This window comes from Passer domesticus, chromosome 2 (assembly GCF_036417665.1).
Source record: "Passer domesticus isolate bPasDom1 chromosome 2, bPasDom1.hap1, whole genome shotgun sequence".
Taxonomy (NCBI): Eukaryota; Metazoa; Chordata; class Aves; order Passeriformes; family Passeridae; genus Passer; species Passer domesticus.
In genome coordinates, this window is record NC_087475.1 from 170,955 (window position 1) to 299,748 (window position 128,794).

The following is a 128,794-nucleotide window of genomic DNA, read 5'->3' on the forward strand; positions in this document are numbered from 1 at the left end:
CTGGAGCAGCCGCTCTGGCACTGCTCCGGCGCGGGGGATTGGAACCACGGCCGGGCAGGTGGTTTTCCTATCGCCTGTCTCCTCCTGGCCTGCTCCCCGCTCTGCAGCAGCAGGAAAACAGCTGGGAACTGCTGGAGCCGTGGGATGAGCCTTGTGACTGGGCTTGTCACCGAAACTGCAGGAAAACCAAAAAACCCTCCAACAACGTTTTTACTGTTAGAGAATCAAGGCATTACTTTGTTCTGGCCAGGATTTTGTTCTGGCCAGGATGTGCAACACAAATCGTTCCATCCACACATGTCCTGCGTTGTGCAGAGAAAATCATTCCATGACACACGAATTTTACAAGATTTTCCAGCTATTTTATACAGTCAAAACACATAGAAATTCATTGGTTCACTGTTCATCGGTCCCAAGTGTCGAAGTTCTTAGCGTTTGGTCTCCTGTTCGAGGGCCGGTGTCTGGAGTTACGTTCGCTCATGGTTGTTGTGTTTTGTGCATCTCCTGCGCTACTCCCGCAGCCCCTCCCGCGTGCAGCCCTGCCCCGGCCCGGGCCCGAGCGGACCCGCGGCCTCAAAGGGCCCGCCAGCCCCGCAGGGAGCCGGCACGGAACCCCGGAACGCCCCGGCCGAGCGCTCCCGCCGGGAGACGGGCGGCGAGAACGGGGGCGGCCGGGGCCGTGCGTGAGCCGCCTCTCGGGGCGGCGGGCAAGCACCGAGACCCCGCCGGAAACCGGCCGGTCCCGCCCCGCCGCCCCGAGTCCCCGCTGGTGCCGGTGCCAATGACGGTGCCGGTCCGGTCCGGTCCGGTCCCGCCCCCAGTCCCCGCCGGTGCCGGTCCCGCCACGCCGCCCCGAGTCCCCGCCGGTTCCAGTCCCGCCCCGAGTCCCCGCCGGTTCCAGTCCCGGCCCGAGTCCCCACCGGTGCCGGTGCCGGTCCGGTCCGGTCCCCAGACCCCGCCGGTGCCGGTGCCGGTCCGGTCCCCAGTCCCCGCCGGTGCCGGTACCGGTACCGTTCCGGTCCGGTGCGGTCCCGCCCCAGTCCCCGCCGGTGCCGGTCCGGTCCGGTCCGGTCCCGCCCCAGTCCCCGCCGGTGCCGGTGCCGGTCCGGTCCGGTCCGGTCCCGCCCCAGTTCCCGCCGGTGCCGGTGCCGGTACCGGTCCGGTCCGGTGCGGTCCCGCCCCAGTCCCCGCCGGTACCGGTACCGGTCCGGTCCCGCCCCAGTCCCCGCCGGTGCCGGTACCGGTACCGGTCCGGTCCCGCCCCAGTCCCCGCCGGTGCCGGTACCGGTACCGGTCCGGTCCGGTCCGGTCCCGCCCCAGTCCCCGCCGGTGCCGGTACCGGTACCGGTCCGGTCCCGCCCCAGTCCCCGCCGGTGCCGGTACCGGTACCGGTCCGGTCCGGTCCGGTCCCGCCCCAGTCCCCGCCGGTGCCGGCGCCGCGGCTCCGCCCGTCACGTGACGCTGATCACGTGGCCGCTGTTTTGGTGTCCCCACGTGGCGGGAGTCACGCGCCCGCAGCACACGTGACCGGGCGGCACGGCGGCATGGCGCGGGGGTAACGGGCACCGAGCGGGCACCGAGCGGGCACCGAGCGGGCACCCCCCCGGGGGCACCGGGACACCCCCCCCGGGGGCACCGGGACACCCCTCGGCGGGGGCGGCAGCGGGGCGGGGGCGCCTTCCGGCCCCGGCGGCCGTGGGGACCGCAGGGGCTCCGGGTGACGGAGGCTCAGGGTGTCCGTGGGGCTCCCGGGTGGCGCTGGGGACGGGAGCGGGGGTCGGGCGGGGCTCCCCGGTGGCGGGGTAGCAGGCTCGGACCGGTCCCGGTGCTGGGACTCGGGGAGCTCCGGCGGGGCTCCCCAGACCCGGGCTAGGGCGTAGTCAGACGGGTTCGGGCTCGGTCCCGGTCGGTCCCGGTTCCCCACGGCGGTGCCATTGCCTGTGCTCCCCTGAGCCCTTTGCAGGTGTCGGGGGATCCCCGCCGTGCTGGCGCTGTGTGCGGCCGCCTGGAGCTGCGCCGCGGGGCTGCTGCTGGAGCGGGATCAGCCGTTCCGGTAGGTCCGGGGCGGGGGCCGGGCCGGGCCGGGTGCCGGTGCCGGCCCCGCTCACCGCCCGCCCCGCAGCGTGCCCCCCGGCTGGGCCCACGCCGGCCGTGTGGATGCCGGGCAGCCGGTGCAGCTGACCTTCGCCCTGCGGCAGCGCGGCGCTGCCCAGCTCGCCCGCCTGGTCCAGGCCGTCTCGGACCCCCGGTCCCCGCGATACGGTAACGGCCGCAGCCCCCCGGCCCTGGAGCCCCGGGGCCTGCGAGGGGATCTAACCCTCTGCGCCTCCCAGGGCAGTACCTGTCCCTGGAGCAGCTCAGGGACTTGGTCCAGCCTTCCCCGGCCACACTGATGACAGTTCTGAAGTGGCTGCAAGACCACGGTGTAGAGGACTGCCGGAGTGTCACCACCCTTGACTTCCTGGAGTGTTACCTGCCTGCAAGGTGAGCTCTGGGGGCTGGAACTGGCTCTGCTGGCCCTGTGGTGGCTGTCCCTGTGTCTCACTACTGTCCCATCCTGTGGTGGCTGTCCCTGTGTCCCAGCTCTGTCCCACTCGGCAGTGGCTGTCCCTGTCTCCCAGCCCTGTCCTGTCCTTGGTGGCTGTCCCTGTGTCCCAGCTCTGTCCATCCACAGCGGCTGTCCCTGTGTCCCAGCCCTGTCCCATCCTGTGCTGGCTGTCCCTGTGTCCCAGCTCTGTCCATCCACAGCGGCTGTCCCTGTGTCCCAGCCCTGTCCCGTCCTTGGTGGCTGTCCCTGTGTCCCAGCCCTGTCCCATCCTGTGGTGGCTGTCCCTGTGTCCCAGCTCTGTCCTGTCCTTGGTGGCTGTCCCTGTGTCCCAGCCCTGTCCATCCACAGCGGCTGTCCCTGTGTCCCAGCCCTGTCCCATCCTGTGCTGGCTGTCCCTGTCTCCCAGCCCTGTCCCGTCCTGTGGTGGCTGTCCCTGTGTCCCAGCCCTGTCCCGTCCTTGGTGGCTGTCCCTGTGTCCCAGCCCTGTCCCATCCTGTGCTGGCTGTCCCTGTGTCCCAGCCCTGTCCCATCCTGTGCTGGCTGTCCCTGTGTCCCAGCCCTGTCCGTCCACAGCGGCTGTCCCTGTGTTGCAGCACGGCCGAGCGCCTGCTCCCCGGGGCCGAGTTCCACCGGTACGTGCAGGGCCAGCGCAGCCTGGTGCGGTCCCCGCTGCCCTACACTGTCCCTGCAGAGCTCGCCGAGCACCTGGACTTCGGTACGTCCCACCTGGGGGAGGTGAGGCTGCGGAATGCAGGTGCAGCTGCTTCTGGGGGGCAGACCTCCCTCCGGCAGATCCCTGTTCCGTGGGATCCAGTGACCGTCCCACGAAAAGCACAGGGGGTGCCAAGCTGAGGCTTGGCTCAGCCCAGAAGGCTGAAGAGGCTCTTCCCCAGCCCAGGGCTGCAGGGCTGGGCAATCCAAGCCCTACTGTTGGCCTGCCCATGTGGAAGTGGGGACAGTGATGGAGAGCCCAAGGGCTCTGTCCTGCCTTGCCAGGGCTCTGTGCCCTGACAGCCTCTCCCGTCCCCTGGGCTCTGCTGCAGTGGGTGGGATGCACCGGTTCCCCACGGAGCGCAAGGCAGGCAGCAGAGCCAGGCCCAGGGAGGACCCACAGCTGGCACGAGCGTCGTTCCACCTGGGCGTGACCCCGGCCGTCCTGCGCCAGAGATACAACATGACGGGGGGGGACGTGGGGCTCCTGCCCAACAACAGCCAGGCCTGTGCACAGGTAACCACGGCCCGCTCAGAGGCCCGTGTGCTGCGGCAGTGCGAGGGATTGGTGCTGGCCCGGGGCTCCTGGGGCAGCTGGGTGTCCCTTGGTGGCTGCTGGGGGCGCCTGGTGTGGCACAGACCGGTGCTGGGCAATTTCTGCATCGGGATCAAAATGTTACCTTGTTTTTTGGAAAGGAGACAGCCTGTCCCTCTGTGTCCCACAGTTTCTGGAGCAGTACTTCCACCAAGCTGACCTGGCTGAGTTCATGCAGCTCTTTGGCAGCGGCTTTGCCCACCGCACGCAGGTGGACCGGGTGGTGGGACATCAGGGCCGTGGCAAAGCCGGGCTGGAGGCCAGCCTGGACGTGGAGTACATCATGAGCACAGGTGCCAATGTCTCCACCTGGGTCTTCAGCAACGCAGGTACTGGGGAAGAGCCCTGGGGGCAGGGGGGCACCTGGAGGGGGAAGGAGAGCTCCCAGAGGGAGGAGGGGAGTGCCCGGAGCATGGAAGGGAACACTTGGGATGTGTGAAGGAAAGGGAGAGGAGAGTGCTCAGAGGAGTGAGGGGCGAGCTTGCAGGGCTGTGCAGACAACTGGCCGTAGTAGTGCCCCAGGTGCTTTCCCAGCTGCTCTGAGGGTGGCCCCTGTGTGCTCCCCAAGTCAGAGCTGGCACCGCATTCCCAGCTCCTGGGGACATCACTCCTGCTGTGTGTAGTGACTTTGGACTGTGTGAACCCTCAGCGTCCAGAGTCTCCTGAGGCAGGGATTTCATTGCAGAGCAGCTGCCCCACTCAGCTCCCATGAAGGAGGGCACAGCTCCTCCTGTGGGGTTTTCAGCTCTGCTGCAGCTGAGCTCCCACCCACGAGTCTCCCCATGGAGCAGATGAGGGAGAGTGAGGAAATTTGGGAAAACAAATTGCCAAACAGCCTGCACAAACACAAACAGGGCACAGTGCTAGGGGCAGTGTCCCGTCCCAGATTGGGAACTGGCTGAGCAGGTGAGTGCCACAGGGACAGTGGCCCTGCCCGATGGTGACAGTGACAGCAGACGAGCGCTGCCCTTCCCTCCGCCCTCACACAGTTACAGTGTGGGAAGGGTGCAAGTGCAGTGACAGGGATGACAGAGTGAGTGGGGGTGGCTGGGGCTCTGCTCCCCTCCCAGTGGAGGGCTGGAGGGCAGGGAGGGACCTGGGCAGGTGCAGGTGAAATGTGTGGAGGTGGCACCTGCACCACTCTGCTGGGACCTGTTGCCAAGGAGGAGCTGAGGCCCTGCTGGGTCCACAGGTGCCCATGTGGCTGCAGCCCTGGGGCAGAGTCTTGGAGAGGGGTGTGAGTGTAGTCCCCTGTCGTGGGCTAATGAGGACCCTCTTGCCAACCCCATGGGCTGAGCTGAACCTCGGGGCCGTGCAATGTGAGGAGCCCCAGGATGAGCTCACGGAGCTCCAGGCCAGATGTGCTGTGACTCCATGGCCTGCAGGAAGGAGCACGTGGGGCTGCTGGTGCTGATGAGGCAGGGCTGGTGCTGATGAGGCAGGGCTGGTGCTGATGAGGCAGGGCTCCTTGTGCTGTCCCCATCCCTGATGCTGGAGGAACTATCCCTCGTGCCCCTTCCCCGATGTCCTTGCAGGGCGGCACGAGAGCCAGGAGCCCTTCTTGGCCTGGCTGCTGCTGCTCAGCAACATGTCAGCGGTGCCCTGGGTGCACTCAGTGAGCTACGGGGACGACGAGGACAGCCTGTCCTCCGCCTACATGGAGCGCGTCAACACCGAGCTGATGAAGGCGGCGGCCCGCGGCCTCACCATCCTGTTTGCCTCAGGTGGGCCGGGGCTGCGGGGCTGGGAGGGCGTGCCGGGGGTGCCGTGGTCACCTGTCACCTGTTGCTGTGTCGGCAGGTGACGATGGAGCTGGCTGTCGGCGGGAGCACAGCGGGAACCACACGTTCCGGCCCAGCTTCCCGGCCTCCAGGTGGGCGCGAGGGTCAGCGCGAGCCCGCGGGGTCCGAGCCCTGCAGGGTCGCCTGGGGGCCCTCACCTGCGCGGCTCCGGGGGTTGGCTGGCTTTGTGGGGCCAGGCTGTGCTGCCAGCGGGGGCTGTCGCTGGCTGCTGAGGCCCAGGCAGCCGTGTGCCCACCTGCAGCGTCCCCGTCTCCCCAGCCCCTACGTCACCACTGTGGGTGGCACGTCCTTCAAGAACCCCTTCCTGGTGACAGAGGAGGTGACAGATTACATCAGCGGCGGCGGCTTCAGCAACGTCTTCCCCATGCCTGAGTACCAGGTGAGGGGCACCTGCACTGCCAGGCTGGGGGCTGCACACGGGGCTGCAGCGTTGGGCTTGGGCGGGATTTGGGATCCGGGTTTGGGGATGCCCACGGGCCGTGCCGTCCCCAGGCCGCTGCTGTCGGGCGTTTCCTGCGCTCGGCCTCGAAGCTGCCGCCCAGCTCCTACTACAACAGCAGCGGCCGCGCCTACCCCGACCTGGCTGCGCTCTCCGACAACTACTGGGTGGTGACAAACCGCATCCCGCTGCCCTGGGTCTCGGGGACCTCGGTAAGGAGCTCAGCCCCTGCGCCGTGCGGCGCGGCGGGGCCCGGGGCTCAGCGGCTGTGCCCACGCAGGCGTCCACGCCGGTGGTGGCAGGCATGGTGGCACTGATCAACGACCGGCGCCTGCAGCGGGGACTGGCACCCCTGGGCTTCCTCAACCCTGCGCTCTACCAGCTGCAGAAGCAAGGGCACGGGGATGCATTCTACGATGTGAGTGGGGCAGGGAACGGGCGCTGGAGGGGCTGTACAGGGGCTGAGGGGACTTTGGGTGTCCTGAAGTGTTGGGCTGAGGCCTGGGGTGAGGCTGTCCGTGGGGCTGGGAAGGCCACGTGTGCTCCCAGGGCTGGGCTGGGGGCTGAGGGGGCTGTCCTGGGGCTCCTGCTCCCACAGCTGTGCCTGAGACAGGGCCAGCAGTGTCCTGCTGGGGGCCAGGAGAGTGTCCCTATAGCCTTCCTACGGGAGGGGTGTCCTGGGGGGTCCCCATGGGCTCCTGTGAGCTTTGTGGGGCAGGTCCCCTTGTGTGGCCGGGGCAGCAGCATCCAGTGACTGCAGCAGTCCCAGGGCCCAGCTGAGCATGCTGTTCCACATTGCCAGTGTCCTGAGGGGATCCTGGGCAGGGGCAGCCTGTGCCGTGGGGGTCCCCGTGTCCCCGGGATTCCTGTGTCAGGGATGGAGGGACGGCTGTCCCTGTTCCCGGGGACTGCGGGACCATCCCTGTCCCGGATGGTCCCTGTGCCCCGGGGTCCTGTCCCGGGCTGTGCGGGGCTCCTGTGCTCCGGAGGTCGCTGTCCCGAGACTCGGGGGGCGACCCCGAGCCCCCGTACTGAGGCTGGTCCCCGCAGGTGACCCAGGGCTGCCACCTGTCCTGCCTGGACGGCACCGTGCAGGGCCAGGGCTTCTGCGCCACCCCGGCCTGGGACCCGGTCACTGGCTGGGGCACCCCCAACTTCCCGCGCCTGCTGCGGGCGCTCGGGCCGCGCTGACGAGGACAGCGGGCAGCGGGAGCGGCCGCCGGGCCCGCACGCCGTGACCGGAGCCCGTGACCGGAGCCCGTTACCGGCCGCCGTGACGGGCCGCCGTGACCGGAGCCCGTGACCGGAGCCCGTGACCGGCCGCCGTGACCGGAGCCCGTGACCGGCCGCCGGGCGCGGGCAGCGAGGCCGCGGAGCCGGGGCGGGGGCGGGGCGGGGCCGGCGGGGGCGGGGCAATAAACGCGCGAAGCCCCGCCCACCGTCTCTGTTTGTTTTGCGCCTCCGCCAGGGGGCGTACGGAGCGATGAGCGCTGGAGGGCGGGACCAATGTGGGGCGGGGCGGGGGCCCGGCAGGGCCAATGGGCCGTCGAGAGGGGCGGGGCGGAGGAGCCGCGCGGCCAATAGAGCGGCGCGGCGCGCGCAGGCGCGGAGCGGAGGCTGGCGCCGGGGACCATGAGCGGCAGCGCCGATCCCGACCCCGCGCCCGCGGCCCCGGCGGCTCCGCCGGGCCCCGCCGAGGCCAGCAAGCCCAGCCCGGCCGCCGTGGGCTCCGCCGGGCCCGGGGCGGCGCCAGCTGCGGGGGGCGGCGCGGCGCGGGCCACCGAGGGCTGCGCGGGCGGCGGGCGGGGGCCCGGTGAGTCGCGGAGGGGGCGGCGGGGCCGGGCCGGGCCCCGCGGGGCGCCCCGGGCCGCTCCGGCCGGGCAGCGGCGGCCGCGGGGCTCGCGGCGCTGACCGAGCTGTCCCGCAGTGCCGGTGTCCGCGGCCGTGGCCGCCCCCCCGGACGGGGCCATGTCCAACGGCGTGTACGTGCCGCCCGCCGCCAACGGCGACGTGAAGCCCGTGGTGTCCACCACGCCGCTCGTGGACTTCCTCATGCAGCTCGAGGACTACACGCCCACGGTACCGACACGCGGGGCGGCTGCTGCGGGACGGGGCGGGACGGGCGCGGGGCAGGTCCCTCGGTACCGGGGTGCGGGGCCGCTCCGTGCGGCGGGACGCAGGATGTGGAATCGCTCCCGCGGCGCCGTGGAGCTGTTCCAACTCTTCCCTTCCCAGATCCCGGACGCCGTCACGGGGTATTACCTGAACCGGGCAGGGTTTGAGGCCTCGGACCCGCGCATGTGAGTGGCCGCAAGGCGGGGGGGTCGCAGGAGCCCCACGGGGGTCCGGCAGAGGGGCCCGCGGACCCCTGCTGCCTCGCCGACACGGTCCCTGTGCCGCAGAATCCGCCTGATCTCGCTGGCGGCACAGAAGTTCATCTCAGACATCGCCAACGACGCCCTGCAGCACTGCAAAATGAAGGGCACGGCCTCGGGCAGCTCCCGCAGCAAGAGCAAGGTGAGGGCACTGGGGGAAGCGGGAGCCCTCTCTGGGGATGGGGCTGAGCCTGCAGCCAGCGAGTGCAGGAACACGGGCTGCAGAAATCCCAGAGCCTGCCGGGCTTATGGTGGGGAGGGGCTGGTGGGGACACACTTGGGTGCCCCCCACCCCAGCGGTGGCTGCAGCTCTGGGCTTGGGGAGCAGCTGGAGTGAGGGGTCCTGGGGACCCTGCCAGTGCCATACCTGGGGTTCAGGGGCTCTGCAAGGCCAATGGCATTTGGTGCTGGGTGTCTGGGGATGCCCTAGTGCTGCCCAGCAGCTCCTCTGGGAGCAGGACACACCTGCCCGTGCACCCTGGGGGTCCCAGAGCCCCCGCTGTCCCTGCTGTGACCGCGTGCCCCTGTCCCCCAGGACAAGAAGTACACGCTGACCATGGAGGACCTGACGCCGGCGCTGGCCGAGTACGGCATCAACGTGAAGAAGCCACATTACTTCACGTAGAGCACGGGGAGCTTGGGCAGTTTGTAGGGGTTGTGGTGGTGCCATTAAACACCTCGCAGGGTTTTGTGGGAAGGCAGCCTTGCTCCTGTCCTGCGTCCGCAAGTGCTGGCCCTGGTCCTGCACATGCTCACCCCCCTCTGCCGGTCACAGGGGGCTCGGTGCTCCCGACACTGCTGGAGCAGAGTGGGGTTAGGGGACAGGAACTACCCAGCACTCTTCCTCCTTCTTCCCTAGACTGCCCCTTGTCTCCCACAGGGAATACCCTGGGGGCTGCACAGGCAGCACTGCAAATGGAGCCAGGGATGGGACCCTGAGCCCACCCCTCCTGCACCAGGTACCTCCTGAGGGGGCCCTGTACCTCTGCCCTGCCTGTGCTGGGCACCAGAGGGGTGCTGTGGGTGGTGATGCATGCCCAGGGCTCTGTGGGCTGCAAGGCAGCTCTGTATCAATCCAACCCCACCCTCAGTCCTAGACATCCCAGTGAGTCCCAGCCCCTCACCCTCAACCAACCCCCCGTTCCCCCGCCCTGTACCCCAGCAGCTGGTTCCATACCAAAAGTTTATTTGGTTGCCAGTGGCCATCGTGGGGCCAGAGGGAAGTGGCCAGTGAAGCGCGAAGCGGGGGCAGTGCTGGGCACCACAGGTGGCCTCTCCTGGCCTGCCCCTTCCCCCCCAGCCTTGGGGGGCCGAGTCCTGGGTTGGGCTTTGCCCAGCAAGGGGGACAGGGGGCCCCACAGCCCCGTCCCCCAGCGGCAGGGCCAAGCCACACGCCATAGCCTGGGGTAGGGGGCTGCACTGGGCTAGGGCTGCCCTGGGCGGGGGGCCGGAGCCTGCCGAGCTCCGGCGCAGGCAGTGCCATCTGTACCATGTGTCCGTGGCTGGCTCAGGGTGAGGGGTGTCCTCTGCTCCCCCTGGCTCGAGGGCTGAAGGCACTTGGGGGTGGCGGGGGGCGCGAGGCAGCACGGGAGGGGGCAGGCGCCTCCTCTCTACTTCTCCTGCATCTTCTCCAGGATGGGCACGATCATGTCGAACTTGGGGCGCTTGGCTGGGTCCTCGTTCATGCAGATCTTCATCAGTTTGCAGATGTGGGGGGAGATGCCAGGGGGGATGGTGGGACGCAGCCCCTCCAGCGCTACCTGCAAGCAGGCAGAGGAGCCAGAGTCAGGACTGGGACCCTGCCCCCAGAGGCAGGGACAGCTTCCACCTGCCCAGGTGGCTCCACACCCCCTCCAAGCTGGCCTTAAGCACTTCCAGGGATGGAGCAGCCAAAGTTCTCTGGGCAGCCCGTGCCAGGGCCTCACCATCGTCAGTGGCCAGAACTTCTCCCCTAACTGACCCAGATCAGTTCCTCTGCCCCTCCACCCCTCACCTTCATACCAATCTCCATGTTGGACAGGTCGGCGAAGGGCACCTCACGTGTCACCAGCTCCCACAGCAGCACCGCGAAGCTCCACATGTCAGCCGAGCGCCGGTTGATCTCCTCTGGTTTCTTCTGCAGGGCTGGGGGATGGCTGGGGGCTGAGTGGGACTGGGGGTGGGGGGGCCAGTCTGGGAGGGCTGGGAACAGGGCACTCACCTTCGGGGGCCACCCAGGCCGGGGCGTACATCCGCCCCGGGCACTGGAAGGAGAACTTGACGTCGGCCATGCTGATCCGTGCCGTCATGTCCTCATCGATCTGGGGACAGCAGGCGGTCAGCAGGAGCTCCCCTGCCCCGAGAGCCCCCGGCCCTGGCAGAGGGGCTGTGCCCACTCACCATGATGCTGCGGCTGTTGAGGTGGTGCCGTGGGATGAGGGGCTCCAGCGTGTGCAGGAAGGCCATGCCCCGCGCGATATCGAAGGCGAACTTCACCGCCTGCATCTGGTCCACCACAAAATCTGGGAAGGGGGTGACGGGGTCAACCCACCCTTAGCCCAGCCAGGGCTGTGGCTGAGGAGGCCCCTGCAGCCCCCAAACACACCATCCCCCAGCACTCACTGGTTCCCTCGTGCAGGACGTTGTACAGGGAGCCGTAGGGCATCCAATGGCTGATGACAATGGGGTGGGGAGCTGGAGGGGCCTGGCAGGCACCCAGCACCGGCAGCACATTGGGGTGGGAAAAGATCCTGCAAGAGAAGTGACAGCCCTAAGAACAGGAAGGGGTTGCCTGCACCCCCCCCATCTGCCCTTTGCCATCCCCCAGGGCCTCCCAGCCCTTGGCCACCACCCTGGAGCGTTCCTGGCCCCACAGAGCTGGGAGGCTCCTGCCTGCCCCATACTCTGAGAGCTGCTGCTGGCCCCGAGAAGGTGCTGGAGTGGCCTGGTCAAATGCTGTGGGGATCCCAGCACGTGCCGGGTGGCTCCAGGCGCGTGCGGCGCTCACCGCAGCTTTGGGTACTCCTCGTTGAAGTCCCGGCTCTTTCGCGTCGTCCAGTCCCGGATCTTCAGCATTTTGATTACGATGTCGTTGCCCTGCCAGCGCCCCTTCCACAGCTGCAGGAGGAACACCATGAAAGGGGTGCAGAGTCCCCAGCGCCCCCAGGCCCCTGTGCGGGGCTCTGGAGCCCATGGGACCAAGGGTCCACAATGAGAAGGGAGCCCCTTGAGCTGGGGAGGAGCTCCGTCCCTGCACCTGGCCATGGGACTCCAGAATGGCTGTGCCCAGCAGGGCCAGGACACGGCGGTGTGCACAGGCACAGCGCCCACCCGGGGGTGAGAGGGACCCACCTCTCCCGACTGGTTCTCGTTCAGTTTGTGGCTCAGGCTCAGCTGTTTGAAGTCAATCCCAGCGAGTTTGTTCAGGGTCCCATTCCCTACAGTGGAAGGGGGATGAATGCCTATGGCTGCTGGCTCCAGGAGGCAGTGCCAGCAGGGCACAGGGGACCCATGGCACCCCCCAAGGGACCCGCAGTCCTTACTGGGCCGGGTGCGGGTTGTGCCCTTCCAGAAGGTGTCCTTGTAGGGGATCTTGGTGAGGCTCTGGCCCAGCTTCTCAGCACGCTCTGCAGAGGGAGGAGGAGGAGGGTGGCACACAGAGCCTGCAGTGGCTGGCTGGAGGCTGTGTCAGTTGTGGGGTCCTGAGGGACCTTGGTACCTTTCAGGACCTCTCGCAGTGGTGTCTTGGCCTTGTCTGTGGGGGTCTCACCATATTTGTTAGCGATGCTGACCAGGGCCCCGCTGCCCACCAGGTCCTGTGGGAGCAGGGAGCAAGGACTGTGGTTTGTGATCTCCCCTCAGTCCCCCTCCACCCGCCCTCCCTCCTGCCCTCGTTCCCACTCACCTCAGCCACCTGCTCATGTCCCCAGAAGCAGGCATAGTGCAGCGGTGTGTTCCCGTGCTCATTCACTGCATTGATGTCTGCTTTGAACTGCATCAGCTGGGGACACGGGACAGTCCCTGTGAGCCTGGGACTGTCCCCGCAAGCCCAGGCAAGATCCCCATGAGCCCAGGACAGCCCTCATCCTCCTTGTGCCTCGCCCTGAGGGATGCAGGGGCAGCACATTGGGAGCTGCAGGGAGGGAGCTGAACCGATGTGGGGCTCAGAGGGATTTGGAGGGAGTTGTGAGGAGTGGGGAGCTCAGGGGTGCTGGGGGCATGCCAGGTGCTCCTGACCGGTGACAGGGCAGTGTGGAGGGCTGCACTGGGGACAGGCACCTTCTGCACGATGTCGCGGTGGCCGTGGCTGGCGGCCAGGTGCAGCGGGGTGTCGTCGCCGCGGTTCATGACGTTGATGCGGGCCCCGCGCATGATGAGCATGTCCACCACGTTGGAGCGGCCCTCGCGGCAGGCCCAGTGCAGGGGGCTGAACCCATGGTCGTCCCTGCAGGGTGGCACGGGGCTCTGCTCAGCTGTAGCCCCCCGGCCCGGGCATCACTGGCATCATTCTCAAAACACCGGCGGCAGGGGCGAAGGGACCGGGTTGAACATCCATCCCACTCCCACCCCCACCAGGGCCCCACCAGCCCAGGCCAAATCCTGTCTCCTCCAAGGCTGAATCACAGCTGGATCCTGTCCCCATCCCCCCACTCCATGACCAAGTAAGGGAGGAGGTGGCAGCCAGGCCTTAAATGGAGATGAGGAACTGGCGGAGGGGCTGCTGCAGCCCCAGCTCCCCTCCAGCCCAGGCTCCCCCCAGTCCCAGCCCCGCTCCAGCCCCCTGGCACAGCAGACTCCACTTGTTCCCACCATGGCCCTGCAGGCAAGGGCTACCCAGCACAGAACAGTTCCTTGGGCACCTTCTGAGGGTCTGGGAGAGCTCCATGTGCCTGGGACCCCCAGGAGGGGCAGGGAGGCATGACCATTTGTCTGGAGCACCTCCGGAATGCCAGGGCCATGGCCTGGCTGGGGTCATGGCACGGGGTCACGCTGCGCCAGCTGCACACACTGCAGGCAGATGCTCCGAGCCCCATGCCTGGCCCAAACGTGGCTCCTGAATGGCTGCAAGCACACACTGGACCCCACGGTCCTGCAGGACCCCTCGAACGGGCTGTGGGGAGCAGACCCCTGGGCACGCAGCGTGGCCCCCACAGCTCCCAGCCCAGCGGCCCCAGCCGTGTCCCACATCTGCCATGGTGCTCCCCAGAGAGGGGATGGGGACACGAGGATAAGGCTGGTGGGCACAGCCGCCACCACGGGGACAGGGGAGGCAGCCCCAGCCCAGCTGATCCCCGGCTGTGGCCGTGAGGAAGTGGCCAGAGGATGTTTGGCCTCGTGCCTCAGCGATGCGGTAACTTCCTCCAGCGGGGAGGAGCCGCGTCCTGCCATCTGCCCCCTGCCTTTCCACGGAGAGGGAAGGGTTCCCTGGGCGGAAACCAGTGCCCAGCGCAGCCCCCAGCCCCGCAGGGCCCCGCTCACCCCTGGTTGAGGTCGTTCTCGGTGTTGTCCAGCCACAGCCGCACGGCCACCGCGTTGCCCTCCCGGCACTGCGTGAAGATGTCGTCCATGGCGGCTGCGGGGGGGGACGTGGGTAAGGACATGGGGACCCCGGCCCCCCTCGGCGGAGAGGGCCCTGGAACAGCAGTACAGGAGCCTCCCGCCCCATCCCTGACCCCTCCCGCCCCGCCCTGCAGCTCCCCAGGAAGCCGCAGGCAGGCTGAGGTCCGGGCTGGAGCCGCAGCCCAAGGGGAAGATCCTGGGTGACTCCAGCGGGGCCGTGGCCACCCACAGGAAGCCAGGCTGGCACCCCCGGGCTTATCACCAGGCACAGCCGGCCCCGGTGCCCACAGCTCGGGGGGAGTGAGGCTGGGGAGCTCAGCATCCCTGGCATGGGATCCTGCAGCCCCGTGACCCTCCTGACCCACCTGGCTGGGCCTGGCACGGGCCATGCTCAGAAAGCGGGACCCCAAAGCCTGGTGCATGGAGGACCCCATGGACATGGAGGATCCGTGGACACCCCAGCTCAGAGCCAGGCACTGAGCTCCCTCCCGCTCCCCATGTCCCCCCGAGCCCCCGGCTGCGAGCGTGGGACCCGCTGCCCGGTCTATGATGTTGAGCAGGGAGATGCAGTGAGTCTCGCAGTGTGCGGACAGTCACACTGAATGTGACATGTCCGACACCACCCACTGGGGCTCAAACCTGCTGCTGGAGGATCCCCCTGGGCCTGATGCCCACCCAGACACAGCGGGACCCCCACCACCCCTTGCCCCAGGCAGCTCCAGAGGGGTGGGACGCGGAACTCGATTTTTGCCAGGGTCTCGTAGAGCCCAGAAAGGCCCCAGCACACCCACAGCAGCACTGGCCCTGTCCCGGCACCAGAACACCCGCACTCCCAGATGAGATTACCCCCACCCATTTGGGGGCACCTCATCAAAAGGGGTTCCCAGGACACGCCACACTATTCCCGGCCCTGTGGGACCCCACACCGCAGTGATGACACCCCATCCTGGCCCCACCCTGTCCCCTGCCCGGCCCGGGACTGTGCCCTCCTGTCACCCACCGGCCCCTACCCAGCCCCCGGGGCCGATCGGCCCCAGCCCTGCCCGGATGGCCAAGTGCCCCCCTCGGCCTGCTCAGCACCCGGGGCAGGGGACGGGATGTGGGACACAGTCCCCCCGTGTCACCCCGAACCAGCTGCGAGGGCCCCGCTCTGCCCTGCGGCCCCATCAGTCCCTCCCCTTTAGCCCCCAGCCCTCCCCTGTGCCCTGATCTCTTCCCTGCACCCCCAACGCTCCCCTGTACCCCCAGCCCTCCCCTGCACCCCCAACACTGCCCTGTACCCCCGATCCCTTACCTGTACCCCCAGAACTTCCCTGTACTCTGATCCCTCCCCTGTACCCCGATCCCTTCTCCGCACCCCCCACCCCTCCCCTGCAACTCCCGGCCCGGCCCCGGCCCTGGCTCCGGCTCCGTCCGGGCTCCGTCCGGCCCTGCCCCCGCTTCGGGTCGCCCGCAGGCGCACCCGCGGCCTCCCCAACCTGTCCCCGCTCGGTGGCGGTGCCGTCCCGCCGTTACCGGGTGCGTGTCCCGGCGGCTCCGCAGGGCGGCGGCTGCGGCGGGCGCGGGACGGCGCGGGGCTCCGCCCGACAGGCGCCCCCTGCCGGCCGGAACCCGCGCGGCCGCGGCGCCGCCACACGGCACCGGGCGGGACAGGGGGCGGGGCACCGGGCACGGCTCCGCCCACGGCACCGGGCAGGGCTCCGCCCACGGCACCGGGCGGAACAGGGGGCGGGGCACGGGCAGGGCTCCGCCCACGGCACCGGGCGGAACAGGGGGCGGGGCACGGGCAGGGCTCCGCCCACGGCACCGGGCGGAACAGGGGGCGGGCACCGGGCACGGCTCCGCCCACGGCACCGGGCGGGACAGGGGGCGGGGCTCCGGGCAGGGCTCCGCCCACGGCACCGGGCGGGACAGGGGGCGGGCACCGGGCACGGCTCCGCCCACGGCACCGGGCGGGGCACCGGGCGGGACAGGGGGCGGGCACCGGGCAGGGCTCCGCCCACGGCACCGCCCCACGGCACCGGGCGGGGCACCGGGCGGGACAGGGGGCGGGCACCGGGCAGGGCTCCGCCCACGGCACCGCCCCACGGCACCGGGCGGGGCCGCGGAGCGCGGTCGGGCGGGCTGGACGCGGGGGTAACGGGGCGTGCCGAATTGCCCGGGGGCGCGGTCCCCCGGGCCGCGAGGCGGGGCTGTTCCCGCGGCGCTCCGGGGCGGGAGCACGTGGGTGCCGGTGCCGGCCGAGGGTGCCCGCTCCATGTTCGCGGAGCAGGGCTGGAGCGATGCAGCGGAGCCGCTGCCCCGCGGCGCCCCGGAGGGCCCGGGCCGAGCGGTAAGCGGGCGATGCGGGCGGCGGGCCGGGCCGTCCGGGCGCGGGGCAGTTACCGGCCCGCTCTCCGCAGCAGCCCCGGAAGAGGCGGCTGCCCGGGACCGCTCGGGACGGCGAGGCGGCGCGGAAGCGGCCCCGGAAGCGGAAGAAGGCCGGCGGGGCGCGGGCCGCGGCCGGGGAGCTCCCGGCCGGTCCCGACGAGCCCCGGGAGGCTGGGCAGCGGCCGGACACAGGTACCGGGACGGCTCCGGGGCCCGGGGGGCAGGAGGAGCCGCCTCCGCGCCCTGAGCCCCCTCTGATGCCCGCAGGCGGCCCGGCGGAGCCGGCGGAGCAGTCCGGGAAGCCGGCGGGACTGAGCCGGCGGCAGCGGCGGAACCGGCAGAAGCGGCAGCGGCAGCAGGAGCCGGCGGCGGGGTCGGACGGGGAGCGGGGCTCCGGGCCGGGCCCCCCGGAGCCGCCGAGCCCCGCGGAGGCTGCCCCGGAGCCCCGCTCGGGCCGCTCGGCCGCGCTGCGCGCGCGGATGGAGGAGCGGCTGCTCGGCGCCCGGTTCCGCTACCTGAACCAGCAGCTCTACACCGGCACCAGCCGCGACGCCGCGCGCCTCTTCCGCGCCGACCCCGCCGCCTTCCACCTCTACCACCGGGGCTTCGAGCGGCAGGTGCGGCGCTGGCCCGAGCGCCCGGTGCAGCGCATCGTGCGCTACCTGCGCCGCCGGTGAGCGGGAGCCGAGCACGGAGCGGGGAGCACGGAGCGGGGCCGTGAGCGGGGGGCTGAACGGAGAGCCGGGGCTGGCCCGAGGGTGAGCGGGGGGCCGGGAGCGATGGCGGGAGCGCAGCGGGGCCGAGGCGCCGCTCTGAGCCCGCCGTCCTGCCCCAGCCCCGCGTCACTCGTGGTGGCGGATTTCGGCTGCGGGGACTGCACGCTGGCCGCCAGCGTCAAGAACCAGGTGCACTGCTTCGACCTGGTGCCGCTGAGCCCGCGGGTCACCGTCTGCGACATGGCCAAGGTACGGGCAGCGCGCGGGGACCGTGACCCGGGGGTCCCGTGCGGGGGAAGCGCAGCCGTGCCTGCTGGAAACCTGGGGGTGTGCCTGGGGCACAAGCCTGGGGGCTCCGGGGGCGTGTCCCAGCCCCCTCAACATCGCCATCCTCCTCCTCCGGGGCTGTCCCGGGCTGGGCAGGTGCCGCTGGCGGCTGAGTCGGTGGACGTGGCCGTGTTCTGCCTGGCGCTGATGGGCACCAACCTGCAGGAGATCCTGGGAGAGGCCAACCGGGTGCTCAAGCTCGGGTAGGCAGAGCTCGCGGGGCAGTGCGGTTGGGGCAGGGGTGCTGAGCAGCGTCCTGGGGGTGCCGGGCACCCTGCTCAGAGCTCCTGTGACCGCAGGGGGACCCTGCTGGTGGCCGAGGTGGCCAGCCGCTTCGAGGACATCCGTGCCTTCCTGAAGGCCATGGCGCAGCTGGGCTTCAAGACCGTCTCCAAGGTGTGTGCCTAGGGCTGGGCACGGGTGCACCAGGAGCAGGGGAGCCCAGGGAGGGGTCTGGGGAGGGGGGTACTGGAGCAGACCTGGGGTTGGTGAAAGATGGAGGTGGGCGGGATTGGTGCATGGGGGCTGCAGGTGGGGAGTGGGGGCACACGTACACAGGGGTGGGGTCCTGGGGGGAGGCCCTGGGGACACGCTGTGGCAGGATGGGACGCAGGTGGGATGGGGCTGGGGAGGGGATGAGGGGGCCGGGAGCGCACTGGGATTGCAGCGCGGGGGCTGGCGGTGGGTGTGCAGCCCGGGAGGGGCTTGGGGGTCCCGGGGCCTGGAGGAGTTGTGCTGTGGGGTTGATGAGGGGTGTGTTGGGCATTTAGAGCAGCACGCTGGGGCTCTCAGTCACCACAAGGGCTTTGGAGCCAGGGTCTGGGCATGCTGGGGGTCTGGAAGGCGGCAGGGGCACCCGGGGTTTGCGGAGGGGCCATTGAGTGGTGCTGAAGGGGCCGGGGGCTCCGGGGTGTCGCTAACAGACTCGGGTGTCCCCCCGCCCCCAGGACCTCTCCAGCTCCTATTTCTACGTGTTGGAGTTCGCCAAGACGGGCGCGGCCCGGCCGGGCCCCGCTGCCGGGCTGCGCCTGCGGCCGTGTCTGTACAAGCGCCGGTGACCGGGGCGGGGCGGGGGGCGGGGCCACGGCGGCTGGCTCCGCCCCCGCGCGCGAGCACCAATAAAGCCGCTGCTTCCTCACAGCTACGCCTGCGCGTGTGGGGGCGGGGCCGCGCCTGCGCGGTGCTGTGGGGCCTGCGCGGCGGCAGCGCCCGGGACCGGTACCGGGATGTCGGGGCCGGGCCCCGCCGGGGCCAAGCTCGACATCAACCGCGCCGGCGTGGCCGAGCTGGAGGGTGCCCTCAGCGGCATCGGCCGCCGCCGTGCCCGCGGTATCGTCCGCAAGAGAGAGGTGCGGGGGGGGGGGGAGCGGCGGGGACGGCGCCCCGGGCCCGGGACCCCGAGGCGGGGGCGGCCGGGGCGGTGTCGGTCCCGCGGTGGGGGCCGCGGGGCGAGTGCGGGGGCGACAGCGCTGTTTCCGTGCTGGCAGCTGGGGCGGGTGGGGGGCCGGGCGGGCGCAGCCGCCCCCGGTGCTGCCGGGCCCCCGCGGGGAACCGGGGAGCGGGGCTGGCCCGCGCCCCGACTGCCTCCGAGCGCCGTCACGGGCCATGGTGGGCCGAGACCCTGCGGCCAGGGTGCCCGGGCCGGGGCAGAGGGAGCGGCCCCGCGGGCCCAGCCCGGCGGGCGCGGCAGCCGTGCCCCGATGCTACCGGGATGGGCGAGGCGGGGCCGGGAGCGCCTGGCGTGTCTGGGGCTCGGAAAGGAGGTAGAGGCGTGGATGTCCGAATGCTGCGGACACGTACGCTGGGGAGCACCGGGAGGCGGGAGCGCAGAAACCGGTGACACAAAGGGAGGGCGGTCTGGAGCGGGGCCTGTCCCGGGCGGTGCCGCTGCTGCAGCCCTTCGTGGGCAGCAGCACCGTCAAACGAGCCCTCCCCGGCCCGTGGGCTGCCCGTTGTGTGTCGAGCCCTGCCCCGGGACAGCCCGGCCCCGCCGGGTTCCTCCCATGGCCGGCGCTCCGGGAGCCGTGCAGGGTGGCGGGGGCAGCGGAGCCCCGGTCGGGGCCGGGCCGGGGCCGTGGGTGCTTCACACGTGTCCATCTGCAGCTGTTCCCCTGCCTGGAGCTGCAGCCTCGCTCCCCATCCCCATCCTGTTCTGGGGGCACAGTGCTCCTACCCCGGCTGGCAGCCGTGGTTGCTGCTCCCCTCTGACAGCGCTGTGACTCCTCCCTGCGGGGCCGCTTGGGCAGGGGTTCTGGGAGCAGGAGGGATTCTGTTCTGGGCAGGGCTGACTTCCCTCCGCGCAGGAGCTGAAGGGCTTCACTTGCTTGGATGACCTGCTGCACGTCAAGGGCATTACCACACGCATCCTGGAGCTCAACAGCCAGCGCATGACGTGCCGGCGGTGCCCCGGCCCCGAGGGGCCCCCCCGGGCCAGCCCCACGCCCCTGGGGGACAGTGAGGACCACAGGGCACCTGCGGCACAGGTGGGTGCAGAAGGGTCCCTGCTGCCAGGTGCAAGGATGAGGGAGGAGGTCTGGCTCTGGGGGGGCTCAGGGGAAGCTCGTGGCGAGCAGACAGAACTGCATCTGGAGGATTCTGGAGCTCGTGGCTGTGGTTGTCCTGCAGCCCAGTGCTGTTGAGTGGAGCCCCTGTGCTGCAGGGCCGTGGCTCTCACTGGCAGCCATCCAGCAGCACTCCCTGCCCTGCCCTGCTCCGGGTCTCCAGCAGGAGAGTGGAGGTCTCTCCAAGGCTGCTGCAGAGTCAGCCCTGCTCCCTGCCTTTTCCCTGCTCAGGTGGTGGCTGAAGAGGAGGAAGAAGAGGAGGAGGAGGAGGCGCCAGGGCCCTGGGAGCCGGAGCGCCCCTGGAAGGGTACCCCCAGGTCTGGAGCAGACCCTGATGGTTCTGGGGGGCGGGGGCCACAGGAGCCCCCCAGGTCCACCAGGGAGGAGGAGGAGGAGGAAGAAGAGGAGGAGGAGGAAGGGAGCTGCTGCAGCGAGGAGGGGGAAGACAGCAGCAACGTGTACCTGTACTACACGCTGGGAGAGCGGTGGATCGACTACCTGCAGCGCACGGGGGACGGGGGGCTGCTGCGGCACCTGCGCCCCAAGGTGCCCGGGCACCTGTGGGAGGGTAAACGCGGGCTGGGGTCCCGTGCTGCCTGGCTGCTGGGGCTGCCCCAGCCCCCGTGCAGACCCCTGCCCTCCACGGGGGTCCTTGGTCATGGGGTGGGGGAAGGAGGTGCTGCCTCTGTGCCCAGCCCCGGCTGGCTCTCCTGTAGCCCCCCCTGCCCTGTGTGGGGATCCTTTGCTGCTGTATGGACCCCAGAGGGAGAAAGCAAGAGCAGGTGGGGGTCTGTCCCCTTGGGCAGGGGGCCTGCAGGGGTCGGTTCTGGGTGGGTGGCCTGTGGGGGTCCACAAGGCTCAGCTGTGGGCAGGGGTCTGCAGGGGTCTGCCCGGGTTTCTCCAGCCACTCCAACCTGCTGTGTCCCGCAGATGAAGCGGAAGTCAGAGAATGGGCCAGATGGCCGGGCCTTGTCCCCCGGGAAGAAACTGTGCAAGGGCTCTGACTATGGCAGGTGAGGGTCAGGGGGGCTCTGTGTGCTGGGGCAACACAGCTCCTGCTGCCCTCCCCAGGAGGATGGTGGAGCCACTTGGGTTGAGCAGGGGCTGGCCCAGGTGAGATCCAGCCCTGACCAGTTGCCTGTCTGCTGAGCAGGCTGGGCTGCATGGCTGGGCAAGGGGTCGGCAGGGTGGGAGCAAAGAGAAGGGGTCAGTGGGGTGGAGCTCCCACTGGCAGGAGCCAGTTCCAAGAGCTCTGGAGCACTGTGGCTCAGAGCAGTGGTGGTGTATGCCAGCTGTGCCGTGGCCTCACCTGTGCCTGGTGTTTGTCCCAGGACACTGGGTCCCTGTACACCCAGCCCCACGACCACCTTTGGGGACCTGCGCAATGCCAAGGTGGGGCAGGCCCGGCGCCGGCACATCCCCTCGGTGGCCCCCCCACCCGAGCTGCAGGACTGGCTCCGCACCTTCCAGGTATGGCTCACCTGGTGGCTCCAGGCAGCCTGGGATGAGGGGAGGGAGCTGACCCTGAGGGGTCCCCACTCTGGGCAGGGCTTGGGCCCACAGTGGATTTTGGGTAGTTTTGTTTGTGTGAGGAAACACAGAGGAGGTTTCAGCTCTGGCCAGGTGTGTTGTCACCTGTCACACAGCACCTGTGACCCACCAAACTCCCACCTGCCTCAGGCTCTGGCCTGGGACAAGAGGCCTGGCTGCCGGGGCTGTGGCTGGGCTGGCTGGGGACACAGAGCCGGGGGTCACTGGGGGTCCCCCTGCAGCGCTGGAGCGGCCCCGAGAAGCTGCTGGCCCTGGATGAGCTCATTGACCGCTGCGAGCCGGCGCAGATCAAGTACATGATGCAGGTCATCGAGCCCCAGTTCCAGCGGGACTTCATCTCCCTGCTGCCCAAGGAGGTGAGTGAAGTCTGGGGACCAGGGGCCCGGCCTGGCCTGACCTGACTGCCCCCGGTGACCCCTCTGTGACCTTTGTCCCCCCGCAGCTGGCCCTGTACGTCTTGTCTTTCCTGGAGCCACGGGACCTGCTCCGTGCCGCCCAGACTTGCCGCTACTGGAGGGTCCTGGCCGAGGACAATCTGCTCTGGAGAGAGAAGTGCCGTGAGGAAGGTGGGGGTCCTCCCGGGTGGGGGCTGGGGGGCCACCCCAGGCCTGACCGGGGTGAGGCACCGCTGCGTTGTCCCCTGCAGGGATCGAGGAGCCCCTACACCTGCGGAAGCGACGCCTGCTCAGCCCCGGGTTCATGTACAGCCCCTGGAAATTCGCCTTCCTGCGGCAGCACCGCATCGACATGAACTGGCGCAGCGGGGAGCTGCGGCCCCCCAAGGTAGGGCTGGGTGTCCCAGCGGGGACAGGCTCTGGGGAGCCGTGGTCCCCACGGTGAGCCTGGGAGTGCCCCTGCCAGGGGTAGGCCCTGGAGAGCTGAGGGGCTGGTGGGGTCCCTCTGGGGACAGACCCCAGGTCATGGGGAAGCTGATACAGGATCTGCCAGGGGGAGCAGATCCAGCTTGCTCAGAGCAGTGGGGGCAGCAGAAATGAGGTTCCCTGGGCCTGGAAAAGGGGGTCCCTTCCTTTGTCCCTCTCCAAGGCCACATGCAGGGCTGCAGCCAGCCCCAACACTCAGGGAAGGTGCAGCATCACAGGGCTCAACTGTGTTCTGTGCAGGGTCCCAGAACCCTGGTGATCTGCCCCTGGACAGAGTCCCCACCATCCTTTGTCTTGCTGCTGGGTTCCTGAGCCTCCCACTCCCTGTTCTCCTGTAACCCCTGCCCCTGCAGCAGCTGCCAGACACACCCCAGCTCTGCTGCCCTGCAGAAGCATCAGGGGCTGCAGGTGATTTGGAGACCCGTCTGCCTTTCCTTCCCACTGCTCATTGTGTTGGGGGGTCCTGCTGGCTGGGGGGGGCCGCACTGTCCCCACACACTCCTGTACTCCCACAGGTACTGAAGGGCCACGATGACCACGTGATCACCTGCCTGCAGTTCTGCGGGAACCGCATAGTGAGCGGCTCCGACGACAACACGCTCAAAGTGTGGTCAGCTGTCACAGGGGAGGTGAGCGTCACTGTCACCAGGGAACTGAGTGTGGCATTGTCACTGGTGCCACCGGGGATTGGGGCAGGGACCATCTCCCTGTGCTGGGCACAGGTGGGGCTTCACCCTGACTCCTGGGGTCAGTTTGTGCCCTTTATGGCAAGGACGGGGAGGTGTGCTGCTCCTCTGTGCTGTTTCAGGGGTGGGGAGGTGTGAGAGGCTCACCTGTCCCTCATGTCCTGTTCCCCACAGTGTGTGCAGACGCTGGTGGGCCACACTGGGGGGGTTTGGTCCTCCCAGATGAGGGACAGCATTGTCATCAGTGGCTCCACTGACCGCACGCTCAAGGTGTGGAATGCTGACAGCGGCGAGTGCATGCACACGCTGTACGGACACACCTCCACGGTGCGCTGCATGCACCTGCACGGCAACAGGTACGGCAGGGCTGGGGGTGCCCTGGCAGGGGGATACCCGCGGCGCTCAGCCTTCTTAGCCCCAGGCTGCCCTGGCAGCTGGGCCCCACACAGGCGTCCCCTCCCCTGCAGGGTGGTGAGCGGCTCCCGGGATGCCACGCTGCGGCTCTGGGACATCGAGACGGGGCAGTGCCTGCACGTGCTGATGGGCCACGTGGCAGCCGTGCGCTGCGTCCAGTACGACGGCAACAAGGTGGTCAGCGGTGCCTACGACTACACGGTCAAGGTGTGGGACCCCGAGAGCGAGAGCTGCACCCACACACTGCAGGGGCACACCAACCGCGTCTACTCACTGCAGGTACGGCCCCGCACGCGTCCCCTCCTGCTGCTTCCCCTCTCCAGCTCCCCTGCCCTCTCCGCTCCCTCAGGCACAACCTTGCAGGTACAACCTGCCCTCCCTGCTCCCTCAGGCACAACCTCGCAGGTACAACCTGCCCTCCCTGCTCCCTCAGGCACAACCTTGCAGTACAATGTGCCCTCCCTGCTCCCTCAGGCACAACCTCGCAGGTACAACCTGCCCTCCCTGCTCCCTCAGGCACAACCTGCCTTCCTGCTGGCTTGCCCTATCGCTGCCCTGCCAAAGGTCCCACATGTGCTGTAGGGACAAATAGGCTGTGCCTGTGTCATGCAAGGCCCTGTGAGCTTTGCATGGACGTGTGTGTCCTGAAGGGGATGTATCTGCCCTGCAAGGACACATGGGCCATGTTTGTGTCCTGCGGGGAAAGTCTCTGCCCCCCTGACTCCACATGCTGTGGATATAGACACTAAACATTCCTCCATGCCCCCTTCCTGGAGCATTTCTACAGCTCAAAAAGCCAGGAAGTGCATGAGTCTTTCTCATCTGCTGCACTGGGGTCTCTGGTGGTGCTGCTGCTGGAACTGGGGATGCTGTATCCCAAACCAGGGGCTGCCAGAGCTGTGGGCTGCACCCCAAACCAGGGACACTGCTGTCCTCAATACTGAGCTGGACCCCTTCTCTCTGGCAGTTTGATGGGACACACATCGTGAGCGGGTCCCTGGACACCTCGATCCGCGTGTGGGATGTGGAGAGTGGGAACTGCCTGCACACGCTGATGGGGCACCAGTCACTCACCAGCGGCATGGAGCTGCGCGACAACATCCTCGTGTCCGGCAACGCCGACTCCACGGTCAAGATCTGGGACATCAAGACGGGGCAGTGCCTGCAGACGCTGCAGGGTGAGAGGGGATTCCTCACCCTTGGGGGCTGGGAGGGAGGCAGGGAGCTCCTTGCCCTTGGGGCTGTGTCGGGGCAGAGTGGTGTGTGTCCCTGAGGGGCCAGGGCTGGGTGTCCCTGAGGTGCCAGCTGTGTGGCAGCACCCATGCCACACAGCAGTGGGTGCCCCAGGGGCTCACAGGGGCCTCCCCACAGGTCCCAGCAAGCACCAGAGTGCAGTGACCTGCCTGCAGTTCAGCTCCAAGTTCGTGGTGACCAGCTCTGACGACGGCACGGTGAAGCTGTGGGACCTGAAGACGGGGGAGTTTGTGCGGAACCTGGTGGCGCTGGAGAGCGGCGGCTCGGGGGGCGTGGTGTGGCGCATCCGCGCCTCCAACACCAAGCTGGTGTGCGCCGTGGGCAGCCGCAACGGCACCGAGGAGACCAAGCTGCTGGTGCTGGACTTCGACGTGGACCTCAAGTGACCCCGGCCAGCCCGGGGGTCCCGCGGGAGGGGAGGCCCCGGCGCAGGCGCTGGCCCCGCGGGCAGGACTGGGGGAGGCCGGCCGGGCCTTATTTATGTGCGCGGGAGCGCCCGGCCGCGCCTGCAGGAGCATGTTTTGTACACGAATATATCGATCTATTTCTGTACTGGGGCTGCCGCTTACCTGCCCAGGGCTGCAGGGGGAGAGGAGAGGCCAGGCCCTCCCAGGACCCTGCACACACGTGCCCTCAGCTGGGGGCACGGGCCTGGCAGCACTGGCATCGCCTGCCCTGTCTGAGAGCCTGCTCTGCACCAGCCAGCTCTGCTGAGAACGTTCAGGTGGTCACGGGGCTCCTAAAGGGAGACATCTGTCTCACATTTAAGTGCAATTCCCTGGATCCCCAGTTGTGCCCTGGTCTCCCTCCAGCACACCCAACAGGGACCCCAGGCCAGGGTTCTGGTGCCTCCCCACGTGTCACACTGAGCGTTCCTGTGAAGATGTTTTATTGGTACTCGCACTCCACTTCCCAGAAATGCACAACCAGGAGGGCTGGGGGCCCTGCCCCGGTTCCTGTGCCCCAGCCCTGGTGCCCGGCCCAGCGCAGCCGCTGCTGGGGGCTCCCGGGGCCCGGTGCAACGCTGCTGCAGCCCGGGGCTCCGGGCAGCAGGGGTGCAGCCGCTCCGGCTGCCACGGGGCCGGGCTGCTGCCAGGGGCGTCCGACGGCCGCGGGGAGCTGCGGCCGGCTGCCGCTACGTGCCGGCAGCGGGAGCGCCCTCCGAGGGCGCCGCGGGGCCCGGGGCCGGCTCAGCGGAGGCCGGCAGCGCGGGCGGCCCCGCCGCAGCCCCGTGCTCGGCGGCGCGCCGCTGCAGCAGCGCCGGCACCAGCCCCACGTAGGCGCCCATCAGGCGGTGGTTGGCGCGGACCAGCCTGGCGGCGCAGCTGTCCAGGCACGACTCCTGCGGGGGACAGGGGGTCAGGGCCCGCCCGGCCCGCGGGCCCGGCCGCGGCCCCGGGCCGCGCTCACCTCGCGGCCCGTCAGCAGCCGGTAGTTGAGGTTGCAGACGCAGTGGCGGAAGCAGAGCTCGGTCATGCGGTTGTAGACCAGCAGGAAGTCCCGCAGCTGGGGAGCGGGCGCGGGTCACGCCGGGCGGAGCCGGGCCGGGCCCCCCAGACCCACCGCGCCTCCCGGCGTGCCCCGGCCCGCCCCGCACCCCCGGACCCCGCCGGTCCTCCGCCCCCCCCGGGACGCGCCGCTGCCCGCCCCGGCCCGGCGCTCACGCTGCGGAGCTGCTGCCGGTGCTCGGCCGCCGGGTCCATCCCGGCCCGGGCCGGGCCCGCTCCCTCCGTCCCGGCACGTCACCTCCGCCGGGCTCAGCGATGACGCCACTTCCGGGCCCCTGACGGCACTTCCGGCGCGTCCGGGCGAGCGGAGCGGGAGCGGCGCGGGGGGGCCCGGCGGGGCCGGGGCGCAGGTGGGGCCGGGCCGGGCCGGAGGCCGCACGGGGTGAGCGGCCGCGGGGCCGCCGGGGCCCGGCTGCAGAGCCCCGGCAGCGGGGCCGGGGCCGCCGCCGCCCGCAGGGCCGGGTCCGGCAGGAGCGGCCACCGGGGGCTCCCGCCGAGGTCGGTCCCGACCCGGGGCCGTGCCGTGCGTGGCTGCGGAGCGCTCCGTGCCGACGCTGCCCCCGGAGGCTGCGGGGCCGCTCTGCGGCGAGGATGGCGCGGGGGTGACGGCCTCTGCCCGCAGGGCTCGGCCTGGGCCGGGCCTGTCCCGCGGGGAGGGGGCGGTCACGGGTAACGGGCTCTCGGAGCCCGCCCCGGCCCCGCCTGCTGTGGAATGTGCCCCGACCGGTCCGGGCGCAGCGGGCCCCCCCGCTCTGCTGCGGACGTGGCTGCCGGGGCCGTGCCGGGCGCCGCTGTCCCGGGGCAAGGCCGGCGGGGATCCCCGGCGGGGTTTGTGAGAGGGAGCGCGGAGCGCGGCCGGGGGAGCCCGGGAGTCCCGGGCGGGACGGTGTGGGAGCCGCGGTGGGGTCGGCGCCTCGGGCGTGTGCCACCTGCGGCTCCGTTCTGCGAGCCAGGGTGTCCGAGAGGGCCGGGCCGGGCTGGGCGGGGGCTGCGGGAGGCCCTGCACCGGGGGCAGCGTCTGCTCGGCGCCGGCAGCACGTCCGTGTCCCTGCAGGCCCTGAGGATGTCGGACGGGATCCTGAGCAAGGCAGCCACCATGGAGATCCCCATCAGCAGCAACGGGGACACCAGCAGCCTGCCCGAGGACGACGGCCTGGAGCAGGTCCGGGGGCGGGAAGCCCGGGGGTGTTTGGGGCTGACCCAGGGCTGTGCTGTCTCTTCATTTGTGCTCCTGTGCCCCCAGGACCTGCAGCAGGTGATGGTGTCGGGACCCAACCTGAACGAGACCAGCATCGTGTCGGGCGGCTACGGGGGCACAGCCGAGGGCATCATCCCCACGGGCACCATCAAAGGTACCGGGGCTGGCTGGGCAGGCAGGGGGGTTGTTGTGGGGCTGAGGGGCTCAGCTGCCCTCAGTGCCCCGAGTTCTGGCACAAGGCTGTGCCCTGGCTGTCCTGGGTTGTTCCTAGCCGAGGTGTCTCCTGGGTGGGCTGGGGGTCTGTGCAGGGCAGCGTGTGGGCTATTACTGAGGCAGAGCAGGGGCTGCTGCCCCAGCTGCTCTCCCTGGGCTGGGCTGCTCCCCTGTCACAGGGTGGGGTCTCTGCTGGGAATTTCCATCCCCGTGGCATTCTGAGCCCCTGCTCTGGTGGAGGATGTGAGGTCTGTCCTGGTCCCCGTGCAGTGGCAGCTCTGGAGTGTGCTGGGGATGGGGGGCGGGCAGGGAGCCCGCACCCCACTGACCCCTTCTTGCTGTCCCAGTCAGACTGGCCACAGCAGGGTGCCTGGGCTCTGCACCTGGGACACCCGGCACCACTGTCCTTGTTCCATGCAGACCTCTCCCTGAGGGTCCCCCCAGGGCTTGAGGAGGGTCCGTATGGGCAGAGAGGGCGAGTGCACGTGTGTGTGCTGCTGCTGGCCGTGTGTCCCTGTGTCCCGGCGTCCCCGTGACACCAGGCCTGCCCAGCCCTCGGGGCCAGAGCTGGGGGGTTCCTGGGCTGGGGGATCGGTCTGTGTGGCTGCAGCCGCGTCTCTGGGCTCCAAGGCTCACCTCTGCCGTCGCTCTCCCGCTGCCGCCCGCCCGCGCACTCGTCCCTGTCCCTCACCCCCGTCCCCTCTGCCCTGGCTGCCCCACTGTCCCCTGCCCTGCCCCCGCTCGGCCCCCGCAGCCCCCCCGTTTCCAGGCTCTCTTGTCCACCCTCACCCCCCCCGAGGAGCATCGGTGCCCCCGAGCGCGCCCGCTGCCCGCAGGATGGCCCGGCCGGCCGCGCCCCCCGCAGGTACTGCGCCCCCGCCCCGGGTGCCCGAGGGACCTGGGTGAGAGCCCCCTGTCCTGGCCAGAGCCCGGCGCTGATCCTTGTGCTGGGACAGAGACAGCGCTGGTGGGCCCCGGGGCTCAGAGGCGGGTCCTGGCCGGGGGGCTCACTCTGCCCCTGAGCCCACCTGGGGGACTCCCAGTGCTGCTGGGCAGTGTTCCCCCTGTGTCCAGCCTGGTGGGGGTGGTCAGCAGCATGGGGCAGGGCCTGCTGCAAGCAGATAAGGCTGGGCTGGGGTCTGCGCCCCTGTGTGGGACCCTCAGGGGCTGGCAGGAGCAGGGTCCTCGCCACATTCTGTCTGATCCAGTGCTGGGCGTATGCCCAGAGCTGGGCATGCTGCTGTGGAAACAGCGGCTCCAGGACAAGGGCTCTGGGGCTGCCCGGTCCCCATGGCTGCTGCCCTCCTGGAGCTGGAGCCAGGTTCCTATCCCTGTCCCTGTGCCAGGCCCCGGGCTGCACCCACCACCCCCCGGACCCCCAGCCGGTGGAGAGGAGGTCGTGCGTGGCATTGCCGTTGAGAAGTTTGACATTGTCAAGAAGTGGGGGATCAACACCTACAAGGTGAGGGGACACCAGCAGCCTTCCTGCCCCCCTGCCAAAGCAGCTGCTCTGGGGGGGGTTCGGGGGGCTGACAGATGCCCGGGGGCCCCGGTGTCCCCTGCTGCAGTGCACCAAGCAGCTGCTCTCGGAGCGCTTCGGCCGGGGCTCGCGCACGGTGGACCTGGAGCTGGAGACGCAGATCGAGCTGCTGCGGGAGACCAAGCGCAAGTACGAGAGCGTGCTGCACCTGGCACGGGCCCTCACGGCCCACCTCTACAGCCTCGTACAGACCCAGCACGCCCTGGGCGACGCCTTTGCTGACCTCAGCCAGAAATCCCCCGAGCTCCAGGTGTGCCTGCGCTAGGGGGACACTGGGGTGAGGGCAGGGACGCCTGGGCACCAGGGCTGGGGGAGGATGGGGAGTGCTACGACTTGGAGGGGCACCTGGACACTAGGGCTGAGGGGGGGCAGGGGTATCTGGGGCTTGACACTGGGGTTGTGGGGGTCAGGACTTGGGGAGTCACACTTGGGCACCAGGGCAGGAACACGATCTGCACAAGAGCAGATGTTGTGCTGGGCTTGGTGGTGCTGCCTCATGGCTGGCCTGGGTGGTCTCAGTGGGCTTTTCCCCCCTGAGGAAGGCACCCTTGATGGAGGGGAGTGGGGATGTGATCTGCAGCCCCTCACCCGTGTCCCCATCCCTCTGTCCCCAGGAGGAGTTTGGGTACAACGCGGAGACGCAGAAGCTGCTGTGCAAGAACGGGGAGACGCTGCTGGGCGCCGTCAACTTCTTTGTGTCCAGCATCAACACGCTGGTCAACAAGACCATGGAGGACACGCTCATGACAGTCAAGCAGTACGAGACGGCCAGGTGGGACAGGGAGCCGGGGCTCAGGGCTCGGGGAGCTCTGGGGCGGGTCAGTGATGCTGGGGGTGCTGTGCAGGTTGGAGTACGACGCGTACCGCACGGACCTGGAGGAGCTGAGCATGGGCCCGCGCGACGCCGGCGCCGTCAGCCGCCTGGACGCGGCCCAGAGCCAGTTCCAGAGCCACAAGGACAAGTACGAGAAGCTGCGCGCAGACGTGGCCATCAAGCTCAAATTCTTGGAGGAGAACAAGGTGGGTGCAGGGATGGGAGGTGTGGGGGGGGATGGGGGGCACAGGAATGGGAGATGCGAGACAGAGGTGGGGCATGCAGAAGTGGAGCACATGAGATGGGGGGGTTGGGATAGGGATGGGGGGAAGTGCAGGGATAGGAGGCACAGGGATGGGGTCCCTGCAGGGATTTCACAGCCATGATGAATTTGTCACTCAGGGACACGAATTGGGTGGAACGGGCAGTGCAGGGGGGGAGCGGTGGCACTCGGGGGTGTCTCAGAGGGCTTTCCAACCCCTTTCCTCTGCTGCCGGGGTGGGCTCAGGCCCCCCCAGTCATGATCCCCTCCCTCCTCAGATCAAGGTGATGCACAAGCAACTGCTGCTGTTCCACAACGCCATCTCTGCGTACTTTGCTGGGAACCAGCAGCAGCTTGAGCAGACCCTCAAGCAGTTCAACATCAAGCTGAAGACCCCCGGCGCCGAGAAGCCCTCCTGGCTGGAGGAGCAGTGAGCCCCCTGTGCCCCCTGGATGGAGGAGCACACATGGACCTCAGTTGTGGCCGGGGGCTCGTGGGGGCCACAGCCCAGGCCTGCTCTTGGATGGGGGGGGCCACCAGGTGTGGGGAGCTGCCGGTGGGCTGGGTCCCCCCTCATCCCACAGCCCCTCCTCAGGGCAGGGCGCAGCAGCTCCTCAGCACAGACCCCACACAGCAGACAGCTGGAGCCCCCCTGCCCCTGACACTCCTGAGGGGGCTCGCTGGGCTGCTGCCCCCAGACACCCCGCTCACCTTGGGGTGAGCCAGGACCTTCCACTGTCCCCCCTCTGCCTCCCCAGGCAGGATGAGGGTGCACCCCTTCCAGGCCCACTGCCAGCCTCCACCCAGGGAGCGCCCTGCCCTGTGGCACAGGGGAGCTGGGTGGGGCAGCACTGGAACAGCCGGGCCCCCCTGTGTCGGGGAGGGGCTGTGGGGCCTCCCTGCTGTACCTGGCACCCAGGGGGGCTCCTGCTCTGCCCGCCAGTGCCAGGGACACCCTGGCCCCCTCCAGGCTGGTCACAGGTGTTTCCAGCCTGGCCGCTCATGCACTCCTGATTCACAGGGGGCTGCACTCCCCAAAGACCCCCCTGCTTCCCCGGGGCTGTGGCATCCTGGGCTGGGCTGTGAGGGGTCCCTGTGCCCTGCTGCTAGTGGCAGGGGGGAGTCGCTGGCCAGGCACAGGTCCCCTGGAACCCTGGGAGAGGACGGGGGGCTCCAAGCAGGGACCAAACGTCAGTGGAGGCACGGGGTGCACGCGTGTCCATGCATGTCCGTGTGCGGGCACTGGCGTGTCCCGGGCCTGGGGCACCTGTGCTGCACACGGGGGCTGGGGTCCCGGCCAGGGTCCACCCCCACCCCGTGAGGGGCCCCCCGCCTACCCCGCACTTGGGCACTTTCTCCTGAGACAAAACTGTTGGTTTTTCTTGCTCATTAATTTAACTGATAATTTAATGTCGGGATCCGACTTCCCCTGCCCCGCCCTGGTGACGGTCTGACCCCCCAACCCCTGACTTCTGTGAAACCCCGAATAAATGGACAGATCAGTGTGTGCTGAGCTGCAGTGGGGCAAGGAGGGGCTGCACCCCGCGGGCTGGGGCTGCCAGGGTGGGGGGCAGACGGGGGCACACTGCGGTGAGGACTCTGATGGAGCCCTAGGGCAAGGGGGGCTGGCTGGTGCCTGTGGGGGCCCCAGGCTCGGAAGGGGAATGAGCTGGAGCACGGGAGAGACGGCTCTGGGGGGCTTGGGGGGCCCTGCTCACTTGTGTCTGGCGAGGGGAGCCACCCTTGCTCCAGCATGAGCCAGGACAGGTGGGAGTAAGTGGGGACAGGATGGGGGGCACCGCAGGGGGAAGCTGGGTGGAATCGGCCTGGGGCTCCTGGCACCATCACCACTGTCCCACTGGTGGCACTGAGAGCTCGGGAATCACACCGGATAGATTCCCCTTCCCCAGGCCAGGCACTGGGGCCAGTGCCCTCCTCCATCACCCTCCAACCTATTCCTACTCTGGTTGCTGCTCCCCTGGGCTCCTGGACACCCCCCAGGACTCTCACTGGCCCCTGGGACGCTGCCTTCAGAAGATTCCCAACACCCCTGAACCTTCCTCCTGGACACCCTCTGCCCTGGAACACTGAAACCCTCCCATGGGGCCCTGCCACTCCCCAGATATGGGGAGGGATGGATGGATGGATGGATGGATGGATGGATGGATGGATGGATGGATGGATGGATGGATGGATGGATGGATGGATGATGGATGGATGAGGGATGGATGGATGGATGGATGGATGGATGATGGATGGATGGATGGATGGATGGATGGATGGATGGATGGATGATGGATGGATCCATGGATGATGGATGGATGGATGGATGATGGATGGATGGATGGATGGATGGATGGATGATGGATGGATGGATGGATGGATGGATGGATGGATGGATGGATGGATGGATGATGGATGATGGATGGATGATGGATGGATGGATGATGGATGATGGATGGATGGATGGATGATGGATGGATGGATGATGGATGGATGGATGGATGATGGATGGATGATGGATGGATGGATGGATGGATGGATGATGGATGGATGGATGGATGATGGATGGATGGATGATGGATGATGGATGGATGATGGATGGATGGATGGATGATGGATGGATGATGGATGGATGGATGATGGATGGATGGATGGATGATGGATGGATGATGGATGGATGGATGATGGATGGATGGATGATGGATGGATGATGGATGGATGGATGATGGATGGATGGATGATGGATGGATGGATGGATGGATGATGGATGGATGGATGATGGATGGATGATGGATGGATGATGGATGATGGATGGATGGATGATGGATGGATGGATGATGGATGGATGATGGATGGATGGATGGATGATGGATGGATGATGGATGGATGGATGATGGATGGATGGATGATGGATGGATGGATGATGGATGGATGGATGGATGGATGGATGATGGATGATGATGGATGGATGATGATGGATGGATGATGGATGGATGGATGGATGATGGATGGATGGATGATGGATGGATGGATGGATGGATGGATGATGGATGGATGGATGATGGATGGATGATGGATGGATGGATGGATGGATGAGGGATGGATGGATGATGGATGGATGATGGATGGATGGATGATGGATGGATGATGGATGGATGGATGATGGATGGATGGATGGATGATGGATGGATGGATGGATGGATGGATGATGGATGGATGGATGGATGGATGGATGGATGGATGGATGGATGATGGATGGATCGATCCCTGGCCATGCTGAGCTGCTGGGGTCAGGTGGGTCTGCCGCCCAAGGGATGAGGGCTGTTCCCAGGCACCTGCTCTGTGCCCCCAGGCCCATCCACTGGGTCCTGTGGGATGCTGGGGAAGGAACGGGGGTCTCTGCGGGGAGGAGGAGCCACTGGAGGTGAGGGTGGAGGGCCAGAGGAGGTCCTTGGTGGAGGGCAGCCCACGTGCTCCTCCTGTGCTGCAGGGGTCCCAGCCCCTCGTGCCCGCTGTGCTGTGGTGCCCGTGGGACGCGCTGAGCCTCAGCGCCTTCTGGGGGTGCCTGGCTGGGAGTGAAGGCCCTGGGGTGGGTCCCGTGTCCCAGGGCAGGAGCTCCCTATCACCCTCATCGTCATCCTTGCTCCGGGGGCACTGCGATGGCTGCACAACCAGGTCTGGCCTGGCTGTGGAACCATCCAGACACTGAGGCCAGGGCGGAGGGTCAGGGGACCATGCTGGGCCCCCCCATGTTGATTGGAACAGATTTATTGGGGGATGGTTCATGGCAGAGCTCTGGCTCCATCCTGCAGCTGACAGGTCCCCAGATGTGCTGGGCTGGGTCAGCACCTTCCTGTCCCTGTGGCCATCATCCCCCATGGCCCTCTCCAGCAGTGGCCTGGCTGGGGATAGGGGCACCTCCTCTGCATCCCTGGAGCTCCAGCTCTGCCAGGCTGCCCGGTCCAAGAGCTGCCCCCCCATCTCACCCGAAGGAGGCAGGCAGGAGCTGCTGGAATTCCCGGGAAGCTGCAGCAGGTGGGCTCGGTGCCACGTCCTGAACGGGGTGGGGCCCCTGCCCTGGCGGTGGGGGGCACCAGCTGAGGGGGGTGATGGTGATGAGGGGGGGTCCCACGCGGAGGAGGAGCTGTGGCAGCTGGCAGGTGGGAAGATGTGTGGGTTCCCTGCAAACTGAGGGGCTGGGCAGGCCTGCTGGGCTCTGGTTTTACTCCTATCCCCCCCTTTATAAACCCCTTTGTACCCCACCTGCACCTCCCTTATACCACCCCTCTATAACCCCTGTTTTTACCTGTGCATCCCCTTCGCGCCCCTTTATATCCACCTGTTTGCCTTGACCTTCCCGTTATTCCCCCTTTATCCCCCTCCTATATCCTTCCTCCTTCCCAATTTATACCGCCCGTCACCCCACGCTCGGTAACCCTCTGCCCACCAGTGCATGCCCACATTCCCCAGCCCTGTTCCTCTCCAGTTCGGGGTCAGCCCCCCCAGATTCGGGTCGGGATGTGGTTGCCGTGGCAACAGCCGGGTACCCCTGGATGCGCGGCGCCCCCCCCAGCTGCAGAGCCACAGCCCAGGCGAGACCACTGACGCTGGAGGGGGGGCTGAGGGCTCACTGCGCACACTTTCCCACCGCGCCCTCCCCAAGAGCCCCGCAGCCGGGGGCGGCAGCGCGTCCTGCGGCGGCGCCCGGCCGCCGCGAGCGGGCCGTGCTCGGGGGCGGGTTCCGCGGGACGGGGCGGCGGTGGCGCGTTCCGCCTCCCCCCGCGGAGCGCGCGTGGTGCGGGCCGGCCCGGCCGCCTCCCTGTCGCATCCCGGGCCGGGGCCGAGGATGCGCCGTGGGGTCCCGCGGCGCGCGCGGGAGCGAGGAGGGGGCAGCGGGGGGGGTGAGTGCGGCGGGCCGGGCCGGGCCGGGCCGGGCCGGGCCGGGCCGGGCCGGGCGGGGGCTGCGGCGGGGCCGGGGCTGCGCGGGGCGGGGGCCGGGCCGGCGCGGGCAGGGCCCCGGGCCGCGGGACCCCCGGGCCCCGCCGCCTCCCGGTGCCGCGGGGGGGGCGGCGCCGCACAATGGCGGCCGGGGCGGGGCCGCGGCCTGGAGCCGCCGCAGCGCCGGGAGCGCGGCCGGGGCGGGCGCGGACCGCGGTGGGGCACGGGGGCTGTGGGGCCAGCGGGGCGCACGGCAGGGCGCGAGGCGTGTCCGGGGACGGGTGGCTCGGAGCCGGGGCTCGGGGAGGGCGGTGGCGGCGGGGCGTGCCCGCGGGGCCGCAGGGCGGGTGCGGGGCTGCCCTGCCGCGGGTGGGCCGGTGCCGTGGCGGGCGGGGGGCTCCGAGGGGCACGGCAGGTGGGGCCGGCAGTGCGGGGGACACGGCGGTGCCGTGGCCGGGGGTGTCACGGGCACGGTGGGGCCGTGTGTGCCCTACGGGGTGTCTGCGGGGCCGGGGGCTGCGGGATGCCGTGGGGAGGGTGCTGTGGGCGCCCCGGGGTGCTGAGCCCTGCTGGCACAGGGTGGGTGCCCGTTATGGCCCTGTGTGGGGTGGGCAGGGCGCTGTGGGGCACTGCGGGTCCAGTGGTGGGCTGTGGGATGCCATGCAGCGCCTCCCAGGCATTTAAATTCCCCCCGTCCTCAGGCTGAGGCTCTGCCAGGACCCAGCACGAGCCTGTGGGGCGGGTGGGGGCTGTGTGGCGCCGTGGGTTGGGGCTGGGAGCGGCCGCGGGTGCCGGGCAGCCCCGTGGGCTGCTGCGGGTGCCTGCCCCTCACTGTGGCGTGCCTCCCAGGCTGAGGAGCCACCATGGCCCGCCACGAGCCCGCCAGCCCGGTGGTGCGGCAGATTGACCAGCAGTTCCTGATCTGCAGCATCTGCCTCGACCGCTACTGCAACCCCAAGGTGCTGCCCTGCCTGCACACCTTCTGCGAGAGGTGGGACCTCCCGAGCCCACCCTGAGCCCCCTGCATCCTCCCAAACCCCATCCCTGCCTGCACGCTTTCTGTGAGAGATGGGACCCCCTGCACCCCTCCTGAGCCCCTGAACCTCTCCTGAGCCCCCCCTGCACCCCTCCTGAGCCCCCCTGAACCCCCTCTGAACCCCTCCTGAGCCCCCCTGCACCCCCCCTGCACCCCTCCCGAGCCCCCCTGCACCCCCCCTGCACCCCTCCTGAACCCCCTCTGAACCCCTCCTGAGCCCCCCTGAACCTCTCCTGAGCCCCCCTGAACCTCTCCTGAGCCCCCCCTGAACCTCTCCTGAGCCCCCCCTGCACCCCTCCTGAGCCCCCCCTGCACCCCTCCTGAGCCCCCCCTGAACCTCTCCTGAGCCCCCCCTGAACCTCTCCTGAGCCCCCCCAAACCCCTCCTGAGTCCTCCCTGAACCCCTTCCGAGCCCCCCCTGCGCCCCCTGAACCCAATCCCTGCCTGCATACCTTCTGTGAGAGGGACCCCTCATTACACTTCCTCCCTGCACCCCACTGCACCCGCGGCATACCCTCTGTGCCCTGGCACCCACCCTCCGTCCCCACCCTGTCTCTGAGCACCCCTGCACCCCTCCTGTGCCCTCTGCACCCCGCCAGCAGCCATCCCAGCACATCCCCACTGTGCCCTGGGCCCCCTGCACCCCACTGAGTCCTGGCTGCAGCCCTGCCACTGCAGCCCTCCAAATGCACCCCCTGTCCTTACTGCACCCCCCAGCCTGCTCTGCTCCTACAGCGTCCATCCCCTCTGCCCCCCAGTGCACCCAGCCCCCCTCTGCCCTGCTGCATCCCCGTGTCCCTGAGCCTGTACCCCAGCACTACTGGCTGCACCCCCAGTGTGCCCCACTGCAGCCCTCCTGCACCCCCTAAACCCTCAGTGTGAGCAGAGCCCCCCCAGCCCCTGCTGGTGGTGAGCCAGCCCCCCTGCAGTCCCTAACCCTCCCCAGAGATGGGCTCCAGGCTCCCTGTGCCCCCCGAGGTGGGGCTGGGACCCCCTGCCCTGCACACCCCACTTCCCTGTGAGGGCTGCGCAGCCCTGAGCCCCCGAGTGTGGGTGCTGGGGGCACCCTGGCTGGGTCCCCGAGTGGGGGTGTCTTGTTGCTGATGGCCCCCTCTCTCTGTGCTCCCAGAGCCCTCTGGTCCTGCTCCATCCATCCATCCATCCATCCATCCATCCATCCATCCATCCATCCATCCATCCATCCACCCACCTCCCCAGGGGCACTGGCACTGCTGCCCTGTGTCCATCCTGTCCATCTGTCTGGCTGCCTGCTCCCCTGCCGCTCCCCCACCTGGTGTGACACCACATAGCCCTCCTGTCTGTCTGTCCATCTGTGTCTCCCATCCTCGTGTGACACTTCACAGCCCCGCCATGTGACTGTCCGTCTGTCCTCCTCCTGCACCCCAGTGTGACACTGCAGCCCTGCCATCTTGTCCATCTGTCCCCTGGTTAGTCTGTCCCTCCCACCCTGTTCTCACACCCTGGAGTTCCCCCACACAGCCCCCATGTCTGTCTGTCCATCTCTCCCCCTGCTCTCTGCCTGCACCCCAACCCTTCGGTCTGTCGTGCTGCCCCCCTCTCCCTGTGTTCCTCAGTGCCCTGTCTGTCCATCCTGCTGCCCCTGTCCCAGTGTCACTGTGTGCAGCCCCCGTCCATCCGTCTGTCCCTGTGGCACTGCCTGTCCCCAGGCCTGTCTGCGTGCCCTTGTCCTGCACCCTGACCCTCGTCTTCATCTGTCCATCCCACTCTACCTGCCCCCAACCCTGGGTGGCATGTTCCCCCTTCTGTCCCCCATCAACCTGCCTGTCTGTTCCCCTGTCTCCCTGTCCATCCATCTGTCCCTTCATCCCCCTGTTCTGCCCCCACCACCATCCCACATCCCCCATCCCCAGCTGGTCTTGTCCCCCATCCCCTTGTTGTCCCTATATCTGGACCCATGTGCCCCCACAGCCCCCACTCCTGTCCCTGCCCCCTCCACGTCCTGGCCCAGTCTGTCCCTGTCATGCCCTGTGTGACCTGTGACCCCCGTGACCCCCGTGACCCCTGTGACCCCAGGTGTCTGCAGAACTACATTCCGGCCCAGAGCCTGTCCCTGTCGTGCCCCGTGTGCCGCCAGACCTCGATCCTGCCCGAGCGGGGGGTCCCGGCGCTGCCCAACAACTTCTTCATCACCAACCTGATGGAGGTGCTGCAGCGGGACCCCGACCCCCGCGGGGCCCCCCCTGCACCCCTGCCCCCCCTGGGCGCCGCCACCGGGCAGCCGCTCTGCTGCCCGAACCACGAGGGAAAGGTGGGGGCCGAGGGGCTGGGGGCGGGCTGGGGGGCTGCAGGGGCTCAGGGTCTTCGGGAGTGGCTGCAGGGACCGGGGGGGCTGCAGGTGTCTGGAGGGGTCCCAGGGGCTGATGTGACTCGGGGCACTGGGGAGCTGCAGGAGCAGGAAAGGCTTTAGGAGGGCTGGGATCCGGGAGGGCTAAGGAGCTCTGTGAGGGTCAGGGGGGTCGGGGGGGCTGCAGGCCTTGGGGAAAGGGTCCAGAGAGGGTCTGGGGAGGCTGCAGTGGTCCAGGGAGTCTGGGAGAGGCTGTGTGGGCTCAGGAGGTGATTTGGGGCGGGCTGCAGGGTCCTGTGGGCCGAGGTGTGGGGCAGCAGGTGAGCGCAGCTGTGGCAGGTGATGGAGTTCTACTGCGAGCCCTGCGAGACGGCCATGTGCCGGGAGTGCACGGAGGGGGAGCGGCGCGAGCACCGGGACCACCGCACCGTGCCGCTGCGTGACGTGCTGGAGCAGCACAAGGCAGCCCTGCAGCACCAGCTCGACGCTGTGCGTGCCAGGTACGGGGGCAGGGCTTTCTGGGGCTCCCCGTGGCCCCACTCCCACCGGTTGCAGCGCCAGCTTGGTGCCACCCACACACGGTGCAGGGAGAGGGGTGGCTGAGGGCGTCGTGGGTACCGTGGGGTGTGAGGGTTCAGGGAGTGCCCGTGTCCTCCTTCTGCAGGATACCACAGCTGGATGAGGGTGCTGTGGGGCACTTCAGGGTTCAGGTGGGGTTGGTGGGGGTTTGGGACTTCAGGGGGTCCCCGTGTCTCCCCAGGCTCCCACAGCTGGCGGCAGCTGTGGGGCTGGTAGCCGAGATCAGCCGGCAGCTGGGGCAGCGCCGGGCTGAGGCCGAGGCAGAGATCGGGAGCAGCTTCGAGGAGCTGGAGGCAGCACTGCGGCAGCGGCGGGAGGTGCTGCTGCGCGACCTGGAGGCCACCTGTGCTGCCAAGCAGCAGGTAACACACCTGGGGAGCTGTGCCCTTCGCCAGCCCTTCCTGGGAGGGTGAGTGGGTACCCCAGCCATAGCCCAGTGCCAGTGGCCCAGCCGGTGCAACAGTTGGGGTCCTGATGCAGCACCAGCGCTGGGGTTGTGGCCACGGCTGCGGTGCAGGTGGAGTGTTGGTTAGGGGTGCTGGGTGTGGGGGTCCCACACGGACACCACAGAGATGTGCCATCCCACAGGATGCATGCAGGCACAGCTGGAGGTGCTGCAGCAGGGCCAGGATGTGGTTCAAGTGTGGGTGTTGGCACCAGGGTTCCTCCTGGTGCCACAGGTGATGTCCCGGTCGCACAGGTGCTGGAGGCACAGCTGGAGGTGCTGCGGCAGGGCCAGGAGAGCATCCTGAGCAGCTGCGCGTTCACAGAGCAGGCGCTGCACCACGGCTCGGCCACGGAGGTGCTGCTGGTGCAGAAGCAGATGGGCGAGCGGCTGCGGGAGCTGGCGGCGCGGCCCTTCCCCGAGCACCCGCAGGAGAACGCGCAGCTCGAGTTCCACGCCGAGCCCGAGGGGCTGCGCCGCTCCATCCAGAACCTGGGCGCGCTGCTGACCACCAGCGCCACGGCGCACACCACGGTGGCCACGGGCGAGGGGCTGCGCCAGGCCGTGGTGGGGCAGCCCTGCTCGCTCAGCGTCACCACCAAGGACAAGGACGGGGCGCTGGTGCGCAGCGGCGGCGCCCGCCTGCGCTTCGCCGTGACCGGCCCCGACGGCGCCGCGGCCGAGGCCGAGGTGCAGGACAACCGCAACGGCACCTACGAGCTGGTGTACACGCCGCGCACCGAGGGTGACTTCGTGCTGTCCATCCTGCTGTACGGGCAGCCCGTGCGCGGCTCCCCGTTCCGCGCGCGCGCCCTGCGCCCCAGCGACGTGCCCCCGTCCCCCGAGGAGGCCAAGCGCCGCGTCAAGTCCCCGGGCGGGGGGCACGTGCGGCAGAAGGCGCTGCGCCGCCCCGCCAGCATGTACGGCAGCGCCAAGCGCAAGGAGAACCCCATCGAGGACGAGCTCATCTTCCGCGTCGGTGAGCGGGGCGCTGGGGGTCCTGGGCACTGGGGGTGTCTTGGGATGATGGGGGGGTTCGTTAGGGCTCCCCAGGATGGTGGGGTCTCTCTGGGCTCCTCACGGCTCCCTGGGGTGGTGGTGGAGGGCCCCAGGGGGTGGCAGGGGTTTACCAGGGTGGTGAGTGATCTCCTGGGGCCCCACGTGCCCCCCTGACTGGTGCCTGCAGGCAGCCGTGGTCGGGAGAAGGGCGAGTTCACCAACCTGCAGGGGATCTCCACATCCAGCGCCGGCCGCATCGTCGTGGCCGACAGCAACAACCAGTGCGTGCAGGTATGGACCCCTGGGACCCCCACTGACCCCCCCGGGTAACCCTGAATCCCCATGACCCCACTGACCCATCAGCAGTAGCCAATGTGTGCAGGTACGGCCCCTCCCGGGATCCCCGAACTGTCACAGGACCCCACTGACTCCCCCTGCTCCCCCCGGCCCCCACAGTGGTTCTCCAATGAGGGGCAGTTTTGGCTGCATTTCAGGCTGTGGGGGTGTTCCCCTGGTTCCCCTGACCTGCTGCCTTCCCAGGTGTTCAGTAATGAGGGGCAGTTCCGGCTGCGTTTCGGGGTGCGGGGGCGTTCCCCAGGGCAGCTCCAGCGCCCCACGGGCGTCTCGGTGGACACCAACGGTGACATCATTGTGGCCGACTACGACAACCGCTGGGTCAGCGTGTTCTCACCTGAGGGCAAGTTCAAGGTGAGGGGAGGCAGGGCTGCAGGGTCTGAGGGGTGGGGGTCCGTGGCACCGCCCACCCTGACTGTGTGTCCCCCCAGACAAAGCTGGGCGCGGGGCGGCTGATGGGCCCCAAGGGCGTCGCCGTGGATCGCAACGGGCACATCATCGTGGTGGACAACAAGGCTTGCTGCGTCTTCATCTTCCAGCCCAACGGGAAGCTGGTGGCACGCTTTGGCTCCCGCGGCACCGCTGAGCGCCAGTTCGCAGGTATCCCTGGGACCCCCCAGCTGTGGGCTCCCCAGGGAGCAGGGCAGGCAGGACTGCGTGCCCCACAGTGCTGGGGCAGCTGGTGGCACTGGGACCCCTGGGGCACAGGTCCAGGCTGCAGTTCTAGACTGGATTTCTGGAAACGGTTCTGGGCTGTGGGTTCAGGTTCTGGGCTCAGGACTTGTTCTGAGCTCTGGTTTGAGTTCGGGGGCTGGACAGGGGGCCAGGATCTGGTTCTAGGCCCAGCACCAGGTTCAGGCCTCTGGGCTGGTGATCCAGTTCTGGGTACTGTCTCTGGATTCTGGTTGGGGACTGAGATCCCAGGCTCTGAGTTCAGGGTTTGGTTCTGGTTCCCAGGGTGGGATATGGTTCCAGGTTCTGGGTTTTGGTCTGGGTTCTGAGCTGTGTGTCCTAGACTGGGGCACTGGTTTTGGTTGTGGATACAGATTGTGGGCCTGGGTTCTGTGTTCAGTTCTGGGCTGAGGTCCTGGGCTCAGATTCTGGCAGTGGCTCCATCCTGGGGGCTCTGTCCATACCTCAGGGCTCTGGGTCCATCCTGGTCCTGCCATGGGGCCAGGGCTGAACCCTGCCATTCCCCTCAGGGCTGAGCCCCCCAGTCCTGGGGATGAGTTCCCCGTGCCCCTTTTGGGCTAAGTTTCCTTTGTCTCCTCAGGACCCCATTTTGTGGCTGTCAACAACAAGAACGAGATTGTGGTGACCGACTTCCACAACCACTCTGTGAAGGTGAGCGCAGCCACAGGCAGGTGCTGAGAGCCCCCTGGTGCTCTCAGGGCTGGGGGCTGCAGTGACCCCCCAGACTGCCACGTGTTGTCCCTGTGCCCACCAGGTGTACAACGCTGAGGGCGAGTTCCTGTTCAAGTTCGGGTCGCACGGGGAGGGCAACGGGCAGTTCAACGCGCCCACCGGGGTGGCCGTGGACAGCAACGGCAACATCATCGTGGCTGACTGGGGCAACAGCCGCATCCAGGTACCGCGCTGTGCCCCCTGGGTGGACACCTGTGCCTGTGCCTGTGCCTGCACACGCACCTGTGCCCACACCGACACCTGTGCCTGCACACACACCTGTGCCTGCATGGACCCACACACACCTGTACCTGCACACCTGTGCCCACACCGACAGCTGTGCCTGCACAGACAGCTGTGCCGCACGGACACACAGACACCTGTGCCTGCACACACAACTGTGCCCACACGGACACCTGTGCCTGTGCCTGTGCCTGCACACACACCTGTGCCCACACCGACAGCTGTGCCTGCACAGACAGCTGTGCCGCACGGACACACAGACACCTGTGCCTGCACACACACCTGTGCCCACATGGACACCTGTTCCTGTGCCTGTACCTGCACGGACACCTGTGCCCACACTGACACCTGTGCCTGTGCCTGCACACACACCTGTGCCCACACCGACACCTGTGCCTGTGCCTGCACACACACCTGTGCCCACACCGACACCTGTGCCTGCACAGACAGCTGTGCCGCATGGACACACAGACACCTGTGCCTGCACACACACCTGTGCCCACATGGACACCTGTTCCTGTGCCTGTACCTGCACGGACACCTGTGCCCACACTGACACCTGTGCCTGTGCCTGCACACGCACCTGTGCCCACACGGACACACAGACAGCTGTGCCTGCACACACACCTGTGCCTGCACGGACACCTGTGCCTGTGCCTGTGCCTGCACACACACCTGTGCCTGCACGGACACCTGTGCCTGTGCCTGCACACACACCTGTGCCTGCACGGACACCTGTGCCTGTGCCTGTGCCTGCACACACACCTGTGCCTGCACGGACACCTGTGCCTGTGCCTGCACACACACCTGTGCCCACACGGACACACAGACACCTGTGCCTGCACACACACCTGTGCCTGCACGGACACCTGTGCCTGTGCCTGTGCCTGCACACACACCTGTGCCTGCACGGACACCTGTGCCTGTGCCTGCACACACACCTGTGCCTGCACGGACACCTGTGCCTGTGCCTGTGCCTGCACACACACCTGTGCCTGCACACCTGTGCCCACACGGACACACAGACACCTGTGTCTGCACAGACACCTGTGCTTGCACAGACAAACCTGTGCTGCACAGACACCTGTGCCACACGGACACACGGACACCTGTGCCTGCACACCTGTACCTGCACACATCCCCCCACTGCAGCCCAAGGGGGCTCAGCGCTGCCCCCTCCCCATCCCACGTGTGTGCTGTGGGGCACCTGCAGGGAACCAGGACACGGCTCGGTTTAAGTGAGAGCAACTGGAGAGGATCTGGGGAACGGGGAAGAGTCTGTGCAGGTCTGCAGCCAACTGCAGGGGTCTAGGGACAACTGGGAGCAACTGGAGTCAACTGGGAGCCACAAAGAAGGGTCTCTGGTCAACTGGGAATGGTCCATGGGGGTCTAGGGCCTGGGGGGGATCTTGGCCACATGTCCCCACAGGGAGTGCATCCTGCAGGTCGGGGGGCCATCGGGGCTGGGGGTCCCTGGGCCACTGGGCACAGCTGTGTGCACCCCCTGCAGGTGTTTGACAGCGCGGGCTCGTTCCTGTCCTACATCAACACGGCGGCTGACCCGCTGTACGGCCCGCAGGGGCTGGCCCTCACCTCCGACGGCCACGTTGTCGTGGCCGACTCGGGCAACCACTGCTTCAAGGCCTATCGCTACCTGCAGTGATGGGCAGGCACGGCGGGCGGGCTGCGGCGGCAGGGAGCCACGGCTGCCCCGCGGCCTCGCCGCCCCCCACGCGCCAGCCTGGCTTCATGTGCACTTTATCCCAGGGGCAGCCGGGCCTGGGGGGTGAGGATGGGTCCCGCGGGGTGGGGGCTGCCTGGGGGTCACGGTCTGGCCCCTCACCCACGGCAGGGCCAGCATCCCACTGCCCCTGCTGACAGGGTTCCCAAGGCGTGGGGGGTGTGAGGGCAGAGGGAGCCGCTGGAAGGGCTTGTGGGGGGCTGTGGGGTGGCCAGTCCAGAGCCCCGTGCCCCTTGAGGGCTGCCCCCCCTCCCCAGCTCCCCTCCCCAGCTGTGGGGTGACTGTGTGTGCCTGCTGCCCCACTGCACTGCTGCTCCACAGCTCTGGGGGGCTCCGGGGGTTGTGGGGCAGCTGCCGCACGCTGACAAAACTGTATGTACAAAATAAAGTATTCTGGAAGTACCCTGGCCCCGTGCTGCCCCATAGCCCTGCCTGTCCTTCTCACAGCCTGCCCTACAGCCCCGTGGCCTGGGGCCCTGCCAGGCAGTGCCAGGCCAGCAGGGCCAGGCACGGTGCCTGGAGCTCAGTGGCACCACGGGCGCCTGCCTGGCCTGGGCGTTCTGCCAGCACTGACCCATCTGCAGGGACAGGGACAGACTGGCAGTGGGGACAGGGTTAGACTGATCTCTATTGGGCCAGACTAGTCTGTGCTGGCAGCAGGGTTTGGGTTGCACTGGTCTGTACTTGTACTCAGTCAGACTGGGCTATGCTGGCATGGAGACTGGGTCAGACTGGTCTGTACCAGGAGTAGGAACTGGTCCATGTACCCAGGAGAAAGCAGTCAGTGCCCTGCTGAGCCACTCAGACCCCGCAGGTCCCTGGGGCCAGTGACCCCCGGGGATACCACAGGGGCCGTGGAGGGGTCACGGAGCTGCTCCGCCCGGTCCTCGCCAGCTCTGGCCATGCTGGGGGCTCCTGGAGGCAGCAGAGCTCACCCAGACCCTGCTCATCATCCCCCACCAGCCCTGACCCGGGGCTCCCAGGCCCCAGAGTGACCCTGTTCCCAAGCAGGGCTGGAGGGAGGACCCAGGGCAGTGCACGCCCGTTCCTGGTGCTGGGGAGGCCCTAGAACAGATCACCAGAGCACGGGCAGGACAAGCAGGGGATCAGGTCCGGCTGGGGCTTGGGAAAGGCAGCTCCTGCCTCACCCACTCGCTCTCCTGCTGGGGCAGGGTGACCTGGTGGCTGCAGGACCTGGTGGGTGTGCCTGCCTGGGGCTCAGCAGAGCCCGTGGCACCGTCTCATCTCCCTGGCATCCCACGGAGCACCTGCAGCCCGGCTGGGACAGCTGCTCCTTGTTGGGAGGAGGGCCAGGCCCAGGGAGGGGTGGCAGTGGGGCCACATCGGGGGCCAGGCACTGCTGGGCTCCCCGGGGCCAGCGCTGTCCCACAGGGCTGTCAGTGATCCCCATGGAGTGTGTCCTCAGTGAGCCCACGGAGCACACACGGGTGGTTGGGATGTGGCTCTGCCAGGGCAGGAAGGATCCCAGAGGGTCTGGCCAGGCCGGACTGATGGGCCAAGGCCAGCAGTGTGAGGGTCAGCAAGGGCAAGCGCTGGCTCTTCTGCTCGGGCCCCCAAAAGCCCTGCCACACCCCAGGGCAGAGGGGCTGGGGATGGCCCTGGGGGGGCTGTGACAGCGCTGGGTGTGAGCCCAGGGGTGCCAGGTGGGCAAGGGGCTGGTGGCAGCTGGGCTGTGCCAGGGCAGGGACTGTCCCCTGTGCTGGCACTGTGTGACACCTCGAGGGCTGTGCCCAGTTCTGCTCCTGCAGGAGAGCCCTGGAGGGGCTGGAGCGTGTCCAGGGCAGGGAACGGAGCTGGGAAGGGGCTGCAGCCCAGCAGGGGCTGAGGGAGCTGGGAAGGGGCTGAGCCTGGAGCAAAGGGGGCTCAGGGGGAAACAAGAGACAGGACAAGAGGGAACGGCCGCAAGCGGCGCTTGGGGAGGCTCAGGTTGGGCATCAGGAGGAATTTCCTCACGGAAAGGGCTGCCACGAGCCGGGAGCCCAGAGACCCTCGGTCCAGCCGGGGGTTTGGGGGTCCGGGGGCACAGCAGCCGCAGGGAGCCCCGGTGCTGCCCCGCCCGGTGCCGGTGTGGGGCCCGCGGGGCGGAAACCGGCGGTGCCGGGGCCTTGGGGATGTGCTGGGGGCAACGGGGGCTTCAGCCGGGCTGAACTGGCCCGTGGCACCGGAACGGTGGGGCGGGCACGGGCAGTGCCGGGGTCACCGGCCTGGGAGCGTCACCGGGGGAACGTCCCCGTTCCGCCCAGGGCCCGCTGCCACACTGGGCCGGACCGAGCTGCCCGCCGCCGGCAAGGCCGGGGCTCCCGGTCCCGGGGTACTCGGGGGTGTCCGGTGGTGAGGGCCGGGCAGGGCCCGGAGAGGTGCCGGTGGTCTCGGCCGGTGCCGATTGGGCCGGTGCCGGTGATGCCGGTGCCGGTGATGCCGGTGCCGTTGGTGCCGGGCAGGGTCCGGAGAGGTGCCAGTGGTGCCGGTGCCGGTGGTCCCGGCCGGCGCCGGTGCCAGTGCCGGTGGTCCCGGTCGGTGCCGGGCAGGGTCCGGAGAGGTGCCGGTGGTGCCGGTGCCGGTGCCGGTGGTGCCGGTGGTCCCGGCCGGTGCCGGTAATGCCGGTGCAGGTGATGCCGGTGATGCCGGTGCCGGTGCCGGTGATGCCAGTGCCGGCGCCGGTGCCGGTGGTGCCGGTGCAGGTGATGCCGGTGATGCCGGTGCCGGTGCCGGTGATGCCGGTGCCGGTGGTGCCGGTGCCGGTGGTGCCGGTGCCGGTGGTCCCGGCCGGTGCCGGGCAGGGTCCGGAGAGGTGCCGGTGATGCCGATGCCGGTGGTGCCGGTGCCGGTGCCGGTGGTGCCGGTGCCGGTGGTGCCGGTGGTCCCGGCCGGTGCCGGTGGTGCCGGTGATGCCGATGCCGGTGGTGCCGGTGGTGCCGGTGCCGGTGGCGGCGCTGTCCCCCCGGTTGGAAGCGGAAGTGACGCGGCCCGAGCCCCCCAGCCTCCCCCGCGACCCCCGGCAGCGGAGCCGCCGCAGGTACCGGCAGCGGGGCAGAGCACGGGGGGCACGGGCGGCCCCGCCGCCCGGGCGGGGATGGGGCCGGGGCTGAGGCCCGCGCAGACCCCGAGCGCCGGGCCGGGGCAGCGGAGAGGGCTTCCCCTTCCCGGCGGCATCCCCTGGCAGGGCCGTGCGGCGGGAGCCCGGGCCCGGCGGCGGGGTGACCCCGGGGCTGCGGTGGCGGAGGGGACGCGGGGGGACGCGGAGCCGGGGGATGCCGGTGCTGGGGGTCCCGGGGGAGGCGCGGGGGTGCCGCGCTGGGGAAGGGGCCGGGCCGGGCCGGGCTGCCCGGGGATGCCGAGTCCTTGGGAGGACCCCGGGCCGCGGAGCCTCCGTGCCGGGGTCCCGGTGCTAGCCGCGCTCCCCGCAGGCCCGATGGACGCGGAGGCGCCCCGGGGGCTGTAGGACCCCCCTCCGCACCCAGCGCCGGCAGCTGCGGCCGGGCCGGGCCGGCTCCGCCCGCCGGGGGTCCCGCCGCCCCCCGCGTCCCCCGCCATGTCGGGGGCCCTGAGCAAGCGCAGCGACCTGGCCAACGACAACCGCTGCCCGGGGCTGAGCCTGGGGCTGCCCGCGGGCCCCGAGCCCCGCACCGGCCCCGGCGGCGCCCCGGCCGAGGAGCTGCCCGGCGCCGGCTGGGCCAAGGCCGGGCAGGACCAGAACCGCAACGAGCTCGAGCCGGGCCCGGGCCCGGGGCGCTCCCCCGGGGCGCACGGCGAGAGCCCCGGGGCGCTGCAGCCGGGGCTGCGGGCCCGCAACGCCCGGAACGCCGCCGGGGACCCGCGGGCCCTGCTGATCGGCGCCTCGGAGGAGGAGGAGGAGGAGGAAGATGAGGAGGAGGACGAGGAGGAGGAGGACGGGCCCGGGGCGTCTCCGCCGGCCGTGGGCGCGGAGCGGGGCCTGCGGGAGCCCCCGGGGCGCAGCGCCAGCCGCCTCTTCGGGGGGCCCGGCCCCGGCAGCGACGAGGACTCCAGCTGGGCCACGCTGAGCCAGGGCAGCCCCGGCAGCTCCCCCGATGAGCCAGGTGGGCACCGGCGGAGCCCCCGCGACTTATGGCTGCCCCATGGAGCCCCACGGTGAGCTCTCGCTGGCCCGCAGCTGCCCCAGGGAGGCTTCTGACAGTCTCTGGCTGCCCCACAGAGCCCGACGGCTGCCCCCGCCTGCTCCTTCCTGCCGTGGCCCCGTGCTCCTGTCAGCTCCACATCTCCCCTAGTCCCTGGCGGTGTGCCCGCTCCTACACTCTCAGCCCCCCGGGTGCCATTGCTGCTCCCCCAGCCCCTGGGCGCTGCTCTGTGTCCCAGCCCCGTTGGTTCCCCCTTTTCCCCCTTGTCCCTGTGGAGCCCTCGTGGCATCCCCGTGTCCCTGGCACGGGGGGCAGCGTGGGCCGGGCTGACCCCGTGTCCCTGCCCTGCAGAGTCGCTGTGGCCGTGTGGCGCGGGGGCACACGGTGACCTGCCCCCCGGCTGGCTGCGGGTGCAGGACACCTCGGGCACCTACTACTGGCACGTCCCCACTGGTACCACGCAGTGGGAGCCGCCCGGCGGGCCCCACGAGACCCCTTCAGACGGCAGCACCCCCACCGAGGGGCCCACCGTGAGTCGGGGCTGCGAGGGCTGGGCTGGGCCTGCAGCTGGCTGTGTGGCCACCGTGGGGCACGGGGGTGCCTGTAGGCACGGGGTGCCCGCAGATGGTGCTGGGGTGGTTGTGGGGGCGTGGGGCACCCGTGATAGGGGTGTGGGCTGCTCTTGGGGTTACCATGGGGCTCCCATACTGTGCTCTGGGGTGACTGGGGGCTGCCGTGGGGCTGCCCTATGGAGCAGCCTGACCCAGCCCCCTGCAGCTTTCCTGGACGAGCTTTGCCCCGGCCGAGACCTTCAATGATGGGGACTTGTGGAAGGTGAGAGGGGGTCGTGGATGGGAAAGGGTGGGGGGGTCAGTGCCCCCCCAACCCCACAGAGCCCCCTTGCCCCTAGGACCCCACGGCTGAGGAGGAGGAGGAGGAAGAGGAGGAGGAGGATGAGGAACCAGGAGTGTCAGACCTGGAGATGCTGTCGCCAGGCCCAGGATCACCAGGAGAGGGGTGCGGTGGGGGGCACAGGGACTGGGGGGACACATGGCAGGGCTGTGCCTGGGCCCTGTCGGGGTGTGGGACACTGGGTGAAGGTAACGGAATGGAGAAAGGGTGTCCAGGGTGAAGTGGGAGCTGAGGGGGGCAGGGACCCTGGTGTGGGGCAGGGAAATGGGGTCTCAGGATGGGGTTGGACTGGGTGATTCCCAGGATCTCAAGGCAGGGGTTTGGGGGGGGAGGTCTGAGGTACTCAGGGTGCAATGACCCAGGTGTGGGATGTGGGGGATCCCAGAGGGCTCTTGGGCAGGGTTTGGGGGTGTCAGGGTGCAGTCACTGATGCCCCCACCCTTCCCTTGCAGCATGGCCCTGGGCGAGGAGGATGTGCTGGACTCCAAGGTAGGGCCAGTCTCTCCTGACCCTGCCAGCCCTCAGGGCCCCTTCCCACTCCCGTGGGGTCTGTTCAGCTGCTGGGGGCTGAGGCACCCAGCCAGGGGTGCCCCAGGCTGTCACCTGCCTGGGAGGGGCCTCGGCCGTGCCCGCCCTGCCCCAGGGCCTGGGGCTCTACAGACTGGGGCAATGCAGGGCCGGGTTATTGCTGGGGAGCTGAGGCTGCCTGCACCGACCCCTGCCCCCTTGCCCCTCACCATCTCTGCCCCACAGCCCCTGCCCCACCCCTGCCTCATGCTCCATGCCTTTCCTGCCCCGCGTCGCTCCCTTCTCCCTTGCCACCCCTTGCCATCCTTGCCCCACACGTGCCCCGCTGACCTGCTTTCCCTGTTGCCCCAGGGCCTCCCTGTTCGCTCCCTGGGCTGGGTGCAGCTGCGGGAGGAGGAGCTGGGTCCTGGCCGCAGCAGCAGCGCTGTCAGCGCCTGCATCCGGCAGCTCTCGGGGGCTCGCGAGGGCCCCCCCGGCTCCTGGGGGGAGGTGAGTGACCCCAGAGCCCTGTGCCCCATCCATCCATCCATCCATCCATCCATCATCCATCCATCATCCATCCATCCATCCATCCATCCATCATCCATCATCCATCCATCATCCATCATCCATCATCCATCATCCATCCATCATCCATCCATCCATCCATCCATCCATCATCCATCCATCATCCATCATCCATCATCCATCATCCATCCATCCATCCATCCATCCATCCATCCATCCATCCATCATCCATCCATCCATCCATCCATCCATCATCCATCCATCATCCATCCATCCATCATCCATCCATCATCCATCCATCATCCATCCATCATCCATCCATCCATCCATCATCCATCCATCCATCCATCCATCCATCATCCATCCATCCATCCATCCATCCATCATCCATCCATCCATCCATCCATCCATCCATCATCCATCCATCATCCATCCATCCATCCATCCATCATCCATCCATCCATCATCCATCCATCCATCCATCCATCCATCCATCCATCCATCCATCCATCATCCATCATCCATCCATCCATCCATCCATCATCCATCCATCCATCCATCCATCCATCCATCCATCATCCATCCATCCATCCATCCATCCATCATCCATCCCTCCATCCATCATCCATCCATCCATCCATCCATCATCCATCCATCCATCCATCCATCCATCATCCATCCATCATCCATCCATCCATCCATCCATCCATCATCCATCCATCATCCATCCATCCATCCATCCATCCATCCATCCATCCATCCATCATCCATCCATCCATCCATCATCCATCATCCATCCATCCATCCATCCATCATCCATCCATCCATCATCCATCCATCCATCCATCATCCATCATCCATCCATCATCCATCCATCCATCCATCCATCCATCCATCCATCCATCCATCCATCCATCATCCATCCATCCATCCATCCATCATCCATCCATCCATCCATCCATCCATCCATCTATCCATCCATCCATCCATCCATCATCCATCCATCCATCCATCCATCCATCCATCTATCCATCCATCCATCCATCATCCATCCATCCATCCATCCATCCATCCATCCATCCATCTATCCATCCATCCATCCATCCATCATCCATCATCCATCCATCCATCCATCCATCCATCATCCATCATCCATCCATCCATCATCCATCCATCCATCCATCCATCCATCCATCATCCATCCATCCATCCATCCATCCATCCATCCATCCATCCATCCATCCATCCATCCCACATCCTCTGCTGCCCCTCCCCATGTCTGGGGGGAGGTGAGTGACCCCAGAGCCCCTGTGCCCCATCCATCCCACCCCCTCTGCTGCCCCCGGCGCCTGGGGGAGGGGGATGCCCCCTGAGCTGCCGTGCCCCCAGGCCCGGGCGCTGCTGCTGCTGGAGGAGCGCACGCTGAAGCTGGTGGACCCCCAGGACCGGGCCCTGCTGCACGCGCAGCCCGTGGGCGGCATCCGCGTGTGGGGCGTGGGGCGGCACGGCAGCAGGTGGGCACCTGTGGGGCTGGGGGCACGGGGTGCCTCGTGTGTGCAGCGGGAGGTGGCTCTGGTGGCCGGTGTGCAGGGATGGGGCTCTGGGGTCTGCAGGGGATCCTGTGAACGTGGGGCACAGGGGTGGGGGGATCTGGGTGCGCGGGACCCCCACGGGGATTGGGGGTCCCACACAGGGTGGGGTGGGGGCTCTGGAATACCATGGATAGGGGCTGGGGATGGGGCACCGGGGTGGGGCTGGGGTCCCCACATGGGTGAGGTGTGGGGCTGTGGGGGTCCTGTGTGCACAGGGCTGGGAGGTGCCACGTGCGGATGTGGTCCCATGGGTTGGGCAGGTGGGGACCATGGGGTCCCAACACTGAGCCCCCAGCAGAGAAGGGGCTGTGGCAGGATCAGATCTGCCCCTCGGGGGTATGGGGTGGGTCCTGGGGCTGGGGAGGAGGGGGGCCCGTGCCCCCCCTGGCTCCCCCTAACCATGCTCTGTCCCACTGTGCTGCCGGGGACACAGGGAGAGGTATGGCTGCAACCTGCCCCCAGCCCCGCAGTGCCCCCAGTCCCGGCTCGGGCTGGGTGGGGAGGGGAGCGGGGCGGTGCTGAGCGTACCCCCTTCCCCCCAGGGACTTTGCGTACGTGGCCCGGGACCCCCTGACGCAGGTGCTGAAGTGCCACGTGTTCCGCTGCGAGGGGCCCGCCAGCGCCATCGCCGCCGGGCTGCACCGGGTCTGTGCTCAGGTGAGACCCCAGGCCTCCCCGGGACCCCTCGCATGCCCCGTGGTCTGCACCCTGTCTGTGCCTAAGTGAGACCCCCCTAAGACTCACCTGGGATCCCCCACTCTGGCCAGCACTGGTTCTGTGTCCAGGTAAACCCCCCAACCCTCTGCTGGGCTTCCCCCCAAACTGCTTCCCCCCACCTTGGCCTGAGCTGTGTCTCTGCCTAGATGAGACCCCCAAAAAGCCCCGAGAACCCCCCACCTCACCTGCACCAGGTCTGCGCCCAGGTGAGACCCCCAAGATCCCCCCAGGCCCAGGTAACCCACCCCAAATTCCCCTTCCTTGGTCTGCACCACATCTGTGCCCAGGTGAGACCCCCAGAAACCCGCCAGGAGTTGCCCTAGCCTGCACATCTGCACACAGGTGAGACCTCAGCCCCTCCAGCCGGCCCCTGGGGGTGAGCCCCTGCCCACCCCAGTGTCCCCAGAGACCTGCCACAGGGCACCGGGGCCAGGGGTCCCTGGGGTGCCCAGGGTGTGAGAGCCAGGAGGGCTGGGGGTGCGCCTGTGTGACATCTGGGGGACTGTGGGTCACCATGGGGGTCCCTGGAGGTCACTGGGCTGTGACATGTGTCCCCTGTCCCCCAGCTGACGGCGGAGCGGCGCAGTGCCCGGGCAGCAGGCCACGGCCTGGGGACAGACCCCCCCCGGCTGGGGGAGCCTCCCCTGCAGGGTACGGGGTTGGGGGGCACCTGTGAGAGAGCTGGGGGGCTCTGGGGGTACCCTGGGGAGCTCTGGGGGTAACTAGGAGGGGCTGGAGTCTGCTGGGGGAGTCTGTGAGGGGACAGGGTGACTGCAGGGGAGGGGGCTTGTGGGCCTGGAGGTTGTGTTCATGGGGGGAGGGCAGCTGGAAGGGAGAGTGGCTTTAGGGAGGTTTGGGGGGTGTCTGACAATGTCCTCCACCACAGCAGGGCTCCTGCCCCCAAGAGCAAGGCAGTGCAATTGGGGGTGTTGGCAGTTCTGGGGGAGTGTTGGGGTGCTCTGGGGGGTCTTGAAGGGCTCTGGGGAGGTCTGCCATGTCCCCCCCACACTGGAGTGCCCAGCATCCAAGAGGTCTTGGGGGGTTCGGGTGCTGGGTGAGCACTGAGGGCTGGGGAGGGGTTCTGGAGGGATGTTGGGGCTCTGCGGTGTTTTGGGGGGCTCTGGGGGTGCCTGACAGTGCCTCCTCCACAGTGGAGTTCCCAGCCCCCAAGAGTGAGGTGGTTCAGCGCTTCCCCGTGTGTTACCTGGGCTGTGTCCCCGTGGCCAAGCCAGTGGGTGAGTGGGGGACTTGAGGGGCAGGGGGGAGTGTCTCGGGGGGCTCCTCTGGCCCCTGTGCGGCAGCTGTGGGGCGAGGGCACCCCAGGGTTGTCCTGAGCCTCCCTGTGCCCCCCAGGCATGGATGTGATCAACGCGGCGCTGGAGGCGGCGCTGGCCCCCGGCTCAGGGGAGCCCCCCACGCCCACCCCCGTGGTGGTCAGCGTGGCCCCCGCCACCCTCACCATCGCTCACCGCCAGGTGCGTGCCCTCCTCGGACCCCCTGCTGTCACCATCACCCCCCACCAGGGGCATCCATCCCCACATCAGACCACCACCCTGGCCTAGGGGGGCTGCAGTGACTCCCTCTCACTCTGGGGAGATGTGTTGACCCCCATCCTCACGGGTGACCCCTTCCTGTTCTGGGGTCTGAATGACCCTGCCACGTGCCAGAGGGGCTGCAGAGACCCATCCTTGTACCAGGGAGCCACCATGGCTCCTTCCATGGTGTCCCCATCCCACCACCTCCCGCCGGGCCTCGGGGCATCCCCTCCCAGCCCCCGGGTATCACAGTGACCCCCTGCCCTTCCTGGGGGGTGCCTTAGCGACACCCCACATGCCCTGCTGACCCCGTCCCCGTGCTGGGGGTGTCTCGATGGGCCCCTGCCCATCACACGGGTGCCCTGGTGACCCCCGTGCCCCCAGACAGAGGCGGTGCTGTGCGAGTGCCGCGTGCGGTTCCTGTCCTTCATGGGGGTGGGACGCGACGTCCGCGCCTTCGCCTTCATCATGGCCAGCGCCCCCGGCACCTTCCGCTGCCACATGGTGTGGTGTGAGCCCAACGCCGCGGGGCTCAGCGAGGCGCTGCAGGCCGCCTGCGTGGTGAGTGCCACCCCTGACCCCCCCCGGGCTGCCCCCGGCCCCGCTGAGCCCCGGGCTGACCCCCTGGCTCCCGCAGCTCCGCTACCAGAAGTGCCTGGATGCGCGGCCCCAGGCCTCCAGCTCCTGCCTGCCCGCCCCCCCGGCCGACTCGGTGGCACGGCGGGTGGGCTCCTCTGTGCGCCGGGGGGTGCAGACCCTCCTGGGGACCCTCAAACCGCGGCGGGGAGGGGCGCAGACCCCGTGAGCGGGGCGAGGGCACGGGGGACACGTGGCTGGGCAAGGCAGCGTCGGGGGGCAGGACCGCGGACCCAACGCTCCAGGACACAGAGCTGCCCTGGGTGTCGGGTCGGGGGTCCTGCCCCCACCACTGCCCCCACGGTGGGTCACGCCCCCTCCAAGGTCCCCAATGCATGTGGCGTAACGAGGGTCTGTGTTGTACTAAATCATTAATTAATAAACCCATTCCACCAGCCTGGCTTGGCTCTGCATTTGGCCTCACACAGGGAGGAGCAGCAAGAGGAGGAAGGAGGAGGGCATTGTGTTTGGTTTGGGTTTTCTTAGGATGTCACAGGTGAAGAGGGGCAGTGGGGTCCATCCACTCCTTATGAGGGGTGTGATGCGAGTACAGGGATCATGAGCTGATCCCAATTGTGATCCCAGTGGGTGAGAATTAGGACAAGGAGGCGGGGTGGTGGAGCCCCAGCCTGGTCTCCCTAAGTCGTGGCTGAAAATTGCAGTGAGGAGGATGAAGGACAGTGGGGTCCATCACACCTGTACTGGGGGGTGATGGGAGCGTGAGGACTACGTGCTGATCCTGATCCCAGTTCCAGTCCTGGTGGAGAGGATTAGGAGGGGTGTTGGTGTCCACTGTGCCTTTATTGTGTAACTGGTGGGACATGGGGACCACGTGTCAATCCTGACCTCACTCCCAGTGACCTTGCACCAATCCTGCTCCCAACCCCGCTCCTGCTGTGACCTGTGTAACCGTGTCCCTGCCCTGCTTACAGTGAGATCAGTGCTGACCCTGCTCCCGGTGTCACCATGTCCCAGGAGCTCCCAGGGTGACCACGTCCCAGGAGCCCCCGGTGTAACCACATCCTGAGAGCTCCCGGTGTCACCACATCCCGGGAGCTCCTGGTGTGACCACGTCCTGGGAGCCCCCGGTGTAACCACATCCCAAAGGCTCCCAGTGTGACCACATCCCCGGAGCTCAGGGTGTCACCATGTCCCGGGAGCTCCTGGTGTCACCACATCCCAAAGGCTCCCGGAGTGACCACGTCCCAGCCCCTGCCGCTGCTGGCCCCTGGCTCAGCAGAGGCGCCGCTGGTGCCAGAGCTCCTGGACGCGCGGGAAGGGCAGCGCGGGGCGCAGGGGCCGGCAGAGCGCGGGGTCGGCGGCGCGGCCGGAGCGCAGGGCGCAGAGCAGGGCAGCCTTGCAGGGGCTGCCGCAGGGCTCGCGGGGCGGGTGCCCCTTGTGCAGGTGGAACCAGAAGAGCTGGAAGAGCGGCTCGTCGTCCTGCATGTGCCGCACCAGCCGGTCCCAGTCGGCCGGGAAGGCCGCGGGCAGCCCGTAGGCCTGGCGTGCGCCGTAGAGCCGCCGCCAGCGCGGCGCGGTGCCCGGCGGCGCCGCGTTGGCCTCCGTCAGGTTGAGGATGAAGGTCTCGTGGTCCAGGACCGCGTGGGAGCTGCCGGGGTAGGAGGCGGCCACCTCGTAGACGCGGTACCCTGCGGCGGGAGGGACGGTCAGCACCGGGAGCGCGACGCTGCGGGGACACGCGGCGGGGCTCGGGGCGCACCGGGGTTGAGGCTGATGTAGGTGGTGACGCTCGGTGCGATGAAGGCGATGGAGACGGGACGGGACAGCGTCTCCTCATCGTAGAACAGCTCGAACTCGTCCAGGTGTGTGTGCCCGAAGAACTGCGCCGCGATGGTGCCCTCGAACCTGTGGGGTGAGCGGGGGTGGCATCCCCAGACCCCAGAACCCCAGCCCTGGCCCTCGGGTCTGGCACGTGGGGAGGGGGGCCAGGGTTCATGGGGTGGGGTCTGGCACAGGGGCTGGGCAGTCAGGTGCATGGGATGGCACACAGAGAGAGAGCCCAGGGTGTGGGGTGAGTCTGGTGCAGAGCTCCAGCACATAGGGCAGGGGTCTGTTGTGTAGGGCAGGGGGACCATTGTGGGATGGGAGTTCAGGGTGAGGGGCCAGGCTCTGGCTTGTGGGGCGGGGGGTCTGGTGTGGGGGTCGAGGGCACATGGACAGGGGTCCAGCTCAGGGGGATGGAGGCTAGGGCATGGAATGGGGGTCTGGCAGGTGGGCTGGGGCAGGTGTAACTGGCGGGACATGGGGACCTGGTCAGGGGTCTGGTGTGTGGTGCGGGGTCTGGGCAGGGGTCGGGCACTGACCTGCTGACGATGCGGTAGTAGTTCCAGCTCCAGCTGCGCAGACAGTGGGCTGGGGGGATGTGCCCGATGATGTGCACCTGTGGGCAGGGAGCCAGGGCTGGGGGTTTGCCCGGCGCCCACCGGGACCCCCCGTGTCCCCCCAGCACCCCCCCACACCTTCTCCCCATCACGCTCAGCATCTGCCAGGACCCCTATGAGCCACTGGAGCTGCCCTGCCGGGTCAGTGGCATTGATGAGGAGCCAGAAATTGGCCTGGGAGCAGAAGTTCATGTTGAGGGAGACGAGGCGCAGCCCAGGCCAGACCTGTGCCGTGTAGAACCCGCCAGCCCTGTGTGGAAAAGGAGGGTCAGTGCTGCGTCCCCTGAGCCACAGCCCCTGCACCCATCCCAGGGACCCCCAGCTCTCTGCCACCCGCACTGCCCACCCACCTACAGCTCCCGTCACCCCACAGCCCTCTCTGCACCCCAGCCAGCCATGACCCCCTCCTTGTGCCTCTCCCCCCGTGAAGCTGAGACATCTGCACCCAGCCCCTGCTGGCCTGGTCCCCCCACTGCCCCTCCAGCACGGAGACCACGCTGTGTCCTGCCAGTCCCGAGCCCCCAGTGGCCCGGAACCCCCACCCCCTGCCCTCCCAGCCCCAGACCGCGCAGCGCCCGGGCAGAGGGAGCCCCGGGCCGGTGCCCACCGCAGGGTGCGCAGGGCGGCGGGGGGCAGCCAGTGCTGCCAGGCCTCGGCCATGGCGTCGTACAGCCAGGCGGCCGAGCGGTTGCCGCGCACGTAGGGCGGCGGGAAGGCGTTCACCGGCGTGGCCTCGTGGTTGCCCACGGCGGGGAAGACGCGCAGGCCGCCGAGGCGGGCGCGCAGCAGGGCGGTCACCGTGCGCAGGGCGCGCAGCTGGTCCCCGCGGCTCTGCTGCCACACGTCGTGCGCGGGGATGTCCCCGGTCCAGTACGCGGCCGCGAAGCCGCCGGTGCCGTTCCCGGTGCCGTTCCCGGTGGGCAGCTGGGCCAGCAGCGCGTCGATGGTGTGCAGGGGCAGGTCGCACTTGCTGTAGCTGCCCCAGAAGCCCGCCGGCCCCGGGCCCTCGGCGGGCGCCCCGCGGCAGCACAGCGGGTCGGGGCAGGCGGCGGCGCTGCCCGGCGCGTACTGCCGGTCCCAGTGCAGGTCCGTGAGGAACAGGATGCGGGCGGTGGGCGCTCCGGGCGGCGGCGGCGCGGGGGGCCGCACCGGCGGCTTGGGCGCGGCGGGCAGGGACACGTTCCAGGCGCCCAGGATGTCCCAGTGGCCGCAGCGGGGGCCCAGCAGCAGCCCGCAGGCCTCGGGCGGGCGCAGCACGGAGCGAGCCCAGGCGGCCACCACGTCGCCCTGGAAGAGCTGCACGGCCTGGCGGCACACGGGCGGCCGCGCCAGCCGCAGCTCCTGGCACAGCCGCGACGCCACGCGCCCCACGCGGGCCACGTTCGGCTCCAGCTGCAGGGGACGGACACTGGGGATGGCCCCGGCACCCCGACCGCCGGACACCCCCGCTGGCCTCCCCCTCGGCTGCCCAGGACAGACCCCGCGCACCGAACCCAGCTCCTGTCACTGCCTGCGCCCGTCAGCACCGCCGGGATGGGAACGGCACCCCCGGGATGGGCAGGGGATCCCCGGGATGGGAACGGCACCCCCGGGATGGGCACGGCACGGCACCCCGGGATGGGCACGGCACCCCGGGATGGGCAGAGGATCCCCGGGATGGGCACGGCACCCCCGGGATGGGCAGGGGATCCCCGGGATGGGAATGGCACCCCCAGAATGGGAACGGCACGGCCGGGATGGGAACGGCACCGCCGGGATGGGCAGGGGATCCCCGGGATGGGCACGGCACCCCGGCTGCCACCACTGTACCCCTGGCTCTGTCACTGTCCCACAGCCCCCGGCCCACTCGGCTGGATCTCCCGAGGCCAGAAGGGTCCCACCCGGTGCCGCAGCCCCTCCGGTCCCCAGCCCGTGCCCTCCTCCCTCCTTTCCCTTGCCGCCCCCGCCCGTCCGTGCCCCGGTTCCTGTTCCTGTCCCAGCCGGTCCCCGCTCCCCCGGGCGGAGCCGCTGGCACGGCCCCGCCCGTCCCCGCCCGCCCTGTCCCCATTCCCGACCCGGTCTCGTGTCTGTCACAAGCCCCGGCCTGCCCTGGCCTGTCCCGGCCCCGGCCCGTCACGAGGGACTGGCCCGGCCTGTCCCTGTCCCTATTCCTGTCCTGTCCCTGTCCTATCCCTGTCCCGTCCCCGGTGTCCCCGCTCCTGTCGCCCCCGCTGCTCCCGTCCCGGTGTCCCGGTGCCCCGTGCCCACCTGCAGCGCCAGGTCCAGCGCCCCGAAGAGCACCCGGCAGGCCGGGCACGACACGTTCCGCCAGCCCCAGCGCGGCGCCGCCGCCGCCAGCTGCTGCTCGGGGCCGGGCGAGCCCGCGGCCACCGGCAGCGCCAGCAGCGCCAGCGCGGCCAGGGCCAGCGGCAGGGCGGGCAGGGCGGGCAGGGCGGGCAGGGCCGGCAGGGATGGCAGCGGGGACCGCGGGGCCAGCGGCGGCCGCCACAGCGGGGCCCGAGCCCCGGCCGCCATGGCCGAGAGGGGCGGGGCCGGCTCGGGGGCGGGGCCGTGCGCTGCCATTTATGGACGAGGGGCGGGGCAAGGACGCAAAGGGGAAGGGCAAGGTCGGGACAGGGCCCGCCCCCGGCGCCAGGCCGAGCGGGGCGGGGGCGTGGCCACCGGGGCGGGGAGCCGTATGCAAATGAGGGTGCCGGGCTGCGTGAGGCGCGCGGGGCACGATGGGAGATGGAGTCTTGGGGCTGGCGGCGCTCCCCGGGGTCCCCTCCCCCGGTACGGTCACAGCCCCCCCCGGGCGGTCACCCCCGCACGGCCATCCCCGCACGGCCACCCCCGCAGGGTCACCCCCCGGGCGGCATTGGGTGCACCGGGCCGGGGCTCCCTGCCCCCCAGCTGCCGCCGCTCCCGCCGCGGAGGGTCCCAGCCCGCAGCCCCCGAGCCTCGCGCGGTGCCGGCCCCTCGTCCCGCCCGGTTCTGCCCCGCGGAGCCTCCGTGCCGGCGGGCAGGAGCGCTGGGAGCAGCGGCGCAGCTGGGCACGGGGACAGTTTATTGTGACCGTAGCCGGGGAGCAGCGCGGGGAGACCCCGGGCTGGGCTGGGATGGGCTGGGCTGGGCTGGGCTGAACCGGGCTGGGCTGGGCTGAACCGGGCTGGGCTGGGCTGGGCTGGGCTGGGCTGGGCTGAGCTGGGCTGGGCTGAGCTGGGCTGGGCTGGGCTGGGCTGAGCTGGGCTGAACCGGGCTGGGCTGGGCTGGGCTGAGCTGGGCTGAGCTGGGCTGGGCTGGGCTGGGCTGAGCTGGGCTGGGCTGAGCTGGGCTGAGCTGGGCTGAGCTGGGCTGAGTTGGGCTGGGCTGGGCTGGGCTGAGCCGGGTTGGGCTGAGCTGGGCTGAACCGGGCTGGGCTGGGCTGGGCTGGGCTGGGCTGAACCGGGCTGGGCTGGGCTGGGCTGGGCTGGGCTGGGCTGGGCTGGGCTGAACCGGGCTGGGCTGGGCTGAGCTGGGCTGGGCTGAGCCGGGCTGAGCTGGGCTGGGCTGAGCCGGGCTGGGCTGGGCTGGGCTGAGCTGGGCTGGGCTGAGCTGGGCTGAGCTGGGCTGGGCTGAGCTGGGCTGGGCTGGGCTGGGCTGGGCTGAGCTGGGCTGGGCTGGGCTGGGCTGGGCTGGGCTGGGCTGGGCTGGGCTGAGCTGCCCCGACCCCCCTCAGCCTCCCCCCTGCCCAGGCCGGGGCTCCTCCTGCCCCCCCAGCCGGGGCTCAGGGATGGGCCGGGGGTGCTGGGCCAGGGGGTCCCGGGGGGGCGGGCGGCTCGGGGTGCACCGGAGCGGGGCACGGGGCTGCTGGCAGGGCAGGGGGTCATGCTGGGGGTGTCCAGCTCGGGGGGCCAGGCACTGTGTTGGGGGGCCCAAGGGGGGCTAGGTCGGGGGTCCCAGGCTGCTGAGGAAGGTGTAGCTGAGCGGAGAGAAAGGTGCTGGTCACGGGGGCTCGGGGGGCGGCTCAGGGGGGCCCCAGGCTGCTGACGGTGGTGTAGCTGAACTTGGAGAGCGAGGCGCTGGCCATGGGGGGCTCGTCCTCGGGTGGGCGGCGGGGGCAGGCACGGCGGCAGCCCCAGCCGGCGCAGGTGGCCCCGAAGGCCTTGCGGAAGCGGCGGTTCATGAAGCAGTAGATGAGGGGGTTGGCGCAGGCCGAGGTGTAGGACAGCAGGTGGATGAAGGCGATGGGGGTGCCCGAGAGCGCCCGCTGGGCCGCCCGCGGGGCGAAGGCACGCCAGGTGTTGGCGGCGAAGATGGGCAGCCAGCAGAGGAAGAACATGGCCACGATGACCACCAGCATGCGGATCACGCGGCGCTTGGCCGCCAGCTGCGCCCCCGAGCTGTTGATGCGAGCGCGGTCCTGCTGCGCCCCCAGCGCCCGCAGCTCCAGCGCGGCGCCCGGGCGCGACAGCTGCAGGTAGCACCCGTCACCCTCGTCGCAGGCCGGCGCTGGGTCCCCCCCGGGGCCACGCTGGGCTGCGGAGCGAGGAGGCATGGTCACGGGCACGGCACCCCAGCACCGCTCCAGCAGGGTGGGACGGGGTGCAGGGGCATGGAAACGGCACCGTGGGGACATGCTGCACCCCGAGGCTACAAGGAGGTGCCCGGGAAAGGGGGGTGTCCCCGGGGAGCACACCCTGTGGGGAGCAGGGCTGAGGGCTCAGCCCGCCCCTCCTGCTGGGGTGGGCGCTCTGCCCACTCAGGAGTCACCCCAAGTGTCACCCCCCGTGTCACCCCCGCCCCATCCCCTCACCTGCCACGTCCCCCTTGACGTCCAGCTCGAAGCGGATGCCCCGGTAGAGCTCGCGGGAGATGAGGCCGTACGCCACCGTCATCACCACGCCCGGGATGAAGAACAGCACGAGGAGCAGCAGCACGTACCTGGGACAGGTGGCCCCGTCACCCGGCGTCCCCCCAGGGCCACGCTCCCGCTCGGTGCCCGCACTCACCAGGCCTGCCGGACGCGCTCGCTGGGCCAGTGGTGGGTGCACTGTGCGGGGGGCGGGCGGGGGGCGGCGGGCCGCGTGGTGCTGTACACGGCGTAGGGCAGCATCAGCAGCGCCGCCAGCGCCCAGGTGCCCGCGATGACGCGGCACGCATGGGACCGCGTCTGCCAGGCGCGCGACTGCAGCGGGTTGCAGATGGCACTGTAGCGCTCGAGGGCGATGGCCACCAGGCTGAAGGTGGACACGGCCACCGAGACCCCTGCGGGCAGCGGGGAGCGTCGGTGGGCACGGCGTGACCCCCTCCTGGAGCCCCCCGCTGTACTCCGTGCTCCCACCAGGTAGGGATAACCCCCCCGTGTCCACGGAGCAGGGATGAGCCCCCTCCCTGTGCCCCCAGGTACCCACAGGGCAGGGATGAGGCCCCCCCGCCATGAGGGGGGACAAGCCCCCGTGTGCCCCACCCTACCCATGAGGTAGGCCACGAGCTTGCAGACGACGTCTCCGAAGACGAAGGCGCCCATGAGGCCGGGCAGCAGGGTGAAGGGCATGCAGCACAGCGCCAGGAGCAGGTCGCTCAGGGCCAGGGACAGCAGGAAGCAGTTGGTGACGGTGCGCAGCCGCCGGTTCAGCGCCAGCACGGCCACCACCAGCGCGTTGCCCCCGACGCTCAGCACGAAGATCAGCACGTAGAGCACCACCCGCACCGCCACGTCCAGCTCTGCGGGCAGCGGGGCACGGCGCTGCACTGCCACCCCGGGGCACCCCGGGGGCACTCTGAAAGCACTCCCGAGGCCGCCACAGAGACACTGCCAAGGCACCCCGAGGGTAGCCCGGTGGCCACCCAGACGTGCTCCAAAGGCACCCAAAGGCGCCCCAGCACAGGCCCCGGCACTGGGACACCGGGGCTCCGACGTGACCGGCGCGGGCTCGGTGGAGCCCCATCAGATGAGTGCATCGTTTCCCCCCGTGTGGCAGCCGCCGGGATTCGGGGTGAGCCCCACGGCCCTCGGCTCAGTTCCGTGAGGCTGAGGGACCCTCATCCAGCCGGGTGCCCCCATCCCGCCCACCCTCCGCCTCGGGGCTGAGCCGCGGCTCCCCCGGCGGCGCGGGGACCGGGCACGTCCTGCCCGGACAGCGGAGTGACAATCCGGAGCAGGGGCCCCTGCCGGGGGTGGGATGGGGTCGTCCCAGCCGAGGGTCCAGCTGGAGGTCCCGGCCCCGGCAGTGGAGCAGGGGTGCGAGGTGGGCGCTGTGTCCGTGGCGTCCCTGCCGGAGTCCCCTCCGCCCTGCTGCCGCCACCGGCACAGCCCGGCGCGCTCCCGCCGGCAGCGCCAGATCCGCACCGGAGCCCCGGGCAGCGCCGGCGCCACCGAGCCCGCGGCCGGGCCGCGGGGGCCGGGGACGGTGGGCGCGGGCTGCTGGGGGCACGGCGGGCACGGGCGGCGCCGCTCGGAGAACCGGAGCGCAGGGCGGCGGGCACCGGGCGGCACGGCGGGACGGAGCGCGGTGCCGGGCGGCGCAGGGCCGGGCACGGAGCGGGGGTCCCCGCCCGGCTCCATCCCGCTCCTTCCCCCCGCCCCCGCTCTCACCTCTGGGCGCCGGGGGCCCGCGGAGGCCCCTGCGGAGGAGGTCGCAGAGCGAGCCGTTGGTCCCGTTGCCGGTGCCGGCGCCGGGTCCGCTCCCGGTGCCGTTCCCGGAGCGGCAGAGCATCTCCTGCAGCGACTCGTTGAGGGGCCGGGGGTCCATGGCGGGGACCCCCCGCCTCCCCCCGCCCCTCCTCCGGCAGGAGGCACCGGGAAGGATCAGGCTCCGGGAGGCTCCGGGAGGGACGAGGCTCCGATCCGCTCGGAGCCGCCGGTGGATAGGCGGGGGCGGCGCCCGGCGCGGGGCGGGCCGGGGGCGGGGGGCGGTGGCGGCGGCGGGGGGAGCCCGGGGGGTGCTGGGGGGCGCGGGGGAGGCGGGAACGGGGGGAGCCCGGGGCGGTGGGGGCCGGGCGGGGCCATGGAGAGTACCGGCAGCGGGGCTCGGGGAGTACCGGGGCGTGGGCTTCACCCCGCATCCCGGGCGGGTCGGGCAGCTTGGGGGGGCTCGCTGGGAGCGCTCTTGAGGCACCGGGCGACGGGACGACGGCCACCACCGCGGTGTCTGTCACCGCGTCCCTGCTGCTGCCCCGGCGGGGCTGGGGGTCCCGAGCTGCTCACGGCTCCCAAACTCCGTGACACTGACCCGGCCCCATCCCGGTCCCGGTCCCGCAGCAGCAGCTGTCGGTGTCACCCGACAGCAGTGGTGGCTGCGGTGTCCCCCCCCAGGTCACCCCTCAGCACCGCGGCACTAGTCCCGCGGCACCCCCACCCCTCGTGGGACCCCGACCCCCTGAGCCCCGGGGGCATCATGCGCCCCTCTGGATCTCTGTGACCCAGAGGGACCCCGTGCCCTGGGGAGAGCCTGTGCCCTGCTGGGACCATACATGCCACTGGGACCTCGCGGCCCCATCTGCCCCTGTGCCCTGAGGGGACCCTCTGCCCTGGGGGTACCATGCGCCTTGAGGGGAGCCGGTGCCCCCCTGGGGCCATACACGCCACCAGGACCCCGTGCCCTGAGGGGCCCCTGCACCGTGGGGCTACCCTGTGCTTTGGGAGCACCTTGCATGGCGCTGGGACCCTGTGCCCTGTGGGGACCCTGTGCCTTGGAGGGGCCCTGCACCCCAGGGGGACCCCGTCCTCCTGCAGAACCTGGGTCCTGGGCAGGACCCTGTGCCCCGGGGGCACCCTGCGCCCTGAGGACACCATGTGCCTTGGAACCCTGCACTCTGGGGGGGCCCTGTCCCCCGGAGGGACCCTGTGGCCCGGCAGGCTGCTGCGGAGAGGCCGCTCCTGCTGCCCCGTGTGTCCTCACTGCCCTGTCCCGCACCGCCCCGTCCCGCAGCTGCAGCCGTCCCTCGAGGCGCCGGACGCGCAGGGCCATGCGCAGGGCCCCGGCCTCCAGCTGTGCCAGCAGCCGGGCTGCCCGCGTCTGGAGCCCCTCCAGGGCCCGCTCCAGCCCCCGCAGCCGCCGCTCCGCCGCCGCCCCGGCCGCCTCCGCGGCGGTGTCGAGCTGGCCCATGCGGAGCAGCAGCTCCCGGCCCCTGGCCTCCATGGCAGCGCGGGCGCGGGGGAACTCGGCCAGCACCTCCGCCAGGTCCTCCTTGCCCAGGCAGAACAGGTCCGAGTAGCCGATGCTCAGGATGTTGGCCGTGCGCCGGTTCCCCGCCGCGTTGCCTGCGGGGCAGGGCCGTGAGCCCGAGGGCGGCGCGGGGCAGCGCCGGGGCGCGGCGCGGGGCTCACCCTTGATGTCGATGAGGCTGATCTCCCCGAAGTAGAGCCCCTCGCCCAGCACGGCCAGCTGCGTGACGCCGTCCTCGGCCACCACGGCCAGGCGGCCCTCGCGGATGAAGTACATCTCGCGGCCCACGTCCCCGCGCCGGCACACGAACTCGCCGGGCCCGAAGACCTGCGGCCGCAGGCGCAGCACCAGCTGCCGCAGCACGCCGGGCTGCCAGCCGCGGAACAGCCCCACGCGCCGCAGGGCCGCCATGTGCACGCCGGCCGCCACCTCGGCCCGCAGCCCCCGCGGCAGCGGCCGCAGCGCGGCCCACTCGGCCGGCAGCTTGCGCTGCGCCCGCAGGTGCCGGTGCCAGCGCTCCACGCGCCCCGCCAGCCGCCCGCCCACGCCCCGCGCCCGCAGGAACCGCCGCACCGGCCCCGCGTCGGGGTAGAAGGCGCTGGCGGCCGAGCTGAGGTTGACGATGACGGTGCTGATGCTGCCGGTGATGGTGGCGAAGACCAGCACGGCCAGGAGGAAGCCGGCGGTGAGGAAGAGGAGCTCCTCCTCGCGCCGCGGCTCCGGCGTGTCGCCCACCATGGCCAGGACCAGCGTGGAGAAGTAGAAGCTGTGCAGGTAGCGGCGCAGCAGTCGCGGGAAGGCGGGGCAGACCCAGGGGTCAGCGCCCAGCCCCAGGCGTGCCGACAGCGCGAAGTAGAGGCAGCCGTGCCAGTGGATGCCCAGCAGCAGGTACAGCATCAGCTTGGCCATGCGGAACGCGTTGGGCCAGGCCGTGCGCGTCTCGCACCGGTCGAAGGCCTCGAGGAGCCGCGGCACCCGCAGGCAGCGGTTGGCACGGGCTGCCGGCACCCCAGGCACCCTCGGGACCCCCGGGAGCAGACAGAGCAGCTCGGTGGGCAGCACGGCCATCACATCCCAGGGGAAGGTCCAGGAGCCCAGGTAGCGCCGCCGCGCCCGCCTGACGTCCCGCACCAGGATGCCGTCCTCCAGGAAACCTGGGAGGGCAGCCAGGGCACCCCAGGGATCCAGCCTGGGGGGCAGGGGCTGCTCGGGACCTCCCTGGGATGGGAGAGGGCTCGCAGTGGGGCCCACGCGGGTGCCAGCCCGGGGCACAGGAACCCTGGGTGGGCACCCCGGGGATGCCACTGGCGGCTCCCTGGGCTGCTGTGGCGCTGAGTGGTGGGTGCGAGACTCAAGACCACCCACCCACCCAGACATCCTCCGTGTGGGGCTGGGGGTGGCTGTACAGGGTGGGAGTGCACGTGTGTGCATGTACAGGTACACACCACATGTGTGTGTGTGTGTACACGCCTGTGTGTCCGTGTGTCCGTACCTGTGTGGAGGCGCACGCCGATGTCCAGCAGGTACAGCGCGTCGCTGAGCCCGTCCAGGGCCCGCCACAGCCCCGTGTGTGCCTCCTGCACCTCGGGGAAGCAGCACCTGGGGACGAGGGGCATGGCTGGGACGGGGCCAGGACACCCCGCCCGCACCCCAAACCCCGCCTGGCACCTGAGGATGAGGACGACCCAGTTGTAAAGGATGGGCAGCACCATGAGGCTGAGCCAGCGGTAGTGCCAGTCCCCGGCGGGGTCCAGGCTCCAGCTCCGGGGGGTGGCAGGACGGCTGGGGGCACAGAGGGACCGCGGGTCGCTCTGTCCCGGTGTGGGGTCCAGGCTCCGGTTCCGGGGTGCAGAGGGACCGGGGGTCGCTCTGTCCCCGTGTGGGGTCCCTCCATCCCCGTGTGGGGTCCAGGCTCTGGTTCCGGGGGTCCCTCCATCCCCGTGTGGGGTCCAGGCTCTGGTTCCGGGGGTCCCTCCATCCCCGTGTGGGGTCCCTCTGCCCGCACCCAGCCCGGCTGCCGGCGGCTCTGGGGCTCAGCCAGCCCCGTGGGACGGAGGGGGTCCCGTACCCCGCCCCCGGAGGCAGCCGCGCCCCGCTCAGCCCGGCCCCGCTCACCCCGTGCCGTGCCCGGTGCCGGTGCCAGCCCCGGCTGCGGCCATGGCCCAGCGGCAGGGCGGGAGGGGCCGAGGGTCCCGGCAGGATCCTTCCCAGCGGGGATCCGTGCGTCCCGGTTTGCGGGGTCCTGCCGCCTGTCGGGTACCGGGCGTGGCTCCTCGAGGGACGCGGCCCGCGGCTGCTGCGGCACCGGGCGTGTCCCAGCAACCAGGGGTCCCCCGGGACCCGCCGGCCCCTGGGACACCTGTGCCAGGCAGCGCCGTGCCAGGCAGCGCCATGCCAGCCCAGGTGTGCGGGGCCCAGGTTAGCCTCCAGGAACAGCAGCCGGTGCCAGGCAGCGCCGGTGCAGAGCCGGCGGCGGCTCCCGGCACCTGGCACGGGCTGCCCGGTACAAGGTTATCGGGCACAAGGGTGCCCAGGCCAGGGAGGGCCCGTTTCTGGGGTGCCCGGGACAGGCGTTCTGGGAGTCCCGGCACCGGGTGCCCGGTTCCGAGCTGCTCCGTTCCGGGAAGTGCAGTGAGCAGGGTTACCCGGTGCTGGGGTGGCTGGGCCGGCGGGGTGCCCGGTTCCGAGCGGTGCCCGTACTGGGGCTCTCGGTGCCGGGAGCCCCAGCAACTGCGTACCCGGTCACCGCTGCCCGGCGCAGAGGGGCTCCCGGTTTCTGAGGATGTTCCCTCCGGGGGTGCTCGTACAGGATACCGCCGGTCCCGGTACCGCCTGTCCCGGTGCCGGGTGTCCCGGTACCGCCTGTCCCGGTACCGCCTGTCCCGGTGCCGGGTGTCCCGGTGCCGGGTGTCCCGGTGCGGGTGTCCCGGTACCGCCTGTCCCGGTACCGCCTGTCCCGGTGCCGGGTGTCCCGGTACCCCCGGTCCCGGTACCGCCTGTCCCGGTGCGGGTGTCCCGGTGCCGGGTGTCCCGGTACCGCCTGTCCCGGTGCGGGTGTCCCGGTACCGCCGGTCCCGGTTCCCGATTCCCGGTTCCCGATTCCCGGTTCCCACGCGCCCCGGCCCCGCCCCACTCGCGGCCCAGCCAATGAGCGCTCGGGCTTTGCCGGAGAGGCCCCGCCCACCGAGGCGCGTGGGCGTGCCCGGGCGCGGTGGGCGGGGCCGCGCGCGCGGTGCGTCGGGCGCGGCGGGAAGATGGCGTCGGCAGCGCGGGGCCCGCGGCGGGGGCGGGCGGTGAGCGGCGGCGCCGGGAGCGGCCGGGGGGCGCCGGAGCGCCGGCCAGGGGACACCGCCAGCGGGGGCCGCGGGAGCGGGGGCCGCGGGAGCGGGGCGGGCCTCGGGGCAGGGCCAGCCGCCCTTGTGCCGCGCTGCCCGGGCCGCCGCCCGCCCTTGGCCGCGCGGGGCCGGAGGGACCGGCCCGGCCCGGGCGGTGCCGGCTGAGGGGGCGCGGCGGGGCCGGGACCGGGCGGGCCGCGGTGCCCAGGGCGAGCGGCCCGGTCTCCGCGGGGTCGCGGGGTCCCGGCCCCCGCCCGACGCCTCCCGTGCCCTCCGCAGGTGCGGCGCTGACGGGACGGGACCGCCGCGACCTTGACCCAGGTAGGCGGCCCGGCCCCGCGTGACCCCCGAGCCTGGGGCGTCCCGGTGCCGGTGCCCCCGGGACCGAGGATGCCCAAGCGAGCAGCGCCTTCCGCGGGCCGGGGACCGCGGCCCCGGCGCGGCGGGCAGCCCGGGCTGGGCAGCCCCCGCCTCACCCGGTGACAGCCCTGGCGGCCCCTCGGTGACCCCCGCACGGTGCTTCGGTTCCCGGCTGCATCGGAGGGGCCGGTGCTCATCACCCACGACCTCCTGGCCCCGGGTGCTGTCCTCCGCCCATGGTGGCCGTGCCCCGGTGTCCCTGTCCCTGCCCTGGTGGCACCGGGTGTCACCGTGCCCTCGGTGTCCCTGCCTGCCTTTCCCCCAGTCTCTGGCTACTTGCTACCCGGGTGGAGGGTGCTGCCCACCACAGCCCGTCCGGGTGACACGGGGTGACACTGGGGTGACACCGGGGTGACACTGGGGTGGTGCCACAGCCCCGTGCTGTGCCCCAGTGGCTGGGTCCTTTGGTATGTGACAGGCACAGCCAGGCTGGGGCGAGGGGCACTGGTACCAGGAGAGAAGTGGTGACAGCTGGTGTCCCTGTCCCACCAGCATGGCTCTGGCCGTGTGTCACACGGGTCCCTGCATGGGGACACCCCAGTGTGCCACACTGAGGCCTTTGGCTCCGCGTTCCTGCTGGGGCTGCCGTGCTGGGTGGCAGGGCTGGCAGTGCCCTGGCATGCAGTGGCTCTAACTTTAGCAGCCACACGAGCGCTGGCTGTGGGTGGGACGGGCTGAGCTGGGTATAAATAGACAGTGCCGTGTCCCACTGCCCCAGCTTCAGCCACTTTCCCTTCCTGCCCCTGTGGTTTGGCGTGGCTTTAATGGCACTTTCACTTCCCCAGGCGCCATGCAAGGGCTGTGGCACTGGCTCTCAAAGCCACTGCCCTCCCCACGTGCTGGTGGGGGCCTGGGGGCCCCTGCGGTGTCTCTCCACCCCAGGCACGCCGGTGCCAGCTCCGGGGCCTCGGTGCTCAGTGCCGTGCTGGTGGCAGTGGTGCTGCTGGGGCACGGGGCACTATAAATATCCTGGCAGCGCCGGCCGTGGGTGCTGCTGAGCACGGGGGTGGGCAGCTGTCCCAGCTGTCCTGGTGTCCCTGTGGCTGCTGGGTGCTCCCCACGCCCATGCTGGGCCAGTTCCTGGTTTAAAGTCCAGTCCTGCGTGTGAGCAGAGTCCTCCAGCCACCACTGCCCCAGCAGGCTTGCCCGGCCCAGTTCCCACTGCTGTCTCTCCTGCCTGCCTTTCCTCTCGATTGCCTTCCTTTCCTCCTGACTTTCTTCCTTCCTGGCTTCCCTCCTCCTTCCCCTTCTGCCTCCCTGCCTGCTGCTGGCCGTGAGGTGGGGCTGGGCTCTCTGACGGCCCCTCTCGCTGCAGCGCGCTGGCAGCAGCATGGAGAGAGGACCCTGGCACCCCGCCCGCTCCGCTGTGCCCCCACGGTGGTGCCAGGCCGCGTCCAGCCCGGCTGGGCTGCCCCGGAGCTGCGTGTGACCCCGTGCCCATGGAGAGGATGAGCTGGCTGAGCAAGCTGACCCCTCGGGCGGGCGGGCAGCGAGCCCCCCGCAGCGCCAGCCTGCAGCCCCCCGTCACCGCTGACCCCGAGACCTGCCTCATGGTCTTCAAGAACCACTGGGCACAGGTGAGCGGGGCTGGGGGCAGCGAGGATCCCCCCACCCTGCAGCCCCCAGCCCTCACTGCCAGGCCCCCTGCCACAGGTGCTGCGGATTCTGGAGCGGCGCGGGAGCAAACCGGCCCCCGATGACCTCAGCGCCGTCCGCAACAACACCTACCAGATGCTGAACCTGCTGGCTGAGGACCGGCCCTGGGGCGACGGGGACAAGGACAGGTCACAGGGGGACGGGGACATGGCCTGTGGGCCCATCCTGGAGTTTGTGGCTGCTGAGAACCTGCTGGAGCGGCTCCTCTGCTGGCATCTGCAGGGTGACTTCACCGAGGAGAGGAAGGTCTGAGTGAGGGGAGCAGAGGGGTCTGCACTTGCGGGCGGTTTGTGGGGAGGTTGGCACAGGCTGCATCCGAAGGGTGAACATGCTGGCTCAAGGGTCAGCCAGGCCAAGGGCAGGGCACTGATTGGATTGGGGCTGAGACTGCTGGAGCCATCCTGAAAACTCTGTGATGCTGGAGGAAATTGCTCATGGGAGGAATTTCCTCCAGCCCTGTCACAGATGGCCCAGGGCAGTGCTGGAATCCCCAGCCCTGGGGGGATTTCACAGCCATGTGGATGTGGCACCTGGGGACATGTTTGAGTGTGCTGGAGGAACAGCAGGGCCGGGTGGTCTCTGTACCTTTCCCGCCGTGTCCCCGTGTGCAGGTGGAGCAGCTGAAGCTGTACGAGATGCTGATCAGCCAGGCCCGGCAGCCCCTGCTGCGGCACAAGCCGGTGCTGACGCCGCTGCTGCGCCTGCTGAGCGTGTGCGCCGAGCCCGCCTCGGCCCCGCTGGAGAACAGCCTGGTGCTGCTGCTCAACCAGCTCTGCGTCTCCGTGGCGCGCGAGCCGGCCATCCTGGAGCTCTTCTTCCACAGCCACACGGACCAGGGCCCCGCCAACCTCATCATCTTCTCGCTCCTCATCCCCTTCATCCACCACGAGGGCGCGCGGGGCCAGCAGGCACGGGACGCGCTGCTGCTCATCATGGCCATGTCGGCCAGCAATCGCGCCGTGGCCCAGTCCATCACCGACAACTCCTACTTCTGCCCGGTACGCGTCCCCTCCTCGGGGCAGCGCTCCCCTCCCCAGGGTGGTGTCCCCTCCCCGGCACCGTGCTGGGACCCTGCACTGCTGGAAGAGCTGGGCCAGCTGGGGCAAGAGCCATGGACAGGCCCAGAGGGAGATGGTGGGGGACAGGGCTGGGGATTATGGGGGCTTGGGAATGATGGAAGCTGGGCGATGGAGAGCTTGCAAATGATGGAGAGCTTCAGTATAGAGGGCTTGGAGATGATGGGGGATCTGAAGGTGATGGAAGGTCCACAAGTGATGAGGGGCTTGGAGGTGACAAGTAGCCTCCAAGTAGCCTAGAGATGATGGAGAGCTTGGGGATGAGGGGCCTGGGAACAGGGTGCTTGGAGATGATAGAGGGACTTGGTGGTGATGGGAGGCTTGGAGATGATGGAGGGCCCAGTGCTGGGCTGGGGATGAGGGGGCCACTCGCTGGGGTCAGTGGTGGGCAGGGCCCAGCCCAGCTGCCCCGCGTGGAGCGGGGCAGGTTTGTGGGGGCAGGTTGCAGGGGTTTGGGGAAGGCCGGTTGGGTGCAGCAGCCCGAGGTGCGAGGGGCTGCGGGGCAGCCGAGTACATGTGTTCCCAGGTGCTGGCCACGGGCCTGAGCGCCCTGTACTCCTCGCTGCCCCGCAAGATCGAGGTGCGAGGAGATGACTGGCACTTCCTGCGGCGCGAGGACTGGATCGGCGTCTCCTCCCTCGTCCTCTTCATGAACTCGCTGGAGTTCTGCAATGCCGTCATCCAGGTGGGGCTGAGGGGCTGCTGAGAGGGACTCCCAGCCCCATAGGAGGCTGCCTGACCCCCCTGCGGCCCCTCAGGTCGCTCACCCACTGGTGCAGAAGCAGTTGGTGGATTACGTCCACAACGGGTTCCTCGTGCCCGTCATGGGGCCGGCGCTGCACAAGGTGAGGGACCTGGCAGCAGTGTGGCAGGGGGGTCTCCTGCCCGTGCGGGTGGGCAGGGCCCCGTGGCGCCCGTCCCTGCGGCCCCAGCTGCACGTGCCCCTGCTGCAGACCTCGGTGGAGGAGATGATTGCGAGCACGGCCTACCTGGACCTGTTCCTGCGCAGCGTCAGTGAGACAGCGCTGCTGAAAACCTTCCTGCGCTTCGTGCTGCTGCACCGGCACGACAACACCACCATCCTGGACACGCTGGTGGGCCGCATCAACAGCAACTCCCGGGTGAGCCCCGCGCCCCCCACGTCCCCGTCCTCATCTATATCCCTTCCCCAGTGTCCCCATCCTTGTCCCGTCCCATTCCCATCCCTTTCTCCTGTCCTGCCATGGGCTGGGTGGCACTGCCCCCTGCCCGCTCCACTGCCCCTCTGACGCCCTGCCCTGTCCCCAGCTGTGCATGGTGTCCCTGAGCCTCTTCCGGACCCTGCTCAGCCTCAACTGCGAGGATGTGATGCTGCAGCTGGTGCTCAGGTGAGGCCACCGGGGGTCACCTGCTGCTGGCCCGCTCTGGGGCTCCTCTGGGGTGGGCCTGAGGAGTTGCTCCCCGGTGGGCGTGTGGATGTGAGGCAGCCACATCATCTGCCCCGCTGTGAAGGGGCTGGGGTCCTGTGGAAGGTCCCTGTCCCTGTGTGCCCCCTGCAGCTGCCCTGTGCCACCCTGCCCGCAGGTACCTGCTGCCCTGCAGCCACGTGATGCTGAGCCAGAAGCGGGCGGTGCGGGACCTGGACATCTACGGCAAGACAGCGGCCAAGTTCCTGTCCCTCATCCCGCGCTGCTGCCGGCCCGAGAGCCCCCCACCGCCCCGCGACCGGGACGAGGAGCCCCCCGCCCGGGCCAGGGGTACGCCACTGCGGCCCCTCAGGGCCCCAGCCCACCCTCCCATGGCCCCTTGGACCCTGTCCCGACACTGAGCCCTCTCCCAGGATCCTCCTTTCCTACCCTGGCTTGGCACTGAGCTGTCCTGTGCTATCCCTGTGGCCCCTTCGACCCTGTCCTCCTCCTGGCTTGATGTGGAGCCCTCTCCTGGGGTCTCCATGGCCACTGTAACCCACCTCTGCTCCAGCTTGTTGATGAGTCCCAGCTGTGCCATCCCTATGGCCCCCTCGTACACTCTGGCCCTGTCCTGTCCCACTGCTGAGCTCTGCCTTGCTGGCCCCTTGGACCCTGTCCCAGCTCAGCGCTGAGCCCCTGGTGCCATTCCTGTGGCACCTTGAGCCCCATCCCCACCCTGTCCTGGCACAGTGCCCCGTGCCATGCCATCCCTACATACTTGAGCCCTGTCCTGGCACTGTGCTCCCCCGTGCCACCCCTGCAGCCGCTGGGACCCCATTCCTCTGCCAGCTCAGTGCTGAGCCTTGTGCCACCATCCCATGGCACCTGCAATTCCCCCAGCCTGGTGCTGCCCCCGGTGCTGCCCCCGGTGCTGCCCCCGGTGCTGACCCGTGTCCCCCGCAGGCCACGGCAGCCCCGGTGCAGACGCCCCCCCGGCTCCGAAGCCCTCCACGCCGTCCCGCCTGTCCTTCTTCATGCGCCAGGCCGGCGCGGCCCCCGCCGAGGCTGCCGCCCCCCGCTCCCCCGGGCCCCCCGCGGGCAGCCCCGCCCGGCCCGGCCCCCGGGACGAGGTGGCGGAGCTGGACAGGAACTACCTGGAGTACCTGCGGGACGCGCGGCACAGCATCGACCGCTGCGCCTGGGCCTGCCGCGTCTGGTCGGCGCCCTACGACGGCGAGGACCCCCGAGCCCCCGGCCCCGACAGCCCCCCGGGGCGGCCCCCGGGGCCCCCCACCCCACGGACTAAGAAGCGGGGGCTGCCCGAGGAGGGGGCGCGGGAGGCGCCGGGGGGGCCCCTCGGGGGCGACGAGCCCAGGGCGGGGGGGCCCGGCCCCGAGCCCCGGGAGGGGGGGACGCTGGTGAACGGGGCGCACGGGGCGGCCGAGCCGGGGCGGCCGGAGGGGGACGTGGTGGTGAAGAAGGTCCGCCGGAGCCCCCAGGGCGAGGGGGAGGGCGGCGGGGGGGCTCCGAACGGGGCCTCTCGGGCGCAGGCCCCTGGCTGGGAGCCGCTGCCCTCGGTGGACTCGCTGCTGGAGGAGCTGCTGGCCCGCGTGCCCGCCGAGCCCCCGGGTGCCGGCGTCTCCATCGAGACCTTCACGGAGGAGCTGCGGGAGATCGAGGCCGAGATGCAGAACGGGGGCGTGGGGGGGGCCCCGGCCACCCCCACGGAACCCCCTGAGCCGCCCTTGTCCCACGAGGAGGAGGAGGCCTTTGCCAGCTTCGCGGCGCTGCCCGAGGGGGACGCGGGCGCCGGGCGGGCGCCGCCGCGGCCCCCAGACCCCCTGGCGCAGGTGGTGGCCAGCCCGCCGCGGGCGGTGGGGCCGCCCCCCAGCCAGCCCTTCACAGGTGGGCACGGGGGGACACGGAGGGTCCCGGCTCCCCGCGGGGCCCTGCCTGACGCCGCCGTGTCCCCACACAACCCCCAGGCCCCTTCGTGTCAGTGCTGTTTGGGAAGCTGGAGAACATGCCCCACAACTCTCTGTATGTCAACTTCCTGCTGACGGGGCTGGTGGCCCAGCTGGCCTGCTACCCCCAGCCCCTGCTGCGCTCCTTCCTGCTCAACACCAACATGGTCTTCCAGCCCAGTGTCAAGTCCCTGCTCCAGGTATGGCCCCTGGGGAGCCCCCGCCCTCACGGAGTCATGGGAAGGTGGTGGAAAGGGTTTTAACACTTTTTAACCCCAAGACTGGCTGGGTTTGCCCAGCCCAGCCCTGCCCCATGTCCCCCATGGCTGTAACCCCCTCTGGATCCCCTCCTTACTGGGGAGACCCCCCCCTTTCCTGTTGGAGTACCCTCTGCTCAAGGGAACACCCCATCTGATGGGGACCCCTGTTCCTGCGGGGACCCCTGTGTTGTGCTCCTGCAGGTGCTGGGCTCGGTGAAGAACAAGATCGAGAGCTTCGCTGCCACTCAAGAGGATTTCCCAGCGCTGCTCTTCAAGGCCAAGAAGTACCTGATTGCCCGGGGGCGGCTGGACTGGGCTGAGGGGCCCGGGGCCGTGCCTGCCCTGCGGCGCACGGACACCCTGGGTGAGGACACGGCCGTGGGGGGGCTGGGGCTTCTGCAGGCAGTGGGGACTGCCACGCGGGGCTGGGGGCTGCACGCTGTGTTGAACAAGGAGCCGGGGGCTGCCCTGTGTGTTGGCTGGGGGCTGCACAGTGTGTTGTGCAGGGGCTGGGGGCTGCACGGGGGCTGGGGGTGTGCAGTAGGCTGCATGCTGCGCTGTACAAGGGGCTGGCTGTGGGTGGTGGGCTGGGGGTTGCTTTGGGAGTCTGGCGTGTGGGTGGGGTGCGGGGTCTGTGCAGGGACTGGGGAGGGGGCCTGGGGCTTGTGTGTTGTGTGATAAGGAGGGCTGGAGATGGTGTGGGAGGCTGGTGGCTGCACTGGAGGCTGGGTGCCATCCCCTGTGTGTGCACAGCCACGAGCTGTCCCTGGTGTCCCTGGGGTCGGGGCTGGGGGCTGTGTGCCCTGTCCCCCCAGCCTGGCGTCCCTGACCCCCCGTGTGCCCCAGCCCGCAGCAGGAAGCCGTCCCTGGGGGAGCTGCTGCTGCGCCACGCCAACAGCCCGACGCGGGCGCGGCACGCGGCGCAGCTGGCGCTGCAGGGGCTGCGGGACGGGGGGCTGCACCCCCTGGCCCCCCCGGCGCGGCACGGCGAGGCCCTGCGCGTGCGCAACGCCGTCTACTGCGCCGTCATCTTCAGCGAGTTCCTCAAGGAGCTGGCGGCCATCGCCCAGGCCCACGCCGTCACCTCCCCGTTCCTCACCGAGCCCCCCGAGGAGTGAGCCCCGCGCCCCCTTTTTAACCCGGACTCGGACCTTTTTAATTTATTGGGGCCGGGCTGCACTTTGGACAGGAGAGGCCGGCCCCGCCCGGCGCCCCGGGGGGAGCAGGGCAGGACCCTGGGGCCCCCGGGGTCGCAGGGCGGGGGGCGCGGGGCGGGCTGGCTCTGCCCCCTCGGCCCCAGCCGGCCGCTCTCTATGCAACCCCCGGGGCGCGGGCTGGGGGGGCTGTGCATGGGGAGGGCATGTGTGTCTGTGCTGTGTACAACCCTTGGGAATAAAGGGTCTGATTGAGGGCAGCGCCTGCCCGGTGTGTGCAGCTCGCAGGGCTGGGGGCTGCCCAGGGCACCCTGCACGGCCGGGTGACCGCGTCCTGCTGCTGGCCTGAGGCACCCCTGAGGGTCTGCCCCCCAGCTCTGGGGGTCTGTGGGCAGCCACGGGCCCTGGGCTGAGGCTGTGACTGTCAGGGACAGCGGGCAGCTCGTGGAGCAGGTGCCAGCCCTGGTTCCCCAGGGGTGGGGTGCCCTGGGCCCCAGGTGCCACCGCAGTTCCTGGGGACACCCCTGGGAACACCCCCAGGGACACCCCCGGGACCCCTTCATGGCCCTCACACAGAGGCTGCCTGCTGCTCCTGGGGTGAGATGCACATACTTGTGATGCGGATGAGGATGATGGGGATGAGGCTGAAGGGGATGGAGCCCAGTGCTGGTGTCTCCTGGGGGTTCTGGGGACACCGAGCCCTCTGGGCCATGGCTCCATTCCGTGTCCCAAACACGCCCTGGCTGTGTGACCTGTGGGAACAGGCACTGGACAGCGTCAGGATTTGAGTAGTTTGTGTTCATTCCAGTCAGTGTCCAGCTTTTCTCCGGCTGCACGGTGCACACTCTGGGGAGGAGAGCGGGGTGAGCTGTATCCAGCCTTGTCCCCAGCAGCGTGCAATGTCACCCAGCCAGCAAAGGGACGTGGGCTGTGCCCGTGTTATCTGCAGGTCCAGCCCTCAGCCGAGCCCCTCCACAACTGCCAATCGATCCGTGACCGAGTCACACTCACTCTTCAGGGCTTTGCCCCACACGAGCTCCTGTCCGTACCAGCAAGGCAGGGATTGTCCCCCGTGCTGGCACTGCTGAGGCCACACCTCGGGGGCTGAGCCCGTTCTGGGTCCCTCAGGTCAGCAAGGACACGGAGGGGCTGGAGCGTGTCCAGGGCAGGGATTGGAGCTGGGAAGGGGCTGGAGAATTGCTGAGGAGCTGGGAAGGGGCTGGAGAATTGCTGAGGAGCTGGGAAGGGGCTGGAGAATTGCTGAGGAGCTGGGAAGGGGCTGAGGCTGGAGCAAAGGAGGCTCAGGGGCCCTTGTGGCTCTGCACAAGTCCCTGGCAGGAGGGGACAGCCGGGGGGGTCGGGCTCTGCTCCAGGGAACAGGGACAGGAGCAGAGGGAACGGCCTCAGGCTGGGCCAGGGCAGGCTCAGCTGGGCCAGCAGCAGGAGTTTGCCCATGGAAAGGGTGCTCAGGCCTCGGCAGGGGCTGCGCAGGGAGCTGTGCACTGTCCCCCGGGGGCGGCACTCGGTGCCCCGGGCTGGCCGCTCCGCTCCCAATTCCCCTCAGGAATTCCGGAGCCGTTCCCGCCTTTCCGGCCCCGCCGCCTCACACCGCCCGCGTGACGTCACTTCCCGCCCCTGGCCCCGCCCCGGGTTAACCCGCGCCCCGCGCGCTGCGCGGCCTCTTTCCGGCCGCGCTCGCCAAGATGGCGGACACGCAGGTGGGTGCTGCGCGGGGCCCGCGGCACGGCCCGGCACGGGCCCGGGATAGCCCCGGGATAACGCCGGGACAGCCCCGGGACAGCCCCGGGGGGACCCTGAGAGAGTGATACCGGCCCAGCCGTGGTGGGGGCGCGGGGAATGCGGCCCGGCCCGGGGAGGGGCGGCGTGCGGGAGCGGCGCTCGGTGCCTTAAGGGAGTGGGGAGGATGATGAGGGGAGGTGTGGGCGGTCTGGGTGTGGGGGCCCGTTCCCCGCGAGGGCCCGTTCCCCGGGGTCGGTGGAGCGAAGCGGGGGTGGAATCTCGGAGCCGGCGAGGGCGGGGGGTTCTCGGTTGGCCACGGGCGTTTGGGGAGGGGGCGGCTCTCGGTGCACCCTCGGTGCACCGGGGACACAGCGTGCCGTGCTCCGAGGCTCCGGGACAGCGGGGACCTCGGTGCCCGGGCTTGGGGCAGGGCAGAGGGCCCGGTGTCCCGGGGCTGGTCTGGGTGCTCGGGGCTTTTGTGGGGTCTCGGTGCCCCGCGGCCGGGCTCACCCTCGGTGCCGAGTTCCCTTGCCGGGGGTCCCGGGGCTGGCTCCCCCCGTGCTGACCCCTCGCCGTCCCCGCCCCCAGACGGAACGCGCCTACCAGAAGCAGCCGACGATCTTCCAGAACAAGAAGCGGGTGCTGCTGGGCGAGGGGGGCAAGGAGAAGTTGCCCCGCTACTACCGCAATGTGGGGCTGGGCTTCAAGACCCCGAAGGAGGTGAGGGGGCCTGGGCTGGGGGCCGTGGGCGCCCTGGGGTGGGTGTGGCGTTTCAGGACGGGGTCAGAGGTGGCCTTGGCAGTGCTGCCTGGACTCGAGGGCTCTGGTGGCTTTTCCCCACGTGTGTCTGAGTGCTGTGTGGGCTCTGGTGGCACACGGGCTGTGGCTGACAGCCGCCTGTCTCTGCAGGCCATCGAGGGCACCTACATCGACAAAAAGTGTCCCTTCACGGGCAACGTCTCCATCCGGGGCCGCATCCTCTCAGGTGAGCTGCAGCACCCCCAGGGGAGCCCCGTGGCACACGTGGGGCAGGTAGCCAAGGTAGCCAGCCCCCGGGGTCCCCGTGGCCTGCAAATGATGGCAATCTCACGATGGTCTGCCGAGCCCGCGCGGGCCTGACGACACTGCCACACGGCTTCACTGATGCAGGAGACAGGGCCTGGAGGGCAGCTGGGCGGGGTGGCGCGGGAGGTGTCAGAGGGGTTTGGAGAGGAGCCACGGCGGGGTTGTGACACAGGGGGGGAGGCTGGCATGGCGTGGGAGGTGTCAGAGGGGTTTGGAGAGGAGCCACGGCGGGGTTGTGACACAGGGGGGAGGCTGGCACTGCATGGCCGGCAAACAAGGAGGGATCCCTGCTGCCAGGGGATGCCCGGCAGTCCCCCTGCAGCCCCCGTGTCTCAGTGTGCGCGTGTCCCTGGCAGGGGTGGTGACCAAGATGAAGATGCAGCGCACGATCGTCATCCGCCGCGATTACCTGCACTACATCCGCAAGTACAACCGCTTCGAGAAGCGCCACAAGAACATGTCCGTGCACCTCTCCCCCTGCTTCAGGTGCGTGCCTGTCCCCCCTCCCGGGCGGGCTCCCAGCCCCTCCTTGCCCGCAGGTTATGATGTGCAAACTCACGATGGTCTGCAGAGTCCCCGGCTGAGGGGCTGCTGACAACGCCACTGGCATTACTGAACCCCGCAGGGCAGGTTCCAGGCACTGTCCCAGGAGCAGGCTGAGGGCCAGGTGAGCCCGGGAGCTCCCTGACGCCCGGGTGTCATTGCAGGGACGTGCAGATCGGGGACATCGTGACGGTGGGCGAGTGCCGCCCCCTCAGCAAGACCGTGCGCTTCAACGTGCTCAAGGTGACCAAGGCCGCGGGCACCAAGAAACAGTTCCAGAAGTTCTGACACCCTGGGGACAGGCGTGGGAGGAATAAACGCTGGGAAAGTGGAACCACCTGTGTGTGAGCTGGAATGAGTTGTGTGTGGTGCAGACTGGTGACGTGTGGGCTCAGGTGTGTGCTGCTGGGGGCACAGGTCACGGCAGAACAGGGACACTGCAGCTGCTCCTGTCCCCTGCTGTGTGACCTGGGGGCACTGGTGGTTTGTTCTGGGCTGCGTGTGCCATCCCAGTGCTGCTGCAGCAGGTGCTGGCTGTGGGTTTGGCAGTAGTTCAGAATGTGAAGTCGCCTGGTGGTGACAGGGACAGGTGTGGCCCTGAGGGTCCTCAGCAGGGATGAGTGGTTCAGCTCTGGTGGCAGCATCTGAGGCCAGCTCTGGCGGTGTCACCTTCACACTGAAGTGCCCAAGGCCAGGTTGGACAGGGCCTGAAGCACCCTGCTCTCGTGGAAGGTGTGAGCTCTAAAGGTCCCTCAGCCCAAACTGATTCCAGGACCTCTGGCTGCCTCCATCTGCCCCAGGTGAGCTGCACACCTTTGGCTGTGGGCTGGAGCTCCAGGGTTGAGCTGTAGCCACTTCCTGCTGAGACTCCTGAAGGAAAGCTCAGCGTTTGAGGTGAGTTCAATTACAATTCCAAGTAAATCCAGATTTTCGGGGCATGGTGGCATCCATGCCTTTGTTCCTGGTCCTGCCAGAGCCAGGGGACTGTCCCTGTTAGCACTGGAATGAGGGAGCAGTGCAGGATGAGGGACCTGGTGTGCAGGGACAGTGGGCAGGAGAGGTTCCAGTTGGCTGGGAGGATCTCACTGGTGTCCAGTGCCATGGGTGCCCTGGGGTTCATCCCCCACTTCTGAGGATCCTGGAACTGCCTGGGCTGGGACACACGGGGACCATTGGCTCCCTGTGCCCTGCCAGTCACCCTGGAACATCTCCCAGCTTCAGCCTCGGGTGGTGGCACTGCCCTGGCATGCAGCTCCTCCAGCTGGGCCCGAAGGGGACACGGAGCAGGGCATCCCTCAGCCATTCCCTGGGCCCCTGCCTGTGGGACCCCCAGCTCCCGAGGGGGGCAGCCGAACCCCCAGCGCTGGGACCCCCAGACTGGAGGTGCCACAGCCCCGTGTGTCCCACAGCAGAGGGCTGCCAGGACAATGTCCACGCCCAGCTCCTTCCCGAGCCCAGACGCCGGGCTGGCGTGGGGCTGTGGGCAGCAGCACTCTGAGGTACCCGAGCCTGGTGTCCTGGGGTGTCACAGGGCTCCAGGAGGGAGCTGGCTCCTGCTGCAGGCCCCCCTGCACTGTCCAGCTGCAGTCTGTCAGCACTGGGGGCTGGCTCTGCTGCAGGACCCCTGCACTGGGGGTTTGGGAGCCCTGGCCTTGTGAAAACACCTCTGTGGTGATTCCTGTGGCAGGGCTGTGGCAGCTCCTGGCCCTCAGCTGGCCTGGGCCGACCCTTCCCTGGCCAAACGCCACTGGGGTTTTTCTCTGGGGCCGTGGGGATGCTGGGATGAGTCCCGAGCCCAGCCCAGGGCACCTTTACTGAGGGCAGAGCCAGGTGAGCAGTGCTGTGCAGCCCCGTGTCCCTGCCCATGCCCATGGTCCCTGTCCTGCCTCTCCTCCCGCTCCCAGCACGGCTGTCTCGGGCTGCCCTGGTGCTGCTGGCTCTCTGGGACACCCGTGGCAGGGCCGGCATGTGCCTGAGGCTTCCCAAAGCTGCAGTGCCCGTTCCCAGGCGGGGCCAGGCTCCCAGGGGAGCCCTGCAGCACTGAGGGGGTGCTGTTTGCCCCCAGGGCCAGGACCAAAGCACGGGCTGCTTGGAGCCTGCAGCCCCCACAGCTCCGTGCCCGGTTATGTGCTCCCTGGGAGATTATCCCAGGCCTCCATCCCAGAGTGATTAGTCCTCCTCCCTCACTGCCTTAAGCAGATTTATCTGGCTAATGTGCCTCCCCTGCGAATGATCCCAACAGGCCTGTTTTAACCCCAAACTGGTTTTACCGGGGTGTCGGAGCTGGGGGTGGCCTGTGCTCCCCCTGCCCCGAGCCCTGCTGGGAGCTGTGGGTCCCTGATGGTCCTGCACCTGCAGAACGGGCACAGGGACAGCTCATGTTAAAAGCTTTCCCTCTTAATCCCTTCCTAATCCCTCCTAAACCCTCATGACATGCTCAGAGCTGCTGGATTTGTTTTTTTTCGGGGAAGCAGCTCCCAGCAGTGGTGAGGGGAGTGATCTGTGTCCCCTTGGGGACCCCCATTTCCCCACTCCTGGGTTTTACCTTCTGCCAAACGATCTCAGAAACTTCAGAGTCAGAGCTGAGGTACAACCCCTTCCTCTGGCAGGCGTGGAGTTTGTCCTTTTCCTCTTTTGCTCCAGAGCAGGAACTGCTCCCTTTGAGGCTGTAGGGACAGGAGGATGCTGGCACAGGGCCAGCCAGCCTGGCACAGTCCCTGTCCCTGGAGACCTGCCTGGCACAGGAGAGGCAGCCTGGCATGATCCATGGCTCCAAAGAACTCCAGCCTGGGCTCTCTCCAGCAGCTCCAGCTCCTCCCTGTGCCGGGGTAAGCCCAGAAGGACCAGCAGGATTCACCCATCTGCTCTTTCCAGGCTGTATCTGCCCCGTGGGTCCCCTCTAGCCAAGACCCTCCCACGTCCCCCTGAGGTCTCTGGGGTCACTCCTGCTCTGGAAGTGTTTGAGGAAGGGTCTGAGGATGGTTTGGATCTCCTGAGGCAGTCTCTTGCCTGAGGTTTCAGCCTGCCTGCCATCTGCCCTCTGAGAAGTTATGGATTACCCTCCCCTGGAAGCACCTGCAGGAATTTTTCTCTCACCCCCAGTTTGGCTGTTGTGGCTCCCCTCTGCCCCTTTTTGGCCATCCAAGCTGGAGCCTGCCTTGGCCACCCCCTTCCAGCTCCTGGTGTGTCCCTGTCCTGCCATGGGTTTGTTTCCTCTGGCACTGAGGGTCCACCTCTCCACAGCGCCTGTTGTGCTGGCTCTTCCCCAGCAGCTCTGGGGAAAACGAGGTGTTAGGAGACATTAATATTAGGAAAAAATAGATATTAGAAAAGAATTCTTTACTGAAAGGGTGCTCAGGCCTTGGCAGGGGCTGCCCAGGGAGCTTGGCAGTGCCCATCCCTGCAGGTGTCCCCTGCAGGTGGCACTGAGTGCTCTGGGCTGGGGACAAGGTGGCCGTGGGGCACAGCTGGCACTGCCTGGGCTGGCAGGGCTCTGCCAGCCCCGGGGATTTGGGGATTCCTGGTGGCCAAACCCCGGCTGTGTTTCAGTTCTGGGCTCCTGAGCTGCTGCATCCCTGAGTGCCCGTGGCTGCCCCTGTCCCTCCCGGCTGCTCTGGGTGATCCCCGAGCTCTCTGCTGCAGCACCAGCCCCTGCCTGTTCCATTATTGCTTGAGGAATTCAACTTGCAAGCTCAATTTAAGCCTGGCCGTGCAGCTCCTGCCCTGCTCTGTGGCATTCTCAGTGTCCTGTCCCCATGGCCATGGCTCTGTGCAGCCCCTGCAGCCCTTCCCCATGGCCATGGCTCTGTGCAGCCCCTGCAGCCCTTCCCCATGGCCATGGCTCCTCTGTGCAGCCCCTGCAGCCCTTCCCCATGGCCATGGCTCCTCTGCAGCCCTTCCCCATGGCCATGGCTCTGTGCAGCCCCTGCAGCCCTTCCCCATGGCCATGGCTCTGTGCAGCCCCTGCAGCCCTTCCCCATGGCCATGGCTCCTCTGTGCAGCCCCTGCAGCCCTTCCCCATGGCCATGGCTCCTCTGCAGCCCTTCCCCATGGCCATGGCTCTTTATGCAGCTCCTGAACACCTTCCTGTGCTCTGCCCCAAGTCGCTGCTGCTCCTGCTGCCCTGCCCGGCCCCTCTGCCTCCATTCCTTCCTCAGCTCTCTCAGCAGGGCTCTGGCTGGCTGTGACAGCCACCTGGGGCCACCTGGGCCACCCCATGCTGTGCCCTAGCTCCCAGCCTGCGGCCACCCCTCGTGGCAGGGCTGGGTCTGTCCTGCTGCAGCCTGAGCTCCACTGCATCCCCCGGACTCTGCAGCTCCCCCCGAGCTGCCCTCAGCCCTCAAACAGGCCAACAGGCAGAGGTGGAATGCTGATAATCCACATCTTGGACAAAACCTGGGCTGGAGCAGCCTGGGGCAGTGGAAGGTGTCCCTGCCATGGCAGAGGTGGCACTGGGTGGGATTTAGATCCCTCCCAACCCAAACCTTTCTGGGGTTCTGTGATTAGGGCACTTCAGGTCCCAAGATGGGAATTGCTGAATGTTTCCTAGGGCAGACAGGGGACAGTATCCATCATCTCCTGGGACAGCACCTATCCTCCCTCAGGTTGTGCTCAAGGCAGCACAGCAGCAGGGTCAGGTCCCCAAGGCATTTTCCATCATCCCACAGACTCCTGCCCTGCTCCATCCCAGGGGGTCTCAGCCCTCAGGATGGCAGGGGGCCTGCTGGGGTCCCTCTGAGCTCCTCCCTCGCCCCCAGACCAGGCCATGGGCACCTGGCTGCAGCTGAGGCTGCTTCCAGAGCCCTGCTCCCGGGATGGGCCCCGAGGGCAGACCCGGCCCAGGCTGCTGTGCCCCGAGCTGCAGGGTCCCAAGCCCAGCCCCGGCAATCCCAGCCTGTGCCAGTGGCAATGGCTGGGGCTCCTGGAGCTGCGTCCTGGCTGCAAATCCCCATCCCTGCCTGGGCTGTGCCGGGAGCTGCCACAGCCTGGGATCAGACCCGGAGCGATGGATCCTGCCGGGACATGAGCCTTTGGGGGCTGAGCGGGGCAGGGAGGGGGACCCCGGGACCCCCAGGGACAGGATAGAGCAGGGCTGGCACCGGGGACTGCAGGCACCCCATCTAAACCCGTGAAGAGGAGCTGCTGCCAAATGTCCTGGCATCTCAGGATCTTCTCCTGGTGGGGAGCCCACACTTCGTTGCCCACCCAGGGACGCCAGTTCTCGGGCTCTCCTCTGGTCTGGTCTGGTTGGGAAGATCCCGAGGTGTGTCTCTGTTAAAAGTCTCTTTTCCCCAACCCAGCAGACGATGAAGGAGACGAGAAATCTTCGGTTCACATTCTCAAGGCTGTTTATCATTTCTTTATCTCAATCATTTTCTGTCTGGCCTGCCAAGGTCTGTTCTGCAGGTCTGTCTGAGGCACACTCTCCACCTCTCGGGCTGGTGCTATCTTTTATACCAAAAACTACGTATACTGTGTTTACAATAATGTTCCAATACCTATCACCTATGTTAGACAGTGACTTTCTACTCTAAACTCAATCTGTGAGTGCCAACACCATCCTGAACATGGATGCCAGGGAGAAGAAAGAAGAAGGACAGGGCACGCCCAAATCCCTCCATCTTGAACCCCTGATCCCCATGTACAGGATTCCAAACCCCCCTGTACCATGATCCGAAATTTTCCCCTTCACCCTGTGATTGCTACTACTGTGCTACTTAAATTTTGTGACCTATAATTCTTCATATAAGGTTGGTAATTTGCTCCATGGGTTGAGATGGAATTCCCAGGTGTCTTTGGCTTCCTGCCAGAGTCTGTGAGCCCCTGCCAGGGCTTTGAGCCATCCAGGGCATCCAGAGAGATGCTCTGGGTTCTGACACTGGCAGATGGACAGATGTGCTGAGGGGTGGCCAGTGTCCTGAGGAGATCCGTGGCTTTGCAAGGGACACACCGCCACAGGTGGCAGCTGTGGTGTCACCAGCTGGGCACTGTGCCCCCCAGGGCCTGGAGGCGCTGCCAGGGCTCCTGTGCCCCTCCAAGGGGCAGGGCAGGCGAGGAGCTGCCCTCATCCAAAATGACAATTCCCTCACTGGAGAGCAGCTCAGGTAAAACCAGCAGGGGCTCCTGTGGGCTCCCCTGGCTCCTCAGGGGTGCCAGCCCTGCCCAGGAGCCCCAGCACAGCTTTGGTGTCCCTGGCCCAGCCCCAGCTCCCTGGGCTGCTCCTGAGCCTGAGCCACGCTCCGGGGGCACCCCCAGCCCGGGGGGTTCCTGTGGGGGGCACAGCCTTCCTGGCCCCACTTCCACCCCACTGCTGAGCTCCTCATCCCACCTGCCAGCTGGAGAGCCCCGTGCCGGGCAGGAGCTCCCTCCCAGTGCAGGCTGCCAGCCTGGGGTGTGCCCGGGTGGGACTGCTGCTTCCGAGAGCCCTGGGGAGCTGCTGCCAGCCCAGCCCAGGGGGTTCCAGGGTGGGATTGCTGCTTTGCTGAGCCCTGGGGAGCTGCTGCCAGCCCAGCCCAAGGGGTTCCAGGGTGGGATTGCTGCTTTGCTGAGCCCTGGGGAGCTGCTGCCAGCCCTGTGCCCGGCACACCAGGACAGCTGCCATGCAGCATCAGTCGGGAGGATAATGACACGCTATCATCTGTAATTACGTGCAATTCCATGTCACCCCACGCCATTCTTTGCCGTTTTGGTGACAATCTGTGCTGCGCTGGGTTCAGCCTGTGCTGGGTCAGCCTTTCCCCAGGCAGGGACTTTCCCACGGGAATTCCTCACCCTGCTGTGCCCTGCAGACCCTCACGTGCCCCTCATGTGCCCCTCACCTTTCTGTGCCCTGGAGACCCTCACATCCCCCTCACCCTGCTGCCACCACAGTCAGCCCCTTTCTGTGTGTGACTGTAGCCATGATATTTTATGGAAAATCCTCTGCTAGGATTTTTCCCCTCCTGAGGAGCCTCAGGAAGGGAATGTAAGCAATAACTATCTGCTGCTGTGGCATGCAACAGGTGCATCTTCCACTGGTCCACGTGGATTGTTTTCAATGCCCAACCACAGCCACCTGTGCGAGGCTGTGAGCAGTCACAGGACTTTGTTATCCATTCTATGCCTGTTCTTTCTAGCCTTCTGGTGATCTTTTTCTGTCTTTTCTTTTAGTACAGTTTTAATGTATTATTTTAATATAATATATATAATAATATAACAAACCTTCTGAAATGGGGTCAAGCCTCGTGTCTCCAACCTGAGACCCTGGGCAGGGTCCCTGGTGGCCCTGGCAGTGCTGGGGGGCACCGGGCCCCCAGAGGGGGGACCAAAGGTTGGGTGGGTGACTCCGAGGGTCTGCTCCCCCCTCAGAGGCCCTGGGGGTGCTGCTGTGGCCGCTGCAGCTCGGCTGGACCTCTGCCCACCCTGTGCAGCTCCCACAGCACTGCTGCCCCTGGGCAGACAGGGCAGTTAACTGAAACTATTAATTAGCTAGATAATTAATTGCCTGCTGCTTCTGCACGAGGCACTTAATTGTCTAGATATTTATTTATTTTGCTATTTAGTTATTGACTTGTTTAGTTTTTTATTTAGTTATTCAGTAAATTAATTATTTAATTACCAATGACTTTAATTATTTAGTTATTCTGAAAATTCATTATTTAATTACCAATGACTTTAATTATTTAGTTATTCTGGAAATTCATTATTTAATTACTTATCAGTGCAATTATTTAGTTTTTCAGTAAACTCATTATGTTACCAGCAGCCACAGCCCATCTCTGTCACCCAAGCAATGCCAGGGATGCCCCAGGAGCCAGCACAGAAATCACCAGGGCAGCAACAGGGAAATTGCTGCGGGTTTGTGAGGTCCCAGGTGGGGTCTGAGCCCCGGGCACCCCTTTGTGCCACCGGCCTCAGCTCCCTCCTCCTGCTGGGAATGCCCTGGGGCCCAGCCAGCTCTGCTCCTGGAACAGTGGGAAGGGGGGATTTTGGGGTGTGAAATAATGCAAAGACAGGGATTTTGGGGTGTGAAATTATGTGAAGGGGGATTTTGGGGTGTGAAATGATGGGAAGGGGGATTTTGGGGTGTGAAATGATGGGAAGGGGGATTTTGGGGTGTGAAATGTGGAGTGGGGGATTTTGGGGTGTGAAACTGGGAGCTGGGAATGCCCTGGGGCCCAGCCAGCTCTGCTCCTGGAATGGTGTGAAGGGGGGATTTTGGGGGGTGCATTTGGGAGCTGGGAGTGCCCCACGTGTGCCCCAGGCCGCCCCGGCTCAGGGGCAGGAGCAGTGCGGGACTGGGGCAGCCCTGCACGGCCGGGGAAACTGAGGCACGGTGTGCAAGGCAGGCTCGGGTGGGCTGGGGGCTGCCACAGCCCCCACCCCGGGGGATTTAAAAGCTTGAAAAGCGCCGTGGATTGGCACTGGGGCACGGGGCACAGCGCCCTGGCAGTGCTGGGATGTGGCAGCCCCGCATCTGCAGAGGCCAGTGAGCACCCTGGCCTGGCCGGGCACACAGGAGGAGGAGGATTGGTGATGTTGGGTCAGGGATGGAAGGAAAGACTGCAGCACTCCAGCCTTCAGGTGGATCAGAAGGCTCGAGAAGGATCTTGGTTAGCGAGGAGCAGCGAGCTTTAACAATCTCACTGCCTGAGTGGGACCGGATTGGAATCAGAGCAGAAACACCTCGAGCCGTCACTATAAACAATGGTTACAGGAAGAGAGATAACATTCATTTATGTATTTACTTATTTATTTATTTATTTTATTTGTTTATTTACTTATTTCAGTCTCACTGGCTAAGTGGGACTGCATTGGTCTCAAAGCAGAAACAGTTTACACTATTGGTGACTGTGAACAGCACGCTGTGGAGAGCCATCACTATAAACAGTGGTTACAGGAAGACATAACATTTATAAAGTTATTTATTTATTTATTTATTTTTATTTATTTATTTCAGTCTCACTGGCTAAGTGGGACAGGATTGGTCTCACAGCAGAAACCCCTCACACTGCTGGTGACTGTGAACAGCACGCTGTGGAGAGCTAGAAACAATGGTTACAGGAAGAGAGATAACATTTATTTATTTATTTATTTATTTAATTATTTAATTTATTTATTTACTTACTTATTTTAGTCTCACTGGCTAAGTGGGACTGCATTGGTCTCAAAGCAGAAACAGTTTACACTATTGGTGACTGTGAACAGCACACTGTGGAGAGCCATCACTATAAACAGTGGTTACAGGAAGAGGTAACATAAATTTATCTATCTATCTCTCTATCTATCTATCTATCTATCTATCTATCTATCTATCTATCTATCTCTCTATCTATCTATCTATCTATCTATCTATCAATTCATTTATTTATTTCAGTCTCACTGGCTAAGTGGGACCGGATTGGTCCCAAAGCAGAAACCCCTCACACTGCTGGTGACTGTGAACAGCACGCTGTGGAGAGCCATCACTATAAACACTGGTTACAGAAAGAGATAATATTTAAAAATAAATTTATAAATTTATTTATAAATTAAAAAAATGTAAAAAATAATTGTTTGAATCCTATCCCTCTAAGATTCCCAGGCTCAGCCTGGGATAAATTGCCTCTGTTCTCTCTTTGGCTGAACTGAGAGTCCCCACAGAGGACGCCCTCTGTGCCACCCCCTCTGTGCAGTGCACCCTTGGGGAAGGTGCTGCAGGAGCAGGACAGCAGCTCTGGAAGTGCAGGGTGGCACTGCCAGCTCCCTCCCTGGCACGCCTGGGGCTCCCCAGGGAGCTGTGGGGCTGGGGCAGCCTGGCCTGCACCCTGTGCTCCCCACCTTCTCCTGGAGAGAGCAGCTCCAGGGTGAGCCGTGCTGGGCCCTGCAGGTGAGGCACAGCCACGAGCCCAGTGTGCCCGCAGACCCCAGGGCACGGCCAGCCTGAGAAAAGCCTCAGAAAAGGAATGCAAGCAGTGACTCTGATGGCTGGGGAATGGGGTCTGGACATTGCTCACCAACAGCTGCACCTTGGATTGGGCCGTGTGGATCGTTTCTACTGAATGACCAATCCCTGGTCCAGCTGTGTCAGACTCTCTGAGAGTCACAGGTTTTTGTTACCCATTCCATTCCATTCCATTTCTTTCCATTCCATTCCATTCCGTTCCGTTCCGTTCCATTCCAGCTTCCTGATCGATTCTTTCTCTCTATTCTTCTCCATATAGTTTTACAGCAATATAATATAATATAATATAATATAATATAATATAATATAATATAATATAATATAATATAATATAATATAATATAATATAATATAATATAATATAATATAATATAATATAATATATACTATATAATAAATACAATATAATAAATATAATATATACAATATGATATATATAATATAGTATAGTATAATATAATATGATATAATATAATATAGTATAATATAATATAATATAATACATCAGCCTTCTGAAACATGGAGCCAAGATTCTCATCTCTTCCCTCGTCCTGGGACCCTCGAACACACCCACAGGAGGAGCAGAAGAAAAGCAAATAACCCAGCGGGGCTGGTGTGCAGCACAGCCCTGCTGCTCTCTGAGCTCTCGGGGAAGATTCAGAGTTCTGCTTTGAGGGAGAAGGACAAAACCTGGCGCCGTGAGACCTGGGCTGAGCCCCAAGGAGGCTTTTGGGGGTGCTGCTGCTGCTGCCCTTCCTTGCTGGAACCCACTCTGACGCCGTTCCTGTGGGAACCCTTCACTCTGGAGCCTGCTCAGCCGGGTTCTCTCCTCTGTGGGATCCCCCCTCCTCCCTGCAGCACTCCAGGGGCTGCAGATGGGCTGCAGGAGGGGCTGGGGGGCAGGGGGGTCACAGCCTGGGGTCACACCCTGGGGTCACACCCTGGGGTCACACTCTGGTGTCACACGCTGGTGTCACACCTGCCCAGGGCAGCTGCGCATCTTTAGGCTTGGCTCACCATGTGGGGGAAGAGAAACCCCAAAGCCAGGGGTGCCATCAGCCCAGAGCTGGCTCAGTCAGCCCAGCCTGGCTGAGCCTCAGAGGGACCATCCCATCCCATCCCCATCCCATCCCATCCCCATCCCATCCCCATCCCATCCCCATCCCATCCCCATCCCCATCCCCATCCCCATCCCATCCCATCCCATCCCATCCCATCCCATCCCATCCCATCCCATCCCATCCCATCCCATCCCATCCCATCCCATCCCATCCCATCCCTCCCCCTTTTCCCGCTGCAGGAGCAGGGTCTGTGGGTGGATGCAGAGGGTGACAGTGTCCCCAGGGACAATGGGGCAGCAGCTCTGTGGGCTGGGCTGGGCTGGGCCGGGCTTTGCTGAGCTCAGCCTGGGAAAGCCGCAGCTGCAGAGCCCGGGTGGGCTGGGCCGAGCTGTCCTGCTGTGTCCCCACTGTCCTTGTCCCCGCTGTCCCTGCTGTCTGTCCCTGCTGTCCCCACTGCCACCCAGCCCACAGCAGTGTCCCTCAGCCCTGGCACAGGCACAGTGGCTCTCAGAAGGGTCCCGCCTGGCAGGGACAGCAGAGCTCATCCTGTCCCCCGCCTTGCCAGGGACAGGGACACCTCCCAGCAGGACAGGCTGCTCCAGCCCGGCCAGCCTGGCTGGGGACACTTCAGTCCTTGTCCCCAGAGCTGCTCTGGGGCCAGAGCCTGCTGCAGCCGTGGTGCAATGCCCTCACCCTGAGGGGACGGGGGCTCAGTGGGGGGCTGCCCCAGGGCTGGAGGATGCTCTGTTCTGATTTAGAGATGGGCTGATTGAGAGGTGTTTTAAAAACTTCTATTCTATTCTTAGTCTCATGTGAAAGGTGAGACAGGGGTGGGTGGGATGTGGCTCACAGGGATGGGTGGGATGTGGCTCACAGGGATGCTCTGGGTGGGATGTGGCTCACAGGGATGGGTGGGTGGGATGTGGCTCACAGGGATGGGTGGGATGTGGCTCACAGGGATGGGATGGGTGGGATGTGGCTCACAGGGATGGGTGGGTGGGATGTGGCTCACAGGGATGGGTGGGTGGGATGTGGCTCCCAGGGATGGGTGGGTGGGATGTGGCTCACAGGGATGGGTGGGATGTGGCTCACAGGGATGGGTGGGTGGGATGTGGCTCACAGGGGTGGGTGGGATGTGGCTCACAGGGATGGGTGGGATGTGGCTCACAGGGATGGGTGGGTGGGATGTGGCTCACAGGGATGGGTGGGATGTGGCTCACAGGGATGGGTGGGTGGGATGTGGCTCACAGGGGTGGGTGGGATGTGGCTCACAGGGATGGGTGGGATGTGGCTCCCAGGGATGGGTGGGTGGGATGTGGCTCACAGGGGTGGGTGGGATGTGGCTCACAGGGATGGGTGGGTGGGATGTGGCTCACAGGGATGGGATGGGTGGGATGTGGCTCACAGGGATGGGTGGGTGGGATGTGGCTCACAGGGATGGGTGGGTGGGATGTGGCTCTCAGGGATGGGTGGGTGGGATGTGGCTCACAGGGATGCTCTGGGTGGGATGTGGCTCACAGGGATGGGTGGGTGGGATGTGGCTCTCAGGGATGCTCTGGGTGGGATGTGGCTCACAGGGATGGGTGGGTGGGATGTGGCTCACAGGGATGGGTGGGTGGGATGTGGCTCACAGGGATGGGTGGGTGGGATGTGGCTCTCAGGGATGCTCTGGGTGGGATGTGGCTCACAGGGATGGGTGGGTGGGATGTGGCTCTCAGGGATGGGTGGGATGTGGCTCTCAGGGATGGGATGGGTGGGATGTGGCTCTCAGGGATGGGTGGGATGTGGCTCACAGGGATGGGTGGGATGTGGCTCCCAGGGATGGGTGGGTGGGATGTGGCTCACAGGGATGGGTGGGTGGGATGTGGCTCACAGGGATGGGTGGGTGGGATGTGGCTCACAGGGATGCTCTGGGTGGGATGTGGCTCACAGGGATGGGTGGGTGGGATGTGGCTCTCAGGGATGCTCTGGGTGGGATGTGGCTCACAGGGATGGGATGGGTGGGATGTGGCTCACAGGGATGGGTGGGTGGGATGTGGCTCACAGGGATGGGTGGGTGGGATGTGGCTCTCAGGGATGCTCTGGGTGGGATGTGGCTCCCAGGGATGGGTGGGTGGGATGTGGCTCTCAGGGATGCTCTGGGTGGGATGTGGCTCACAGGGATGGGATGGGTGGGATGTGGCTCACAGGGATGGGTGGGTGGGATGTGGCTCACAGGGATGGGTGGGTGGGATGTGGCTCACAGGGATGGGTGGGTGGGATGTGGCTCACAGGGATGGGATGGGTGGGATGTGGCTCACAGGGATGGGTGGGTGGGATGTGGCTCCCAGGGATGGGTGGGTGGGATGTGGCTCACAGGGATGCTCTGGGTGGGATGTGGCTCACAGGGATGGGTGGGTGGGATGTGGCTCTCAGGGATGCTCTGGGTGGGATGTGGCTCACAGGGATGGGTGGGTGGGATGTGGCTCACAGGGATGGGTGGGTGGGATGTGGCTCACAGGGATGGGATGGGTGGGATGTGGCTCACAGGGATGGGTGGGTGGGATGTGGCTCACAGGGATGGGTGGGTGGGATGTGGCTCACAGGGATGGGTGGGTGGGATGTGGCTCACAGGGATGGGATGGGTGGGATGTGGCTCCCAGGGATGGGTGGGTGGGATGTGGCTCTCAGGGATGGGATGGGTGGGATGTGGCTCACAGGGATGAGTGGGATGTGGCTCACAGGGATGGGTGGGTGGGATGTGGCTCACAGGGATGGGTGGGTGGGATGTGGCTCTCAGGGATGGATGGGTGGGATGTGGCTCACAGGGATGGGTGGGATGTGGCTCACAGGGATGGGTGGGATGTGGAATATGTCTCAAGGTGGGCAGGGCTGTCAGGGTCTCTGGGGCTCACTGGGGTGTCCATGGCAGGGGCCAGGACACCAAGAAAAACCTCCCAAGTCTCTGGGTCCAACCTTCAGCTGACAAATTCCTGTGCAGCTCCTGCCCTGCCAGGACACTGAGGAAAAAATCTCCCAAGCCATGGGTCCAACCTTCAGCTGACAGGTTCAGTGCAGCCCCTGCCCCGCCAGGACCCGGGGTTGGTGCTGGCCCCGGGCTGGGCAGGCTCTGCCCGGGAGGAGCAGCCCAGCTCCCACCCCAAGCGCTCCTCTTGGGTTCCCTGCCGTCAGGATGACCCCAGAGTTCCTTTTTCCCAATCCAGAGGCTGAAGAAAGAGTCGGGATTCTTCGGCTCTGGTTCACAAGGTTGTTTATCATCTACTATCTAAAACATTTTCTCTGATCTGCAGGTCTGTCAAGGGCACACTGCCCGCCCCTGGGCTGGTGTTGTCTTGTTATACTAAAAACTATGTGTACTTTATTTACAGTTATTTTCCAATATCTATCACCTATGTTAGACTGCCTACTTCTACTCTAGACCAATCCAAATGTGCCAACATCACCCAGAAGATGGAGGCTAGGAAGAAGAAGGAAGAAAGGGCAACACCCAAATCCCTCCATCTTGCCTCCCTAGACCCCCATAGTAAAAATCTTCAAAATTCCCCCTTTCACCCCGTGACAACTACTATTGTGCTACTTAAACTTCTGTGACTGGTAATTTTTCACACAAGGTTGGTCATTTGCTCCATGGGTTGAGGTCCAATTCCCCAGTGTCTTTGGCTGCCTGCTGGGGCACGTGTCACCCAGGGCACCCCTCTGGGTGTCCTGGGCTCTGACACACTCCCACCATCCAAACCCTCCCTGGAGCCAGGGCAATCCAGCCCAAATGCTGCCTCTGGAGCTGGGTGAGGCAGCAGAGACAGCGCCGATGTCTGTGAGAGCGAGGCTCCTGTGGAACCTCTCCACAGCTGCTGCAGGAGTGATGGAGCCTTGCCAGAGCCTTCCCTGGACCCAGGGTCCTTCTGCAGGACCAGCAGCTCCCACTCCTCACTGCCCAGGAGCTGTGTCTCTGGGAGGGGGCAGATGTGTCCCGGGGTGAAGGAGGGATGGGAAGGAGGGGTTGGACTGAGGCCAGGGTGGGGCAGGGCACGGCTCAGCATTGACTTTCTGACCATTCCTGCTGCACTGGATGGTCTTGGAGGTCACAAAGTCACGGAATCGTGGAATCCCAGCAAGCTGCTGGTTGGATGGACCTCACAGTCCACCCAGTGCCACCCTGCCATGGCAGGGACACCTTCCCCTGTGCCAGGCTGCTCCAGCCCCAGTGCCCAGCCCGGCCTTGGGCACTGCCAGGGATCCAGGGGCAGCCCCAGCTGCTCTGGGCACCCTGTGCCAGCCCTGCCCACCCTGCCAGGGGACAATTCCTCATTCCTAATAATGGTTTTGTGGATGGCTGATTTGAGCAATGATTCCCACAATAATTACATTCACGGTGGTCGATCAGTGCCCATGGGCTGGGCTGGGGGCAGAGGGGACCCGTGAGGGGATTGCTCAGGGAGGTTCCAGCAGCGGAGTGAGACAATTTTCACCTGCTGGAGGTAAACTCCCAGACATCCAGGATGCCCCGGGTCCCGGGAGTGCCCAGGTGTGCCCATCTCCCGCTCAGCTCTCCACAGCCCGGCCCAGGGTCCGGTGCCCAAGGAGAGGGGGAAATCATTGCGATGCAAACGCTGGGAAGCAGGAAATGCCTCACCCGGGAGTGTTAACTGCTGTTAATGGTTAATGCGCCGGGGATTTAAACCCCCGGAGCAGGGGCCGGTGCTCCTGCGGAGGCGCGGCGGGGGAAGGACCGGGATCGCCGCCCCAGCCCCGGCAGCGCCGGGGGCTCCGGGCTCCCCCAGCCGGGGCTGCCTCGGTGAGTCCTCCTGAATCCATCACACTTCTGTGCCAAACGCTGCGCTTGGGGCAGGAGCTGCTGCAGAGACGGAAGGGAAGCACTGTGCGGTGTGAGAGGAATAGATTTCCATATTTCTGGGAGCGGAGGCGGAAAGCCTTGCTGAGCTGCTTTGTAGCCCACACACACTCCCAGGCTGCTGCTGGAGCCTGGGAATGCGCCCAGGCAGATTTAATCCCCTGCTCTGGACCCACACCGGCTCGGTTCATGGGTCTGCAGGTGGAAGAGGCGACTGGACAAATATTTGCCATGAGCTGAAGGTCTTTTCTGCCCTGAGCCACGTTTTCTGTGGGCTTCTGGTTCAGGGAGCTGAGAGTGCTTAATGGAAGCACTCAGAAATGCAAACACGGCTGCCTTGGGTACCTGCTGCTTGCAAGGAAAGTAAATCGGGCTGCAAGCAGGGAAGGGTTATCTTTGGTCCGAATCCAACCGGTTTTCCTCCATCCCAGCCCTGGCCTGGAGCTTTTCTGATGTACGATGGGGTTTACACAGGGGATGGGAGCTGGGGGGAAGACGGGGGAAGCTCACAAACGCAGCAGCCCTGTGGTGGGACTCTCCTCAAAGCCCTTCCCACCGCAGGAGGGTTTGCAGCTTGGCTGGTTCGCATTATTCGGATCTTCAGAGATCCCCTCAGGCCATCAGTCATGGGACAGTGCTTCCAGGTGGGGACGGTGCTCCCAGCTCCGGCTGCCCCAGCACTCCAGGAACTGGGAAAACTGAGCTCAGAGCCTGGCAGGGCTCCAGAGCCCAGCTCAGAGCAGAGCCCTGCACTTGGGGCGTCCCTCTGGGGTGTTTCTGCTCTGGGCCACAGTTTCTTTGTCCAAGGATCACTCTGTGCAGTCCACCACGTCTTTGTCCCTCTTAATGAAGGAGTGGAAAAGGCATGAGGCAAAAGGCAGGGAAAGAAAGGGCTCCCTCTGCTCCAGAGCCAGGCTGGCAGAGCTGGGGTTGCCCAGGCTGGAGAAGAGAAGGCTCCAAGGTGATCCTGGAGCCCCTTGCAGTGCCTAAAGGGGCTCCAAGTGGGAATTGTGACGGGTGGCCACAGCCCTCAGAGGCACAGCTGGATGTCAGTCACATCCCAGACACTGCCCAACATCGGCACTGCGGAAGGGTTTATTCCTGTATTTGGGATTTTACAAGGAACTTTGGTCTGAGCAGGGTGAGAAACTGTGTCACCTCCCCTCCCTGGAGGAGCCTGGATCCCAGCACAGACACAGCTCTGTGTGTGCTCACAGATGGAGCCGCTGGCTGGGACAAGGCTGAGGGTGACTTCTGTGACTGTCTCTATGATTTTACAAGGGTTTTGTGGCAGTGGACAAAGCAGAGCTGGAAAAAGACCTGACCTAGCAGTGGGAGAGCAGAGATGTTTTCCTTCACTTTGTAGAGTGGCAGAGCAAACAGGGTCCTTTGTAGAGAACACAGCCAGGGCACCCCGTGGGGGGAAGGCAGGAGCCTTGTCACTTGTGCCCTGACCTGCAGCGTCTGTCAGGCGTCACGGGCAAACAGGGGTGGGTTATTCCTTCTCCTCCCTGCACAGGGCCGAGCAGGGGAGCGCCATGTACGAGCTCAACGAGAGCAGCTTCGACCCCATCACCTTTGTCCTGACGGGCATCCCGGGCATGGAGGAGTCCCACGTCTGGATCTCCGTCCCCTTCTGCCTGATGTACCTCACGGCCGTGCTCAGCAACCTGCTGCTGCTCTTCGTCATCGCCACGGACCGCAGCCTCCACGAGCCCATGTACCTGTTCCTGGCCATGCTGGCCCTCTCCGACCTGCTGCTGTCCACCACCACCGTGCCCAAAATGCTGGCCATCTTCTGGTTCGGCGCCAGGGAGATTTCCTTCGACGCCTGCATCACGCAGATGTTCTTCACCCACTTCAGCTTCATCGTGGAGTCCTCGGTGCTGCTGGCCATGGCCTTCGACCGCTACGTGGCCGTGTGCGCCCCGCTGCGCTACGCGGCCATCCTGACGCCCTCGGCCATCGCCAAGGTGGCGGCGGCCGCCGTGGCCCGCGGCTGCTGCATCATGTTCCCGCCCGTCTTCCTGCTGAAGCGGCTGCCCTACTGCGGGCACAACGTCATGCCCCACACCTACTGCGAGCACATGGGCATCGCGCGCCTGGCCTGCGCCGACATCCGCGCCAACGTGTGGTACGGGCTGACCACGGCGCTGCTCTCCTCGGGCCTGGACGTGGTGCTCATCGCCGCGTCCTACGCGCTGATCCTGCGCGCCGTGTTCCGCCTGCCGTCCCCCGCCGCCCGCCTCAAAACGCTCAGCACCTGCGGCTCCCACCTCTGCGTCATCCTCATGTTCTACGTGCCCGCCTTCTTCTCCTTCCTCACGCACCGCTTCGGCCGCCAGATCCCCAGCCAGGTGCACATCCTGCTGGCCAACCTCTACGTGGTGGTGCCGCCCATGCTGAACCCCATCGTGTACGGGGTGAGGACCAGGCAGGTCCGGGAGCGCGTCACCCGCCTGCTCTGCCCCGCGGGCGCCGAGCGTGCCTGCAGGGCCTGAGCGGGCAGGGCGTGTGGGATGGGCTCTGCACAGCAGCACCCAGGCTGCAGCGCCTCTTGGCCTGGAGGAGCCGCTCTGCCCGAGGCTTCCAGGGCAGCTGAAGCAGGTGTGATTGCTGGAAACGTGGGCTTGGCTCGGCAGCATCTCTGCTGCTTCCCCTCAGTTTCCTTCACTGGCAGAGACTGCGTAGGGTCAGCTGGGAAGCACCCAGGCACTGGGCCCTGCTGGCTCACTGTCACCTGCTACAGCTGGTTGTGTTTGCTGTCCTACAGCTTCGATTCTGCCTGTTCACCTTTCTAACAGAGTCCAGGCCACGAACACCTTGTTGGTTTCCAGACTGAAGCATGGCTGGATGGGCCCCACAGTGCTCACTGTAGCACACAGGAGGTTTGTCCTCCTGCCCTCGTTGCTGAGGGACCCTGGCCCCTCCTGCTGCTGAAGGTTTCCCTGCTGAAGTGCCCTGAGAGCTTGGGAATGGTTTTATTATTCTGTGTTTGAGGGAAACATTTCCCTTAAACCATGACTCCCAAATGCAATTCAAGCCTTCAGAGTGGTGTGTAAAGGGACAGTGGTTTCCTGCACCCAGCACATCCCACAGGGATGCTTTCTGTCTTGGCAGAGCAGCTCTGCCTCACCCAGGCAGTGACCAGAGAGTTTTGGCTGAGGAGCTCAGGGAGCCCTTTCTGGAGGCTCCGCAGCTCTCACAGGAGTGGGGTGGTGTGGCCCTGTGTCACAGTGAGGCCCCCAGGTGTGCTCCTGGTGTTACCCCTGAGGGGTAGCAGGTCAGCCATTTCTGCAGAACGTCCCTCTGCCCTGAGTGGGGACAGCCAGCACTCCCAGTCCCACAGCCTGGCCGGGCTGCAGAGCTGCCCCAGCCCTGCCCAGGTGGGAAGGCACTGCTGCACACCTGGAGGCTCTCATGTGGAGGGGTGGTGGCCTGGGGAGGGGCTCTGCTGGGATCTGGGCTCTGAAATGCTGTGCCCTGCATCAGGGAGCTGCTGGGCCATCCTGGCTGGGCTGATCAAACCCTGTGCTCCTGGGGGAGGGCAGGAGCCGTGGGCACCCCAGGTGTGTTCAGAGCTGAGCTGAGACCAACGCAGCCAGCTCTGCTCCATCACAGCAGTGATGCTGCCACGGCTTCAAAAGAAAAGGGGAAGAGAGATTCGTGATTTCAGATCAAACCCCCCAAAAAGTTTTTCACTTTCGCAACACATTTCTTCTTTTCTTTATTTTCCTCTGATTTGATCAAAGGTGGCACCCTGTGACGGGCACAGGGGAAATGAAAGTCTGTTCATTAAAGGCTGTTTGTCTGCCAGCAGAGATAACGGAGCTGGTACAAAAGCTGCTCGTGTCACTGGGCTTTTAATGTCCCCAGAATGTTTGTGTTTGCCTTGGCTTTCTTAGCAAAAAGGGGAAAAAAGAGTGTTTGCACAGAGCAGCCATGTGGTTTTTGATAGGAGACGGAGCTGTGGGAAGGGAAATGTGTCAGGAGCACGTTGCTGTGGGCAGCTCTGAGAACAACTGAGCTGCACCTGGATTTGTCAATAAATGGGGCTGGAGCAGCCTGGGACAGGGGAAGGTGTGTGTCCCTGCCGTGGCAGGGGTGGGTGGGATGGGATTTAAGGTCCTTTCCAGCCCAAGCTGTCCTGTGCCCCCATGGCTCCATGGATCTCCTGCTCCTCGGGTTTCCCAGGGTGGTGTTTCACCATGGAGGAGGCAGATTGAACTCGCTGCTCTTGGCTGGTGAGGGGGCCAGGTCAGGAGCAAAGTGCCCAGGGAAATGTCCCCAGTCAATGAGTCACCAGCTGGGCCATTCCTGGCCAGGGGCCGTGCCTAATGGGGCGTTAGCCAGCCAAGCAGCGAGATTTATACTTCAGGGTGGTTAAAATGTCAGCTTAATAACTCACACACGGTGGGAACCACGGCTCCTTCATTTTTTTTCCCCAAATCTGGAGACACCCATTGTGTTTTTAGCTCAGTTCATGGCTTTTTTAAGTGTGTTTGGGTTGCAGGGATCTTTGCCTGGTAGGGAGGAAGGGAGGGAGGGAGGAAGGCTCCCTGGCTGTGGCACAGAGTTAGAACGAGGTGAGCTTCAAGGTCCCTCCCCACCCCAGCCATTCACCGTTCCATTATTCTGTAATTTCAACGGGTGCTATATTCATAGCACATGAAAGAAGTAACTGGGATCTCAGAAATCTTTGGGAAATAAGTGGAAGTCACCGAGAAACCCTCAGTGAATGTTTCTGCAGGTGCAGAAGGAGCTGAGCCTGCCCTGGAGTGGAGATGGAGCTGTGTGAGTCAGGCTCTTGTGTGCTCGAAAGGAAACGCTGCCGGGTGGCATTGCTGTGCTGCAGGGACAGGGACAGGGACAGGGACAGGGACGGGACACGGCTCGGGGTCTGCCAGGCTCCAGTGCCCGTTTCCACTCGGCTCTGTTGCTGCTCACAGACTTTATTTCTGCTCACAGACTTTATTTCTGCTCACAGACTTTACTGCTGCTCACAGACAGCGGTGCTCGGTGGCTGTCCTGCATCCCATCTCCCTGCTGCGAGCTCTCCTCTCCCCTCACTGCAGGGCAGAGGCTCCTGGCAGGGATGGATGGGCAGGGGGGGTCCCCTCAGTGCCCCTCAGTGCCAGCGGGGGCGTGGAGCCCCCCTGGGATGGGTGAGAGCCCAGCAGGAGCCCTTGGGTCACGATGCCCCATCCCTGAAAGCACTCCAGGCCAGGCTGGATGGAGCTGGGAGCAGCCTGGTCCCCTGGAAGGGGGACAGCCAGGATGATTCCATCATTCCGTGCAGTGTTAATTTAATAAAATCCTATGGGAATAAATCACACGGACTCCATTTTCTTCATGGTGGAAAAAGCCTCTTTATTCACACAACTTATTTTTATGTAATTTTCACAGACTTCGTGTGTGACTCCAATTGGTCAGGAGCTTTCTTGCCAATTACTTTATTGGTTAATAACAAGTTGTTATTCTGTATTGATTGGTCACTCAAACCCCTGGTGTGTACCTGCAGGGACATTTGTTTGTGAGAGATAGTTTTAATTTTTCTATCTAACGGTGCAAAAACAGTTTGTACAAGTGCTGGTTGCTTTTCACCCAGGAACAGATTGTTATGCTAACGAACTGCTCACACCAGGATCGCTTTCACACGGGAGCTTGCAAAGGGCTGGCTTTGGCACGGCCAGCCACTGATCCAGGAGAGCAGGCTTGATTTTACGAAGCCTTTCTTTATGATTTTTCTACCTTACTACAACAAAGTCCTGCTTCACAAACAGTCAGTAATAAACAGCACCACCTCCTTGCCTGAGATGAGAAACTGAAATGAGATGAAAAACTGAAACGAGATGGTAACTCAGCCTTCGGGGCGAGTTTTGGGTGGTTTGGTCTCATGGGTTGGAGATTCCTGCTGGTCCCTCGCAGCTCCCTGGAGGGTCCTGGCAGTCAGGATCTGCTGACTGCAGTTTCCCTACTGGGGATCTCTGCAGGTTTCTAGGAGGTCCAAAAAATCAGAAATGGGGACAAAATCACCTAGGATGTTTTTAGCAGGAATGGCTGCTGTCCTCCAGCTCGGAGCTCCCCGTTTCCCCTCCACCGTGGTTCCCAAAGAGTAAAAAGTTCTGTGTGTAAAGCACTTGCAGGCTGGGCAGGAGCAGGGCAGAGCTGCCAGGGGCTGGGCAGGTCCCTGGCAGCCTGGCACAGCCAGGCACAGCCCTGGAGCCCCTCAGGATGCAGGGGCAGGACACGGAGTGTGCAGGACCGTGAGTGAGGGGTGGTGAGGGCTTGCTGAGGGCAGCCTGGGGCTCTGCAGGGTCTGCAGTCAGGGAAATACCCAGGGAAGGACCTGGGGGGGTCCCTGAGCCCTTCCCCACAGGCTCAGTGTGAGCGCAGCCCCCTCCCCACCCCTGTGCCCCGGGCACTCCGGGCTGGGTGTGAGCACGGGCTGGGGCAGGGGGGTGACACAGCAGGGCTGGGAGCTGGCACTGCTCTTCCAGCCTCTGCAGCACTTAACTTTGTCTCTGGCAGGTCCAGAGTGGCTCTCCTGGAGCGTGTGCAGGGCAGGGAACGGAGCTGGGAAGGGGCTGGAGAATTGCTGAGGAGCTGGGAAGGGGCTGGAGAATTGCTGAGGAGCTGGGAAGGGGCTGGAGAATTGCTGAGGGAGCTGGGAAGGGGCTGAGGCTGGAGCAAAGGAGGCTCATGGGCCCTTGTGGCTCTGCACAAGTCCCTGGCAGGAGGGGACAGCCGGGGGGTCGGGCTCTGCTCCAGGGAACAGGGACAGGAGCAGAGGGAACGGCCTCAGGCTGGGCCAGGGCAGGCTCAGGGTGGATTTTGGGACAATTCTTTCCTAGGCAGGGCTGTGCAGCCCTGGCACAGCTGCCCAGGAGGTTTGGAGTGCCCATCCCTGCAGGGAGTTCGCAGCCCATGGATGTGACACCTGGGGACACGGGTCAGGGGTGGCCTGGGCACTGCTGGGGATGGCTGGGCTCAGGGCTGGGAGGGCTTTTCCAGCCTCGGTGACTGGTTCTGAGCTCTGCTGTAGCTCAGCAGCTGCAGGCAGGAGATGCTCTGGTCTCCAAGGCTCCAGCAGCAGAAGTGCCAGCTCCCAGCCAGGATGAAGGAGCCAGGGCAGTGCAGGGGCACCCTGATAAAGCAAACTGCCCAACATTTGCCATTCCCAGTTAAAAAGTGTCCCAGCAGTCCAGGTGTCCGTGCCAGGAGCAGTGCTGGCTGTGAACCCCCTCCCCTGGGCTGGTTCAGCTGCTCTTTGGCCTTTTCCTTGCACCCCACCTGGCACAGGCTGCCAGAGGCTCTGCAATGCCCTCCTCAGCCCAACCAAGGGAAAAAAAAAAAAGAAAGAAGAATTTTCTGACTTAGGTCAGGAAAGCCATAAATTCACGTGCTTAAATTTTTTAACAGAGAAATGGGATTATCAGAGAAATCTGAGACAGCTTCATTTGCCTTTAGATTCAAATAAAATAATGGCAAAGTGAATCTGAGACTTGATCAATAAAGTGAAAAAGGGCAGGAATGTAATTAACAGCAATCAGTGCTTCCGTGGAGACACGGAATTTCATTTTCTGCTGCATCCACGTGGGGTGATAAAGTTACCCCAAGCCTGGAAAAAGTTACCCCGAGGCTTGATGCAACCCGAGTATATTTATATTCACCACATTGTGACACAGAGCTCACTGTGTCACACAAACAGATTAATAAATGTAAGGGAAGCAGCTGCTGGGGGGCTCTGGCCAGCTGCAGACCCTCTCTGCAGGGCAGGTCTCATTTCTGTGGGTTCCTGGGGAGGGCCTGCAGGACTGGCCCTGATGTGATTGGTATCAGTTGTGTAAACACAACCCTAAAATCGTTGCTAACGATGTTTCTGGCCGATGCAGAGACTCTAATTTGCTAATTTTATTGAGGGGAGAGCAGTCCCCCCAGGAGGGGCAGCTCAGGGGTCTGAGGGGAGGAGGGCTTGGTGGGGGCACCTGGGGGGGCTTGGCCCAGAGAGGGTCACGGAGTGAGGGTCACGGAGTTTCCCTGCAGCCAGGGAGGGTCACAGAGTGAGGGTCACAGAGTGTCCCTACAGCCACGGAGGGTCTCTGTGTGTCCCTGCAGCCAGGGAGGGTCACAGCCACAGAGGATCACAGCCAGCAAGGGTCACAGAGTGTCCCAGCCCCCAGGGAGGGTCCCTTTGTGTCCCAGCAGCCAGGGAGGGTCTTTCTGTGTCCCAGCCCCCAAGGAGGGTGACAGCCTGTCCCTGCAGCCAGGGAGGGTCACGGTGTGTCCCAGCCCCCAAGGAGGGTGACAGCCTGTCCCTGCAGCCAGGGAGGGTCACAGCCAGGGATGGTGACAGTGTGAGGGTCTCTGTGTGTCCCTGCAGCCAGGGAGGGTCTCTCTGTGTCCCAGTCCCCAAGGAGGGTGACAGCCTGTCCCTGCAGCCAGGGAGGGTCACGGTGTGTCCTTGCAGCCAGCAAGGGTCACAGCCAGGGATGGTCACAGCCAGGGAGGGTCACAGTGTGTCCCTGCAGTCCCCAGGGAGGGGTCTCTCTGTGTCCCTGCATCCAGGGAGGGTCTCTGTGTGTCCCAGTCCCCAAGGAGGGTGACAGCCTGTCCCTGCAGCCAGGGAGGGTCTCTGTGTGTCCCCACAGCCCCCAGGGAGGGTCCCGGTGGCAGCACGGGCCCCTGTCCCTCGGCTGGCCCCAAACCCTGCCCAGCACACCCAGGGTGGCAGGTGTGGGTGCGGGTGGGCACCCGCAGGGCTGGCGCTGTGCTGGCTCCAGGAGAGCTGCTGCTCCTGCCCCGGCGCTGCCCGGGGCCCGTGGGACACGTCCCCTGTGCCAGCTGGCTGCTGGCAGCCCCCTGGGCACGCTGAGAGCAGAGCCCCTCGCAGCAGCTGCAGAGGGTGAGCCCTGCAGGGCTCACTGGGGGAATGAGAGCAGCCTTGGCCCGCGCTGGGGGGAAGAGGCAGCGTCCTCCTGAGATCTGCTCCAGCAGCTTCGGTGTTAAACACCCCTCTGCCCCCAGCCCCTCCCTTGTCTGGGCAGGCAAGGGGAGCAAACCCAGACATCTCAGACTGTGAGCAGCACCTGCAGAGTTCTCTGGCACCAGGGCAAAGCAGGAGCTGAAACACCTGCCTGGATCCCAGCTGTACTGGACAGTGTAAATCACCAGCTGCCACGGGAACAAAGTGGGAATTTTCTGTTTCTTCAGTCAGTGCTGACGTTTTGAAATGGTGTGGGGATGGAGGGAGGCAAATTGAGCTGGGGAGAAGAGGAAAACAGGCTCTTATTAGACATTTACTGTTAGATATTTACTGTTATTAGATATTTATCCAGTATTAGATGTTTATTTACTATTAGATATTTAGCTGTTGTTAGATGTTTATTATTAGATGTTTATACTGATAGTTGTTTACTATTGTTAGATAGTTATCTGTTATTAAATATCCATTATTAGTAGATATTTAGAATAGAGACTCAGCAAGGTTAAGGCTTTGTCAAGCCTCTAAAGGTGGGAAATGATGGCTCAGGTTTAACTTTTCTATTTTTCAGGTTCTGTGCTGCTTTAGTGTGTGGATTTGGGTTCACATTATGGGATGGTGAGCTCTGTGCACAGAGCAGGGAGACAAAACAATTCCTGCTCCAGCTGGGCACCAAGGACAAATGATCCCAATCTCAGCCCAGAGCACAAACCCCGTGGGTTGCAGAGAGAAAAACAAGGATGGGACTGCAGGGGCTGCAGTGGGGTTGGACACTGAACTGCAATGTGCTCATGGAGCAGAGCTGAGCCCAGGGAGAGACCCCGGCAGCGCTCGTGCATTTTGGGACCATTTGGGTTCATCCTGGGTGCATTTTGGGACCATTTGGGTTCATCCTGGGTGCATTTTGGGACCATTTGGGTTCACCCTGGGTGCATTTTGGGACCATTTGGGTTCATCCTGGGTGCATTTTGGGACCATTTGGGTTCATCCTGGGTTCATTTTGGGACCATTTGGGTTCACCCTGGGTGCAGCCCTGGCTGGGCTCTGGTGCTGCCCCGGGTGTATCCATGGAGGAGATCCTTTGAGTAAATCCCTGCTTTATTCTGTAGCTCAGCCCCTGCTCTGGCTCAGCCTCACAAGGCATCCCCTGCTGAGGTGAGGAGGGGGCTGCCCTGGTCCCACCTGGGGTGCATCCACGTGTCCCTTGGAGGAGCTGGGGCTGGCCTGGGCTGTGATTTCCAGCCCCCAGCAGAAGCAGAGCAGGTTCCTGCTGTGTCCATCCTGGGGGCAGCTGAGCTCAGCCCCTGGCTGGCCCTGCACAGCCAGCTGGGCCCGCGATGTCCCCGTGTCCTGTCCAGTTCTGTGCCTGGGAGCCACTGCTGTGGGCCAGGCTGTGCCTGTGTGTTCCAGACCTCTGACACTGAAGTTTTGTCCTTTTTTAGTCCCAGGAAGTGCAAGGAGCAGGCAGTCCTGGCAGCTGGCACTGGCAGTGCCCCAGCTGCTGTCACCTGTGTCCCCCTTGGCCTGGGGGAGCCCCAGCCCCTTGCAGAGGCCAGCAATTGGGGCTGTGAGACAGGGGTGCTTTCTGTGCAGCCCCTCAGGGACTGGGGGTATCCAGGGGTGCTCTGGCTCAGAATCGTGGAATGGTTTGGGTTGGAGGGACCTCAGAGCCCACCCAGTGCCACCCTGCCATGGCAGGGACACCTTCCCCTGTGCCAGGCTGCTCCAGCCCCAGTGCCCAGCCTGGCCTTGGGCACTGCCAGGGATCCAGGGGCAGCCCCAGCTGCTCTGGGCACCCTGTGCCAGCCCTGCCCACCCTGCCAGGGAACAATTCCTCATTGTCAAGATGCCATTTGAATATTCCCTATTTTAGTTTAAAATTTTCTCCTCATGCCATCCCATCACTTCTCACTGATCTGGAGCCAGAGCTGAGGCCAGCAGGGATGGGAGGCTGGAGGGGACACTGCCCTAGCTGTGCCCAGGATCACTTGTGGGACAGGAGGTGACCTGGCCTGGTGTCTGTCCCGCTGTCTGTGCAGCTCTGGGGCTGCAGACCCTGGCAGTGCCCAAGGCCAGGCTGGGCACTGGGCCTGGAGCAGCCTGGCACAGGGGAAGGTGGCAGGAGGTTGGAAAGAGATGAACTTGGAGGTGCCTCGAGACCACTCCATGGTTTTGTGATTCTGTGATTCCATGGCTCCTGCAGAGCCCACCAGGACTGGCAGGGTGGCACTCCTGCCTGGGGGTTTGGGGATGCTGAGCACGCCCACTGCTCCCGTGGAGTTGTTGCCTTTACTGTGGTCAAACCCTGCCCGTGCTCCTGCCCTGGGGGGCTCCTGGGGCACCCCCTGACCCCGGCACGGGCATGAACAGGATCACAGCACAGGTGGGCACGGATGGCACCCCGCTCCTCCCCGGGGGATCCCCAGCCCCGAGCTCTCCTCCCGTCCATCCCCCGGGGCAGCCGAGCCCTCAGACCTCCCGCACTCCCACGGGGAAAATTCCAAATTCCTCCGCCGGTTAACCACCAGAGCGATCTGCAGAACCACAATTGCTCAGTTCGGGGGTTGCTGCTCACGGAGCTGCCCCCGTGTCGGGCCGGTGCAGCATCCCCGCCCGCCCGCTCCCCAAAGCCCGGCGGTGTTTGCCCCCCCGGGGGTCCCGAGGGCGGGGGGACCCTCGGTGGGCTGGGGGGACGCGGAGCCGGCAGAGCCCGCGGCAGCGGCAGCTCCGGGTGTGCGGGGCGGCTGGGGCCAGGGCAGGGAGGCACCGGGGACACCGGGGGGAACCGGGAGGAACCGGGAGGAACCGGAGAGACACCGGGGGGAACCGGGAGGAACCGGGAGATACCGGGGGGAACCGGGAGGAACCGGGGGGAACCGGGAGGAACCGGAGAGACACCGGGAGGCGCCGGGAGGCACCGGGAAGGTGCCCGGGCGGCGGCAGCGGCACAGGGCGATGCTCGGGGGGCGATGCTCGGGGCCGGCTGGGCTGGACCACCGCCCCAGCACCGGACGCGCCCCCGGGCAAGGGAAACGCGCCTGCGGTTTGATCCCGTCCTGAGGAGAGCCGGGATCCGTGTGTGAACCCCCGGGATCCGTGTGTGAACCCCCGGGATCCGTGGGTACACCCCGGGATCCGTGGGTACACCCCGGGATCCACGGGAACACCCCGGGAGCCGCGGGACCCCCGTCCCTGACCGCCCCCCAGGCCGGGGGTCTCCAGCCCCCTCGGTCCCGCCCGCAGCACCAAACCCTCCCGCAGAGCCCCAGAGCATCCCGGGGCAGATGGAGCTCGTGTTTAAAGGAAAAGGAAAAGGTTTTGGGGAAGAGGAACAGCCGCTTGGGCAGAGCGGTGGAGCGGCATCCTTAGAGCTGCGCTGGAAAGTGTAATTATGGAGTTTTATATCAGGATGGATCACGGGGAGAGGACCTGGACCTCGTGGAGGAAGGGCTCCGATGGATTTGGAAGAAGGGGTCTAAAGCTGCGGGACTCCCTCGGTGCAGAGCTCCTGGGTGCACTGAGATTCCCACTGCATCCCTGTGTATTTGCAGTTTAATATTTGCATTTTGCCACAGAGGCTGAGCTGTTGGCATGGCAGCACAGCTGCCAGCTCCCAGCACAGGAATATCTTTTCTGTTAACACCTCACATCTGTTTTTGTTTGGTGCAATATCTACACTGAACTGCTTTTAAAAGTGACAAAATTTATTGTTATTATTAAATAATAGTATTTTTATTATAGAATTATTATTATTTAATTATCATTTAATTATTATTATTATTGATTCAGGTATTATTTTTATTAATTTTATTTTTAAATATGACCCACTGCCATATTGTGTCTCCCTGGACACTTTCTTGGTTCAGGATATTTTAGACATGAAACTGAGTGTGACTACTCTGTGATTGAAGATACAGTTGGTTTTTCACACACAGAGTCAATATTTTGGTGTGCAACAACATCACAGTTTTTCAGCACTTACTCCACTTCCTCCTGCCTTATGGATTATTCCTTATGGTTTGAGTTTTGAGATTTCACACCTGAGTGTTAATGCAGGAGTTGCTGAAAACAGTCCCATCCCATCTTAATTTGTGTGCCTGGGTCTGATTCAGCCTCTGGGGCTCTCCAGGGCTCTCCAGGGCAGCAGCACCTCCCTTCCTTTGGCTGGAGGGAGGGTTCCATCTCCCACAGGTTTTGTTCCTCTGACACAAAGGTCTTTCCAACTGCATGGTTAAATCTGAGTTCTGCTAGATTTCCTCTGAAAGATGCTGCTAAGCAAACTGAACTGGGTCTCAGAGCTAAAAGGGGAGGGAAAGGGAAGTTTGGAGATAAGGAACAGGGGCAACCAACTTCAAACCTGGAGTTAATTTTGTTGTCTATCCTAGCTGAGCCCAGGGGCCCTAGAACTCCCCACTCTCCATGCCTGAGGGCATCTTGCTCACCCCTGCAAACTCTTGACCATTCCTCTGTCATTGCCCGACTTCTTCCTTCTGCTCTGGACTCGGAGAGCACAGAAATATCCCAGAAATATCCCAGTGTTCATGCAGGAGCTAGTTCTGCCTCAGTCACTGCTCGAAGTGGAAGCACTCAGAAGAAAAATGTGTAACTGTTGTGTTAAGACAAGAGAGGAGGAGATCAGGACTCAGGTTCTCACACGAGCAGGGTGTAGGGACACCCTGTGAGCACCCTGCAGACCACGGGGTTTGTAACCTGGGCTTGGGCTGGGGCTCTCTGCAGAGCAGAGCAGGTGACACGAGGCACTTGGTGCTGCTGGAGCAGCTCGAGCACCCCAAATCTCCTTCTGCAGCATCTTCTCCCCAAACCTCCTTCTGCAGCATCTCCTGCCCAAATCTCCTTCTGCAGCATCTTCTCCCCAAATCTCCTCCTGCAGCATCTTCTCCCCAAATCTCCTTCTGCAGCATCTTCTCCCCAAATCTCCTTCTGCAGCATCTCCTGCCCAAATCTCCTTCTGCAGTATTTTCTCCCCAAATTTCCTCCTGCAGCATCTCCTGCCTTTGCTTTCAGGTGAGCATGCCCACCGTGACAGCCTGAGCCCACAGGTTGATCCTGACGGGGATCCCGGGCATGGAGCAGCTGCACGTCGGGGTCTCCATCCCGTTCTGCTGCATGCAGCCCTGCTGGGCTTTGGGGTGCTGCTGCTGCTCCCCATCTGTGCAGAGCACAGCCTGCACCAGCCCTTGTTCCCGGCCGTGTGTCCTAGGGTGAGGTTATGGTGCTTGTATCCCAGTCGTGTGTCCTGTTAGTGCTGGATATTGTGTTCTGTGCCCTCAGGACTGGCTCTGAAGAGCAAGGTTTGTTTTGGTTTGTTATCAGCCTGCTCCCCCACGGCTGGCAGGACACACAGACGGCGCAGTACATAGTGCAGCTTTTGCTTTTTGCTTTGCTTTCTGTTGCTTGCTTTGCTCTTGCTCCTGCTTCGCTCCTGCTTTGCTTTTGCTTCTTGCTTCTGCTCATTAGTTAGTTTAGCCAGGCAGTCTCAATTTTCCCTGGACTGTTTTTCCTTTCCCTTTTTGGAACCACTCGAACCTGCTCTGGACTGGGACCTGGGAAACACCGAGAGTTTGCATCCTGTGGCTGCAGCAGCTATCCCCAGCGCCAGAGAGAGCGATAACAGAGCCACCACTGCCAGGAAAGACTTTCTGAATTTGTCATCCTTTTCAGATCGGTGAAAGCATTGTCATCTGGTATTGTTCATTTTGTGTGCTGGGGGTGCTTTGCCTGTTAAATAAACAGGTTCTTTCCACTTCTGTCCGAGGAATCCTTCCCGAACTGGTAGAGGGGAGGAGCGGTGTGGGTTTGCTTTCTGGGGGGGCCCCTTTAGAAGTTTTCTCCCAGATTTGCCCCAATCCAGGACACCATGCTGGCCATCACTGAGCTCATGCTCTCCCCCACGGCAGTGCCCAAGACTCTGGCTCTCTTCTGGTTCCGAGCCAGGGAGATTTCCCTGGGCGCCTGCCTGACCCAGGTGTTCTCCCTGCGCTTCACCAGCCTGGCAGAGTCCAAGATGCTGCTGGCCATGGCCTTCGACCACTTCTGGCCCTCTGCTTCCTGCTGTGCCACGGGCCAAAACGGGCTGGCAGCTGTGCTGAGGGGCTCCTGCATCGTCCTGCCCTGCATTTCCTGCGGCGGCAGCTGCCGTTCTGCGGGCTCATGGTGCACACCCACTGCAGCACATGGCGTGGCACGCCTGACCATGCGTCTGCTCGGGCCGGCCGTGCCCTTCAGCGTGGCCCTGCTGGCCTGGCCCTCACCGCCGTGTCCTACGGCTTCACCCTGCTGGCGCTCTGGCGGCTGCCGTGGTGCTCTGCCCGCTGCACGGCCCTGCACGCCTGCAGATCACACGCCTGCAGATCACACACCTGCAGCTCTCACACCTGCTGCTAGCACTCCTGTAGCTCACACACCTGCAGCTTGCATGTCTGCATGTCACACACCTGCAGATCACACACCTGTGTCTCACACACCTGTGTCTCACACACCTGAGGCCCTGCACACCTGTGTCTCACACACCTGCAGCTCACACACCTGCAGATCACACACCTGCAGCTCCCACAACTGTATCTCACACACCTGAGGCCCTGCACACCTGCTGCTCACATTCCTGCAGCTCTCACGCCTGCAGCTCTCACACCTGTGTCTCTCACACCTGCAGCTCTCACACCTGCAGCTCACACACCTGCAGCTCTCACACCTGTGTCTCACACACCTGAGGCCCTGCACACCTGCAGCTCTCACACCTGTGTCTCACACACCTGAGGCCCTGCACACCTGTGTCTCACACACCTGCAGCTCTCACACCTGCAGCTCTCACACCTGTGTCTCACACACCTGCAGCTCTCACACCTGCAGCTCTCACACCTGTGTCTCACACACCTGCAGCTCTCACACCTGCAGCTCTCACACCTGCGTGCTGCTGCTGCTGCTCTGCGTGCCCACCACCGTCACAGCACTGACACAGAGCTTTGGCCGCCTCCCCCCAGCACACATCCTGCCGGCAGCCTGCAGGTGCTGTTCCCCCATGCTGAGCCCCATCGTGTGCAGCAGATCAGGGATGGGGTTGTGAAGGTGTCCATGCACCCCAAGAGACACCTGCCCGGACAAGGTGAAAGTGTGGGTGCCTGAATGGGACCCCCAATTCTCTTTCAGCTCTTTCAGGCAGCACCCCGAGTCTGCCACCCCAGGCAAATGCAGAGCACCTCACATCACTGTCCCCAGGTTTGTGCAAAATGCAAGATAAAAATCGGGATTGCGGATTGGCAATGGAAGGAGAGCGATCAAAGGAATGAGAGCCTACCCAGGCACGTCACCTTTGGGAAATCCCAGAGTCACGGGGCAGCTGGGGTGGAAAGGAACCTCCAGAGAGCACTCACCTGAGCCTGCTGCTCACGCAGTTCACCCAGAGCAGGTTAAAGGGTCGCAGCCAGGTGGGCTTTGGCCATCTCCAGAGCAGGAGACCCCCAGCCCGCTGGGCAGCTGCTCCAGTGCTCCATCACCCACACAGCAAAAGGGTTTTCCCTCTTACTCAGCTGGAAGTTCCCATGTCAAACCCCTACAAGGAGAAGGAGGTAGGTGGAATTCCACTGGGGTGTGACAATAAATCTGGACTCAGGTGGAAAGACATGGAATGAATGTGTTCTTGTGAATGACACAGGTAGAATGAAATTCATCTTAGAGAGTTATTCTTCATTAAAATTCATAGTACTGAAAAATCTCCAAAAGGAGTAGTACAGAAATAAAACCAAGTGTTGCACTTCAGCATTCATGGGGTGTCTTTATTCCTTAACTGCATCATTTGACCTTACTTTGAGTAAACATGTCAGTGAAAAATCATTCCCAGAGGAATCACAGAATGGCGTTGACACAAACTGTTGTTTTCAAATCCTAAAAACGCTCCTGCTGCAGAGTAGCTGCTTTCCTGGAGCTTAAAAATCTCCTGGGCATCAGTTTGGAACAGCAACTGGAGACAGCAGAGCAGCGTCCCCCCGAGCAGAGCTGCAGCTCTGGTGCAGTGAGCCATGTGACTGAGCGCGTTACTCTCTCTAAAAATAGCCAAAAAAAAAAATCCAATGCCATTCTGAGGTGGAACGCAAGAATTTTCTTTCAGTAGCTTGACTTTGTTTCTTGTTGCTCGGGGGTACACATGGCATTGCTGCTTTGTGAAGGAGTGACAAGTGAGAGGATGACCCAGGCTGGCTGTCCAAGGCTGGTGAGACCCCAGCAGGCCGTGAGACCCCAGCAGGCTGCGAGACCCCAGCAGGCTGTGAGACCCCAGCAGCCTGTGAGACCCCAGCAGGCCGTGAGACCCCAGCAGGCTGCGAGACCCCAGCAGGCTGTGAGACCCCAGCAGGCCGTGAGACCCCAGCAGCCTGTGAGACCCCAGCAGCCCGTGAGACCCCAGCAGGCTGCGAGACCCCAGCAGGCTGTGAGACCCCAGCAGGCTGCGAGACCCCAGCAGGCTGTGAGACCCCAGCAGGCTGGTGAGACCCCAGCAGGCTGTGACACCCCAGCAGGCTGTGAAACCCCAGCAGGCTGTGAGACCCCAGCAGGCTGCGAGACCCCAGCAGCCCGTGAGACCCCAGCAGCCTGTGAGACCCCAGCAGGCTGTGACACCCCAGCAGGCTGTGAAACCCCAGCAGGCTGTGAGACCCCAGCAGGCTGTGAGACCCCAGCAGCCCGTGAGACCCCAGCAGGCCGTGAGACCCCAGCAGGCTGTGAGACCCCAGCAGCCCGTGAGACCCCAGCAGGCTGTGAGACCCCAGCAGGCTGTGAGACCCCAGCAGCCTGTGAGACCCCAGCAGGCTGCGAGACCCCAGCAGGCTGTGAGACCCCAGCAGGCTGGTGAGACCCCAGAAGGCTGTGAGACCCCAGCAGGCTGTGAGACCCCAGCAGGCTGTGAGACCCCAGCAGCCCGTGAGACCCCAGCAGGCTGGCCCTGCCCTCCCAGGCCTCCAGCCAGGGCATTCCAGGGGCAGCCACATGTGCAACACGTTGTTTTCTCTACAGCAACGTGTGTTTAATTTGTTATCAATTTATCACTCGCTAATGGCAGCAGCTTAATGCCCCAGTCAGAATTCACCCACAGAGACCCAGCAGGACACCCAGAGGCTTTGCAGAGTGCCCAGGCCTGCCAGTTTAGGGAGCAGAGGGACAGAGGCAGTATCTATTCCCATTCTGAGTGGTATTTATTCTCATTCTGAGCAGCAGAAATGAGTTCAGTGATTTGCCTGAGGTGTATCAAGCGTCATTTTGGACGCTAAATGGATTAATTTTATTTTTTTAATGGTAAAAGTCTCATTTTCTAGACCTTCAGGTGCAATGTGAGACCTCAGCAGGTTCACGCCTCTGGCTCAGTGCAGGGATCACTGCTCATGAAGTGCCTCACCTTCACCCCCAGAATAAAAGGGTTAAAGAGGGGGGAATTGCTGGTGCAGTCGTGTCCATGGTGGGGACCACTGGTGCCTTGAGAATGAGAAAGGTGCTGAATGCAAAGCAAGGAAGCAGAGAGAGGTTCCTTCTCTTGTTACATATTCCAGATTTAAGCACAAACCCAACTGTGTCAGGTCCAAAACCTGCCCAGTTTCAGCTGGGTCTTGACCTTGACAGATTTCTGTGCAAAGGCTGCAGCACAGTCAGGAAAGCTGCCAGGGAGAAGGAGACTGGTGCTGCAGCACTTAAACCCAGCACACTGACAGCATTTCGCCATTTCCCTGCAAAACAGTGCGTTTCTTTTTGCCAGGAATCACTGATTCTGCAGAGTTCTGAGGTAAGAAACAAACCTAAGCTTTGCTTTGGTTCCCAGAGTTTGTTTGAGCAGCATTAGGTCAGAGAGGATCTCTACAGCCCCTTCCAACCCCAGCCACTCTCTGATTCTCCACCTGGGTTTAATTTGCACTGGGCTCTGCTCTCTGCCATCCAGTGCAATAAATTTGGTGTGTGTGTGTCAGACCTGGCTGGCTGCTGTGGGTTGGTCCTGGGGGTGTGTGCTGTGGTGAGCAGTGCTCCTTCAGGGGAGCAGGAAGGAGGGATTGTGTGGGGCTGTGGGGAATGCAGTGAACAGCACCCTGCCCATCAATAAACCCCTTAAATTCTGCTGCTGCTCTGGCTCCAGCACAACCCGTCCCTGCCAAGCAGCCTGCCCCAGAGAGCTGGGCACGGGCACGGCTGGAGGGTGTCCCAGGGAGCCATGGAATGCCACGGGGTCCTGGGGCCAGCAGGGCTGCTGCAGCAGGTAATGAAACCCACCTCCACCTCAGTCTGGATGGAGAGCATCAGGACTGAGGGGAACCAAACCCTCAGCCCTGGGCTGCTCTGTGGGTGCCTCAAGGGACGCCAGCCCCTCAGCCTTCCCTGTGGGGAGGCAGTCCTGCTGCACAGGGGCAGGTCTGAGCACCAACAACACCACAGACACCCTGTTTTACTCGGGGCGAAATGTTTGCTGTGGCAGTTCGGTAGGAATGTTTTGTGTGGCAGTTCGGTAGGAATGTTTTCTGTGGTAGTTTGGTGGGAATGTTTTCTGTGGTAGTTTGGTGGGAATGTTTTCTGTGGTAGTTTGGTAGGAGTGTTTTCTTTGGCAGTTCGGTAGAAATGTTTTCTGTGGTAGTGTGGCAGAAATGTTTTCTGTGGTAGTTATGTTTTCTTTGGCAGTTTAGTAGGAATATTTTCTGTGGTGGTTTGGTAGGAATATTTTCTGTGGTAGTTTGGTAGGAATATTTTCTGTGGTAGTTTGGTAGGAATGTTTTCTTTGGCAGTTCAGTAGGAATGTTTTCTTGGCAGTTTGGTAGGAATGTTTTCTGTGGTGGTTTGGTAGGAATGTTTTCTGTGGTAGTTTGGTAGGAGTGTTTTGTGTGGTAGTTTGGTAGGAGTGTTTTGTGTGGTAGTTTGGTAGGAATATTTTCTGTGGTAGTTTGGTAGGAATGTTTTCTGTGGTAGTTTGGTAGGAGTGTTTTCTTTGGCAGTTCGGTAGAAATGTTTTCTGTGGTAGTGTGGCAGAAATGTTTTCTGTGGTAGTTATGTTTTCTTTGGCAGTTTAGTAGGAATATTTTCTGTGGTAGTTTGGTAGGAATATTTTCTGTGGTACTTTGGTAGTTATGTTTTCTGTGGTAGTTTAGTAGGAATGTTTTCTGTGGTGGTTTGGTAGGAATATTTTCTGTGGTAGTTTGGTAGGAGTGTTTTGTGTGGTAGTTTGGTAGGAATATTTTCTGTGGTAGTTTGGTAGGAATATTTTCTGTGGTAGTTTGGTAGGAGTGTTTTGTGTGGCAGTTTGGTAGGAGTGTTTTGTGTGGCAGTTTGGTAGGAGTGTTTTGTGTGGTAGTTTGGTAGGAGTGTTTTGTGTGGTAGTTTGGTAGGAGTGTTTTGTGTGGCAGTTTGGTAGGAGTGTTCTCTCTGGCAGTTCCCAAGCTGTAGCTGAGGTTCAGTGCACCCTGTGGTGCAGTTGTGAGCACCCTGCTCCCAGCTCTGGGGCAGCTCTGACCAAGCCAGGCGTGCACCAGCCTGTGGCAGTCAGATTTGGGAGTGCCTGTGCCGTTCCCCTTCAGGCACACAGAGCCCAGGGAGCAGAACAGCTTCTCCAGGAATGGTCCCTTCTCCCAGGGAACCAGGAGAGAGCAAACGGCCCCAAGGTGTGCCAGAGGAGGCTTGGGCTGCGTGGCAGGGACAGTTCCATCCCTGCTCAGCCCTGGCACGGGCTGGACTCACACCCTGGGGGGATGTCACAGCCCTGGGCAGGCGGCACCGGGGACAGGGCAGCAGTGGCTGTGGCAGCGCTGGGAGGGGCTGGCCTTGGTGGTCCCGGCTATTCTGACATCAGTAAATGACTCCATGGCTCTGTGGGGCTGTGCTGCCTCAGTGGGACAGAGAAGGTGTCACTCCTGACCCCCGAGCCCCTGCAAGGGAAGCAGCCACGTGTCCTCCATGTCAGCACCAATCCAGCTGGGCTGGAAGCAGAGCTCAGAGGTTTCCCCTTTGTGCCTGGAGCTCACCAGTTAAGGGTGTGCTGGATTTCACCTTTCACACAGGGATTTTCCGTGGTGTTTGATGGACTTTAGGGGCCAAGCCTTTCATTCCACTGGCTTCCACGGGATGGACCTCACTGAACCTCCCAGTCCAGGTGCAGAGAGAGCAAACACACGTTGCAACAGACCCTGTTGCATTCTTTTGAGGCAACAGAGAATGCAAGAATGGTTTGTGTTGGGAGGGACCCCAAATCCCACCCAGTGCCACCCTGCCATGGCAGGGACACCTTCCCCTGTGCCAGGCTGCTCCAGCCCCAGTGCCCAGCCTGGCCTTGGGCACTGCCAGGGATCCAGGGGCAGCCCCAGCTGCTCTGGGCACCCTGTGCCAGCCCTGCCCACCCTGCCAGGGAACAATTCCTCATTGCCAAGATCCCACTTAAATCTCTGCTCTCAGTTTGACTCTGTTGCCCTTGTCCTGGCACTCCAGGCTGTAAAAGACACTCTCACTTTTTAATGAGCCCCCTTCCATGACAGCAATGCTAATGAACCGTTTCTTCCAGAATTAAGAGTTGCTCATCTGTGCACCAAGTGTGAGTCACTGTGACTCAGAGGGTCTGAGAGACACCTGGAACAGCCCTGGCCTGGCTCAGAGGGTCTGAGGGACACCTGGAACTGCCCTGGCCTGGCTCAGAGGGTCTGAGGGACACCTGGAACTGCCCTCCCTGTGCAGGGGAGCTGCCAAACCCAGCCAGCCCAGCGTCTCCACCCTGGGGACACCGGGGCTACCCCAGCTCCTGCCCCAGCTCCTCCTGCAGGTTCTGCCCCAGGTTCTGCCCCCGGTTCTGCCCCGGTTCTGCCCAGCTCCTGCAGCCCCTCCTGGAGCCCCAGCCTCGGGGCAGTGCAGGGCTGCAGGAGGCTCTCGGGGTGTCCTGGCTGGCCAGGGCTGGCTGGGGCTCCTTGGGTGTCCCCACAGTGCCACCCCAGCAGTGCCACCCCAGCAGTGCCACCCCAGCAGTGCCACCCCCACCCCGGGGAAGGGGCTGGCCTGGGTCAGCCGGGCTGAGGTGTCCCTGGGGTGTCCCTGGGGTGTCTCAGGGTGTCCCTGGGGTGTCCCTGGGGTGTCTCAGGGTGTCCCTGGGGTGTCCTGGGCTCTGCCCAGCCTGCCCTGCCCCGTGTCCCTGCAGAGGGAAGGGGACAAGCACGGCAGCTGGGCCAGCAGGGCTGGCTGGAGGGAGCTGGGCTTGTGGCAGCAAACTGCAGCCAGAAGTGTGCCTAAAGAGCTGAGTGCCTCAATCCCAGACAGAATCCAGGGGGAGAACGGAGCCAGACTCATCTGGGCTGAAAAGACAAGGGGCTGGGGGGGAAAGTGGCAATAGGGCAAAATTCTGTGGAAAAATAAAGGAAAAGTCATTCCTCGTGTGGGTGGGACCTCAGTCCTTGGAAATACAAAACTTGGGTACGCACAGGGCTCCTTCTTCAGGCTGGAAGCTGTTTACTTGCAAGGACAGAACGGGTTTAAACTACAAAAGCTTGTTTTTAATTTTGAATTTCTATCCCCGACCATCCTGACTGGGACCTGCCCAGCACAACCCTCTCATGGCTCAGAAAATCCGTGTGCTGCCCCCGAAGCAGAGAGCACATGTACACACCTCTGTATTTTATTATAACCATCACTTTTTATTTCATAAATTGCCCAAGTCCACAAGTCATTATCCACAGCAGTGGATAGCGAACTCCACTGATTATTTTACCATTTCCACTGGTGTCTCTGGGATAAAGTATCCATGAAGGAGAGACAAATTTAGGCAAAAACTTCAAGGAATTTGTCAATTTATCAGCTGCCTCAATATTTAGAAGCTTCCCCAATGAGCTTCCCTCAATATTTAGAAGCAATCTTGGTCTTTTTTCAACATACAGTTATTTTAGAGTCATCATTGAAGCCCATGTGTCCATCCAGCAGTGAGTCTGACTTTCCCAGTTCCTCTGATCCAGATTTTGTCTTGGGCAGGTGAATGACTCAGAATATTTTACTGAGGATGTTTTGGAGTTTTTTCATGGTAAATGTGAAAGTTCTGATGCAAAGAACTTATAACTGTTCATCTGATAGATAAGGATTGAACAAGGTCTTGAGATAAAATTGCAAAAAATTGAAAATAAAATAAAAATGAAATAAGGATATGAGAAAAGAAGAATGAAAATTTCACCTAAGATACCAGCAGAGAGAAAGAAAGCCCAGGGAGAGACCTGACTTAGTTCAGACAATGTGAGAGTTCAAAGAAAAGCTGAATTGATCCAAAACTTGTCCCCAGTCCTGTGTGGTGGCTCTGGTGGCTCCCAGCACCACCCCCAAGCCAAACATCCCACAGTTACACAGAACTGGGAGGAATGAGGCGCTGCTGCTTTGCAAATCTGAAAATAAAAAAGACAGATGGCAAATTCTTTGTCTTTTGGGAGCCTGAAGCTGAGGACAGAAGTTCTTCTGCCCTGCCTGAAGCCCATTGCAGGGGTCTGGTGGGTAAAAGGGTCATGAAATTCCCCTGGAAATGCAGCACAGGATATCAGAACAGAGTGAACAGAACAGAACAGAACAGAACAGTGATCCCCTCCAGATGTGATGTTCTGTAACCCTCCTGTACCTAGGAACAAACCCCTCATGAATTGACACATGAATTGGAACAGAGAGCAGGGACTAAACGCTCTTTCCATGCTTTGCCCTTGAGTCCCATCAGCAAAACCTCTCAGCAGTGACATCAGGCTCTGCCAGTGCCCCCTGAGTGACAAAACCTCCCGGCACTCCCTGCTGCTCTGGAACTGTCCCAGGTGGGACCTCCTGTCACTCCCTGGTGTTCTGGAAATGTCCCAGGTGGGATCTCTGTGGTCTGTGCCCTGGTGTTCTGGAAATGTCCCACATGAGATCTCCTGTCACTCCCTGCTGCTCTGGAAATGTCCCAGGTGGGACCTCCTGGCACTCCCTGCTGCTCTGGAAGTGTCCCAGGTGGGATCTCCTGTCACTCCCTGCTGCTCTGGAAGTGTCCCAGGTGGGATCTCCTGTCACTCCCTGCTGCTCTGGAAGTGTCCCAGGTGGGATCTCCTGTCACTCCCTGCTGCTCTGGAAGTGTCCCAGGTGGGATCTCCTGTCACTCCCTGCTGCTCTGGAAGTGTCCCAGGTGGGATCTCCTGTCACTCCCTGCTGCTCTGGAAGTGTCCCAGGTGGGATCTCCTGGCACTCCCTGCTGCTCTGGAAGTGTCCCCCATCCTGCACGGCTGGGGCTGAGCTGGGCTGTGCAGAGGGAGGCCAGGCCTGACTGAGTGAGACACAAGCAGGCAGTGAATGAGTGCTCAGGGGCTCTGTGGGTGCAAGGGGCTGCAGCTGGGTGATGCTCTCAGTGCTGCGTGCTGGGAGCTGGACCTGGCCTGGGCACAGCTGTCCCTGCCAGCTCTGCCTGTCACTGTCACTGTTCTGGGTGCTGTGTGGCTTTTGGAGCCCATTAATGTGTCCTGGCCAGCTGAGGCGTGTGTGCAGAACTGCTCAGATCAGCTACAGAATTTCTTCATGAGAAGGGTTGTCCAGGCCTGGCACAGCTGCCCAGCACAGTGGTGGAGTCATATCCCTGGAAGTGTTCAAAAAACCAGAGGGATGTGGCACCTGGGGACACAGGGTGGTGACCGTGGTGGCAGAGCTGGGTCAAGGGTTGGGTTCAATACCTGCACAGCCTGGGTTTGATTCCCCAGGAGCTGCATCCCAGCCCCGCCTGGCTTTGATTCCCATCATGTTGTCTATACTGCCCTCACATTTTTTAGGATGTTAGATCTCATAAGCAGCATTTTGGATGACTCTTCACAGGGCCTGGGTACCTTCTGGCACCAGAACCACCACAGACCAGCAGCTTCTGAGGCAGAATTCCCCCTGTCAGGGGAGGATGCCGCAGCTCAGGGGTGGTTTCACCATGCTGGGTGAAGATGATGCTGAAGGAATCCCCCCTTCCTGGCCCATGGGCTCCCATCTCCTGTCCCCTCACACCAGGGGTCCCACAGGGCTGGGGCCCCTCCAGGCAGCCCCTCAGTCTGTCCTGGCTCTGGATGGCAGCTGGGGTCACCCTGGAGTTGAAGAGCCCCCTGTGCTCCCTTTGCTGTGCCCTGGGCAGTGCTCAGGCAGGAAAAAGCAGCTGGAGAGCACAGGGGGATCACTGCCCTGCCAGCCTCCATCCACCTGAGCCTCTGGTGCTTCCTGAGCCAGGAGATCTGTTTTGTGGGGATATTCTTTAATGGATTTGTTTTTCCTGAGGATTTCTCCCACCACTTGGTGAAGCCTCTGCAGATTTTGGTGTTTGCGGTTTGCTCTGACAAAATGTTCCAAAGATTAATCCTGCTGAGGGAAAAATGCCTCCTGTAACTGGTTTTAAATTTGCCACCTGCTGTTTTATTTAATGCAGCCTAGTTCTTGCACTAAGGGAGAGCAAGCACTTAGAGCTGAGTGGCCTCCTCCAGCCCCAGGACACCACAGAGCCCTTCTCCACCCTCCAGTCACTCCCCTTCCAGGCTGGAGACTCTGGCTTCACCCACATCCTCCTCTCTGGAAATGATTTCACACCTCTTGGTTGTGTTTGTTGCCTGCTCTCAAAATCCTTCTACTCCCCAAGAGGACAAGGGGAGAGCATCTGATTCACGGAGCTTTCAGATCGAGACTTTTGTGGCTTAAAGGAAAGGGAAGTAACTGTGAGGGATGCAGCACAGCTCTGGTAGTTAATGGGTACAACAGCAAAGGCAGAAACCTGCAGCCAGCACCGATGGGCCATTGGGGAACTGCAGCTCAGCCGGGAGAGGGATTTATGACTGAGACAAAGCAGGAGGTGAGGAGCTGAGCACTCAGGACATCTGAGTCCTGCTGGACCCTGCAGAGCCCACAGAGGAAGCCTCAGGAGAGGGCTCAGCAGTGGGAGAGGGGTGCTGGGGGACAGAGGTGGGGGAGATGACCATGGCTGTCCCCAAACCACAGCTGTCCCCAAACCATCTCTGACCCCAAACCATCACTAACCCCAAGCCATGGCTGACCCCAAGCCATCACTGACCCCAAGCCATCTCTGACCCCAAGCCATCTCTGACCCCAAGCCATCTCTGACCCCACACCCCATTCCCCTCCTGCCCAGCAGCTGCTGGCTCCTCTCTGACCCCTCACTTTGGGCACTAAGTTCCCGGATGTTTACCTGGCCAACCTGCACAAACCCATTTCTGCTGTGGACCCCATTCAGATCGGGGAGAAATCACTGAGAATGATTGAAATGCTACCACCTAACTATTCCTGAAATATTTCTTTGAGCATTCCCTTCCTGCAGTGAGCCCTGATCTCCAAAAAGACACTTCTGATTTTGTTCTGCAGTGGCCTGTAGCTCCCTGCCTTGCAGGGAAATGGGCAGAAACCACCTTTGGGATGTGCCAGGAGCCTTTCCAGGATGGACATCCTCCTGCGTGCTCCCTCTGCCCATTGACATCCACTGAACTGAGCTTCCATTAGAGTTTGTTTTTCTCCGAAGCATCTGCCAGACCATCAGTCAGCTGAAGTCTAAACCCTGACCCTGGAGACTCAGCACGTTCTGATGTTTCTACTGAGTTCCTCCTGTGGCTGAACATCACCTGTGCAGCAAAGCGCTTTGACTCACCCTGGGACTCTGCTGGTGCTGGAAGCAGGGTGGAAAACAAACCCACCCCGGGGAAATCCTCCTGGGGGCTGGTTCTGAGCTCTGCAGAGCCAAGCACAGCTCCCTGCTGCAGGGTGAGCCTGGGCTGGGCAGGGAGGTCAGGGAGACCACAGCGATGGTGGGTGGGAAGGTCCCGGCCCAGGGCAGGGAGAGGTCTCTGAAGCACTCGTGGGGTATAAAAACCCTGCTCCTGGCACTTCCACTGCTGAGCTGCTGCTTTTGGCTCCTCCTTTCAGCTGCAACAACAGCCAGGTGAAGGATGCTCTGTGCCCCGTGGTCAGTGCTGTGGGGGTTATTTTTATTATCCATCTTATCTCATAAAACCAAAATTCTGGGAATGAAAGCCTTGGGGTGACATTTGTGGCTGACCTCTGCAGAGAGCCTTCGGATCCAGGTGACTCACCCTGGGAGCAGGCAGTGATTATTTCATCCTCACTCATCAGAGGGACGTGGTTTTGCTGTGGGGAGGGATGCATTCAGGGTTAGAAAATGATTCTGGATAAACGTTGGAAAAGAATAATTTTAATGCTGGGCCACTTTTCCCTCCAGCAAACAGCCACAATTAATGATGCATTTTTCTGAAAACTGGGATTTTATTAGATGCCTGACCCTGCCTTTTGTATTTTTATTTTTCAAGACAGATAATTTCTTTCATTAGCCCAAAGGCTGGAGCTGGGAGATAAATCTTGGAGAAGAATCTTCTTTCTATAAAAAGTGCTGATGAAAAAACAGCCTCTGGTCACGCTTTGCTCCCTCTTTGATCAGTTATGGTTTTAGGGATCCTTGTGGCCCCACAGGGGACTCAGGAGGGGAAACCCTGTCTGCATGGAGAGTTCTGAAGGGGAAATCCATGTGAAGCCAGCAACCCCAGAATCCCAAATCCCCGGGGCTGGCACAGCCCTGCCAGCCCAGGCAGTGCCAGCTGTGCCCCAAGGCCACCCTGTCCCCAGCCCAGAGCACTCAGTGCCACCTGCAGGGACACCTGCAGGGATGGGCACTGCCAAGCTCCCTGGGCAGCCCCTGCCAAGGCCTGAGCACCCTTTCCATGGGCAAATTCCTGCTGCTGGCCCAGCTGAGCCTGCCCTGGCCCAGCCTGAGGCCGTTCCCTCTGCTCCTGTCCCTGTTCCCTGGAGCAGAGCCCGACCCCCCCGGCTGTCCCCTCCTGCCAGGGACTTGTGCAGAGCCACAAGGGCCCCTGAGCCTCCTTTGCTCCAGCCTCAGCCCCTTCCCAGCTCCTCAGCAATTCTCCAGCCCCTTCCCAGCTCCTCAGCAATTCTCCAGCCCCTTCCCAGCTCCCTCAGCAATTCTCCAGCCCCTTCCCAGCTCCTCAGCAATTCTCCAGCCCCTTCCCAGCTCCTCAGCAATTCTCCAGCCCCTTCCCAGCTCCTCAGCCCCTCTCATGGGCTGACTCTCTAATAACACCCAGCACTCCTGCAGTGACACACTTTGCTCAAAGTCAGGTCCCCAGACTAAGTCTGGATGAGACTCAGAGCAAAGTCTGGCTTAAACCCAGGATGCTCAAGGAAAACAAACACACCTCCCCCTCAGCTTTAGGTCTGGGTTTATTATTTTAAAGCTGAGAAACCCAGCCAGCCCACGGGATTTGCTGATGAGAATACAGGCAGGGTTGGTGGCTCTTCACCGAGCCCCAGCTCTTTGCTCTCACTGAAATAACACCACTTCTGGAGGAAGGGGTCCCTGCCCATGGCCAGGGGTGCAACAAGATGATCTTCAAGGTCTCTTCCAACCCAGTCTGCTGGGATTCTGTGATTCCAGCCCCCCTGTCGCTGGTGGTGAGGATCAGCCCATGAGCAGGAGGAGAAGCTGCCCTGGGTGTGCACCAGGAACCTCAAAATGCACAAACAGCGAGTGAGATGTGCAGGGCAGGGGTGGGAAACAAGCACCTCACATGAGATTTCTGGTGGCAGTGTGCAAAGTGGGAGCCTTGAGAGGTCGAGCAGTCCATCTGCCCCCCAAAGGACAGCAGCTCACCCAAACCAAGGCAGAGGGGCGTTCAGGAAACCTGGGGGGCACTCCACAAACCCCTGTGCCTGGTGGGCTTCTCCCCGAGCCAGGCTGAGGAGCTCTCAGAGAGCCCAACACACCCGAGATAGCCCAGCTACCCAATGGCACAAAACCAGCAGGGTGGCTTCTTGGAAACAGAAGAAGTTTCAATAAGAGGCAAAATAACAAAGCTCTTACAGAGAAAAACCAAGCCGGGGGTGAGAGGTTTTTGCTCCTGCTAAAACACCCCACAAAAGTGATTATTGTCTTTGTTCTCTTCTTTTTCTAGTGAATTACATAGTTGGGACCTCTTGGCCTCTGTCCAGTGGGCAGCCCCAGGTCTGAGGTGAAGTCCCCAAGGTCCTATGAGGTGCCTTTTTACCCAGTTGAGGAGAGAAACTTCTGGGCCTTTTGCCTTTTTAAGGAGACACAGGATAATTTGGTCACTCGGTCAGCAGGGGGCACGTTCCTGCATCAGCCCTTGTGCTTCACATCCTGCGGAATTTTAATTACTGTGCTGCTATTGGGTCTTTGTGCTCTCTCCTGGAAGGTTTGGTGCTGCCGAGGGAGGGAGGCCGGAGTTACACCCAGCCCTGTGAGCAGTGCAGTAAACGCTGAGCCTGCTGCATCCCCACGGGACACCTGGATTAAGGGCAGATCCCTCAGGGGACATCAGGTCTGCGTCCCCAGCATGTGGCAGCAGCAGCATTCACAGCCCAGAACGGGGTTTGCTGAGGAGCTGCTGGTGAGAGCAGTGACCAGCTGCAGAAAGCAGAGCAGCCCCTCGTCCTGGGCAGTGAACGGTCGGTAACTCCGTTCTTCACGCGGGGTTTGTCCTCCCTTCTGTGGGAGTTCCGTTCGGGTCCCTCTCTGCTCTCCTGTTTCTGAAGGTGCTGTGTGAGCCGTGTCCCAGCCGTGCCCAGGGGTGCCAGGTGTGCTAGGGGTGCCCAGGTGTGACTGCAGCCAGATCCCAGCTGTGCCCAGGGGTGCCCAGAGGTGCCCAGGTGTGTCCCAGGTGTGCCCCAGGCATGTCCAGGTGGTCCCAGCCGTGCCCAGCCATGTCCCAGACATGCTTAGTTGTGTCCCAGGTGTGTCCAAGTGTGTCCCAGCCGTGCCCAGCCGTGCCCAGCTGTGTCCCAGACATTCTTAGTTGTGTCCCAGGTGTGTCCCAGCTGTGCCCAGCCATGTCCCAGCCGTGCCCAGCCGTGTCCCAGACATTCTTAGTTGTGTCCCAGGTGTGCCACAGCCATGCCCAGCTGTGTCCCAGCTGTGCCCAGCCATGTCCCAGCCGTGCCCAGCCGTGTCCCAGACATTCTTAGTTGTGTCCCAGCTGTGTCCCAGCTGTGCCCAGCCATGTCCCAGCCGTGCCCAGCCATGTCCCAGACATTCTTAGTTGTGTCCCAGCTGTGTCCCAGCTGTGCCCAGCCATGTCCCAGCTGTGCCCAGCCATGTCCCAGACATTCTTAGTTGTGTCCCAGGTGTGTCCCAGCCGTGCCCAGCTGTGTCCCAGACATTCTTAGTTGTGTCCCAGGTGTGTCCAAGTGTGTCCCAGTCATGTCCCAGCCGTGCCCAGCTGTGTCCCAGACATTCTTAGTTGTGTCCCAGGTGTGTCCCAGCCGTGCCCAGCCGTGTCCCAGCCGTGCCCAGCCGTGTCCCAGCCCCACGCCCTGGCAGTGCCCTGCCAGCCCGACGTGCTGCCCTGCTGCAGGAGGAGTTGCAGCACCTTGTCACAGTTTGTTCCTGAGAATCCGCAGTCGCTGCTGCCGTGTGCTCTGTAGGGACTGGGCTTCTCTGATGCACATTTTTTCAGGGACTGAATGTTAATCCCAGTGGTTCTCTGCCCTTTCCACGTCTCCTGTTGCCTCACTCCACGCTGGTTTTCATTCCCATTTATCTTCTGTTCATGCTCCAAGATCTCTGCCCCTGCCCCCTGTAAGTGCTCCAGGGGAACTGTCACCCTGCCCTTACGCTGCCCTGCTAATTTCAAACCATCTGCTTGATTAGCTTTTAATTGTTTCTCCTGTTCTGCCTGATTTCTTACTTTGCTGCTGATGTTAGACTGCTTCAGGAGAAATGATTTATAACAAAGAGCCGAGTAAGTGCCGTGCCTGGTCACACCATCCATCACTCCCCGTGCTTCCCCAGCACTTGGATAGCAGAGCAGCTTGTACTTTAATCTGCCCCTTGCTGAATGCAAATCGCTTCTTGCCTTCCCATCCTTCTCTTGGCTTTCCATGCTTGTGCCATTTCTTCTGTAAATCATCACTTCTGGATTTTTCTCATGCCAGGGATCACCACAAAGGTGGGAATTTGTGCCAGGTGCCTTCTAGTGCCCTTCTTCCTACTCATTACATTGGTGGGGTTTGGGAGAAAAAAATTGTTTTTTTTATTCCATCTCTAATGAACCCCATGGGTCCCTGAAATGTCACCTCCTGGGCATTGTCCTGGTGCACTGTGAGAATTCTGGGGTGGTTTGGGTTGGAGGGACGCCAGAGCCCACCCAGAGCCACCCTGCCATGGCAGGGACACCTTCCCCTGTGCCAGGCTGCTCCAGCCCCAGTGTCCAGCCTGGCCTGGGACACCTCCAGGGGGGCAGGGAGATATCTCTGCCTCAGTATTTGCTGAGGTGCAGTGCTTTCAGCTACAAAACCCAGACAAAAGCAAACAAACCACCCCACAGAAGGGAGATCTGCAGCAGGGAAGGTCCTGCCCAGTGGCATTTCTCCTCTCCTTGAAACAATCATCATGGACACCGTGGGAGTGTCACATTCCTGCATATTCCTGTTTGGGAAGGGACAAAAGTCAGATATCCCAGGGGCAGAAGGGACTTTGGGACAGGGCTGAGACCAAGCAGTTCATCTTCCTCCCGGGTCCTGCCTCAGTGCCTGCAGTGCCTCCCCAGCTCTGCACCCTGGTGCTGCAGCCCAGCCCCTGCTGGCCCTGCCCAGGACCCCCTCCCCTCTGTGCTGCCATGGCCCCCCTCCTGGCCACCTGCCCCAGAGCAGCCCCCCTGAGCCCCTGCTTTGGGCACCTCCACCTGATCCCAGAGCCCTGCTGAGGGACAGGGAGCTGGGCACAGCCCACCCTGGCAGACACCAGGGGCTGCCCACAGCAGATCCCTCCACCCCAGGGGCTAAAAACGTTTCTAAGCCCTGCTCAGCTGTGGGCTCCACCTTCAAATTTTGGAGGCAAGAGAGTGTATTTAGAGCAATTAGATTAAATCATCGTATTTGAGTGAGAGAGGGAAAGTGCCTCTGTTTTGTGTAAAGGCAAGGGATTACTGATCAGCTGTGGCAAAGGCTGCATAGTTAGGAACATTTTAAAATAAAAATGTGCCAGAAGAGCTTCTGGAAATAGCTGCTCTAATCTAAAAACTCCTGAAAATATTTGAAGTCCTACAAGGGATGGAGGGACAGCACCCAGGGAATGGCTCCAGTGCCAGAGGGCAGCAATGGATGGGATCTTGGCAATGAGGAATTGTTCCCTGGCAGGGTGGGCAGGGCTGGCACAGGGTGCCCAGAGCAGCTGGGGCTGCCCCTGGATCCCTGGCAGTGCCCAAGGCCAGGCTGGGCACTGGGGCTGGAGCAGCCTGGCACAGGGGAAGGTGTCCCTGCCATGGCAGGAGAGTGGAAATAAATGAGATTTGGCATCTCTTCCAACCCAAACCATTTATAGTTTTATGACCTTTCCTCCCCCCGGCCAACTCCTCCATTTCCAGACCCCACACCCACCCCAGGACACTGCCCCTCCCCAGGAATATCCCACATCAGGACACCGAGGTTAATCCAGAGCCAGACTTTATTATCCCCGCCACCCCTCAGGGAGTCACAGCAGCCCAAAGCTGCGGCACCGGAGCTCAGCCAAGCCAGCACACGGCCAGAGGAGGGAACAGATGTGCAGCAGCTCCCACACCGGTGCAAAGCCTCCCTGCTCTTCCCCAGGGCAGAGCCCAGGAAATCCCTGCTCTGGTCAGCAGCCAAGGTCCAGCAGCACGGCTCATGCTGAGCGCCAGGACAGACAGACAGAGCTGCTCGTGCCATGGCCCTGCCGGAGGGGTCAGAGGGACCCCCATAGGGGTCAGAGGGACCCCGCAGCCCCCAGAGGGGTCAGAGGGACCCCGCAGGCCGCAGCCCCTCGGGGGGCAGCAGCAGGCCCAGGCCCAGCAGCAGCAGCAGGCCCCGGGGCAGGGCACGGGCAGCATGGCTGCTCTGGGGAGCGGAGCTGTGAGCCAGGGAGGATCTCCTCCTCCCGGCATA

The 128,794-nt window shown here is 64.9% G+C and overlaps 17 protein-coding genes and 2 non-coding genes across 28 annotated transcripts in view; 13 read left to right on the forward strand and 6 right to left on the reverse strand.

Moving 5' to 3' along the window:
• Nucleotides 1–1,487: 1,487 nt before the first annotated feature.
• Nucleotides 1,488–7,398, forward strand: TPP1 (tripeptidyl peptidase 1). The gene is made up of 13 exons (XM_064404778.1): nucleotides 1,488–1,555; nucleotides 1,964–2,053; nucleotides 2,123–2,262; nucleotides 2,334–2,484; nucleotides 3,142–3,263; nucleotides 3,592–3,776; nucleotides 3,985–4,183; nucleotides 5,390–5,578; nucleotides 5,655–5,727; nucleotides 5,915–6,035; nucleotides 6,149–6,307; nucleotides 6,376–6,513; nucleotides 7,146–7,398. The coding sequence occupies exons 1-13, from the start codon at nucleotides 1,545–1,547 to the stop codon at nucleotides 7,284–7,286; spliced, it is 1,719 nt and encodes a 572-aa protein (XP_064260848.1). The 5' UTR covers nucleotides 1,488–1,544; the 3' UTR covers nucleotides 7,287–7,398.
• A 301-nt stretch (nucleotides 7,399–7,699) lies between these two features.
• TAF10 (TATA-box binding protein associated factor 10) lies at nucleotides 7,700–9,167 on the forward strand. The gene is made up of 5 exons (XM_064404810.1): nucleotides 7,700–7,908; nucleotides 8,023–8,174; nucleotides 8,331–8,395; nucleotides 8,498–8,612; nucleotides 9,006–9,167. The coding sequence occupies exons 1-5, from the start codon at nucleotides 7,728–7,730 to the stop codon at nucleotides 9,093–9,095; spliced, it is 603 nt and encodes a 200-aa protein (XP_064260880.1). The 5' UTR covers nucleotides 7,700–7,727; the 3' UTR covers nucleotides 9,096–9,167.
• Nucleotides 9,168–9,639: 472 nt separating this feature from the next.
• ILK (integrin linked kinase) lies at nucleotides 9,640–15,663 on the reverse strand. 2 transcript variants are annotated; one of them, XM_064404790.1, is made up of 13 exons: nucleotides 15,524–15,663; nucleotides 13,928–14,021; nucleotides 12,728–12,893; nucleotides 12,354–12,449; nucleotides 12,168–12,264; nucleotides 11,992–12,075; nucleotides 11,801–11,886; nucleotides 11,457–11,566; nucleotides 11,072–11,199; nucleotides 10,850–10,971; nucleotides 10,671–10,770; nucleotides 10,464–10,594; nucleotides 9,640–10,230 (listed from the first exon to the last, which is right to left on the reverse strand). In XM_064404790.1, exons 2-13 carry the CDS (start codon nucleotides 14,014–14,016, stop codon nucleotides 10,081–10,083), a joined length of 1,359 nt encoding a protein of 452 aa, XP_064260860.1. In that variant the 5' UTR covers nucleotides 14,017–14,021; nucleotides 15,524–15,663; the 3' UTR covers nucleotides 9,640–10,080. The 2 variants fall into 2 exon arrangements, with proteins under 2 accessions (XP_064260860.1, XP_064260870.1); XM_064404800.1 differs by having other exon boundaries at nucleotides 15,487–15,555.
• Nucleotides 15,664–16,178: 515 nt separating this feature from the next.
• On the forward strand, nucleotides 16,179–18,561 carry RRP8 (ribosomal RNA processing 8). The gene is given in 8 exon segments (XM_064404866.1): nucleotides 16,179–16,340; nucleotides 16,411–16,459; nucleotides 16,462–16,570; nucleotides 16,646–17,051; nucleotides 17,214–17,343; nucleotides 17,518–17,624; nucleotides 17,721–17,817; nucleotides 18,369–18,561. Coding segments are annotated over 8 exon segments (1,059 nt in total). The 5' UTR covers nucleotides 16,179–16,290; the 3' UTR covers nucleotides 18,480–18,561.
• LOC135290829 (F-box/WD repeat-containing protein 7-like) lies at nucleotides 18,558–25,320 on the forward strand. Of its 4 annotated transcripts, none has more exons than XM_064404825.1 (13): nucleotides 18,558–18,770; nucleotides 19,725–19,904; nucleotides 20,214–20,528; nucleotides 20,913–20,995; nucleotides 21,314–21,452; nucleotides 21,755–21,889; nucleotides 21,976–22,099; nucleotides 22,180–22,316; nucleotides 22,930–23,043; nucleotides 23,275–23,456; nucleotides 23,568–23,793; nucleotides 24,482–24,692; nucleotides 24,886–25,320. In XM_064404825.1, the coding sequence occupies exons 1-13, from the start codon at nucleotides 18,648–18,650 to the stop codon at nucleotides 25,152–25,154; spliced, it is 2,238 nt and encodes a 745-aa protein (XP_064260895.1). In that variant the 5' UTR covers nucleotides 18,558–18,647; the 3' UTR covers nucleotides 25,155–25,320. The 4 variants fall into 4 exon arrangements, with proteins under 4 accessions (XP_064260895.1, XP_064260921.1, XP_064260913.1 ...); XM_064404851.1 differs by having other exon boundaries at nucleotides 18,599–18,770; nucleotides 20,214–20,550; XM_064404843.1 differs by having other exon boundaries at nucleotides 18,621–18,750.
• A 320-nt stretch (nucleotides 25,321–25,640) lies between these two features.
• Nucleotides 25,641–26,585, reverse strand: TIMM10B (translocase of inner mitochondrial membrane 10B). Its single transcript, XM_064404877.1, has 3 exons — nucleotides 26,433–26,585; nucleotides 26,179–26,274; nucleotides 25,641–26,110 (listed from the first exon to the last, which is right to left on the reverse strand). The coding sequence occupies exons 1-3, from the start codon at nucleotides 26,469–26,471 to the stop codon at nucleotides 25,904–25,906; spliced, it is 342 nt and encodes a 113-aa protein (XP_064260947.1). The 5' UTR covers nucleotides 26,472–26,585; the 3' UTR covers nucleotides 25,641–25,903.
• ARFIP2 (ADP ribosylation factor interacting protein 2) lies at nucleotides 26,495–31,810 on the forward strand. 3 transcript variants are annotated; one of them, XM_064404868.1, is made up of 8 exons: nucleotides 26,495–26,626; nucleotides 27,331–27,438; nucleotides 27,520–27,628; nucleotides 29,034–29,149; nucleotides 29,256–29,477; nucleotides 29,842–29,999; nucleotides 30,073–30,247; nucleotides 30,582–31,810. In XM_064404868.1, the coding sequence occupies exons 2-8, from the start codon at nucleotides 27,340–27,342 to the stop codon at nucleotides 30,735–30,737; spliced, it is 1,035 nt and encodes a 344-aa protein (XP_064260938.1). In that variant the 5' UTR covers nucleotides 26,495–26,626; nucleotides 27,331–27,339; the 3' UTR covers nucleotides 30,738–31,810. The 3 variants fall into 3 exon arrangements, with proteins under 3 accessions (XP_064260938.1, XP_064260942.1, XP_064260943.1); XM_064404872.1 differs by lacking the exon at nucleotides 26,495–26,626 and adding an exon at nucleotides 26,750–26,774; XM_064404873.1 differs by lacking the exon at nucleotides 26,495–26,626 and adding an exon at nucleotides 28,442–28,552.
• Nucleotides 31,811–34,955: 3,145 nt separating this feature from the next.
• Nucleotides 34,956–44,778, forward strand: TRIM3 (tripartite motif containing 3). Of its 2 annotated transcripts, none has more exons than XM_064404884.1 (12): nucleotides 34,956–35,207; nucleotides 36,094–36,235; nucleotides 38,336–38,570; nucleotides 38,946–39,106; nucleotides 39,367–39,547; nucleotides 39,886–40,609; nucleotides 40,817–40,920; nucleotides 41,170–41,337; nucleotides 41,415–41,583; nucleotides 42,257–42,327; nucleotides 42,431–42,571; nucleotides 44,141–44,778. In XM_064404884.1, exons 2-12 carry the CDS (start codon nucleotides 36,108–36,110, stop codon nucleotides 44,291–44,293), a joined length of 2,235 nt encoding a protein of 744 aa, XP_064260954.1. In that variant the 5' UTR covers nucleotides 34,956–35,207; nucleotides 36,094–36,107; the 3' UTR covers nucleotides 44,294–44,778. The 2 variants fall into 2 exon arrangements, with proteins under 2 accessions (XP_064260954.1, XP_064260961.1); XM_064404891.1 differs by lacking the exon at nucleotides 34,956–35,207 and adding an exon at nucleotides 35,377–35,460.
• Nucleotides 44,779–47,303: 2,525 nt separating this feature from the next.
• On the forward strand, nucleotides 47,304–55,316 carry APBB1 (amyloid beta precursor protein binding family B member 1). Its single transcript, XM_064404906.1, has 14 exons — nucleotides 47,304–47,408; nucleotides 47,800–48,450; nucleotides 48,841–49,019; nucleotides 49,267–49,323; nucleotides 49,400–49,506; nucleotides 49,854–49,890; nucleotides 50,281–50,418; nucleotides 51,826–51,950; nucleotides 52,571–52,685; nucleotides 53,312–53,396; nucleotides 53,897–53,980; nucleotides 54,099–54,220; nucleotides 54,665–54,841; nucleotides 54,918–55,316. Exons 2-14 carry the CDS (start codon nucleotides 47,925–47,927, stop codon nucleotides 55,083–55,085), a joined length of 1,920 nt encoding a protein of 639 aa, XP_064260976.1. The 5' UTR covers nucleotides 47,304–47,408; nucleotides 47,800–47,924; the 3' UTR covers nucleotides 55,086–55,316.
• Nucleotides 55,317–56,036: 720 nt separating this feature from the next.
• On the reverse strand, nucleotides 56,037–60,054 carry SMPD1 (sphingomyelin phosphodiesterase 1). Its single transcript, XM_064404915.1, has 6 exons — nucleotides 59,566–60,054; nucleotides 57,926–58,710; nucleotides 57,397–57,568; nucleotides 57,241–57,317; nucleotides 56,637–56,782; nucleotides 56,037–56,565 (listed from the first exon to the last, which is right to left on the reverse strand). The coding sequence occupies exons 1-6, from the start codon at nucleotides 59,878–59,880 to the stop codon at nucleotides 56,150–56,152; spliced, it is 1,911 nt and encodes a 636-aa protein (XP_064260985.1). The 5' UTR covers nucleotides 59,881–60,054; the 3' UTR covers nucleotides 56,037–56,149.
• Nucleotides 60,055–60,842: 788 nt separating this feature from the next.
• Nucleotides 60,843–64,164, reverse strand: CCKBR (cholecystokinin B receptor). 2 transcript variants are annotated; one of them, XM_064411245.1, is made up of 5 exons: nucleotides 63,875–64,164; nucleotides 62,752–63,003; nucleotides 62,289–62,544; nucleotides 62,093–62,220; nucleotides 60,849–61,815 (listed from the first exon to the last, which is right to left on the reverse strand). In XM_064411245.1, exons 1-5 carry the CDS (start codon nucleotides 64,029–64,031, stop codon nucleotides 61,304–61,306), a joined length of 1,305 nt encoding a protein of 434 aa, XP_064267315.1. In that variant the 5' UTR covers nucleotides 64,032–64,164; the 3' UTR covers nucleotides 60,849–61,303. The 2 variants fall into 2 exon arrangements, with proteins under 2 accessions (XP_064267316.1, XP_064267315.1); XM_064411246.1 differs by lacking the exon at nucleotides 63,875–64,164 and having other exon boundaries at nucleotides 60,843–61,815; nucleotides 62,289–62,369; nucleotides 62,752–63,859.
• A 100-nt stretch (nucleotides 64,165–64,264) lies between these two features.
• On the reverse strand, nucleotides 64,265–70,534 carry CNGA4 (cyclic nucleotide gated channel subunit alpha 4). Its single transcript, XM_064404593.1, has 5 exons — nucleotides 70,080–70,534; nucleotides 68,093–69,314; nucleotides 67,116–67,258; nucleotides 66,940–67,046; nucleotides 64,265–66,601 (listed from the first exon to the last, which is right to left on the reverse strand). The coding sequence occupies exons 1-5, from the start codon at nucleotides 70,532–70,534 to the stop codon at nucleotides 64,617–64,619; spliced, it is 3,912 nt and encodes a 1,303-aa protein (XP_064260663.1). The 3' UTR covers nucleotides 64,265–64,616.
• FHIP1B (FHF complex subunit HOOK interacting protein 1B) lies at nucleotides 68,625–76,960 on the forward strand. Of its 2 annotated transcripts, none has more exons than XM_064404920.1 (14): nucleotides 68,625–68,740; nucleotides 69,062–69,103; nucleotides 70,518–70,779; nucleotides 70,856–71,104; nucleotides 71,470–71,856; nucleotides 72,461–72,619; nucleotides 72,693–72,779; nucleotides 72,888–73,055; nucleotides 73,222–73,301; nucleotides 73,498–73,670; nucleotides 74,286–75,227; nucleotides 75,308–75,486; nucleotides 75,748–75,910; nucleotides 76,393–76,960. In XM_064404920.1, exons 3-14 carry the CDS (start codon nucleotides 70,642–70,644, stop codon nucleotides 76,662–76,664), a joined length of 2,997 nt encoding a protein of 998 aa, XP_064260990.1. In that variant the 5' UTR covers nucleotides 68,625–68,740; nucleotides 69,062–69,103; nucleotides 70,518–70,641; the 3' UTR covers nucleotides 76,665–76,960. The 2 variants fall into 2 exon arrangements, with proteins under 2 accessions (XP_064260990.1, XP_064260999.1); XM_064404929.1 differs by having other exon boundaries at nucleotides 72,509–72,619.
• Nucleotides 76,961–78,258: 1,298 nt separating this feature from the next.
• Nucleotides 78,259–80,382, forward strand: RPS11 (ribosomal protein S11). Its single transcript, XM_064404933.1, has 5 exons — nucleotides 78,259–78,418; nucleotides 79,029–79,160; nucleotides 79,350–79,425; nucleotides 79,862–79,991; nucleotides 80,213–80,382. Exons 1-5 carry the CDS (start codon nucleotides 78,404–78,406, stop codon nucleotides 80,334–80,336), a joined length of 477 nt encoding a protein of 158 aa, XP_064261003.1. The 5' UTR covers nucleotides 78,259–78,403; the 3' UTR covers nucleotides 80,337–80,382.
• Nucleotides 79,510–79,593, forward strand: LOC135295664 (small nucleolar RNA SNORD35). The gene has a single exon (XR_010357803.1). It is a non-coding gene; the product is annotated as a small nucleolar RNA SNORD35 (small nucleolar RNA).
• LOC135295663 (small nucleolar RNA SNORD35) lies at nucleotides 80,043–80,130 on the forward strand. The gene has a single exon (XR_010357802.1). It is a non-coding gene; the product is annotated as a small nucleolar RNA SNORD35 (small nucleolar RNA).
• Nucleotides 80,383–97,421: 17,039 nt separating the features above from the next.
• LOC135290655 (olfactory receptor 52B2-like) lies at nucleotides 97,422–98,384 on the forward strand. Its single transcript, XM_064404596.1, has one exon. The coding sequence runs from the start codon at nucleotides 97,422–97,424 to the stop codon at nucleotides 98,382–98,384; it is 963 nt and encodes a 320-aa protein (XP_064260666.1).
• A 9,451-nt stretch (nucleotides 98,385–107,835) lies between these two features.
• LOC135290665 (olfactory receptor 52H1-like) lies at nucleotides 107,836–111,271 on the forward strand. Its single transcript, XM_064404602.1, is given in 5 exon segments — nucleotides 107,836–107,909; nucleotides 109,927–109,994; nucleotides 109,997–110,076; nucleotides 110,739–111,000; nucleotides 111,003–111,271. Coding segments are annotated over 5 exon segments (753 nt in total).
• A 17,051-nt stretch (nucleotides 111,272–128,322) lies between these two features.
• LOC135290918 (folate receptor gamma-like) overlaps nucleotides 128,323–128,794 on the reverse strand; it is a 4,450-nt gene continuing 3,978 nt past the window's right edge. Inside the window, exon 5 of the mRNA XM_064404940.1 lies at nucleotides 128,323–128,794. This exon is cut by the window's right edge and continues 191 nt beyond it. Within this exon, the coding sequence (XP_064261010.1) occupies nucleotides 128,645–128,794 (150 nt within the window). The 3' untranslated portion in view covers nucleotides 128,323–128,644.

Coding starts and splice junctions, on each gene's coding strand:
- APBB1 (XM_064404906.1), top strand. CDS start 47,925: ATGTCGGGGGCCCTGAGCAAGCGCAGCGACCTGGCCAACGACAACCGC. Junction 53,397..53,896: donor GGGGGAGCCTCCCCTGCAGG/GTACGGGGTTGG, acceptor CCTCCTCCACAG/TGGAGTTCCCAGCCCCCAAG. Junction 54,842..54,917: donor CGCTGCAGGCCGCCTGCGTG/GTGAGTGCCACC, acceptor TGGCTCCCGCAG/CTCCGCTACCAGAAGTGCCT.
- ARFIP2 (XM_064404873.1), top strand. CDS start 27,340: ATGTCGGACGGGATCCTGAGCAAGGCAGCCACCATGGAGATCCCCATC. Junction 27,629..28,441: donor CCCCACGGGCACCATCAAAG/GTACCGGGGCTG, acceptor CGGCCCCCGCAG/CCCCCCCGTTTCCAGGCTCT. Junction 29,478..29,841: donor AGAAATCCCCCGAGCTCCAG/GTGTGCCTGCGC, acceptor CTCTGTCCCCAG/GAGGAGTTTGGGTACAACGC.
- TIMM10B (XM_064404877.1), bottom strand. CDS start 26,471: ATGGACCCGGCGGCCGAGCACCGGCAGCAGCTCCGCAGC. Junction 26,275..26,432: donor ACCGGCAGCAGCTCCGCAGC/GTGAGCGCCGGG, acceptor CCCGCTCCCCAG/CTGCGGGACTTCCTGCTGGT. Junction 26,111..26,178: donor GGCTGCTGACGGGCCGCGAG/GTGAGCGCGGCC, acceptor TGTCCCCCGCAG/GAGTCGTGCCTGGACAGCTG.
- ILK (XM_064404790.1), bottom strand. CDS start 14,016: ATGGACGACATCTTCACGCAGTGCCGGGAGGGCAACGCGGTGGCCGTG. Junction 12,450..12,727: donor ACCGCGACATCGTGCAGAAG/GTGCCTGTCCCC, acceptor CCGTGTCCCCAG/CTGATGCAGTTCAAAGCAGA. Junction 11,200..11,456: donor GAGGAGTACCCAAAGCTGCG/GTGAGCGCCGCA, acceptor CTTCTCTTGCAG/GATCTTTTCCCACCCCAATG.
- TPP1 (XM_064404778.1), top strand. Junction 6,308..6,375: donor CCTGGGTCTCGGGGACCTCG/GTAAGGAGCTCA, acceptor GTGCCCACGCAG/GCGTCCACGCCGGTGGTGGC. Junction 6,514..7,145: donor ACGGGGATGCATTCTACGAT/GTGAGTGGGGCA, acceptor TGGTCCCCGCAG/GTGACCCAGGGCTGCCACCT.
- CNGA4 (XM_064404593.1), bottom strand. CDS start 70,534: ATGCTGCTGCCAGCGCGCTGCAGCGAGAGGGGCCGTCAGAGAGCCCAG. Junction 67,259..68,092: donor CCCAGCCACCCCAGCACCGG/GTAACCCTGCTC, acceptor ACACCGGGACAG/AGCGACCCGCGGTCCCTCTG. Junction 66,602..66,939: donor CGGCGTGCGCCTCCACACAG/GTACGGACACAC, acceptor CTGCCCTCCCAG/GTTTCCTGGAGGACGGCATC.
- LOC135290655 (XM_064404596.1), top strand. CDS start 97,422: ATGTACGAGCTCAACGAGAGCAGCTTCGACCCCATCACCTTTGTCCTG.
- TRIM3 (XM_064404884.1), top strand. CDS start 36,108: ATGGCCCGCCACGAGCCCGCCAGCCCGGTGGTGCGGCAGATTGACCAG. Junction 39,548..39,885: donor CCTGTGCTGCCAAGCAGCAG/GTAACACACCTG, acceptor CCGGTCGCACAG/GTGCTGGAGGCACAGCTGGA. Junction 41,338..41,414: donor CACCTGAGGGCAAGTTCAAG/GTGAGGGGAGGC, acceptor GTGTCCCCCCAG/ACAAAGCTGGGCGCGGGGCG.
- LOC135290829 (XM_064404825.1), top strand. CDS start 18,648: ATGTCGGGGCCGGGCCCCGCCGGGGCCAAGCTCGACATCAACCGCGCC. Junction 23,457..23,567: donor ATGCACCTGCACGGCAACAG/GTACGGCAGGGC, acceptor CCTCCCCTGCAG/GGTGGTGAGCGGCTCCCGGG. Junction 23,794..24,481: donor ACCGCGTCTACTCACTGCAG/GTACGGCCCCGC, acceptor TCTCTCTGGCAG/TTTGATGGGACACACATCGT.
- FHIP1B (XM_064404920.1), top strand. CDS start 70,642: ATGGAGAGGATGAGCTGGCTGAGCAAGCTGACCCCTCGGGCGGGCGGG. Junction 72,780..72,887: donor TGGGGCCGGCGCTGCACAAG/GTGAGGGACCTG, acceptor CCCCTGCTGCAG/ACCTCGGTGGAGGAGATGAT. Junction 73,302..73,497: donor ATGCTGCAGCTGGTGCTCAG/GTGAGGCCACCG, acceptor CCCTGCCCGCAG/GTACCTGCTGCCCTGCAGCC.
- RPS11 (XM_064404933.1), top strand. Junction 79,426..79,861: donor CCGGGGCCGCATCCTCTCAG/GTGAGCTGCAGC, acceptor TGTCCCTGGCAG/GGGTGGTGACCAAGATGAAG. Junction 79,992..80,212: donor CACCTCTCCCCCTGCTTCAG/GTGCGTGCCTGT, acceptor GTGTCATTGCAG/GGACGTGCAGATCGGGGACA.
- SMPD1 (XM_064404915.1), bottom strand. CDS start 59,880: ATGGCAGCGCACGGCCCCGCCCCCGAGCCGGCCCCGCCCCTCTCGGCC. Junction 57,569..57,925: donor GCCGCCCTGCGCACCCTGCG/GTGGGCACCGGC, acceptor TTTTCCACACAG/GGCTGGCGGGTTCTACACGG. Junction 56,566..56,636: donor CTACATCAGCCTCAACCCCG/GTGCGCCCCGAG, acceptor CTCCCGCCGCAG/GGTACCGCGTCTACGAGGTG.
- CCKBR (XM_064411245.1), bottom strand. CDS start 64,031: ATGGACCCCCGGCCCCTCAACGAGTCGCTGCAGGAGATGCTCTGCCGC. Junction 62,221..62,288: donor GAGCGCGTCCGGCAGGCCTG/GTGAGTGCGGGC, acceptor CACCTGTCCCAG/GTACGTGCTGCTGCTCCTCG. Junction 61,816..62,092: donor CGTCAAGGGGGACGTGGCAG/GTGAGGGGATGG, acceptor CTCGCTCCGCAG/CCCAGCGTGGCCCCGGGGGG.
- TAF10 (XM_064404810.1), top strand. CDS start 7,728: ATGAGCGGCAGCGCCGATCCCGACCCCGCGCCCGCGGCCCCGGCGGCT. Junction 8,396..8,497: donor GAGGCCTCGGACCCGCGCAT/GTGAGTGGCCGC, acceptor CCTGTGCCGCAG/AATCCGCCTGATCTCGCTGG. Junction 8,613..9,005: donor GCTCCCGCAGCAAGAGCAAG/GTGAGGGCACTG, acceptor CCTGTCCCCCAG/GACAAGAAGTACACGCTGAC.